Source organism: Pongo pygmaeus, chromosome 14, assembly GCF_028885625.2.
Source record: "Pongo pygmaeus isolate AG05252 chromosome 14, NHGRI_mPonPyg2-v2.0_pri, whole genome shotgun sequence".
NCBI lineage: Eukaryota > Metazoa > Chordata > Mammalia > Primates > Hominidae > Pongo > Pongo pygmaeus.
The window spans coordinates 41,946,751-42,061,499 of NC_072387.2; the positions used below are offsets into that span (position 1 = coordinate 41,946,751).

A 114,749-nucleotide genomic window follows, 5' to 3' on the forward strand; every position below is an offset into this window, starting at 1 on the left:
TTGGAGGAAGATCTATCAAGCAAATGGAAAGCAAAAAAAAAAAAAAAAAAAAAAAGCAGGTGTTGCAATCCTAGTCTCCGATAAAGCAGACTTTAAACCAACAAAGATCAAAAGAGACAAAGAAGGCCATTACATAATGATAAAGAGATCAATTCAACAAGAAGAGCTAACTATCCTAAATATATATGCACCCAATACAGGAGCACCCAGATTTATAAAGCAAGTCCTTAGAGACCTACAAAGAGACTTAGACTCCCACACAATAATAATGGGAGACTTTAACACCCCACTGTCAATATTAGACAGATCAATGAGACAGAAGGTTAACAAAGATATTCAGGACTTGAACACAGCTCTGCACCAAACGGACCTAATAGACATCTACAGAACTCTCCACCCCAAATCAACAGAATATACATTCTTCTCAGCACCACATCACACTTATTCTAAAATTGACCACATATTTGGAAGTAAAGCACTCCTCAGAAAATGTAAAAGAACAGAAATCACAACAAACTGTCTCTCAGACCACAGTGCAATTACATTAGAACTCAGGATTAAGAAACTCACTCAAAACTACACAACTACATGGAAACTGAACAACCTGCTCCTGAATGACCATTGGGTACATAATGAAATGAAGGCAGAAATAAAGATGTTCTTTGAAACCAATAAGAACAAAGACAAAACATACCAGAATCTCTGGGACACATTTAAAGCAGTGTGTAGAGGGAAATTTATTGCAAAGAGAAATAAGAGAAAGCAGAAGAGATCTAAAATCGACATGCTAACATCACAATTAAAAGAACTAGAGAAGCAAGAGCAAACACATTCAAAAGCTAGCAGAAGGCAGAGAATAACAAAGATCAGAGCAGAATGGAAGGAGATAGAGACACAAAAAAACCCTTCAAAAAATCAATAAATTCAGGTTTTTTTTAAAAGATCAACAAAACTGATAAACTGCTAGCAAGACTAATAAAGAAGACAAGAGAGAAGAATCAAATAGACACAATAAAAAAATGATAAAGGAGATATCACCACTGATCCCACAGAAATACAAACTACCATCAGAGAATACTATAAACACCTCTACATAAATAAACTAGAAAATCTAGAAGAAATGGATAAATTCCTGGACACATACACCCCCCAAAACTAAACCAGGAAGAAGTGGAATATCTGAGTAGACCAATAATAGGCTCTGAAATTTAGGCAATAATTAATCACCTACCAACCAAAAAAAGTCCAGGACCAGATGGATTCACAGCCGAATTCCACCAAGGTACAAAGAGGAGCTGGTACCATTCTTTCTGAAAGTATTCCAATCAATAGAAAAAGAGGGAATCCTCCCTAACTCATTTTATGAGGCCGACATCATCCTGATACCAAAGCCTGGCAGAGACACAACAAAAAAAGAGAATTTTAGACCAATATCCCTGATGAACATTGATGCGAAAATCCTCAATAAAATACTGGCAAACTGAATCCAGCAGCATATCAAAAATCTTATCCACCACGATCAAGTTGGCTTCATCCCTGGGACGCAAGGCTGGCTCAACATACACAAATCAATAAACGTAATACATCACATAAACAGATCCAACCACAAAAAACATATGATAATCTCAATAGATGCAGAAAAGGCCTTCAACAAAATTCAACATCCCTTCATGCTAAAAACTCTCAATAAACCAGGTATTGATGGGACATATCTCAAAATAATAAGAGCTATTTATGACAAACCCACAGCCAATATCATACTGAATGGGCAAAAACTGGAAGCATTCCCTTTGAAAACCAGCAAAGACAGGGATGTCTTCTCTCACCACTCCTGTTCAACACAGTGTTGAAATTTCTGGCCAGGGCAATCAGGTAAGAGAAAGAAATAAAGGGTATTCACTTAGAAAAAGAATAAGTCAAACTGTCCCTGTTTGCAGATGACATGATTGTATATTTAGAAAACCCCATCAACTCAGCCCAAAACCTCCTTAAGCTGATAAGCAACTTCAGCAAAGTCTCAGGATACAAAATCAATGTGCAAAAATCACAAGCCTTCCTATACACCAATAACAGCCAAACAGAGAGCCAAATCATGAGTGAGGTCCCATTCACAATTGCTACAAAGAGAACGAAATACCTAGGAATCCAACTTACAAGGGATGTGAAGGATCTCTTCAAGGGAAACTACAAACCACTGCTCAACGAAATAAAAGAGGACACAAACAAATGGAAGAACATTCCATGCTCATGGATAGGAAGAATCAATATCATGAAAATGGCCATACTGCCCAAGATAATTTGTAGATTCAATGCCATCCCCATCAAACTACCACTGACTTTCTTCACAGAATTGGAAAAAACTACTTTAAAGTTCATATGGAACCAAAAAAAGAGCCGCATTGCCAAGACAATCCTAAGCCAAAAGGACAAAGCTGGAGGCATCACACTACCTGACTTCAAACTATGCTACAAGGCTACAGTAACCAAAACAGCATGGTACTGGTACCAAAACAGAGATATAGACCAATGGAACAGAATAGAGGCCTCAGAAATAACACCACACATCTACAACCATCTGATCTTTGACAAACCTGAGAAAAACAAGAAATGGGGAAAGGATCCCCTATTTAATAAATGGTGCTGGGAAAACTGGCTAGCCATATGCAGAAAGCTGAAATTGGATCCTTTCCTTATACTTTAAAAAAAAATTAATTCAAGATGAATTAAAGACTTAAATGTTAGACCTAAAACTGTAAAAACCCTAGAAGAAAACCTAGGCAATACCATTCAGGACATAGGCATGAGCAAGCACTTCATGACTAAAACACCAAAAGCAATGGCAACAAAAGCCAAAATAGACAAATGGGATCTAATTAAACTAAAGAGCTTCTGCAACAAAAGAAACTACCATCAGAGTGAACAGGCAACCTACAGAATGGGAGAAAATTTTTGCAATCTATCTGTCTGACAAACAGCTACTCTCCAGAATCTACAAAAAACTTAAACAAATTTACAAGAAAAAAATCAAACAACCCCATCAAAAAGTGGGCAAAAGATATGAACAGACACTTCTCAAAAGAAGACACTTATGCAGCCAACAGACACATGAAAAAATGCTCATCATCACTGTCATCAGAGAAATGCAAATCAAAACCACAATGAGATATCATCTCACACCAGTTAGAATGGCAATCATTGAAAAGTCAGGAAACAACAGGTGCTGGAGAGGGTGTGGAGAAATTGGAAAGCTTTTACACTGTTGGTGGGAGTGTAAATTACTTCAACCATTGTGGAAGACAGTGTGGCAATTCCTCAAGGATCTAAAACTAGAAATACCATTTGACCCAGCCATCCCATTACTGGGTATATATCCAAAGGATTATAAATCATGCTACTATAAAGACACATGCATTTGCATGTTTATCGCGGCACTATTCACAATAGCAAAGACTTGGAACCAACCCAAATGTTCATCAATGATAGACTGGATTAAGAAATGTGGCACACATATACCATGGAATACTATGCAGCCATAAAAAAGCAGAAGTTCATGTCCTTTGCAGGGACATGGATGAACCTAGAAACCATCATTCTAAGCAAACTGTCACAAGGACAGAAAACCAAACACGGCATGTTCTCACTCATAGGTGGGAATTGAACAATGAGAACACTTGGACACAGGGCAGGGAACATCACACACTGGGGCCTGTTGGGGAGTGGCAAGCTGGCGGAGGGATAGCATTAGGAGAAATACCTAATGTAAATGATGAGTTGATGGGTGCAGCAAACAAACATGGCACACGTATACCTATGTAACAAACCTGCACGTTGTGCACATGTACCCTAGTACTTAAAGTATAATAATAATAACACAAACAAATAAAAACCTTTAACAAAAAAAAATCTGTTATACCAAAACAACCAAAAAACAAAAACCCCAGACTCAGAGCCCGACTACCTAAGTTGAAATTGTGCTCTTTCATTACCCATTATAAAGTTCTGAGCTATTTAACTTCTCTCGCCAGTATCTCCATCTAATAAATGAATGATTACTTACAGCTGAGATCTTCAGGGAAATTTTTACAGAGGTGGAATTTGGGCTGGTCTCAAAGACAGTGCTCTTCAGGATTGTGAGATGAAGACCTTAAAAGGGAGGAGAAATGAACTAGTACTTTTAAAACAACTATTGTGCACCAGGGTCTGTGCTAAGCATTCTGCGCACATTATTGCCCTCTGCTTTGTAGTTACGAAAAAAGAAATCCTGAAAGTGAAATCATTTAAAGTGACCAAGTAGGAGTTCAATTGCAAGCCCAGGGTCTCCTGTGTCTGGCCTAAGCAACACCTGTGAGAAGAAAAGCTCAGGCAGCTGGTGGAGGAAGCAAGGTAAGGTTTCTCTGGCAGCGTCCGGGGGCAGTGAGTGGCAATTCGATTTTTTAGAATCTTTGATGGCCAGACAAATTTTCTGTATTTCATCCTGTGGGTAATGAGGAGCCATGGAAGTGCTCATCAAAAAAAGGACATAGCAGTGGTGGTAGGCATGTATTTTTACATGTAGAAATCCAATTCATCTTGTACCTTATTAGGCAGCTCAACTCTAACTTTGAGAAAACTTACAATGTTACTCAAAATAGACATAGTCTGACAAGCTGGCCTTTGGTAAATTTTCCAGCGGAGAAAGTGGTTTGCTTCCACAATTAAAAGATGACTTTAAAAAGTGGCTTAAAATTCTGTGTCTGAAAGTTTGTTACTTTGAGCTGCTGATTGTTACTGAATGACAGACTGATTTTGATGTGAATGTTGATGCTAAGAATAGATACTTGAAGACTTTAAATCTAATTAAAACTCTGAGAAGATGAACAAAAATTGTAGCCTCACTTTATGCAAGAGCTTAGTGAAAAGGAAAACCATTCAAATGGTGTATATGCGTTTATTTCATGGTCCCTTCTTTCACTTGTTGAGGAGGCATCATGAATGCCTTGCCTCTGCCTCCTATTTGGAAAGAGCTTCTTTCAAAGCCACCAACAAGCATAGTGTCCAGCAAGCATCTGAAGTGCCTAGGAACTGTGAGACCTGGCATGCCGAGGTAGGCACCACATAGTTGAAGGAACAGGTAGCAAATGTGTGCTCAATCCCAAACCAGGAGGGACCCCAGCCTTAAGTTTTGCTGCTACATTGGTGCCCCGAAGGGCCAGGGTGCTCTTTCTCTCTAAGCCAATGGTTCTGAAGGGAGATGCTACACCTTCTAGAATGCGTGCATTTGGGAAAAAATGAGGAGGTACATTTGTGTTTATTGTAATGATTGGGATCTTTCACTAGAACTTAGTGGCCAGTTGTCATATTCTGACAATCCTGAAAACTGGGACTGGACAGTGAAGACGTACCCTGCATTCTATATGATTGCCAAATCTACTGCCATATTAGTTATTATCTGAGCTTCTCTGAGGCTAGACCCTTATTGTATTTTACATACAGACAGAAAGCAGTTTTTACGTGGTTTTAATACATACTCAATTTTCCAGCAATGACACTACCATGGAAATGGTGGGAAGACTGTGAAGTTTGCTCATAACTTTGTGAAGAGCTGTTCCCCATCACAGGACATGTTACCAAGGATGATGTCATTCATGGTATTGGGACCACCAGTTTAAGACATCCGAAGTAACCTGCATTTGTAATTACTGAAATTGTTGTTTTTACTGTGTCCAAATATATATATTCTCATTTAGCTATTATTTTAAAATGTTGACTCTGATAGTCTGTGTTTAAACCATTTATTTATTTTTGGGTTATCTAGGCTTTTCGATACTACTTCCATAAATTGTACAATTTCTCTACAGCTTCTTGTAGTGAAGCTTCCTTTTCCTAATCCATCCTTATTTTTCTGTGACCTATGGAAGAAAATTATCTCTAGTGTCTTTACATATGAGACTAACCATTTGCACTGACATGTGATGGAATTTCAAGAATGCATATATATTTTTGGTGATGCTTTGTTTCTACCCTGTCCTATTTTATAACATGAAATTAATTATTGTAACATCATACATAAATAAAGCCCAGTTCATTTGCAAGAGTATCAGACTTTCTCATTTTCTCTACATTCACAGTGACAACTTGTCTTAGCATCTAATCTTGACTTTAATTAAGGTTATTTTATTCTGCCTTCTATCACACACTTACAAGTCTGCCTGTTATTACTCATTTCAGCCCTGGTTTCATTCTAATTCCCCCTTACCTCCACTCTTTCACTTACCTGTAACTCTTCTGCCAAATCACTTCTTATATTCTTACTTTTTTTAAATCCAAAACTATTCATTATAAGCATTGGGCTATTTCATTATATCTTCTACTGTGGTGAAGCTGAGCATTACATACTAAATACATTATCATTTAATTATAAATTATTTTTCTTTTTATTTATTACACTTGAGGCATTATATTGGTTTTTGAAAATATTTGTATTGCTATCTATCCATTTCCTTTCAGAAGAGTAAATAGAGTGTACTTATTTGTTTTAAACTCTTTATGAAATATGTGTTGTATTAAGGGGTCACAGTACTCCTATTATTATGACAAAACATTCTTCATATTTTCTATCTGAGACAATGGAATGTGTCTTACTCAAGATTACATACAAAGAATGAGTTTTGACATTTTAGATAAAGTTAGAACACCTTGGCTTCTCCTTCTGTTCTCAGTTTATGAACTTGTATTCACCATTAAAATGCTTTATCATGCATGATTTGGGTACCCAGTAAATATAACTTTTAGGTAGAGGTGGTTATGAGAGCTCTGTATAGAACTAATTATTATCAATAATAACAATGCAAGTAATAGCAATTATGTATTGATCATGTGCAGGCATCAAAATTAAAAGTTTCCATTTATTATTATCTCGTTTAACACTAATAATAATTATGCCCAATAGGTATGTTGTTATCCATATTAATAAACAAGGAAAATGAGACGTGCACAGATGGGTGTCTTGCTCTTAATCACAAGGCTAGTTAAGTGACAGGGACCCAGACTCAAACTCAGGCCTCTCTATCCCAAATGCCCATATTTTCTGCCTCCAAAAAGAATGTTATTCAGTTTTGTATTAACAAATATAAAACATAAAAATAACATTTTGGATTACAGAGGATGGTAGCAGCACTTTCAATAAATCCATTAAGGAAACCAATAATCCCTACAAATATTTTAAGTCAAGAGGATTTAAGGAGGGAAAGATAATATAACCCACACTGGTGGCACGCCAGTTTTCACGAGCCATGCCATAAAGATATTCCCTTTTTTTCCACTTGAAATAAATTCACCCAATACTATTTTTCACAAGGGTCAAACCAAACAACAACTTGTGCTGTTCAAAATGGTAGCCAGTAGTTATATACAGGTATTGAGCATTAGAAATGTGGCTAGTCTGTAACATAAAAATAGACACATAGCTGGGCATGGTGCCTCACGCCTGTAATCCCAGCACTTTGGGAGGCCGAGGCGGGCAGATCACCTGAGGTCAGGAGTTCGAGACCAGCCTGACCAACATGGAGAAACCCCATCTCTACTAAAAATACAAAATTATCCGGGCATGGTGACGCATGCCTGTAATCCTAGCTACTCAGGAAGCAGAGGCAGGAGAATCACTTGAACCCGGGAGGCGGAGGTTGTGGTGAGCTGAGATCGCGCCATTGCACTCCAGCCTGGGCAACAACAGCAAAACTTCGTCTCAAAAAAAAAAAAAGTAGACACATAGACCAATGGAACAGAATAGAGAACTCAGACATAAATCCATACATTTACAGCCAACTCTGCTTTGAGAAAGGCACTAGGAACATACAATGGGGAAATATAGCCTCTTCAATGAATGGTTCTGGGAAAACTGGATATACACATGCAGAAGAATAAAACTAGACTGTTATCTATCATTATATACACAAAATGACTTAATATGGATTAAAGACTTAAATGTAAGACCCAAAACAACAAAACTGCTAAATGAAAACATACGAGAAATCTTCATGTCATTGGTCTATGCAAGGATTTTTTTGATAAAACATCAAAAGCATGGGCAACAAAACAAATATAGAAATTAGATTACACCAAACTAAAAAGTTTGTACACAGTAAAGGAAACAGCAGAGCAAAAAGACAACACACAGAATTAGAGAATACATTGGCAAACTATGCATCCGAAAATACGTTAATATTAAAAATATAAAAGGAACTCAAAAAACTCAACAACAATGAAAACCCCAATTAAAAAATGGACAAAAGACGTAAACAGATATTTCTCAAAAGAAGACATACAAATGGCCAACAGACATATGAAAGAATGCTTAACATTGCTAATCATCAGAAAGGTGAAAATAAAAAACACAAGAAGAGATCATCTCATCCCAATTAAAATGTCTTTTATCAAAAAAACAGGCAACACATCAGTTAAAAAGCTTCTGACAGCAAAGGATACAATTAACAAAGTGAAGAGCAACCTACAGTATGGGAGAAAATATTTGCAAACTATCCCTCTGATAAGGGATTAATAACCAGAATATATAATTATTAGAAGCTTTTTAGGAGCCCAAACAACTCTATAGGAAAAAATGGAATAATCTGATCACAAAATGGGCAAAAGATTTGAATAGACATCTCTCAAAAGGAGACACGTAGATGGCAAGCAGGCATATGAAAAGGTGCTCAACCTCATTGCTCATCAGAGAAATGCATATCAAAACTACAATGAGATATCATCTCACCCTCGTTAAAATGGCTTATATTCAAAAGACAGGCAATAACAAATGCTGGCGTGAATGTGGAGAAAAGAGAACTCTTGTGCACTCTTGATGGGAATGTAAACTAGTACAACCGCTATGGAGAACAGTTTGGAAGTTTCTCAAAAAACTAAAAATTGAGCTACCATATGAGCCAGCAATCCCACTGCTGGATATAAACCCAAAAGAAAGGAAATCAGTGTATCAAAGAGATATATGCATTCCTGTGTTTGTTGCAGCACTGTTTACAATAGCTAAAATTTGGAAGCAACCTAAGTGTCCGTCAACAGATGGATGGATAAAGAAAATGTGGTACAGGGCGGGGCGTGGTGGCTCACGCCTGTAATCCCAGCACTTTCGGAGGCCGAGGCGGGCGGATCACGAGGTCAGCAGATTGAGACCATCCTGGCTAACACGGTGAAACCCCGTCTCTACTAAAAATATAAAAAATTAGCCGGGTGTGGTGGCAGTGAGCCGAGGTTGCGCCACTGCACTCCAGCCTGGGTGACAGAGTGACACTCCGTCTCAAAAAAAAAAAAAAAGAAAAGAAAACGTGGTACATACACACAATGGAGTACTATTCAGCCATAAAAAATAATGAGATCCTGCCATTTGCAACAACATGGATGGAACTGGAGATCATTATGTTAAGTGAAATAAGCCAGGTAGAGAAAGACAAACGTTCCATGTTCTCACTTATTTGTGGGATCTAAAAATCAAAACAACTGAACTCATGGACATAGAGAGTAGAAGGATGGTTACCGGAGGCTGGCAAGGGTAGCAGGGTGCTGGCAGGGGAGGAAATGAGGATTAATGGATATAAAAAAATAGGAAGAATGAATGAGACCTACTATTTGATAGTGCCACAGGGTGTGCCATAATAACTTAATTGTATATTTATAGTCAATAATAACTTAATTGTACTTTTTTTTTTGAGACGGAGTCTCGTTCTGTCGCCCAGGCTAGAGTGCTGTGGCGCAATCTCGGCTCACTGCAAGCTCCGCCTCCTGGGTTCAAGCGATTCTCCTGCCTCAGCCTCCCAAGTAGCTGGGACTACAGGCGCCCGCCACCATGCCTGGCTAATTTTTTGTAATTTTAGTAGATACGGGGTTTCACCGTGTTAGCCAGGATGGTTTCGATCTCCTGACCTCGTGATCCACTCGCCTCGGCCTCCCAAAGTGCTGGGATTACAGGCGTGAGCCACTGCGCCCGGCCTTAATTGTACATTTTAAAATGAAAAGTAATTTGTTTGTAACTCAAAGGATAAATTCTTGAGGGGATGGATACCCCATTCTCCATGATGTGCTTATTTCACATTGCATGCCTGTATCAAAATACCTCATGTACCTCATAAATATATACACATACTATGTACCCAGAAAAATTAAAAATTAAAATACATTTTTAAAAGACAGGCAACAATAACAGATGCTGGCAGGGATGTGGAGAAAGTAGAATTTGTGTATACGGTTGGTGGAAATGTAGTTTAGTACACTATGGAGAACAGCATGGACGTTCCTCAAAAACCTAAAAATAGAGCTACCATATGATCCATCAATTCCACCACTGGATATATATCCAAAAGAATGGAAATCAATATGTTGACAAGATATCTGTACTCCCATGTTTATCACAGCACTATTCACATAGCCAAAATATGGAATCAACCTAAGTGCCCTTCAATGGATAAGTGGATAAAGAAATGTGGTATATATACACAATGGAATATTATTCAGTCATAACAAAAATCCTGTCATTTGCAGTAACATAGGTGGAACTGGAGGTCATTAGATTAAGTGAAATAAACCAAGCACGGAAAGACAAATATTGCATGTTCTCACTCATGTGGGAGCTAAAAAAGTGGATCTCATGAAGACAGAGAATAGACTGGTGATTACCAGAGGCTACAAAGGATAGAAGGGAGGTGGAGATGAAAATAAGTTGATTAATGGGCACAAATATAGAGTCAGATAGAAGAAATAAATAAAACCTACTATTCTAGATTAGTAGGGTGGCTATAGTTTACAATAATCTATTCTGTATTTCAAAATAGCTAGAAGAGAACAATTTGGATATTTCTAGCACAGAGACAAGACAAATAATTAAGGTCATGGATATTCCAATTATTCTACTTGTTCTTTACAAATTATATGAATGTATTAAATTATCACACGTATGTGTGTAACATGGAACTGTGTATATCTGTTACGCATTGATAAAACATGTTTAATTAAAAAATGTGGCTAGTCTGAATTAAGATGTGCTGTTGAGTGTAAAATACACCCCAGATTTTTAATACTTATTATAAAAAAGAATACAAAATTTCAGTAATTTTTATTTTGATTATATGTTAAAATGATATTTTAGAGATACTGGGCTAAATAAAATGTTATTAAAATTATTTTCACCTGTTTCTTTTATTAATGAAACTTATGGATAATTTTAAATTACATATTTGGCTCACATATGTAGCTCACATTATATTTCTATTAGATGGCACTGTTGTGAAATACATGTCTTTGAAAGTAACTAGGCTTAAAATCGAATCATGGGAAAAATTTTTTTGAACATCAAAAGCAAAACAATAAGCAATACCCAATACTAGAGTGCTAGAAAATTTATTTTATTAAAGTGTTGGTCTTAGTTTTTCCTACCAGTTAATAGACGCGCAAAATTTAACACACCATTTAAAATCTATTAACCTCAGTTTCTGTAAAATCAAGATAATAGTTATATTGCTTACCTCACAGGGTGGTCATAAATATAAATGATTATTTCATTCATTCAAAAAATATATCAAAAGTCTAACATGTGGTGGGCCAGGGATACCAAGAACATAAGTTGTTGTACCTTCCTCCATGGGGTTTACAATAGAAATTACAGAATGTTACAGGGGCAATGACGGAAGCATTACAAAGTATCTTGTGCCTGGCACTCTGCTTAGGGATCAAGGGGAAGTTCAGCAGAGGACTTGGCCTCTGATCCGGCCCTGTGAACCTGAATCAGAGTAAGCCAGGTAGAAAAGTCAAGGAACACTTTGTCTTCAAGTCTCTGAGGTATAGAAGAGCAGGATATGCTCAAGGAAAAATAAGGGTGGTTAAGGTGCTGGGAAGTAAAGGAGGAGAGGTAGTGCATAGTTTGCAGTGTGGATGGTTCTGGTTGGAAGGTTCTGATGCTGGGAGAGAGAGGAGAAAAGAGGACCCACAGTCACTCGCGAGCTTTTCTCATGGTGCCTATATTCTAATATAATTTTGGAATCTTTCTTTTCTTCTTAGAGAAAAGATGTTAGAAAAAGTTAGAATACAAATTAACAGGATTTAATAGAATAGTATTCAATAATTAATTTCTAGAAAAATTATGTGGAGTGATTTTTTTTAACATCTGCTCAGCTCTTTAGGTTAGACCAGTGCCTCATGAAAGGGTCCACATTCTCAACAGGACAATTGCATGGTTGCCTGGGGGAAGGGGCAACTTCACAAAACAACCTAAGCCTATAAGAAGTCACTTAAATCTACCAGTATTTCCAAAGACTGAATTAGTTGCCAGAGATTAATGTATTTCAAAGTTATCTGCTACACTGCAATCAGTACGATAGGTGATTTAAAATTTTCTATGGTACTATGTTTATTTATATGAAAATCACAATGAAGATAATGGGGTATGAATAGTACTTTCAAGATTATATGTTTGCACATAACATACTTATAAAAGGCATTTTCAGAAGCAAAAATTATGGCTGCTTTTTAATGTTTGTATTTTCTTTAATGCAACAGAGATTTTCATTAATCTCTTAAAACAGAGATTGCTGTTTCAAGAACAATAAAAATAAATATTAACTAATCTCAAAACGATTTAGAAGACGTGGGCATACTATAGAATCTAAAAAATGAAATAATGCTTTATTTTCACCATTAAATTTCTATTACTTAATAAAACAATATGCCATAAATAAAAGTAGAGAGACCCATTTTTTAAACCTCAGACAGATAAAATCATGTTATTGAATAGACAATTTTTATTGTTTTCCTTTCAAATCATGGAACAAATGAGAATATTAAAAGGATGTTTTTCAGCAAACGTCTATTATTTACAACAAATGGCTTTGAACAACAAAATAAATTGACACTTTGGTGCTTCTGATTGAAGAAAGTATTGATTATACTAAAGAAGGTTTCTTTTAATAAGATAATATTCTTTCTCTGTTGCCAACAAAGTTCCTACTAAGTATTGTAATTACTTTCTGCTTTCTGGTCATAATCTCATCTTTTCAAGGTCTCTCATCCTCTAGAAGAACTGCTCCTATCTCCCAGAAGACCTCAAAAGGGAGAAACCAGGAACTGCTTTGTCTTTAGTTAGAATTTGTTCAGGTCTAGCTTCTTTCAAAGACTCTCCAGAAGCAACAACAGCAACAATCTCTATTACATTGGGTTCCAGAGGAAAATGTGAATCAGGAAGTTTTAAAACACAAGAAAGAATCACCAGGAATCACCTCGTAAGAGCCAACAGTGGGTCAGGGTCACATCCTCCTGCTATGTCACCTTCCGCCTTCCATCTGCGTATGTGGAGGGGCCCCTTCAGTAGGACTACCAAATTACATCTCTGCTAAAACAGAGATCACACCTCTTGCGTTCTTTAGTTTTGTTTTTCAGAGAGCATTCTCTTGTGAACACTGAGTATTTACAAGGAACATTCAAAGGAGGGTTCATTAACTATAATCATAAAAATAATGTTTCCTTGATTTTAAAGATATGGCCTGTGTCCCTGTCATGCCCACCCTCTGAGTAACAGCAGAAATGTCATAGAAAATGGCTGTGTATTTGCCCCCTCTGTGTATTTCCCCGATTTGTGATGAGTTCCTTCAGGGAAGGCACTGTTTTTCTTCTATGCATTCCTTGTAATGAGTCACAGTGCCCACTCAATAAATTTATGAATCCACACACAGTAGTAGAAGTTTGTGGATGGACAAGCAGTAGCAACTTAGTCAATAGTTAGCCCTCCAAGATATTCTTTGGATAGTATTTGTTTAGTGAAAGGTACACAGTCTTAGAAATCAAACAAGAGGCCAGGCGCAGTGGCTCATGCCTGTAATCCCAACTCTTTAGGAGGCCAAGGCAGGTGGATCACTTGAGGTCAGGAGTTCAAGACCAGCCTGGCCAACATGGCGAAACCCCATCTCTACTAAAAATTCAAAAATTAGCTGGGCATGGTGGCGTGCACCTGTAATCCCAGCCACTCAGGAGGCTGAGACAGAATAATCGCTTGAACCCAGGGGGTGGACATTGCAGTGAACCTAGATCATTCCACTGCACTCCAGCCTGGATGATAGAGCGAGACTCTGTCTCAAAAAAAAAAAAAAAAAAAAGAAAGAAAGAAAAAGAAATCAAACATAATGAGATTTAAGTTCCAACTTAGACACTCATTGAGCAATTTAACATTTTTGACCCTTACTGTTTTATACATATAAAGTGAGGACAATACTTCCAACGATATACGGTTGTTTTGAGGACTGAATGAATGAATATACATAAAGAATGTCAAAGTCTCATAGTGCTTTCTTGGCTCATGAAAGCTCTCAGTCAATATGGATCTGTATTCCTCTAGTATCTTGGAATTACTCTCTTCAAACTGGGGTATTCGGCAATGTGCAAAGAGGGCCACAAAGCCACCAGATAAACACGAGATCCTCCTGCTGCATATACTTTTCTTGGTGGCACTTAACTTTATTAATATAAAAGCTATTGTTTAGGAGTTCATTTAGTCAGCAAATGTTTTTGAGCACCTGTTGTATGGCAGCAGTCTATTGGGAGCAAGGGATAAAATAGTGAACAAGACATGGACGTTATAGCCTATTGGAAAGGAAGAAAGGAAGGGAGGGAAGGAAGGAAGGAAGGAAACTATAAGTTCTGACAAGTGCTCTGAAGAAATGGAGATTGGAAGGAAGGAAACTATGGAAACTATAAGTTCTGGCAAGTGCTCTGAAGAAATGGAGATTTGAAGGAAGGAAACTATGGAAACTATAAGTTCTGACAAGTGCTCTGAAGAAATGGAGATTGCAGCCATAGAAACTAGTTGGGGAAGGAGTCAACTTCTTTAGCTAGAGTGAGCAGAGAAGGATTTTTAAAACAGGTGGCGTTTAGGTTTCAAGAGAAGGAGACAGCCAAGCTGAGTTACGGGACAGCAGTGCTGAAGTCACCTGAAATCTTAAGGCCAAATATAAATTTCATATTTGTTAGTGGGGCAGCTTCCTTGACTTCTCTGCTACTCAAGGCTCTTCAGTAGATGTTTGGGGAACTTTGCCCAGGAGAAGTCCATGAATTCCACTGCAAGAGGTAGGAATGGTGGATAGAAAACACTCTCCTTTTCCCTATCTGTATTTAAGTTGGCAGCTTGCAAGAGCTATAACTAAGTACTCAGAATAACTTTCAAGGGAATAAGCTGATACATCTCAACTATGGAGGGAAAGATTGTATTTTAACTAGATTTATAAAGCTCTTAAGCTTTATGTGGCACTTGCATTTCAAGATAGAGATTCCCACTAATTAAAATCAAATAAAACTAAGGTTCTTCTTGGCACACTTTCATGCTTTCTTTTTGCCTCATGTGGCCATATTACTACAGAATGGTAATTGTCTCTCTCTATATATAGCCATAGGAAATCACAATTTTAAAATCTTACTAAATTACTGTAAATTTCATGAAATAGTTATAAATTTACTTTTGGAAAGGCTCTGGTTTCACTGGAAAAATCTAGAGAGATAATTTAATTTAGGCAAGCTTCTTGAAGGAGGGATAATTTTATCTCACTTTATCTTTGTATTGCTAATGCCTTGCACAGTGCAAGGGACATAGTAATGTTCAACAGACACTTAATTAACTAAATTGAAGTTATAATTTCATATTGGAATTGATAAAGGGTACCAAAAATCTTTTTGGCTCAGATATTTGTCACTACAATTAAATTCTAGTGAAACAGAAGAAAAGGTACACTCCATATAGTACATGATTTTCTTCATAATAATTGGATTTGGCTAGTACTTTTGATTTCCTACATACTCTATACTTCTAACTCTTGTGAAATTCTGTTCCTGACAGATCCTTCTACTCTTGATAACGTGCCTAACAAAATGCCATAACACAATGAAGCTGAGAAGGCGGGAAGTAATTATAGCTCTTGGAGGAAGGATGAATAGCTATGTCCGTGAAGCGTCTTTTGAAACTGTTCTAAGAAGAGTTGTTCCTATTGCCCTAGTGACATTACTCAGAGAAAAAAATATATGATTTCTTCAGATGTGATTTTATTTTCCTTAGGTTTTAAAATTCTTTTGTAAACCAAAGAAAATTTTTTTACAATCTTTAAACGAACAGTATGTTGCGCACTAAGAATGGTACATCAACGTGAGATTCAAATATTCTTGACAGTGAACAACACAGTAATTTGGCTTTAGTCTCCTATTTACACATTTAAAGAAATGATAATACATACAATGAAAAGAGGAATTAAAAAACAAATTAAGTCAATCATCACTACTTGGGTTAATTTTATAGTATGTGTATATTTAGGTATATATTTACTCTTCAAAAATAAATTAATTTTTCATTCCATTAAGCAAACTATATTATAATATATAACATTCATTTCTGTTGTGAATTTTTATCTAATAAAGGCCACAGCATAATAGGCATAAACTGGGAGGAATTATTCCACTGTTGCTATAGTAGATGTTTCTTTCATCACTAGGCTGAGATCTTTTGGTCCCAGTGGACAGCTTAAACTGCTTAGAAAAGAGTGGCATTGTCTCTTAATCTGTAGTGAAAGCAATAGTGACTGGACTTTAAACCACCTTATTGTGCCTGTGCTTTTCTGCTGGAATCTCTTTTACTTTGGGTTTCACATTTACCCCCATCAGTGACCGAGACCAGAGGAAAATGTGAATCAGGCAGTTTTAGAACACAAGAAAAAATCACCTCTCAAGGGTCAACAGTGGGTCAGGGTCATATCCTCCTACTACGTCATGTTCTGCCTTCCATCTTTGTATATGGAGGGGCCCCTTCAGTCTGACTACCATATTCTATTAAGGGACACCACCGCTCATATTGTCTTATGCCCAATTTCTGCCTCCAAAGAAAGAAAAAGTAAAAACTAAAAGGCAGAAATGAAATCCACAAGCAGACAGCTCAGTGCCACACCCTGGGCCTGATAGTTAAAGATCAACCCCTGACCTAATCGGTTATGTTATCTACAGATTGGAGACATTGTATAGAAAAGCACTGTGAAAATTCCTATCCTGTTTTGTTCCAATCTAATTACTGGTACATGCAGCCCCCAGTCACATTCCCCCTGCTTGCTCAATCGATCACGACCCTCTCATGCGCACCCCCTTAGAGTTGTGAGCCCTTAAAAGGGACGGGAATTGCTCACTCAGGGAGCTCAGATCTTGAGACAGGAGTCTTGCTGATGCTCCCGGCCGAATAAACCCCTTCCTTCTTTAACTCTGTGTCTGAGGAGTTTTGCCTGCGGCTCATCCTGCTACATATCTCTGCTAAAACGGAGCAAAGCTCTTGGACATTCCAATCAAGAAGCAATGATGGAAAGCCAAATTAGGAACAAGGGCACTTGACTTTACATTTTACAAACAGCAGGAAGGAATGAACATCAAAAGTTTAAATTATTAATGGTTTAATTTGAAAGATGAGGTTAAAAAAGGGGGGATGACTGTAATTAAAATACCCAAACTTATGGACTGCTTTGTATCTGCATGGAAATTGGAATTAGCCTTCTATAATTCTCCTTTGATTTACATGTTCAGAAAAATTGTTCTCAGATATCCTTCACCAATATTTCCTTCTCCCAGAGTGCTTTCCATAAATATTTATGTGAAAATTGATTTGACTCTCTTCTAGATTTTCTGGCCTGCTTGCTTATTCAATTTTTTTCCCCTGCCAAAATGAAGCCCTGAATGACAGAGTGGTTAAACAGCTAAATATTCAGGCTGTAGTAGACTGAACTCTCATGCACGATACCTGAAGACCCACAGGTAAGCTCCACATCCAATCTAGGACAATTATACCACTTCAGAGCCTCCATGGCTGAACTTCCTCACAGAGATTTAATTTGTTAGAAAAGTACTTGTCATTTCCACCCAGAAGTCAACTACGGTTGTTTCTTACTTTCTTGATTATAACTTTTACATGGTGAAAAATATCCTTTTGCTATAATAAGTTGGATGTACTTATGAAATGAAGAAAATAGACCTATTATTCTAGTTATCAGGTCTCCAGGGGAAATACTTTGATTGTCTAAAAGCTTCACAGGCTGCTCATTAGTGTAAATCCCTTTTTTGGTCATTTCTGAAGTGAAACACATTCTTTGCTGATGTAAATGCAGTATCAGCTCCTTTAATTCAAGTTGGAATTTCAACAAGAGAGACGAAGCACAGAGGGTTCTACTTATGTCATAATTTACTATTTGGACACATTCATATGATTTTAAAAGAGGTCTGTGCTTATTTCCCACTTAGCTGCCAGGTGGTTGAGGGTTATATATAGTTGAAGTCCCAAATATAAAAGTGGTCATGGACAAAAATTATGCACATTTGATGCTATAAGCGTTTCTCAGAATGGCAAGAACAAATTCTGCTTGGTTGTTTAGTGGGAAAGCTGATAGGCCCAGCACACTCACTAAAGACATTTTCCTGACAAAGTTCTAGCCAGTCATTTTTGCCTGGAGGCCCAGTATAAAGGCCTCCTTGCAAATCTCCCCAAGAGTTGGAAGAACAGCAGATGACTATATCCCAGAGATCCAATGCTCATCCTAAGCACAAGTGAAGCTGAGATCTTGGGTGTCTGAATAATGAACTGAAACTGGTTCTCAACAGATTATAGAAAAATGAGTGTATAAAAATGGAAATAATGCTGGCACCAATGCAGATAAGGGTAGCATCAGACTATTGCTTTTAGAGGCATTATTTGACAAGATACTTCAAAATCGGGCTTTAAAGACATAAACTCAGAGAAAAGTGTTAACTTTCAAGTCTAGCAATACACTATCTACAGGATATGAAGAATATACTCAGTGGAATCACATAAAGGGCTTTGAAGGGGTTCCTTTCTATGTATAAGTATGTAAATGACTGTATGAAGTGAGGACTGATATGGAGATTTCAGAATGTCTTATCCGTAATGACTATTCAAATGAAAAGTACAACAACAGCTGCTAAAGAGTTGGTAAGAAGTGGTGATTCAAGAGTGGTTAGCTGTTAGTTTACATAGTCATTAAAATGAGAAATTCCACAAATAAAACTGTCAAGTATTTGGATTTATACAGAATATTTCCAAATACAAAAGCTATACAAATAAATCACTACCCTCATATATGCCTTATTTTCGAGAGGCCTTACCTTCGAAGCAGATGTTTCAGTAAAGGTGCAATCTTTTATTTAATTCCTATTTAACTTATAAGATACATTTCAAGATAAAGACTGGTTATGCAAAGCAATTTCTTTCTGTGTAAAATCAACTTTACAAAATGGAGATAAACTCGGCAGCATGGCTGCATGAGGACTGGAGAAAACCCAATGAACTTTTCCAGTTTTCAAAATGCAGGTCATATTCTGATTTAACATCATACTGTATCCATCAACTTTGCATCCATGATTCAGCAACACTTATGGCATGTTTAAATTTATAGGGATGAGGCAAAGCTCTCCAAACAACTTTTATACATACACAGGAAAACATTTTCTCAGGGAGACTTACCCGCTCTTTCTTTGGGTCTCTTATCAGAGGGCACCTGTAAAAAAACAGTATCACTCTTAATATCTCAAAATTATACCAGTTTTGTCAAGAATATTGAGTTTGAGACAAAAAATAAGATTGTAAAATCAGAACCAAATGGCCTCCAGAAATGAAAATAAAATGCCAACTGAGGCATGAAGATTGAATGATTTTAGGAACTACACAAATCATCAGGAATCATAAAAGTCATCACTATACTCATTCATGGGGAAGATGCATTAAATTTATTTTTCTCTGACTTAAGTAAAGATTTATACAATACAGGCCTTGTGCAGTGGCTCATGCCTATAATCCCAGCAATTCAGCAGGCCTAGGTGGGAGTTCCAGGCTTAAGCCGAGGAGTTCGAGACCAGACTGGGCAACACAGCGAGACCCCCTGCTCTACAAAAAAATTTTAAAATTAGCTGAGCATGGTGGCATGTGCCCGTAGTCTCAGCTACTTGGAAGGCTGAGGTGGGAGGATCTCTTGAGCCTGGGAGGCAGAGGTTGCAGTGAACCATGATCGTGTCACTGCACTCCAGCCTGGGCGACAGAATGAGGCAAAAAAAAAAAAGATTTACATCATACCATGTGTCTATTTAGTAACTGAGAAGAAGACTAAAGTCTAGTTTTAATCCACTGCTCCAGGGCCCTGGTGCCACCAGTAGTCTCCTTAGTGCTAAAGCCAGGCCCTGCCTCACTGTGTCTCTCAGTGACATCACAGTCCCTAACTCAGCTGACTATTCCTCCCTTCTGCAACTTTATCCTTCTGGCCTTCTGAATCCCATGCTGTCCCTGCTGTCTTTTCTACCCCTCTATTTGCTCCTTATCATTTTCTTGGTGGGCTCTCCTTTTGCCTGTGCCCTTCTTATATGCTGATTTCATTTACTTTAGTTTTATTTTGTCTTGTTAGAGGTGGGTGCTGGCCCTTCTTCCCTTCTCACTTTGCACCTTCTTCCAGGGTGATCTCATCTACTTTCCATCCATATTCTGATAACCTTCAGATTTAGATCTCTAACTTAGGTCTCTTTCCTTGAGTTCCAGGAAAACGCATTTTTTTTTTTTTTTTTTTTTTTTTTAAGATAGAGTCTCACTCTGCCACCCAAGGCCAGGCTGGTCTCGAACTCCTGAACTCAAGTGATCCGCCCACCTCGGCCTCTCAAAGTGCTGGGATTACAGGCATGAGCCACCGTGACTGGCCAAGAGCAAACTGTTGATTGCACATTTGCATTTGGACATTTCACATCAGACATCTCAAACTCTGTGTCCAAAACTCAACGTCCTTTCCTCCCCCCCCACTTTCTCCTCCACCTCCTTGTCCACACACACATACAGATCCCCTTTCTGTGTTCCCTCTGTCTTGGTGAATGGTGTTTCCATCTACCTGTTTGCTCAAATCAGAAACTCAAAGATCACCCATGACTCCTTCCTGTCCTCAGTAAATCCTGCTGAAGCCTACTTCCAAATGTTGCTGGAATCCATCTGCTTCTTTTCATCCCTGCTGCCACCTCCTGGGCAACATTCAGGTAATACCTAGAAAATTGCAATAGTTTCCTAACTTCTTAGTCCGATTCTAGTCTTATTTATCTCCAATCTATATTCTCAGCCAATGTGATTCCTTCAAAATCAATGTGATCACTTCAATCTTCTTAAAATCCTTCAATGATTCCTCATTACTCAAGAATAAATACAGTTTTGTGGTTAAGATTATATGTTTAGCAATCAGAAAGACAGTTCCTAGCCATATGACCTTAAAAAAGTGACCACATTTCTCTAAGCCTCATTTCCTCATCAGTAAAATGGGGTTGCTTTCAGGAGTAAGTACAAAAATTCAGGGGATGTCCTGAGCCCCATGTGTAGCAGAGAAAATGTATACAATAAATATTGGTTGATTATTCTGAAGGAAATTAGGAAAAACAGATGTTTATGTTTATTAACTTTTTCAAAGTATCAGGTACACAGTACTCTACAAGAGTCAGTCAGGAAAGAGGCAAAATGATGATGCAGTTAAAGCTTTGTCCTTGATACCACAGTTCCTTCCCATCCCATTGTTTGTGTTTCTCCCTATATTCTATGCCTGTGCTCTTACTTGCCCCGGGAAAAAGCAAATCCACAAAAGAGTTGATAAGTGACAATAAGATCCACTTTTCCTAAGGATATTCACATATTAAAGGGACATCATTTGACAATAAACACCAATAAATGAACTTCATTTCATTTCAATAAATGGTGCAACTTCAGACATTTGTGACACACAGAGGGGAAAAGATCCCTCCATATTTTTAAACTAATATCAGTGGTTCTGACTTGGTCTGGAAGCGAATATATTTAATGACTATTTGACCTGGAATAAAAAATAGAGTAAACTTAGAAAGTAAAATAAGTTGCGTTACTTGAACATAATAAAATATTAAGCATTATTTTCTAAATACAATAATGTTCTGACAATCATATAAATTAGAAATAACCCAGTAGAATTCTTCCATTTCAGCTGTTTAAAAATTCTCACTTACAAACTAAGAGCAATTGCTGCCGAAAAATATAAGCCTCAGGGCTTGAAAAGGAAACAAAACACAGAAGTATGCTTTCTCAACCACACCTTGAGATGGAGTGCTAACAGAGCTACTCATACATTAATAATAATAATAATAATAAATAATCCTTGGCACAAGAACTGAAAGTCAGATTACTTGATTTCAAAATAAATCAATGCAACCCAACTGAAATAGGAATTCCAGAGAGAATATTTGACAAAAGTATGGCCAAGTATTATCTTGTCCTAAATGTAGAATATTTAAAAGGTATACAGAGTTTGAATTTGATGAATATATAAATGTATACAGAATATGAACATTTCAAGTGCGAGGTATCATGATGAGATAAAAGGAGAAACTAATTATCTGAAATTAAAGCAACAAAAGTTAGTGTTTTGAAAAATGAAAAATATTTGAAAAATATTACTGAAGTTCAAAGATGTTAGAGATATTTAAAAATGAGCCCCTCATGTATCTACCATTTTAGTAGTACGTGAAACATTAGAAGCAGAGGCATAGGGGCCCTCATTTCCCGGGAAAATTGATGAGGGAAAAAATGAATACGTAACACCCATTTTCCATAGTATGTTACTTGTAAAACATTCATAAATGTGATGGTGAACATATTCTTCTTTATGGATTATATAGCAATATTTTAACATAATAATTTTCACTTAAAATCACAGGATGCCAGGGGCCAGGGCAAGAAGGAAAAGGGAGTTATTGATTAACTGGTACAGAGTTCAGTTTTACAAGATGAAGAGTTCTGAAGATGGACAGTGGTGATGGTTGCATAACAATTTGAATGTTCTTAATACCACTGAACCGTACACTTAAAAATGGTTAAGATGGGCTGGGCACAGTGGCTCACGCCTGTAATCACAGCACTTTGGGAGGCCAAGGCGGGTGGATCACAAGGTCAGGAGACGAGACCATCCTGGCTAACAGGGTGAAAACCCGTCTCTACTAAAAATACAAAAAATTAGCCGGGCGTGGTGGCAGGTGCCTGTAGTCCCAGCTACTCGGGAGGCTGAGGCAGGAGAATGCCTTGAACCCAGGAGATGGAGCTTGCAGTGAGCCGAGATAGTGCCACTGCACTCTAGCCTGGGCGACAGAGCGAGACTCTGTCTCAAAAAAAAAAAAAAAAATTGGTTAGGATGATAAATTTTATGTTAAGTGAATTTCATAACAATTAATAAAAAGGGTCCCCCCCAAAAAAAAACCACTAGAAGCACACACTCTATTGCAACCCTGTATATTGAACCTCCTGCTGCTTCCTGCTTCAAACCCCTCTGTTTGGAAATCCAAATAGAAACTCTTTAGAACTTAACAATATAACACATTAAGAGGATGTCTCAGCCACGTGCAGTGGCTCATGCCTGTAATCCCAGCACTTTCAGAGGCCACGGTGGGTAGATCACTAGGTCAGGAGTTCAAGACCAGCGTGGCCAACATGATGAAACCCCATCTCTACTGAAAATACAAAAATTAGCTGGACATGGTGATGTGTGCCTGCAATCCCAGCTACTTGGGAGGCTGAGGCAGGAGAATCGTTTGGACCCAGGAGACAGAGGCTGCAGTGAGCTGAGCCGAGATTGTGCCACTGCACTCCAGCCTGGGCAACAGAGCGAGACTCAGTCTCAAAAAAAAAAAAAAAGGAAGGAAGATATCTCTAAGATCCAAAATGTGACTTATGGATAGACAATTTTAGAAAACTGCTACTATTGGGGGGATAATTATTCATACTCACCTAATAATCCTGAGATTATAGTTAGCTCTGTAAACAGGAAGGAAGGGTACACTTTGGAGCAGATGTGAAATGATGTCACTTATTCACTGATGTCAGTATAGTTAGATTACGTGTCTCTCGACCACCAGTGGGTTTTCTCTGGGTATTGTATTCACTAAACATTTGCTGAGTGCTTAGTCAGTATATAGATAACACACATTTCTAGCACTACACTAGGTGCTTGACCCTTTCTGTTACATAGGTGGCTTGGAGCAGGTAAGTGGTCTATATTGGAGATCCATGAACTCTAGAACTGTAAGAATTATCTCATGGATAATTCATGGATAACTATTAGAATTATCTCATGGATAATTCTCATGGAAAAAACATGACTGTAGTTTTGCCATTTATCACAGACCGCAGATATCATAAACCACGTTTGGATGGCTTCAGTTCCTTCTTAATTAGCAGTAAATTCCTTTGAGGTACATTTAAGGGTAATTTTCAGACCAGGTGCAGTGGCTCACACCTGTAATCCCAGTACTTTGGAGGCCAAGGTGGGAGGATTATTTGAGGCAGGGAGTTTGAGATCAGCCTGGGAAACATGAGGAGATCCTGTCTCTACAAAAAAAATAGAAAAAATTAGCCAGCGTGATGGCTTACATCTGTAATCCCAGCCAGTAGAGAGACTGAGGCAGGAGGATCACTTGAACCCAGGAAGTTGAGGCTGCAATGAGCCAGTGTTCGCAGTGAGCCTGGGTGGCAGAGCAAGATCCTGTCTCCAAAAAAGATAATAATGTAACAGTAAAAAATTTTAAAAAGTCATTTTCCTCATTTGCTGAGATCCCCCAGAAAGTCTTAATTTTGTAATACCTCCAAAACCATAGTAGTTATAAATTCATGTTCAAGCAGACAGTCTAAAAACATCTTAGGTATTTATTTTATGATAAGCCTGGATATAAAATGCAATTGCTTTTTGAAACAAATGTATCCAGTAGTGTATCCTGTGCCCACATAGCCAAATATGACAGATTAAAATACAGAACTGCACTAGATAACCATAAAAACATCCAGATAATTTTTTTTGGGAGGCTATGTCCCTTAGGGCTTGTAATTATCAATCAAGTCAATGAATACATTAACTACTATTGTACTAGTCAAACTAGAAAGCAGTTTCAACACCTGCTGCTCCTGAAAAACAAAGGGTGCATTTGTTCCTAATGCCCTCATGTTAACCTTTAAAACCAAAAGCAGTAGATAAAAATCCCAGAGTAAATAAGTTCTTATGTAAACATGGAAGCTATTTTATTATCTGCCCTTTACTTTATTCAGAACCCACCTGCTGGTTTCAAACTCAATAGATTATATTCAGTAGTAACCTTGATTTGAATATTACTGGATAATGTCTAAGTAATAATGAGTAGAAAACGTTAATCACTAGATTACTACTGGAAAGTTAGTTTCCTTGGACAAGTGTATGGGATGTATTACACACTGAATTTGGCCTGAGTAATTTATGGCTGACTTTGTCATAGGTGAATTATATCTCAAATAACCTTTTCCTAAATCACCCTTGTCTTAGTTCGTTTGCGTGTTGCTACAAAGAAATACCTGATGATATATATATATATATATATATATTTATTTGGCTCACAATTCTGGTCTCTCGAACAGCTCAAAACTGGGCAAGGGCCTCAGGCTATTTCCACTACTGGCTGAAGGTGAAGGGGAATCTGTATATAGAGAGATCACAGGGAGAGAGAGGAAGCAAAAGAGGGGCCAGGTGCCAGGCTCTTTTTAATGACCAGCTTTTACAAGAACCAATAAAGTGAGAACTCACTCACCCCTCAACCCCAGTGAGGGCTTTAATCTATTCGTGAGGGATCTGCCTCTGTGACCCAGACACCTCCCATTAGACACCCACCTCCAACATTGACATTAAATTTCAACATGAGTTTTGAGGGATCAAACATCCAAACTATAGCACTCCTCATGTTAGCTACCCAATAGATCATGTACAAATTATACATAAAAAGTATAGGGTTTAAAAAAAGAAAATAAAATACTTCAAAGCATTGTAATCTGTAATTGCAGAGTCATTCTGACAAGACAGTCTTAAAGAAGAGATTAACCAAACTATCAGTTGATGAAGAGGTAAAATGAAAATATAATGTTCCTTATTTACCATACTAAATTCTCACTATTCCCTTTAAATTTGAATTCAAAATATTGCAAGCATGGCCTTGCAGGAAAGTTCCCAAAACTTTCTATTTCTGCAAAAATTCTGTATAGTGATTTCGGTCTAATTATCAAAGCTATTCTTTTCCTGACTCAGGCTGAGAAAAGGCCGTACTGACTCTTAGCTAGAAGGAGGGAAGAGACAGGGATGATCACAATTTCCTCACATGTAACTATGTGATGAAAGCAAAAAAGAAAAAAAAAAAACCAAAATCACTAAAAAAGATTATATAGTTTTAAATATACTTTTTATTTTTGTTTAATCTTCCCTGATTTCCTATAGATCTGAGATATGTAATGCTTATTTTCATTGCTATATAAAAATCTCAATAAACTTTATACATAGAGTAAAATGAAAATCCACTTTTGTGGACTGAAAAATGTTTCGGTTTCGCCTATGATACATAAATCTCTCTGTTTCTAAATATAAATTTTGGTATATGTATATTAGCCTTCATATATTTGAAGTAGAAGGAGTAATACAGAATTTTAGACATTTAATCTAATGCAAAAACATGAGTCTTTACTAGTTCAGTGAGTCTAAAATGATGTTATTAATAAACCATAGCATTTTAATAAGCGTTCTTGACATCTGGTGCTAATAAAAAGGACTTTATGTTTTACAGTTAACATTTAAGGAAAAAACATGACTGTAGTTTTGTTATTTATCATAGATCATAGATGGCATAGCCCACATTTGGGTGGCTTCATTTCCTTCTTGATTTGTTTACGTAAAGAGGCTACTTTTTCTCTCTCTTTCTGTGCATATTTTATACAGGATTTGGGCCAAGTCCCAGAAATTAATACATGAAAAAAGAAAGGAATTCATTAAATTTAATGTGAAGTTTCTGAAAAACAAAACTGATTATAGACTTTTTCTGGATCCAGTTTAGTTAATAGATTCATTCTAAAACAAGGATCCAAGGAATTTTGCATCTGGAAAAATATTTGAAGCAAGTTTTCTGGAAATGCAAGAGACCACAAGGACCTAAAAACTTCCGTCTCTTGTACAACTATATGCCCTAGGCAAATACTGACTAGACCTTCTATCCAAAACAGGTTCTTCCACAAGCCTGTGTGCAAGCTAGCAGCTGAGCGTGATGCTGCTGCAACACCTAGACAGGGATGGAGGCTTCCAGGTGCTCTCCTTGCCTCTGGCTAGCCCTTTTCCAACCATGAAACTGAAGTATGGTCTTCCCTTTTCCTACTTGCTCAGACTTTTTGTGTTCTTCCCTTTAGATCCTTTGCTGAGTGTCCTGCTCCAACTTGGACATTAGACTTGAGTCGCACTCTGACTTTCATTAACCCCAACTTACCACTTCGTTACACGTTCCTCTAGAAAATATCATGCTTATCTGGAAGCATCAGTGCAAGAGTAGAAAACATATGTCATATGACTTTTCCCTAGATTTTGTTAAAGGATTGAAAATTAATGATTACATTTACCAGATAGTAATAACAGAAATAGTGTGCTCTAAGATGCTCAATAAGACACACAGAAGCTCAGACTGAAAAGACAATAGATTAATCCGTGAGAAATAGAGAGATGGGAGTGATAATTAGCTCAAAATCAAACAAATTTTATCCTCAGAACTATTTAATTCTGAAAATAAGAGAGAAATAAGATATATAGATATAAACACCATTAGAAAGCAATTAAATGCAGAATTTATTACAATACAGAATTAACTGATTGAGATAATAAGCACAATTAATTTTTAGAATACCTTAAAGTTAGTGAAAGAGGTTATGCTGTTGAAAATCTGACTAGATTAGAATAAAATTGAGTTCTTTTTTAAACTAAATTATTGTTATTATTATTAAATTTTTATTGATACATAATAGTTGTACATACTTATGGGATATGTGATGTTTCGATATGTGTTCATTGTGTTATGAGCAAATCGGATTATAATAGCATATCCAGCACTTAAATATTTATCATTTCTTTTTACTGAGTACATTCAAAACCCTCTCTTCTAGCTTTTTCGAAATATGATACATTATTGCTAATTCTCTCATTCTCCCTCCTCACTACACTTCCCATCCTCTGGTAACCATTATTCTACTCTCTACTTCTATGAGAACAACTTTTTTAGATTTCATATGAGTGATATCATGCAGTATTCATCTTTTTGTTCCTGACTTATTTCACTCAATATAATTTAACAGGTTCATCCATGTTGCCACAAGTGACAAAATATTCTTTTTTTGTGGCTGAATAGTATTCTGTTTTGTATATATACTGTATTTTTAAGTTCATTAAACCACTGAGGGGATTTAGGTTCTTTACTTACCTTGGCTGTTGTGAATTGTACTGTGCTAAACACAGGAGTGCAAATACCTCTTTGACATATTGATATCATTTCCTTTGGATATATGCCCAGTAGTGGGATTGCTGGAGTACAGGGTAGTTCTATTTCTAATTTTTTTTGAGGAACCGCCATACTGTTTTCCATGATGGCTGAACTAATTTACGTTTCCGCTACCAATGTGTAAGGGTTCCCTTTTCTCCACATCTTCACCAACATTTGCTACTGTTTGTCTTTTTGATAATAGTCATTCTAACCAGAATGAAGTGATATCTATTTGCATTTCCCTGATGATTAAAAATGTTGAGCTGCTTTTCATATATTTCTTGGCCATTTGTATGTCTTAAGAAATGTAAAGTCAGGTCTTCTGCCCATTTTTTAATTGAGTTTTTGTTGTTGTTGTTGAGTTGTTTCAGTTCCCTATATATTTTGGATATTAACCCCTCATCAGATGCATAGTTTGCAAATATATTCTCTCACTCTGCATGCTGTCTCTTTGCTTTGTTGATTGTTCTATCGTCCTGAAACGCTGTGCCAAAAAAAAAAAAAAAATAGGTTGATGTAATCCTGTTTGTCTGTACTTGCATTTGCTGCCTATGCTTTTGAAGTTTTTATCCAAAAAAATCCTGGTGTAGGATATTTTTCATGGACATTTTCTCCTGTGTTTTCTCTTTTAGCAGTTTTGTAGTTTTGGGTCTCACATTTAAGTTTTTAATTCATCTTGAGTTGATGTTTGTCTATGGTGAGAGAAAAGGGTCTAGTTTCATTCTTCTGCATGTGTTTAACCAGTTTTCCTAACACTATTTATTGAAGAGACATTCCTTTCCCCATTTGTATTTTTGGCAACTTTGTCAAAAATTAGCTGGCGGTAGATCCATGGATTTATTTCTGGATTTTTGATTCTGTTCCATCAGTCTATGTGTCTGTTTTCATGCCAGTACCATGTTGTTTTGGTTACTAACACTTGGTAGTATATTTTGAAGTCAGGTAGTCTAATGTCACCAGCTTTATTCTTTTTGCACAATATTTCTTTGGCTATTCAGGATCTTTTGTGGTTTCATGAAAATTGTAGAATGATTTTTCTATTTTTGTGAAGAAAGTCACTGATAATTTGTTAGCAATTGCATTGAAACTGTAGATTGCTTTGAGTAGTATGGACATTTTAACAATATAAATTATTGCAATTCATGAACACAGGATAACATTCTATTTTTTGTGTCTTCTTCAATTTTTTTGTAGTTTTAATTGTAGATATCTTTTGCTTCGTTAGTTAAATTTATTCCTAGGTAATTTTTTGTAGCTATTGAAAATGGTATTGCCTTCTTGATTTCTTTTTCAGGTTCTTCACTATTGGCATATAGAAATACAACTGATTTTGTATGTTGATTTCGTATCTTGCAACTTTACTTAATTTATTTATCAGTTCTAATAGTTTTTTTGTGTGAAGTATGGGGTTTTCCGTATATAAAGATCATACTACCTGCAAACAGGGACAGCTTGATTTCTACTCTTCCCTTTTAGATTCCCTTTATTTCTTTCTTCTACCTGATTACTCTAGCTAGGACTTCCAAGACTATGTTCGATAAAAGTGGTGAAAGTGGGCACGTTTGTCTTGTTTCAGATCTTAGAGAGAAAGCTTTTAGCTTTTTCCCTTTCAGAATGATGTTGGCTGTGAGCCTGTTATGTATGGCCTTTATTATGTTGAGGCATGTTCCTTCTATACCTAATTTGTTGAGAGTTTTTATCATGAAGAGATGTTGAATTTTATCAAATACTTCTATTGAAATAGTATGATTTCTGTCCTTCATTCTGTTAACATAATATATCATGTTTATTGATTTTCCTGTGTTGAACCATCCTTGCATCCCTAAAATGAATTCCGCTTGATTTTGGTGAATGATATTTTTAATGTGCTGCTGAATTTGGTTTGCTTATTTTTGTTGAGGATTTTTGTGTCTATGTTAATTAGGGATATTAAGCTGCAGTTTTCTTTTTTTGTTGTGTTATTGAAATTTAGTTATGGACCCTGAATGAGATCACAGTCTAGGCTAGAAGACAGCTCTATAACAAAAAGGTTACAATCTTATAGTCTTGTAGGATCGTAAGTTTTTTGTTTAGATATACAAGACGTAATGGTTGCCCAAGAGGCAGAAGTAGTGGACATCATGTAGAGAATCAGGGGAGGTTTACAGATTGTAATATTTAACATGGCTGTTGAAGAATATGCTCACTGGGAAAACACAGGGAGAGGGGAATTCCAGGGAAAGGAAACAACATGTACAAAAGAAAGGAGCAGAAGAAAGCATGGCTCTTTGGGGAAATGCAGGTGAGGTTTGTTTTTTGTTTTTGTTTGTTTTTTAAAAGAGACAGGGTGTTGCTCTGTCCCCCAGGCTGGAGTGCAGTGGTGCAATCCTGTCTCACTGCAGTGTAGACCTCCTGTGCTCGAGGAATCCTTCCACCTCCGCCTCCTGAGTAGCTGAGACCTCAGGCACATGCCACCAGGCCTGGCTAATTTTTTATTTTTTGTAGATGGGGTCTCACTATGTTGCCTAGGCCAGTCTTGAACTCCTGGGCTCAAGCAATCCTTCTCCCTCTATCTCCTAAAGTGCTGGAATTATAGGTGTGAGCCCCCGTGCCTGGCTGAAATGCAGGTATTTTGGAATTGCTGAAATATCAGTTACAGAAAAGAGTGGAAAGTGATAGGGTTTAAGAGACAGACATGGGCTAGATAATAAAATACTTTACTACGTTAATGAGTTGAGAACAATTTCTGTGGTGATAAGGACTCTAAAAATGTAAGTTTTATAATCTAGAAGCAACATGAGGGATGGACCGGGGGTGGAGAGGAAGAGATCGGACACAAGTCAGGGGATTGTTTTCATAAACCATGACTAGGTGAAACATAGGGCCTGGACTAGACTATGTATACAGAAAGGGTGTCTTGGATGGTTTTCAGGTTTTGGCGTGAGCACCTGGTTCATGTCGAGAAAGGGAGTAACAGGGGAGGTATACAGGGGTTTGGAGCATAAGAAAAGGAGTTTTACTTTTATACACATTGAGTGTGAAGTGACTATGAGACACTCGGTTGGGTCTGCATAGAGAAGCTGGAGCTCAGGAATGTGGAATATCAATGATGTTTCAGCTGTAAAAGACGCTGAGATTGTTTAAGGAAAGTGTGGTTATACCGAGAATAAGAGAGGTAAAGGCAAAAATCTTGGCATGATAGTATTTGTGAAGTTGAAGTAAGATTGAAGAAGAGCAGCCAGAGAAGAAAGTGATATGGTATATGACAAAAAAGGGAAGACTTTAGCCAGCAGGAATAGATTAATAGAAAAGAACTGAAAATTGATACCTCTGAAGTCACTAAAAGTTGGTAATTATGAAGTGGCCTTGGCAAGAGCCAGAAGACAGAAATTAGAATAAAATAAATTAAGGAACAAGTGGGAAATAATTTACTTCAAGAAACTCAATCAGAAAGATTGAAGGAAGCAAAAGTGCTGGGCTTGAGAGGCAGTTTGATGGAGGGCTTTTGTAATTTAAAGGAGATCAGGAGATCTCAGTATGTTCAGGGCCTAAGGAGAAGGAGCTAGTAAAGAACACAGGTGCAAATACAAGGCAACAGGATTTCTGGAATGGACCAAGGGGCACGGGGTCTCCTGGAGAAGGAGATGAGGAGGGTGTGGATAATGACAGTCTGGCCATGGTGGGCAGCTGATAGTTGCGGGGCACACATAGGAGGAACTCTCAGTTCTCTGGGGTATGAAGGCCAGATAAGGAAGGGCTGGAGCTGGAGCTGGGGACAGTTGTGGGGGTGGGTGTCAGGGGAAACCTATTGTCCATCTGAGACGCAACACAGTGTTTTCCTCTGCCACACTGTTGTAGTACTCAGACTATAGCTTCACGCTTAAACACTGCCTCCAACTAGTCCCTAGTTATTTCACAAATCTGTCTTCTGTCCTTATGCAAATGTGAGTACTAGAAATTAATATTTCTCCTTCTCTATTTTCCTTAAGGCATTACTGTATATTAGAAAGACTTGAGTTTCTGAATTAAATACATTGGGTTTGAGTCTTGAATCCACCTCTTACTAGTTATATGCGCTTAGGCAACTCTTCTCCGTTGTCTGAAATTTAGATTCCTTACATATAAAATGGCGGTAGTAATATAGACCTCATAAGAATGTACAGATTAAGCTAAAAACTTGTGTACCATCTCTCATCCATAACATGGAGGCCTAGACTGGGCACCTGATATGCTTAATCTATACATAATAAACAAATGAGTAACCTGGAACACCGATGTATATCAACATGAAAATGTCTTTTCTTCAACTATTATATTCAGTTTCATCTCTAACTTTAAAATATATTGCCTAACGTTAAAGAAACTATGGGAAAGGGTCATTCTATTACATTCCAATTTTGTCCTTTAGTAATCACAGCCGCCACCTCACTTTTAGGTGTGCATAGCAAGAAATCCAAATCAAGAGCTTGGGTTGGTTATTACCATGTGGCAGGCCTCCTTGGGCAACACCCCACTGGGTTTGAGTATTTCATAGGCATATTTGCCTTGGCCTTTAGTCTTGTTTTCATAGCTCAATAGTGCCAGCTTTCAAGATTATACAAGATTGTAGTGACATATTTTATTTAATGCTTCATTTTCTTTATAAGAGTAGTTTTTGGCTGAGAACAAAACAAACAAAAACAACAACAAAACATTCTATGCTTCATAAGCCTCATGCCTCTTGGGCCCTGGCTTGTTCAGCTGAATATAGGCCAATAGAGAATAACTGGGTCACCAAGTTCTGGACACATCGCCCTGGAAAATGTCAGATGTTGGATGGTCTATTCCTTTCTCTGGCACCAGCTCAAGTAACTTCATGAATAAATCCTAAGTGCTTTAAGAAATAAAAATGACTCTTAAGAACATGTTTTCTTTCAAGTATAGAGAAAACACTGGTGATGCTGGCTTTTCTTTTTTAGCATCCTTTTTCATTTTGAATTTGAAAGCCACAGAAAAGCCAGTTGTTTAAGGAAATCCCAATAAGAGATGAAGTATATGAGATAGTAATAATAACATAGAGCCACTCTTTTATCTGTGTAAATGGAGGTGTAGGCCTTTAAAACTATTATTGACCAAAACATAGTTTAACATCATTTTTAGACAAAACACATTGCTGCATGCTACCATTTTAAAAAGAAGATAAAAACATTCTCCAAACATGAAAAATGTTTTTAAAAAAGAGTGTGTAACAGGGAGGATTTGGGGCCCTGCTAATTCAGCATTTGAAAAGAATGGTCTGAGTTGTTGCTTCTCTATTCTTGCAACTTCTGCACAAAGGTGCTGATGAGTAGTGAAGAGATAAAAGGTACATAGCAGAAAGAAAAGGCTTAAAAAGCAAAATTGATAGTTCATGATGTGAGACCCACAAGCTAAACAGACAGTCCTTGAATAATGGAAAGATGATTTTTTTGTGTGTGTGTTTACTTAATGCCTCATCTCCTAACAACTCAAAGGGCTTTCTACTTGTGGAGGCTATGAGAATGCACTGTTCAGATATTTTGCTACAGGGTGCTTCTACCCCTGTCAATTCATCATCCTCCTGATGTGAAGAGCACACTTCCTGCAGGCTGCTCCTGCCCAGTGAATGAACTTGGCAGGAGGACTGATGCAGACTGTTTCCAGTGAGAGGTGGGACACTTCCTATAGGTGGGTTTGGCTCTGGGACTCTCCACTGATCAGCTAAACTTTGTTGGAACTGCATTGTGGTCTGAAAACCCTCCTTCTCTCTCTCCTTCCGTGAGTGTCAGGCATCCATTGCAGTCTGGACGCTCTTCCCAACTTTCCTTTCTACCTTCCCTAAGAAATCTCTTGCACATCTAATCCTATCTTCATATCTACTCTTGGAAGACATGAACTAACATATTCATCCACTATTTTATTTTTGCTTTATCACCATAGGCAGTTACTTATAGACAGAAAAATCGAGGCAAAAAAAGATTTAATAAATTGCCAAAGGAGATAAGATAACTCAGTGGCCTATCTGAGCTCTTTCTTATGACCCGAGGCTTCTGATTCCCTACAATCTTTCATTTAGCAGATATTTATTGAATGACTATTATGTGGTTGGCTCTAGAGCTTATCCTAAGAATATAGAGCTCCTATTGAAAGGTTCTATGCAAGAGAGTGGCATGCTCAGATTTGTGATATAATCAGATCATTTTGCTAAAAGTAGAAAATGAATGAAGGCAAGCAAGGCCAGATTAGAGGAGGCCAGTGTGGAAGCTGTTGCAGACATTCAGAGAAGAGATGATAGCAGCATGTGTGAGAGTAGAAGAGGCAAGGAAATGTTTAATAAGGAAAATTGAGAAGATTGGTGACTCAGTAGATATTTACTCTGCACCAGGGCCTGGCCTATACTCTGGGAAGGCAGAGAATAAAAGACACATTCCCAACTGTCCAGAAGGATTTGGCTGGCTTTTGTTCAAAGATATGTAAGTAAAGGAACTTTTAATTCACCCCAGTTGCTTGAAGCCCAGGAACATAATGGAAAACAGGAGGAAAAACCCAAGTCTCCAACAACAACAAAACCAGAATATGGCCATAAGCCTAAACCACAGACTGTGACACACAGAAGCCATTTATGGTGGAAAGGTCTGCCAACAGGAGGATGCTGAGAGCAGACACAAGCCTCAGACTCTGAACAGGATGCAACCATCTCCAAAAGTAAGTGTCACGATAGTGGAAAGTCTATCCATTGATCCTTTGACCGGGAAAACCAGTACTAAGAGAATTTGAGGGAGGCAGGGAGTCCCCTTATGTGTAGTTCTCTAACACAAAAAGAAGTCAGGGGAGGTGGGGCTAAGACAGGCTGATGCCCCATATTACCTTTTACACCCAGAAGTGAAGCCAGGCTGAAGGACAGAAGGGAATAATCAAGTATCAGATCTTGAGACAAAGCCTTGTGATTTACCGGGCTTTAGTATGAATCAAACTGCCTTCTAGAACAAGATTTACAACAAAAGCCTGCCAGTCAAATCTGGCTCATTGCTTATTTTTGTTCTGTTGTGAGCTGGGAATGATTTTTACATTTTAAATAGTTAAAAAAAATAAAAAGCAGCCAGGCACGGTGGCTCATGCCTGTAATCCCAGTACTGTGGGAGGCTGAGGTGGGTGGATCACAAGGTCAGATTGAGATCATGGCGGTCAACATGGCGAAACTCCGTCTCTACCAAAAAAAAAAAAAAAATTAGCCGGGCATGGTGGTGAGCACCTGTAGTCCCAGCTACTCGGGAGGCTGAGGCAGGGGTATCACTTGAACCTGGGAGGCGGAGGTTGCAGTGAGCCAAGATTGCACCACTGCACTCCAGCCTGGAGACAGAGCAAGACTCCGTCTCAACAAAATAAATAAATAAAATGAATAAATAAATAAAATAGATAAAAAATAACGAATAATATTTCATGACAAGAAAGTCATATGATATCCAAATTTCAATGTCTGTGAATAAAGTTTTATTGGAACACAGCCATAAGCATTTGTTTATATATTGTCTATGGCTGCTTTCAGGCTATATATGTATCAGTGTGCTAGGGCTGCCATAACAAAATATCACAGACTGGGTGGCTTAAACAACAGAATTTTCTTTTCTTTTCTTTTTTGAGATGGACTCTCACTCTGTTGCCCAGGCTGGAATGCAATGGCATGATCTCAGCTCACTGCAACCTCTGCCTCCCGGATTCAAGCAATTCTCCTGCCTCAGCCTCCCAAGTAACTGGGATTACAAGCATGAGCCACCATACCCAGCTAACTTTTATATTTTTAGTAGAGATGAAGTTTCACCATGTTGGCCAGGCTGGTCTCGAATTCCTGGCCTCAAGAGAACTGTCCCCCTCGGCCTCCCAAAGTGCTGGGATTACAGGTGTGAGCCACCACACCCGGCCAGAAATTAATTTTCTTACATTTCTGGAGGCTGGGAAGTCCAAGGTATCAGCAGTGTTGTTTTCTCCTGAGGCCTCTTTCCTTGGCTGGCAGATGACCGCCTTTTTGCTGTGTCCTCATATGGCCTTTTCTCCTTGTAAGTTTTCATTCCTGTGTCCTTCTCTTTTTCTAAGGACACCAGTCCGTATGGCACAGCCCTTATGAATGGGATCGGTGCCTTTGTAAAAGACACACCAGAAAGCTACCTTGTCCCTTGAACTATGTGGGAACACAGGGACAAGGTGCCATCTATGAACCAGAAAGCAGGCACTGAATTTGCTATACCCTGATCTTGGACTTCCCAGCCTCCAGAATTGTGAGAATGGACTAAGATGAGGGAAACAATTCTGTTTGTAACAGGCTACAATGACGCAGTTGAGTAGTTGAAGCAGAAACTGTAAGGTTCTCAAAGCCTAAAACATTTACTATCTGGCTCTCCACAAAAGAACTTTGCCAATGATGTCCAAAAGTGAGAGAAGACTTGCCCCCAGGGCAAAGGAACTAAAAGATTTGGTGACAGAGTGTTTGTGACAAGAAAACAAATTGCCCCAGTGCATTTCCACCTAAGCCTTAGGCTCATGTTATTCCTTAGCAAGCAGGATGTCAAATGATTGTGGCAAAGAGGGTAGATATGGAAGAAGAAAATCCATCACACAGAAAATTGGCTTTCCTGAAGAAGCAATCAACAATCAGAACACAAAGATAATTCAGTCGGTAATGGAACTTTTGTGAAATAAACAACCACTTTATTTGTTGCTTGATGGGTCCCACTGTCCTCCAGAAAATCTAATACAAGCAATGCCAAGTTTCAGTGGCATCACTGATATTCCTCTCTAAAGGATGAGTCATACAGGCATACAGATGAAAATCCTCAAAGCCAGAAAAGAACTTTCGTTTACAAAGATTTGGGGGAAATAGAATTGGAATTAAAAACTGTCTGCCCATTTAAGTTATTCTGTAAGCCTGAAAACAACAGATAGACTATATTAGGAGTGCAAGAATTCAGGAAACATCCAATACACTTGCCTTAGTCCATTCGGGCTACTATACTAAACTACCATAGACTGGGTGGCTCATAAACAAACTTCTTTCTCACAGTCCTGGAGGCTGGAAAGTCCAAGATCAAGGTGCCAGCAGAACTGGTGTCTGTTGAGTGCCCATTTCCTGGTTTATCTTTTTGCTATGTTCCAACAAGGCAGAAGGGGCAGGGATCTTTTTGGGGCCTCTTTTACAAGAGTATTGATCCCATTGTAAGGGTTTCATTCTCATGACTTAATCACCTCCTAAAGCCCCCACCTCCTAATACCATCATATTGGGGGTTAGATTTCAACATATGAATTTTGAGGGTAACATAAGCATTTGGTATATAGCAGTAACTCCTTAAAAATACGAAGATTTTGATAACAAAAACTACTAAAGGGAAGATAAAAATTGAAAACTTAACTAAGACTTGGAGAAGCCATGATACAAGAACAGGTGGTGAGCATCAAACTCATTTAAATATAGAATCACAGCATTTCCATCATCTTACATGGTTATAGTTTCTGTAATTATCATTCACACCATTATTTAGGTTTGTATTCTGACAATGCCAAAATAATTATATAAAAACAAAACTCAAAAAGTGCGAAGAAGGGGATGTTGGAGAAGGTGTTAATGTGCTCATTTCCTTATCTTTTAGAAGAGGAAGTTAAAAGGTATCACTTAAAGTTGAAATATATAGGTTTTTTGGTTTTTTTGTTTTTTGTTTGTTTGTTTGTTTGTTTTGAGACGGAGTCTTGCTCTGTCACCCAGGCTGGAGTGCAGTGGCGCAATCTTGGCTCACTGCAAACTCTGCCTCCCGGGTTCACGCCATTCTCCTGCTTCAGCCTCCCGAGAAATATGTAGTTTATAAAAGCATAACAAACTCAACTGCTTAGTGTTTTTCATGTTTTCAGCAAGGAATCTTTTATAATCTGGTTTCTCTTGGGTAGAGAAACTTTTAATTTAGCAGTTCTTTTAGTCTCACTAGGTGCTTCTTCTTATCTCCAAATAAAATTAAAATATAATACATTATGATGATAATAATATGTAGATTCAGCAAGGCTGCTGCTAACACAGACAGGGTCTTTATGTAAATTAGAATCCAGCAATTCCTGTTGGGAAACAAATTATATATTCTCTCTCTCTCTTTCTCGGTAGATGGATTACAAAAGGCCATCTTGCTACTGACAAATGTGTCTGGATTTCAGACCCCATTCTTCCTATGGGCACTTCTGATTGAGGAACAATCTGCACAACATGTTTACTATTTTTTTTTTTGGAGATGGAGTCTCGTTTTGTTGACCAGGCTGGAGTGCAGTGGTGCAATCTCGGCTTACTGCAACCTCCGCCTCCCAGGTTCAAGTAATTCTCCTGCCTCAGTCTCCTAAGTAGCTGGGATTACAGGCACATACCACCAGCATGATCCACCTACCTCAGCCTCCCAAAGTGCTGGGATTACAGGCGTGGGCTACTGTGCCTGTCCTATTATTATTATTTTAATCTTGCTGTCGTTTTTTCATTTTTTACAGCCTATTGAGGTACAAATGATGTAAGATAAATTGCATAGATATAGTGTACAATTTGATAAGTTATGATGTACTATATCCATGAAACTACCACCACAATCAAGGTAATAAACATCTCTTTCCTCCAAAAGTTTCCTCATGACCCTTTTCCACCTCTCCCATTCTTTCTTTCCCTCCCACCTCCAGCACCCAAATGACTAAGCATGTGCCTTCTCTCGCTATAGATCAGTTTGCATTCTTTAAAATTTTGTATACATAAAATCATACAGCATTTATTCTATTTTTCCTGGCTTCTTTCATTTAGCATAATGCATTTGACATTCATTCATATTACTGCATGTATAATTAGTTTGTTCTTTATTATTGAGTAGTGTTCTATTATTTAGAGATAGCACAATCTGTCTACTCATTTGTCTGCTGATGGACACTTAGGTTGTTTCTAGGTTTTTGCTATTACACAAAAGCTTCTATGAACATTTGTGTACAATTCTTCATCTAGATATTTTCTTCTTTTTCTCATGGAAGTGGGAAGGTGAAATCGTATGATAGGTACGTTTACTTTTTAAGAACTGCCAAGTTGTGCAGATTCGTGCTTCCATATCGTACCATGTTTCTTTTGCCTAAAGGACTTCCTTTAACATTTATTGTAGAACAAGTCTTTTGGTGTTAAATTGTTTATTATTTTGTATGTGTAAACCAGTCATTATTTCATGTTTATTTGAAATATATTTTTTCTGGATATAGAATTCTAGCTTGACACTTTCTTTTTCAGAACATAGACTTATTGCTCCAATGGCTTGCATTGTTTCCAAAGAAAAATGTGATGCCATTCTAAACTTTGTACCTCTGTATGTAATATGTCTGTTTTCCTCTGGCTGAACTAAGATGATCTCTTTATTATTAGTGTTAAGTAATTCCTTTATAATGTGCTTCTTAATGTAATTTTCAAATTTCTTACACTCGGAGTTCATTGAGCTTTCCAGTTCTGTGGGTTTTTTCAACCAATTTATAAAATTTAGGCCATTATGTCTTCAAATATTTTTTCCTGTTTTCCCCTTTCTTTATTCCTTTGAAGATTCTAATTATGGGATGAAGGTCAATGGCAAAAGGAAAGATTGGGCTGGGCACGATGGCTCACGTCTGTAATCCCAGCACTTTGGGAGGCCGAGGCAGGCGGATCACGAGGTCAGGAGATGGAGACAATCCTGGCCAACATGGTGAAACCCTGTCTCTAGTAAAATACAAAAAAAAAAAAAAAAAAAATAGCTGGGTGTGGTGCCTCGTGCTTGTAGTCCCAGGTACTCGGGAGGCTGAGGCAGGAGAATCGCTTGAACCTGGGAGGCAGAGGTTGCAGTGAACCGAGATAGTGCCACTGCACTCCAGCCTGGTGACAGAGCAAGACTCCATCTCAAAAAAAAAAAAAAGAAAGATTGTTTCTGGGCCATGGAATTGGGTTGATATTTTACTTCCTCCTTTGTCTTGTACATATTTCTTAAATTTTAAATGTTGACAACGTTTCCTGCTTATTTTTAAAAATAACTGACAACTCATTTCTTGAATAGAGAAATTCTTATCCCAAATTAAAAAATAAAAGTCATTAATATGCTACATTTTTTTCTAGATTTCTAAAGCATCATGTAGAATCAACTAAAAAAAAAAAAAAGGTGACCAAAATGAACAACATCTTTCTTGCACTCAACTAAAATTGCCAGTTCTTATATTTTAAAGCTATATTATCATTTTTGAAATTGGCAACTTTAAGCCTGCTCAAAGATATAAATGTGTGTGCTGTTCATACAGTGAGATACTACTCTGTAATAAAAATAAATGAATTATTGATATAAGCAACAACATACATGAATCTCAAAATAATTAGGCTAAGTGAAGTAAACAAGACAAAAAGAGCACATACTGTTTAATTCCATATTTGTAAAATTCTAGAAAATGCAAACTAATGTGCTGTGACAGAAAGCTGGTCCGTGGTTGCCTGGGGATGACAGTTGTGAGGAAGGAGAGACCACCAAGGGGTGTGAGGAAACTGTGGCTGTGTTGGACATGGCCAATATCTTAGTTATGTGATGGTGTCCTGGGTGCTGGCATGTGTTAAAACTTATCAAATTATACACTTTAAATATGTGCAGTTTATTGTGTGTTAATTGTACCTCAGCAAAGTTGATTTAAAAATTCATTTTATGTTAAACACAATAAAGCCTGTGACATGTATCTCTTGTAAAATCATAAATGGGAGAAAATTAGGATATGCTGAGCATCTTCTCTGTCCTAAACAATGCTAAGTGCTTGTGCTAAGTTTTGTCATCTAATCCTCATACCAGCCACAAAAAGTAGGCATTATTAGCACTCCATTTAACAAAGGAGGAAACCTAGGCTCAGAGAGATAAGGGTTTCTCAGTGGGGACTCAGGTTTGTATTAGGTCTTATTTCAGATTTGTGCCTTTTCCATAGTAGCAGAGGCTTCTCTTGAGGTATTTTTGCCTGCTAGGAATCCTAAGTATTATTTATACTTGTTAGTTTGTGACAATATTCTTGCTTATTATGGTTTTTTGCTTAAAAATAGGTTATAGTTTAGGCTTTTTATCTTGTAGTAATTTTTTACAGAGGATTCAAGATGGAGATGAAATATATGAATTTGTAATACTGGTTTTTCTGTGTTTCTGATTGTCATGATCTGCATATTTATGCAAAATTTAAAACTGGGAATAGACACACTTTTTAGAATGGCAAGTAGAACCAAAAAAAAAAAAAAATTCTATCCTCTAAAGAACATAACTTGCCCATACACTCTTAAAAATCCAGAATAGTTTAGTTAGCAGCAATCTCCACATAGTTCATTTTGCCATAAAATGGAACTATATGATTTTCTCTCCAATTTTTTAATTATAAACATGCAACCACAATGAAGAAGAAACAACTTTGAATGTGTCTTCTCTCCATATTAACACTTTCCAGCCTCCCTCCCACCTCTCTCTCACAAACCCTGCACTCCGCCCCATCTGTTCTATTCTATTAACCATTTCTCTCTACATATATTCGTTTATTCTGCCATTTGCCTCTGAACTTGCACTTATGTTACTCTGTCTTCCTGGGAATGAAGTCCACCTTTAAAGTGTCAACATTCTTTAAAGATTTGTTTGAATCCTCCCCCTGCCATGGTGTCTTTCTTGTTCATCTCGACCAAAAACAAACAGCTTACTTTCCCTAGTCTTTGAAATATTTACTTTCTGTACCATTCACTTACCCTTTACAGATCATATACCACATTATTAGTCTGCATGCTGCTTTTACTCTTTAATATTTGTGTTAGTCAGGATTCTCTAGAGGGACAGAACTAATAGGAAATGTGTATATATGCAGGGGAGTTTGTTAAGGAGTATTGACTCACACGATCACAAGGTCAAGTCCCATGATAGGCCGTCTGCAAGCTGAAGGGCAAGGAAGCCAGTCCAAGTCCCAAAACCTCAAAAGTAGGGAAGCCAACAGCACAGCCTTCAGTCTGCGGCTGAAAGCCTGAAAGCCCCTGGTAAACCACTGGTAAAAGTCCAAGAGTCCAAAAGCTGAAGTGCTTGGAGTCTGATGTTCAAGGGCAGGAAGCGTCCAGCATGGGAGAAAGATGAAGGCGGGAAGACTCAGGAAGTCAGCTCCTTCCACCTTCTTCTGCCTGCCTTATGCTAGTCATGCTGGCAGCTGATTGGATGGTGCCCACCCAGATTGAGGGTGGGTCCACCTCTCCTAGTCCACTGACTCAAATGTTAATCTCCATTGGCAACACCCTCACGGACACACCCAGGAACAATACTTAGCATCATTCAGTCCAATCAGGTTGACAGCCGATCACTCAATATCAACTGCCACAATATTTTAAATTGTTGGAGGGTTAGAGTCCCATCATATATCTCTGTATCTCTCAAAATGCCGAATTGAGTGCTTTCCATTTAAATGGTCAATACATATTTGGTGTCTAACTGAATAAGTAAATAGTTTGTAAATCTCTGGAAGTGATGCAGGGTAGGCAAGCCTCCGAATTGGTGCTTAGCTTGGGAAGGTTCTTGATTTTGCCCAGGAAAGAATTCAAGGGTGAGCCTGTGGTGTTAGACAGCAACTTTTATTGAAGGGCCAGAGCACAGCAACAACAGGGATACTGGTCTTTGTGGAGCAGGGCTACTCCGTAGACAGTGTGCCCAGAGGAACAGCTCAGAGGCAGTTCTGCAGTCAGATTTATACTCACTTTTAATTATACACAAATTAAGGAAGAGATTATGCAGAAATTTCTAGAAAAAGGTGATAACTTCCAGGTTGCCCAGTTGTTACCATGGAAAGGGTCCGTAGCCTCCAGGTGCTGCCGTGGTCATGGAAACTGACATTGCGCACTGGTGGATGTATATTTTGGAAACTTGCTTCTGCCCTGTCCCTACTTTAGCTAGTTCTCAATTTGGTCCAGTGTCCAGGACCTGCCTCCAGAGTCGAGTCCTGCTTCCTACCTCAGAAGTGCCAAGAAATGTTAAAGAAAGCAGAGACCAGCTATATAGAACTCACTAGGGTAACATAGTTGGAGGTCTGGGGTGTGCTAACCCCATTTCATGTAACCTGGTGAGAACTAGTGCTTTATCCTTTTTGGGTGTCAAAATATATGCATAGGCTGGGTGCAGTGGCTCCTGCCTGTAATCCCAGCACTTTGGGAAGCAGAGATGGGTGGATCATGAGGTCACGAGTTTGAGACCAGCCTGGCTAATGTGGCGAAACCCCATTTCTACTAAAAATGCAAAAAATAGCCAGGCATGGTGGCGTGTGCCTGTAATCCCAGCTATCAGGAGGCTGAGGCTAGAGAATCAATTGAACCTGGGAGGCGGAGGTTGCAGTGAGCAGAGATCGTGCCATTGCACTCCAGCCTGGGTGACAAAAGCAAGACTCCATCTCAAAAAAAAAAAAAAAAAAATATGTATATATATATATATGTACAGCATTAAAACATTAGAAGATCAATGGTGACTGAAGTATATATTCATCAACTAGTGTGAAGTCTGGGATTTTTACTTCAAAGTAAGCCAGTAGGGGGCTGAGAGAGACTATTGATGAAACAAAACTAGTCATGTGTGTTGATATTTATTGAAATGGGAGATGGATAAAGGGTATTTTATTATACTAGTCTCTACAATTTGGTCTTTATTTGAATGTTTCAATAATATTTTTAAAAGATTTTTCATTAAAGCATTAAGATATGTACAACGAAGAACAAAATATTCTCACTTATACAAGTCAGTTATTGTAACACATATGTTGCTCCAAAACCTTATTTGGTGAGGGATGACACAAAGGTCCATGTTTGAAAGGAATCTGTTTCCATGCTTCATTGCCCTTTAAAGTCACCATTGAAACAGTGGAGCCCTGCACTGATTTTATGCTACTATTGCATAATAATACTGAGCATATCTTTATTTGTTTAAAAAATGTGTTGAGGCTGGGCACAGTGGCTCACGCCTGTAATCCCAGCACTTTAGGAAGCTGAGGGGGGCAGATCACTTGAGGTCAAGAGCTCAAGACCAGCCTGGCCAACAATGCACAAACTGGTCTCTACTAAAAATACAAAAATTAGCCGGGTGTGGTGGCAGGCACCTGTAATCCCAGCTACTTGGGAGGCTGAGGTGGGAGAATCACTTGAACTCGGGAGGCAGAGGTTGCAGTGAGCTGAGATCATGCCATGGGCAACAGAGCGAGACTCTTGCCTCCAAAAAAAAAATTGTTGAACGCCTGCTATGTACTAGATACCACATGAGGAGGTATAGTGCCTGCCTGCAAGACACTGCCAGTCCAGCAGGAAAGTCAAACTACAAGTGCCATTAAAACCTTAGGTTTTTCCCATCTCCGTAAAAGCACAACCTCAAGCCAAAATTTGGGAAGCATCCTTGATTCTTTTTCCCTTCAGTTCATATAGCCAACGTATTATCAAGTCCTGTCAACTGCTTCCCCTAAAATCTCCCGCTTTCTTCTTCTCGCCTTTATTTCTACCATCTTCATTGCTATTTTCTTTTTACCATTTACCATGATCTGTTGCCTGCCTTACAGCAGTCTCTTACTTGGTCTTCTTTTTTTTTTTTGAGATGGAGTCTCACTCTGTCACCCAGGCTGGAGTGCAGTGGCCTGATCTCGGCTCACTGCAAGCTCCGCCTCCCGGGTTCATGCCGTTCTCCTGCCTCAGCCTCTTGAGTAGCTGGGACTACAGGTGCCCGCCACCATACCTGGCTAATTTTTTGTATTTTTAGTAGAGACGGGAATTCACCATCTCAGCCAGGATGGTCTTGATCTCCTGACCTCGTGATCCACCTGCCTCGGCCTCCCAAAGTGCTGGGATTCCAGGCGTGAGCCACTGCGCCCGGCTGGTCTTCTTTCGCTTTTGTATTTCTATCATTCATCTTCAAAATACATCAGATAATGTTCCTCCCCATTGCCTAAAAGTCTCTGATACGTTCCCATGGCATTCAGGATGGGACTTACAGGATCTTTCCTCTGTGATCCGAACTCATATCACTCTCCTCATTTGCTCCACTACAGACTGACTGGCTTACCTAGAAAAATGACATGCACTACACTAAGAGGCATTCCAGATCGGCTAGGAAAAAACATCTGCCAATTACGCTATATGTTACATACTGTCTTTCTAAGGAAATATACCAGTGCATGTAATGATAATGTCTACTACATTAACGAGATACATGCACTGGTATATTTCCTTAGAAGTATGCTATCTCATTAATGTAGTAGACATTATCAAAAAAGTGAAAATTAGATATATGTATATATATGAATAAATATAATAATATGATGTGATGGGACTCTAACCCTCCAATCACTTATTGTATGATTCCAGAGTCCCCGCTGAGGAACTCTTATCTCTCTGAGCCTAGGTTTTCTCATTTGTTAAATGCAGTGCTAATAATGCCTACTTCATGTGGCTAGTATGAGGATTAGTTGACAAAATTTACCACAAGCACTTAGCATTGTTTAGGACAGAGCAGTCTTAAACAGTGCTCAGTATATCCTAATTTTCTCTCATTTATGATTTTACAAGAGATACATATTACAGGTTTTACTTTTTAATGTAAAATGAATGTTTTACATCAACTTTGCTGAGTGAGGTATAATTAACATACAATATGGTTATGATGGGACTCTAACTCTCCAGTAATTTAAAATATTAGAGTAAAACTTGAAACATTCAAATACAGACAAAACTTTAGAGACTAGTATAATAAAATACCCTGCATCCGTCTCCTATTTCAATAAATATCAACATATGACTAGTTTAGTTTCAATATTCTCTCTCAGCCCCCTACTGGCTTATTTTGAGGTAAATTCCAGACTTTACACTATTTGATGGACATATAGTTCAGTAACCATTGACCTTCTAATATTTTAATGCTAAGCTCCTAGACAGTAATTAGAAAGTATTTCAGACTTACATCCTCAGTATTACACCCATGAAATGAATGTGCTTACTATTTATTTGTATTTCATTGTATCTTACTGAACTTTAATGTATTTTGTATACTAATATCCATAAAAGTTTAAAGATTGAATAGAAGTTAAAAAAACAGTAAATATAGACTAAAACCCAACAAAACAAGGAAACTAACCTAGAAAAATACCATAACTGTATGTTATTAGTTGCTATTTATAATTGCTTTCCAAGCACAAAAAGCAACATGAATACAAAGTACTTTAAGAGTCAGAATAGGGCTTCTGTGAAATCAAAAGTCTTTAAAGCCCCAAAGAAATTTAAGATAATCCCAGTCCAGAAGGGAAACACATACTTGGCATTCTTCCTGACCAGTGGTCTACATAATATCAAATAAAAATCAATATTTTATCAAGGATATAACTTGTGTGTGGAAGGCAATTTTTCCACTGACTGGGACCACGGTGGGGGTTGAGGGGGTGGGGATGATTTGGGGAGGATTCAGAAACATCACATTTATTGTTAACTTTATTTCTATTATTATTACATCCTAATAATAGGATGTAATCCATCTCTCTCATTGTAATATATAATAAAATAATTATACAGCTCACCATAATGTAGAACCAATGGGAGACCTGAGTTTGTTTCCCTGCAACTAGATGGTCCCATCTGGGGTGACGGGAGACAGTGACAGGTCATCAGGCATTAGATTCTCATAAGGAGGGCACAACCTAGAAACCCTTGCATGCACAATTCAGAGTAGGGTTTGCACTCCTATGAGAATTTAATGCTGCAGCTGATCTGACAGGAGGCAGAGCTCAGGTAGTAATACAAGAGATGGGGAGTGACGGTAAATACAGATGAAGCTTTGCTCACTTGCGCACCGTTCACTTCCTGCTGTGCGACACAGTTCCTAACAGGCCATGGACTGGTATTTGTCCATGGTCCCAGGGGTTGGGGACCTCTGGTCTAAGCACAGCATTAAGTCTCTTCAGAGCGAAAGGAGGACACCTATTACATCTCTCTCAGGTTGCTTGCCTTTGGGCTGCATATTTAGGATAAGGGCATAATAATAATGGCGTTGTGACCAATTGGAAATGAATCCATAGGATGAGAGAGCTACCATGCACCAGGCACTTAGACACTTTACCTGTACTACCTATCTTAACCTTCACAACAATTTCATGATGTCGTTATTATCTCCACTTTATAGATGGTATATATATTTGATATTATGTCTCATCCCCAGGTTTGCTTTAAGGACATTTTTTTGAATTGCTGTTCAAGGCAAAGAACAGAAGAAAGAACAGAAGAAATGTGACTGGACCTAAAGAAGAAGGTTGCTGTCTTCTTTAGGTCCAGTCACATTTTGGGAAATTCTCATAAGTAATCACAGTTTTGTTACTTAAGCAAACCTCATAGCAAGGTGCCAGGGATAAGGCAAGATAAAACTGATGCATCATCTTTTAGCAATTGCATTTAGTCACAGGATATAACCACTAGTTCTATGTGAATGGCTCCCAAAGAAGCTACTACCATCCTGAACTTCCTAGGACCCCGGTTCTAATCCTACCTTTCCAAATGCCCAGAAGCCTCTCCCAAGGAGATATTCTTGTGGACATCTAAGTCAATATCCTAAATCACAATTTATAAATTTTTCTTTCCATTCTACTTATCCTCCTGCGTACCTGATTATGATTAAAGAAATTGGTATCTCTACAGGCCCCTGATGTGAAACATTTTATCTTTAGCTTTTACCTTTTACTTCTCCCTTCGTCCAATTAATCTATTGACAATCCTTGTAATAGCAACTACTATGGCTTGAATGTGTCCCCCAAGGTTCATGTGTCAGTCAGAAACTCTACCTGAAATGTGGAGGTGTTGAGAGGTGAGGCTTCATGGAAGGTGTTTGGGTCATGGGGACATTTCTCTCATGAGTGTATGAATGCCATTATCATGGTAGTGTGTTTGTTATCATAGGAGTGGCTTCCTTATAAAAGGACAAGTTCAGCCATCTTTGGCCCCCTCTCTCTCTCTCACTCTCTCTCTCATCCTCTCTTTGCTCTTCCATCTTCTGCCATGGGATGGCAAAGCAAGAAGACTCTCACCAGATGCTATTGTCTTGATCTTGCCCAGATCAAGTTTCCAGCGTCCAGAATTTTGAGAAATAAATTTCTATTCATTATAAGTTACCCAGTTCCAGGTATTCTTTTCTAGAAGCACAGCATGGACTAAGACAGTAACCTTCTGTTCTTTCTTCTCCATATGAGTATTTCTCACCAACGGAGTGAGAGCAGAAAGTGACATGGTAACTTCCTTGCTAAGGCCTTCTCTGTCTTCTCCTTAGTGTTCCACTGGCTATATCCATGGGACAACAGGGCCCTAGACGAAGGTATCACCATTAGAAAAAAGGAACTTACCTTCCTGAATATTGCACAAAAGTGAGCCACCTACTAACCAAGAACATATACTTCAAACTACTGTAGTTGTGTTATTGTTTATTTGGGGGACCTACTTGTTGCCGCAGCTAGCCTACCATAATATACATGCTTACTATGCATCAAGCACTGGACTAAGCACTTTATATAAATTCTCTCATTTTCCCCTAAGAATAAGACTATAAGGAAGATATTATTACTATTCCTCTTTTACACAAAACAAAACTGGAGTCTACATAGTTCAGGAAACTTATGCAATGTCACAAGTAAGTTTCAGAACCAGCATCCAACCCAGGATTACCTGATTCCAATGTCCCATTCTTAACTCACACTAGATGGCCACTTCCCATTATAATAGATGAAATACAGTAATTTTAAGAATTAAAGTTGAGGTGCTATGGTTTCTCTGCCTTTAGATTCGCTTGAGAGATGTATTCAACATTTTGGCTTTTTAAGTCACTGCAAGTCCGGTTTACATGATATCCCCCTCACTCTGAGTTTTGGCACAAATAAATATAAAGCTGAAATAACTTACATTTCACCGAAAAAATGTTTAAGGAATGATATTTACCAGGTACTCCCATAGACATTGGGTACATAACTGTGAAATAGAGACACTGGCAAAAAGATAATATTAGAGTAGAGGGATAGAAAAATTTAAAAAGGTATTAATTGCTCATAAAAATTCTGTGAAATGGTGAAAGTAGGCATTATTATCCCATTTAATTAAGAGGAAATTGACACACATTATTTAAGATTAGTCCAATCTCATACATAGACTAATGATAGAACCACAAGTAAGATCCTGGTCACCTGATCACAGATATCCCAAATAATCTACTTGAAGCAGGGTAGGGACAAGGGGAAAGGATGTTCATGAGACATGAGCTGTACAGCTTTTTTTATTTGTTTGTTTGTTTAACTTAAATTTTTTATTATACTTTAAGTTTGGGTTACATGTGCAAAACGTGCAGGTTTAGCATAGGTATACATGTGCCATGGTGGTTTGCTGCACCCATCAACCCGCCATCTACATTAAGTATTTCTCCTAATGCTATCCCTCCCCCCAACTCCCTGACAGGCCCCAGTGTGTGATGTTCCCCTCTCTGTGTCCATGTGTTCTCATTGTTCAACTCCTGTTTATGAGTAAGAACATGCGGTGTTTGGTTTTCTGTTCCTGTGTTAGTTTGGTGAGAACGATGGTTTCCAGCTTCATCCATGTCCCTGCAAAGGACGTGAACTCATCCTTTTTTATGGCTGCATAGTATTCCGTGGTATATATGTGCCACATTTTCTTTATCCAATATGTGCCACATTTTCTTTATCCAGTCTATCATTGATGGGCATTTGGGTTGGTTCCAAGTCTTTGCTATTGTGAACAGTGCCACAGTAAACATACATGTGCATGTGTCTTTATAGTAGAATGATTTATAATCCTTTGGGTATATACCCAGTAATGGGCTTGCTGGGTCAGATGGTATTTCTAGTTCTAGATCCTTGAGGAATTGCCACACTGTCTTCCACAATGGTTGAAGTAATTTACACTCCCACCAACAGTGTGAAAGCATTCCTATTTCTCCACATCCTCTCCAGCATCTGTTGTTTCCTGACTTTTTAATGATCGCCATTCTAACTGGCGTGAGATGGTATCTCATTGTGGTTTTGATTTGCATTTCTCTGATGACCAGTGATGATGAGCCTTTTTTCCTATGTTTGTTGGCTGCATAAATGTCTTCTTTTGAGAAGTGTCTGTTCATATCCTTTGCCCACTTTTTGATGGGGTTGTATTTTTCTTGTAAATTTGTTTAATTTCTTTGTAGATTCTGGATACCAGCCCTTTGTCAGATGGATAGATTGCAAAAATTTTATACCTTTCTGTAGGTTGCCTATTCACTCTGATGATAGTTTATTTTGGTGTGCAGAAGCTCTTTAGTTTGCTTAGATCCCGTTTGTGTATTTTGGCTTTTGTTGCCATTGCTTTTGGTGTTTTAGTCATGAAGTCTTTGCCCATGCCTATGTCCTGAATGGTATTGCCTAGGTTTTCTTCTAGGATTTTTATGGTTTTAGGTCTTACATTTAAGTCTTTAATCCATCTTGAGTTAATTTTTGTATAAGGTGTAAGGAAGGGATCCAGTTTCAGCTTTCTGCATATGGGTAGCCAGAGCTGTGCAGGTTTTAAGGAACTACTGCTGGAATGATATTAAGATATGTATAAGATTTTAAGCCAAACACTTTCAGTTTTTTGTAGGAGAAGACAAAGAGTATGAAATTGCCCTCGCCATGTAGCCACATAGAGAGTAGCAGAGAGATCTGCTGTGAGTTGTGCTGGAAAGGTCTTTCTGCATAATGTAAAACTAGCTTTGCAGGCTGCAGCAGCCAGTTCCTGCACATGCATTACAGCATGGCTGATTCACAATGCTTAATCCTCAGCTTCTAAGCCCACAGATCTATTTAAATAAACTCCCAATTCTTTTTTATTTGCTACATTTACAATGCAAGTTTTACTTCCAGAATGGGAAGGAATACCTAATACTCCCTCAGAGGGCTCTTTCCATTCTAAAATATAAGACTTGCATAGCTGTGTTTCAGAAGTAATTGATTACCAGAGTAGATACATTCACAATTCAGTCATATTGGCTCCCTGGTTTTTTTTTTTTTTTGGCTCCTTGGGGGAAAAAAGTCACATGGCCAACTGATTTCATGCCCATCCGCAATGCAGACAAACATATTTTTATTTTTTAAAGCAAAACAAAATGGCCTTCCCGAGAAACGTTTAAGGATCCTTTCAAAATGGACACAAATATTTGCAGCATTAAATTGCCAAGCTGCATTATAGATACTTCTAAACTAAATTTACTATTTCCTAGATGGCTGAAATAAGAAATTAGGAGAAATACGTAGAAAGAATATTCTTTCTTTATAAGTACTTTATATAAAGCCAATTATGCAGAGACAGATATAGTATCTATATATGTGAATTCATTTATTAATATAAAATAAAGCCTGGTGAGTGAAATTACATAGTATACTCCCCTTGCCTTTCATCAAATTTTCAAACAGATGGTGCCTTGCTTTTCTATGTATGATCTGCTCAAGTGTCAAGTTAACCATTCAAAAAATTTGCTTTTCATAACAAGTCTTTTTTATTTAGAACTTTGTCATCAGTTTATAATTATTTTTCTTTTTAAAAATCTTTTTATTTTTAATTTTTGAGGTTACCTAGTGGGTTTATATATTTATGGGGTACATGAGATGCTTTGATACAGGTATGCAGTGCATTTGTTTCTTCTTTCTTGTTTATTCTTTTAATTTCTTAATTTTTAATTTTTGAGGGTACATTGTAGGTTTTATAATTATTTTTTCAAAATGCAATCATAAAAGACATACATATACTGGGGTTTCTCAGTGTTAACACTATTGACATTTGGGGCTGAAAAATTTATCATAGTGGTGGAGGGGGCTGTCTCATCATGCATTGTGGTACGATTAGCAACATTAGAGATCTCTACCAACTAGGTTCCAGTAGTACCCTCCCTTCAGTTGCGAGTTGTCACAACTCAAAATATCTCCAGACAGTGCCAGTTGTTCCCTAGAGCAGGTAGAGGGCAGGGAGCAAAATTGCTGCATTAAGAATCACTGACATACACCTATGTCAGCTATGGAGCTCAGTGCAGTTTTCTTGTTCACCACTGAGCACCAAAACATGCAGCAATTTATCATGCAGCAAAAACACACCCAAGAAATACAATGGCTTAGAAGCAGGTCTAACATTGAACAGAATATGTGCAGACTAATTAATATTCATCCTGCGTGTACTCCATAGGCCTGAGGTCCAATTTAGTCTCAGCCATGACCCAGAGGAATGCGAAAATGTCTAGATTTTAGAATATCTTTGGCTCCTTCCTGATTCAAAGGTATCTGGAGAGACTGATTTACCCTCCCCTCAGGCAGTTTAGGTATTCTTTGGAAGGGCCTGACATGGCCTCAGGAACTCTATCAGGAGTAATGCCTCATAAACATACACTGAAATAAAACTATAGGTTATAAGAAAAATTCGGCAAAAAATACTTAAGATTCTGAGTTGTCCTTGAACTTGCTAGTTGGCTTGTTGATTCATCATTTATCAAGTGGGTGCATCCCATGTGCCAGGCATGGTGTTAGACACAGGAGATACAAAAAAGGAGTAGGATACTATCCTGCTTCAGAGAGATGAATCTGGTGTCTGGAAAATAAGAAGCACTATCATCTATAAAGGCCCTATAATGGGGCTTCATGTAATACTCACAAAGTCCAGAATAGTAAATATCATCCACATTCTTAAAAACAAGGAACTAACATTCAAAGCTGTCAAGTAATTTACACAATTTTACAGAGCTAGTAAGTGTCAGAAATCACATTTGAAGCCATATATGTGTTACTGAAACACCAGAAATTTGGTGTATGTCCAGTTGCATGCTGCACAGAAAGCCAATCACTGAGACAATGAGTATTGCCAGTAAAGAGTATTGTTGCCAGACTTCAGCACCTGAATAAAGCCTTCTTCCTTAGCAACAGTCATCTCAGTGATTGGCTTTCTGTGTATATAGGAAATGAACCCAGACCAAATCCCTGCTGTCTCAATAACAGATTTTGGTTCCTGGACCAGTAATGCATTGCTTATGGTTCACTGCCATAGGCCAGGAGAGTCTCAGAATCCCTTCTAAGCAGCTGTCCACCCATTTTTAGCTGTAGGTGAATTTCAGTCTCTCTCTGGCCCTGCCACTGCCAGCCCTAACCATGTTCCTGATTGCCTAGGAAGAATGGTTTTTAACATTTGTCACCTGCATCTGCATCAAATGGGTGAGGGTCTTTTGTGGGCCCAGACAGCAGGATCTGCTCCTCTCGATTCGGGAAATTCCAAAGGAATTTCTGTTTGCAGGTTAAACAAGCTCAACCAACTGAGAGAGGAAAGCAGCCCAACTGTTTGAGTTTGGACACTCTTGGGACTTGTTTGTTGTTGCAGCAGTTAGATTGCATTTTGGTGATTATTTGTTTATATGTGTGTGTTCCCTCTAGTTATGGGAGAATTTGATAAACTGATATTCTTTTGTAACACCGTCTCACCCCAGTATTCTTTGGAATCTGGAGAAGTTTGGCCTTTCCATGGACCTCATTTTCTGGTCGAATGGGAAAGCAAGATGGAGTTCCACGTATCCAGGCTTTTATGCTGCTGTTCTAACCAGAGTCGAGCTAGTTAGTACATGATGTTCTTCTGTGGTGTGGCCCCAGTGTTCTTTGAACTCCGGGGAGATATGCCCTTTAAAAATCAAACTGCCATGGAAACTGCTTTACCCAAAATTTTGGTACACAGCCTTCATTGAATTACCTGTTGGAGCAAACAGAGTTTAACCATGTGAACATGTCTGCAAGCTGCTGAGTTTATATTGCTATCTCATGACTAGAATTCTGAGGTAAAAGCTAGTCAATCTTTCTATGTGTCTGGATGTTCCATATTATTTTTACCAGGCAACAAATTGACTTATAAATGAAAGAATGCTTGTACATTAAACAAATAAGTCCAAGAATTTTTCAAGTTCATGTGACTTGAGTAGATCTCTAATATACCAGCTGGCTTTAAAATTATTGATAAAATTCACATAAAAATGTTTTGAAATTGGCAGCATACACTTTTGTCTGGGTTTTGTATTTGTCTCTGCTGGATATTTTGAGATGTCAGAGTTTGGAAGAGAAACTTATAAAACTATAAGCCCAGCCAAAACTAAAACAATCTCCATTTGTGTGAATTTCTTGACAAATAAGACTCATTTACTTTTGTTGGTTTAATAAAAGTAGCTGAATTCTCTGAGCTATTGGCAAAAATCCCCCTGCATTTAACTTTAAGGTTCTCACTCAGGTAAACATCTAATATTTATAGGCTATTAAAAATTATTTACAAGGAAGTAACTTGAAATGATGACAAGTTTTGCTTAATATCTCAGTTTTCAGAAGAAATCTAGACAAACTGTTAAAAAATAAAAGAAGTGAGGAGTGCATATAAAAGGGATACATGCTTATAGGTAAACTTTGTGTATAATTTAAAATCTTAAAATTATTTTTGATGCTCCTTGGATATCTGGGTCATTTCCAATTAAGAAAGGATTATGATATGGGGAAACATGTTTCTAAAAACTGTGGAATGGTTTTCATCTGTAAAATACCGATATTTGACAGATGGTTCAGGATTTTCTTGCTTCCCAAAGAATATCAGTTTATTCTTAAGGTTACTAAGAATAAGAATTCTAGTTAATATATAATTCTGTATGTAAAATGTGCCAAAGAAGATATGTTATTATTGACAAAAATTTCTACTTATATATATTTATATTAAACTATTGATTTTCTTAGTTTCTAATGGAAGGCTTGTAATTGGTTCTGTGGATACTCATTTTGTGTCCTATGCATTTCCAACAATTCATCATTTGCTCTATTTATCTAAACTTCCTAAGCTACCTTTTTCAAGCCTCCAAAATACAATAAAGCATACCAGCCATTTAAAACTGGATTGGTTTTGCTTACCTCTGATAATCCAGAGAGCTACAAGAGCATCAAGGTTTTCCTCCCTCAAAATAAAAGACTTATTTTTACAAGTTCTAAACATAAATCATACATTATTTATTTTGTTATTTAGAAAAATAGGTGAGAGTAGGCCAGGCGTGGTGGTCACACCTGTAATCCCAGCACTTTGGGAGGCCAAGGTGGGCAGATCACAAGGTCAAGAAATCAAGACCATTCTGGCCAACATGGTGAAACCCTGTTTCTACTAAAAATACAAAAAGTTAGCTGGGCGTGGTGGCATGTGTCTGTAGTCCCAGCTACTCAGGAGGCTGAGGCAGGAAAATTGCTTGAACCCAGGAGGTGGAGGTTGCAGTCAGCCGAGATGGCGTCACTGCACTCCAGCCTCGCAACAGAGCAAGACTCTGTCTCAAAAATAAAAAAAAAAGAAAAAAAAAAAGAAAAATAGATGAGAGTAGAAATGTTTAAATGGTGTTTTTTCTAAGGTAATTCATTTTGATCAATAACTTCCATTGGTTTCAGATCTTTTCCTTTAGGTAATGAGAAAAATTGTGATATGGGTACAAAGTTTTAATATTCAGCAAAGATTGGCCTTGTCCTTAAGAAAATTATATTGACTTGGATTTCCCTCAAATTACTTTAATTGTGTTTACCATTATTATAATTAAGTAGAATCCATCTGGATTGAATAATAATAAAAAATGAGATTTTTAGTGATCTTTGATCCCAAGCATTTTATCACTGTTGGACCTTCATGTATATATTTAAAAACAAAATGTTTTCAAGTGTTGTACTGGTGTAAAGATTCTAGTGGTAAAAATTACCTAATCAGTTTTCAGCACTATATCTAGAATCAGTCTTAGCAATGTGTGACACTCTTTGAAATAGCTAAAAAGAAATTATTGTGCACTTGTTCTTACTTTGTCCCTGTTTTGTTGTACATTATTTAAGTAAAAGGAGATCATTTATCCTCATACTAAATTTCCAAAATGGATATTTACCATTACCATTTTTGTAATGAAGGAGAGAAAAATTAATTGTCTTGCTTTGATGAGTTTGGCATAGGACCTCTGTTTTTGATGCTTTGGACACTAGAATGCTAACAGTTAGACATATGCAAGAAGTAACCTCACTACTTTAATACAATGGTTTAAAGTGCTGCAGGCAATAACCAGTAGACACCAAATAACAGTGTTTTAATTTGTGACATATTAGCTATTTTGATCAAGTATTTTGAGACTTTTAACATTTTGAATAAATGTCCTATTAATGAAGTCTTTTGACTTCTGGGTCTGAAAAAGACACTGACTTCTGCTAAATCTTGAACATTGACACCAGTCAAAACCTTGGCTTCAGACCTGGGAGAAGGTGACACCAAAATGAATTGCTTTCATGAGACACAGGGCCAGAAATTAAAGCTATTCAATCCTTTGAGGTCCAGGGACTACTGTAAAAGAGGTGGGCACATGAGATTTTAAGAGCCGATTTTGACAGATAAAATTAGTTCAGGTATTCCAAATCAAGGATGGGCACACAATGCCCAAACAGCTGACAAATTAAGAAATGTTACCTCTCTAAATTCTTTAATTCAAATGAGTTTAACAAAATGCTTATGTTTTGTATGGCTAATTGCTACACGTCAATATCTAAGACCAGGATTCAATTCTACAAACTTACTTTTCAGCTTTTGGTTTTGGGCTCTTAAAATGCTTAAAGGTTTTCAGGGTTAATGAGTGCCTGCCCATCTCCATCCTGTCTGGCCTAAAATGTTTACTTGGCTATAAGTCTTTTGACTCTAAGTCCCTTTGCCACAGGGGTCCCATTAAGGGACAGGATAGACCTGGGGCAGGTAGCCACATCACCCCAACAATAATATGGGACAAAATAAAAATTTAGCCATTGATGCTGCCTCTGGCAAATCTTGCCAAGGAATTGAGGAATGTAAACTTAAAATAAAATCCTAAGCTCCATGATGACTAAGTGAACCCACTTATGGTCAAGGAGACCCTAGAAAAAACTAAAACTGAATTGCCAGCCATGATGGGGTGGGAGGTCAGACATGCCTTGTTATATCCTCTTCTTTTTGGAGTCTAGACACAACAATTGAATTACAGGTGTCACATTTCCATTCCTTATCCCATTATTCCACAACACCATTCCTCCATATGAAACAGCCAGAAAGATCAATGACCAGATTCCCCATGATTGAGAAATGGGGAAAAGGTACTGAAACCAGCCCAATTATCCAGTAGAATTTATGTTTTAGTTTATTTTGAATAAACGTAGAAATCGACCCTCCAAGTCTTAACAATTGAGAAAGTTACATTTGTCTTATCTGAGTTCCTTTCTCAAGAAACCAACCATCAGGCTTCCCAGATTGTTAAGGAACTGAAATTTCGAGGTCACTGCATCCAGACAGTAAGACTTCAGACCCCTCATTCATCATGACTGCTTCCTTACCCCTCTCCAATTCCTGTTTTCCTAACTGACTACCTGCTTTCTTTTTACAAACTCCTATTCCTTACCCCTCCAATTTGTGTTTTCCTGCAGGTAACTACATTCCTTTTCCACTATGTAAACCCCCAATTTTAGTTGGCTGGGGAAATGGATCTGAGACTGATCTCCCATCCAATGCAGCACCCAATCAAGCCTTCTTCCCTGGCAATGCTTGTTGTCTCAGTGATTGGCTTTCTATGCAGTGAGCAGCAGGACCTAGCCCAAACCCTTGGTGTTTCAGTAACACCTTCACACCACAAAGTCATATTGTTTTTCCTGATACCTGCCCAGGCTCTTCTGTAGGTGCCAAACCACTAAAATTACTATTGAGGACCTAAATTTTTCAAATCTTTTTCCTCAGGTATCACCCAAAATATTTTTTTACATTATGTATTTTTTAACATTGATATTAAAAATGTTTGAACATGCACTTAAAGGTCAGAAAGGATATAAATTCTGGTGTATTATAAATATGATATTTTAATAAAACTGACACTACTTTTTTTCAGTGTGTCCAATGTGATCTAAATTTCATCCATCTTGATTTCTACCATCATCCACTTAAAAAAGTAAAGTCAAAGGTCAGACTGGGCATGGTGGCTCATGCCTGTAATCCAGGCACTTTGGGAGGTCAAGGCAGGAGGATCAGTTGAGCCCAGGAGTTTGAGACCAGCCTGGGCAGCATGGCAAAACCCCATCTCTACAAAAAAATAGAAAAATTATCCAGGTATGGTGGCATGCACCTGTTGTCCCAGCTATTCATGAGGCTGAGGTGGGAGGATTGATTAAGCTCTGGAGGTCAAGGTTGCAGTGAGATGTAACCATGCCACTATACTCCAGCCTGGGTGACAGAGGAAGACCCTGTCTCAAATAATAATAACAATAAAGTAAAAGGTCAAATTACAAATTGGAAAAGAATATTTGTTAAATATATCCCATTCAAAAAATTAATATCCTAATATATACAGAGATTTTATAAGTAGGGAAAAAAATCCAACAGCTCTATAGAAAAATGGGCTATAGAAATGAACATAATAATGATTCACAGAAAAGTAGATCACAATGCAAATGGCATTTAAACATATGAAAAGATTATCAGTCTTGCTCATAAGATAAATGCATATTAAAACTACACAGAGATTCCATTTCTCATCTATTAGATGAGCAAAATGCCAAAATTTTAATAGCATTCTCTTTTAGCAAGAGGAAAGAGGCACTTCATGCACTGCTGGTGGGAATGCAAACAGGGCATAACCCCTATGAAGGGGAATTTGATAATATCTGGCAGAGCTCCCTGTGTATTAATCCCTAGATCCAGAAATGCATTTATTTCACTTTCCCAAAAATGCAGAGACAAAAATGCAAAAAGACAGATGCATACTACATTGTGACATTATTTGTAAAAACAGAAGACCTAAAAGAGTCAAACGTATGTCAGCAAAGGACTGCTTGGATAAATTATGGCATATCCATGCCATGGAGTGCTAAGGTGTTTGAACAAAGAAATAAACATTCCTGAACAAAGAAATAAAGATTATCTCTATGTACTGCTATGGAATTGACTCAGATGTATTGTTGATATACTTTGGATATGTGTCCTCGCCCAGATCTCATGATGAATTGTAATCCCCAGTGTTGGAGGTGGCATCTGGCAGGAGGTGACTGGATCATGGGGGTGGATTTCTCATGGATAGTTTAGCACCATTCTCTTGGCGCTGTTCTCATGATAGTGAGTTCTCGTGAGATCTGGTTGTTTAAAAGCGTGTAGCACCTCCCTTCTTCTTGTTCTTGCACTCGCTATGTGAGATGCCTGCTCCCCCTTCTCCTTCTGCCATGATTGTAAGTCTCCTGAGGTCTCCCCAGAAGCCAAGCTGATGCCAGCATCATGCTTCCTGTATAGCTGCCTGTGGAACCATGAGCCAATTAAACCTCTTTTCTTTATAAATTACCCAATCTTAGGTATTTCTTTATAGCAATGTGAGAACGAACTAATACAATCTTAAATGAAAAGATCAAGAGGGAGAGAAGGAATGTATAGTGTATTATAGTTTAGGACAGAAGGAATATTTGTATGTGTATTTATAACACACATATGCTATATATAATTTTAAAACAACAATAGAAGGATAGTCTAGAACTTGTTTTCAATGGCTATCTATTGAAAGAGCAAGGAAATGGGGTGGAAGGAATAGAGATAGAAGCTAGGACTCATTTTGTATTACATATTTGAGTTTAGAACCATTAATATCTTACAGAATTATAGAACAATATTAAATTTTTAAAAATCCATAAAAAATAAAAGTGAACTAAATTAAGCTAAATATGTATCCAGTTGGTGATATAACCATACAGAGAAGAAGTTGGTGTGATTTGCAAAAATGAAAATTAACTGTTTCTGGTACTTATTTTGGATAGTAATAATGCTGGTTTTATCATTCTGAAACCCGTGTGCATATGTCATGGCATGAAACCATGACTATTATATGATATTCTACCATCCCTAGTGTTTTTTGAGAACCAGGATTATCACTATGGGAAAAGAAAAGACAGATATATGATTACAGCAGAGAAGTACACTATAGTACTAAATTTAAATTGAAATCATGAATATAAACTCATGATTATTTTGTTCTAAAAATGCATTCATACACACATGTACTTTTCTTGTATCTATCCAATGAAAAGCCTTAGAAACAATGACTAGTCTAGTAGCAATGAAATCCCCAATTGCGGTTTCAAAATTTCATTTTGACTAAAAGGAAAGAGAACTCCTTGGAGAAATGACTAATTTCAGGAATAGAAAATGTTTACGATGATCCTGAAAGGTCTTATCATATGTAAAATCCAGGAAGCTATTAATAATTACTGGGGTCATGTAATTTTTTTATTAGGGTCAGGATCCAACTTCAAGAGGCTCTCATTGACCAAAGATGGGAAACTTTAAGAAAAAGAACCATATTACCAGTAATGGTTTAAAGCATATAAAATATGTTTAAATCCATTAGTTTCTAGTGACACTAAAAGCAATAACAACTAATAATTCACCACTAGAGGATCTCAGTGGACAAGGTCATTATTTTGAAAAACGGTAAATGAAAAGAGTCAAGCATGAATCCTTCCTTTCCAATATGAATTGTACCAAGACATAACCAAACAGTAGATGGGAGAAGTTAATAAATGTAGAATCATTAATAGAATATACTGATTAATTCAAATATACTGCACTAATTCTACATATTACCATTTGCAATTCTTGAGAAAATAATCGTTCTAGGCATCGATTGACTCCAGCTGCTAACATCACAAAAAAGAAATAACCAGATATTAGATGTCTCTTAATGAAAGAAGGCAGCACCATTTGTGAAGTAGTTTTACCTAAAGATATTGAACCACAGTCTATTTGTGCTTTTAGATGCAACTACCAATTTATAGAAAACACAGAGGATAAAGGAATATGTTAAATGCAATCATCAAAGTCCAGTCTGTGTGAAATTTTAGAGAAAACACAATCTAATTTCTTCAACAAATAATTTAGTAAGGAAAAATAATTAAAAGAGAGAGAAAACTTGAGGTTGTGTGTGAATGTGAGAGAAGGAGGGGTAGGTGGAAAGAGAGAAGTAGTCAAATCCATAAATTAAAAGACTTTAGAGCCATATTACTAATTTTTATGTGTGGACTTTATTTGAACTCTGATTTAAACAAACTTAAAAAATCTGGGTTAGAAATATAAGCACTATCCTGGCTAACATGGTGAAACCCTGTCTCTACTAAAAATACAAAAAATTAGCCAGGCGTGGTGGTGGCGGGTGCCTGTAGTCCCAGCTACTCGGGAGGCTGAGGCAGGAGAACAGCGTGAACCCAAGAGGCGGAGCTTGCAGTGAGCCGAGATTGCGCCACTGCACTCCAGCCTGGGCTACAGAGCGAGACACCGTCTCAAAAAAAAAAAAAAAAAAAAGAAAGAAAAAAAAGAAATATAAGCCCTGACTGGATATTTGATGATACTAAAAATTATTGATAATTGTAGGTATCACAATGACATTGTGGTTATGTTTTTAAAATGTCTTTATCTTTTAGAGATATATACTACAATTTTACTGATGAATTGACACAATGACTGGAATTTGCTTCAAAATAATATAGGTAAGGGAGATGTAGGTGGAAGTGTAGATCAAACAGTATTGGCATGAGTCAGTAACTGTGGCAGCTAGATAATGGGTACGTGAGGGTTCATGGCTACTCTTCTATCTAGTCTTGCTTATGTTTAAAAATTTTCACAATAAAAAGATGAAAACATCCACTAACAAGCTTGTTTTTAACAGTTTTAACAGTTTTTAACAGGTGCCTTTTCTTAAAATCCATTCCTGTTGCCCATCAGTACTTTGTCCTAATGTAATGAAAATCAATAAAAAGCCTTTTGTTGATCACCAATTTATATTTCTACAACAAAAATAAGTATAAAAAGATAGATTTTTAATCTTTAAAATTTTCATGCTGTGATGAGGTTCTAAGTGTTTCTTCCGTGTTTAACAATTATTTATTGTAATTATTGATTACTGATAATATATAATTGATTAGAATTTTAAAAATAAACATGACATTTGTTGATAAATAATTATCAAAGATAAAAGCACAATTTTAAAAAATGCATCTTTTAATAGTGAGTAAGGAAAGATTAGGGAAACTTGATTAAGGGAGGCTTTATGTTTTTAACTGTTCTTTTGTTTGGTACACTAGGCCAATATGTAAAATGTAATTAGAATCCAACTTGAAGTTTGAAGTCTAGCCATAATCTAACAAAGAAAGTTTTCAGGAAAAATCCTCAGATTAGTTTGTATTTTAAAGTTTGTCTTTATCTTTTCTTAAAAATTAAGCAGATAGGAGAGAAGCAGAAAATCAGGTAGGAGGGAGGAGAATAATAACACTGACTAAAGGATTTGCATTGATTTGGGGACACCCTGGACCACCCTCCTGATTACAGTCTGGATTTGAATTCAATAAAACCTTCAGTATGCATTTCCCTATAGAACTTCACCTGGCAAGGAAGTCACAAAATCCTAAAGTGAGTCAAGGTTGCCAAATCCTTGGGAGTTGGAAGGCACATAATCAACAAGAACCCACCTAGAAAACCTTAAGATAATAAAATCTGGAATGAATTTTAACTAGGGATAAAAATCGAGAACAGCTGTGGATCTTCTAAGACCATGTGGTCCAAACCTACAGTGGTGAGTAGCCTCAGAAGTCAATTAAAATTAGAACATAACAGATCTATTTAATGTCAGGGCCAAATAAATAAATGAGCAATTACTAAAGAAGTTGAAAGAAAATTCTAATTGGAAAATAATTGATAATTTTCACCATATCTCAGGAAGTTTAAGAATTTCCAAAAATTGAAATTGGCCCAATTTCCACATAGAAATGATATTTACAGATTTTTGAATACACGTAGAAATTGACCCTCCCAGTCTTAAAACTTGAAACTTATATTTGTCTCATCTGAGATTCTTTCTAAGGAAAGCAACCCTCAGGCAAAGGATGGAAACTCACCAGATCACTCCATTTAGACAATGAGACGCCAGAACCCTTATTCATCATGATTGCTTCCTTACAGCTCCCTAATTGTGGTTTTCCCACACTTGTAGTTACATTTCTTCCCCCACTATATAAACCCCCCAGTTTCAGTTGATCAGAGAGATGGATTTGAGAGACTGATCTCTCATGTTCCTTGGCTGATGTCACCCGAGTAAAAAGCCCTCTTCCCTGGCAATACTCACACTCTCTGTGATTGGCTTTCTGTGCTGCAAGCAATGGGACCTAGACCAAACCACTGGCATTTCAGCCACAAAATCATGGCTATATGAAAAGTATATGATTTTCCTTAGAAAAACAAAATGAAATGAGACATTTGCCCAATAAAAGTCACTTAGTATTTCAGACTTTTATGAAGTGTAAAAATTATTATTAAAAAATTCCAATATGGTGGGTTCAATAACTTGCGTAAAATTAGGATGTGGTTGAAACCACCTTTGCAGAAATTATAACAGTGAGAAAATTAAGACTCTGGAACAGACCCAATCAAACCAACTCCATCTTGCCTTTAACCTCCAAACTGCCCTTGGTCGTTCCTAGATGTGGGCCAAGCCAACTTTGGGAGAAATTTGGTTTACGGTTTAAATGATACTACCTCTTCCCAAAACTAAACTGTCTTTATAAAAATAAAACATGGTCACAGGTTAGAATTATGAAAGGGGCCTGAATTCTGCTAAGATGTAGGCATAGTTAAATGATTTCCAGCCATTGTTCTGGAGGTCACATGATTTGTAACTTCCCCAATTACTCCTATGAATAACATGACTATTGTAGAATCTAAAATTGACCTTTTGAGATGTCTTTTCAGACTTTTGCATTGCTGAAGACCATATGAATACACCTGGACATGTGACTCATGACTCAACTGGTCCTGTAGCCCTCACCCAGAAGCAAACTCAGTGCAGGAAAATCATTTTCCACACTCAATTGCATCCCCAACCAATCAGCAGCACCCATTCCCTAGCTCTGACCTGCCTAACTACCTTTAAAAAACTCTCACTTCCAAAGTTTGGGGGAGGCTGATTTGAGTAGCAATAAAACTCCAGTTTCCCATTTAGCTGGCTCTATGTGTATTAAACTCTTTCCCTATTGTAGTTCCCCTGTCTTGATAAATTGGCCCTATCTGCGCAGTGAGCAAGATGAATCAGTTGCTCAGGTGATTACTTAGTCATTTCCAAGTACGGGAGCAGCAGTTAGGGAAGATAAACGAAGAAATAGAGGTAAGGTAATCTCCTAAGATGATACATTAAGTATCTAAATTTATGCTCAATTTCAAAGTCTTAAGATCACCTAAATTTCAAAACATCAATTTAAGGAGACACTTCATCCAACCATTCATAACCTTTAACACTACCAGCTAATATTTGAAACAACTAGAATAAGTAAACCACTGCCAATACAGGAAGAAGAAAATAGCAGATTCACATAACTGAGAAACCGATCTCTATTATTCAAAATCAATTATTTTGACAGATTTGTAAATTAAGCCTAGGAAGATTTTCTCTCAAACTCCTACTTGGTAAATTGCAAAAGCAATTAGTGGAAATGCATTCAGATTGACTTGAATTAAGTGAATGTCAAAAATAAGTAGACAGCTAATAGTTTTATTACTGTCTAGTTCTTCTGAAACTCAAAGGCATTTTTAATTACCAAAGTGAAATGTTCCATGATGTTACAAAAATCTTTGAAGTGAGGCCAGTTTAAAGTATAAAACATTTGTTTTTAAAATGTTTCTGACTTTCGAAAAACTCTCCAAGAAATTAGGAAATTATGTAAAGATGCAAAACATATCAACAATGTTTAGCCCTCAAACTTAAAAAAATGCTTTGTTGGCATAAACTCATTAGAAAAGAAATAAGACTTAATGTTTTAAAGAAGAACAACATAGATTATAAAGTAATTTCCAGCCCTGAAAATTTTCTTGTGCTACATGAAGATACTGTGGAAATGGCTGGGCCTTGCTAATTCCCTGACAAAGAGCTGAGAATCTGATCCTCCGGAGGGACAGAATCCCCATTATCACTTGAAATTGAGATTAAATGAGGTAATAGATATGCAATACCTTGGCATTTTATTAATGCCTATACAAATATAAGGTACCATCATTGATAGTACTAGAAGGCAAATTACCAAAAACATTTGTTTTTAAAATATTTTTGACTTTCAAAATACATTCCAAGAAATCAGAAAATTATACAACCTTTCAATTTCAAATTATTTCAACGCCAAAGAGGGTCCATGCAGAGATGCAAGAAGAAAATAAGAATTAGACTGGGCTAAAATAAAATGAATTAATTATCAGGTGTACTTTGGTGAACTGAAGAAAATCCAAATGTGGAATGAAAAAAGTGTGCAATTCAGAGTGCTGAAGATGGGAACCATTCACTGTAGACCCTTGACTGAACTGCTTATAAATCATGGTCAGAGTGCTCCTAACTGATTTCACCTGCATTTTGAGATCAGCCCCGACCTAGAGTGACCCTAGGGAAAGAAGTAGATTGGAGTTATTTCTTGGGATTTGGACCCAGAGACTCCTGAAGTGCCCTCAAGAGCCACTAATAGAATGTGAATGGGTTTCTCAGTGTCCATACGCTTGCTAAGTAATAAAAGTAAAGGGGCTAAAGTGGGACCCAGAAGAGGGCAGCTGCAGAGTTGGAAGCTTCAAATTCTTTCTTTCCTACATAATGATACATTTCAGACATCCCAGTGGATGCCCGAAATTGTGCATAGTACCAACCCCTATATAAACTATGTTTTTTTCCTATATGTACCTACCTATGATAAAATTAACTTATAAATTGGGCACAGTAGGAGATTAACAACAATATCTAATTATAAAATAGAAGAATTAAAACAATGTGCTGTAATGAAAGTTGTGTGAATGTGGTCTCTCTGAAAATATCTTATTGTACTGTACCACTGTAAACTCAAACACTGGAGAGTGAAACCGCAGAGAAGTGGGCACTACTGTCCTCTTTCCATCTTTCCTTATTGATGCTTTTTTCCAGTATGTGATTTGCATGGCTTATGTCCTCCACTATTCTGTTTACTGACACACTTCTTTGCCTCATCACAGCCACTCCTCTCCCCTAACAACTCCTCTTCCAAAACACAAGCTCTTGCACTTCAACACTGCCTGCCTTTTGCCTGCAGAAAGAAAAGCAGTGCATTCAAAACAGTACCTCCACAGTGACCTGTTAGGACTTTTATGACATAGGGAGAGCAGTTCCTCTTTGACCTTTAAAAAGTTTCCTCCACAATAAATTGTGCTGCCTGCCATATTGCATCATTGAAAATATGACATTTTCTATTGGAGAACCAGTTACTCAAGCCAAATCATTTTTCTAAACTCACCATAGCCTGGAATAACCATTTATTATTAAAACAATGACCTTTTAGAAAGTATGGTTATCGGTCTCTGTCATATTGTTTGAGCACTCCCAAGCTCTATGATCTTGGGCAACTCAACCTCCCTGAGCCTTGGTTTCTTCGCCTAGAAAATGTAGACATTAATAAAGCCTGCATCACAAAGTTGTTGTGAAGATCAAATGAAATCATCCATGTAAAGCTCTTAGGACTCTTTTAGCACAAAGTAAGGAAAATCTTAGCAGCTGCTGATGCTGTTGCTGTAGTTGTATTTATTATTGTTATTGATTTTGTTACTGTCATTATATGTGTAAAAGATATGCTTTTTTCATTTTCCCTGGGATCTAGTTAGTCCAGTTTTCACAATTATCATCTCACACATAGACATGGAAAAGAATCCAAAAGTTAAAAATATACAAAATTACTTTGGCTACATCCCTTATAAATGAGGAGACATTAGTATATTTTTAATAGTCTGTGAAAAGAAAAGAAAGGGGAAAAGTTTCAGAATGTGGATGTAGGATAAAGGCTCTAAAAGCGGGAGAGACATTCCCAAGACTCTGGGCTAGGGATGGAAGTATGTTATGAGAGTTTCATGAGATCCCGGTGCACTCACATCATTAGAATGCTTTTAATTTGGGCACCTTCATAATCTTCCTTGTTCAAAAGTGTTAACCTTGGTCTATTGCAATGCCCTTACTCTCCTTAATACACAAGATTTTTCTCAATGAATTGCTTGCCTTGCCCTCCAAAGCCACGTTCCTCAATCTTACTTTCTCTTTTAGTTATCATCCACAAACTTCACCAAGCTTATAGTTATGCTGCAGTGCGTGATCCATCAGACAGTCACTTCTTCACCTTTTGCAATCTGGCATACAGCCCATCACTCGATGAAAAATATTCTCTCTGTGACCTCTCGCTCAGCTATGTCCTTGTATTTGTGAGCTCCAAAGGTCTGTTCTCAGTGCTGGTCTTCCAGGACAGCTTCAAAGCACCTAATACTCTCCTTCCCTTGGTGATACCATTCTATTTGGCTTCTATGATACTGCCCTCTCCTGGTTCTTGTGTGTGTGTCTCTGGTCACTGAGCCTTCCCCTCTAGTTCCTCTTCCTCTGCCTCTCCCTTAAGTGTACATATTCCCTAAGGTTCTGTCTTTAATCTTCCTCTTTCTCATTACTCCTTCCTCTAACTACAGTTATCTTGATTTTGAAGACCCAGGCTGCCAAATTTCCATCTCCACTAGCACGATTCCAGAGCTGCATCCAGATGGCCACCTTAGAGGTCTACCATGCCTCAGCTCAAGAGTCCCCTCATCCAGGCGTGCTTCTCCTCGGTGCTTTATTTCTTAATTAATTGCACCTTCATCAACTCTACCCTTCTGATTTAGAAGCCTCAGTATTATCTTTGATTTGTATTTCTGTGTCAATCACAAATAAAATCAACAATCAAACCCAATTACATCTGTCTACAACATCTTATTTCCAATATCTGGTTCTTTCCTCCTCAAAAATCTTCAATGGATCCCAATTGCCCCTCGAGAATAGAATGAAGATTTTTAAGAATGAGGTCAAAATATTACTAGGCAATGATCTTCCTTTTGGGCATGAATACTCTTTATCTTCATGAATTCTATGCTTTTTCTTCTACCAGACATTTCCTGATCATACAAACACTTTCAAGCTTTTGAATCTTGGCACATGAAATTGCCCTAAACTGGAATATCCTTTCTTCTTTCCAACTACTGGAATCCTATCTATCTTTCAAGTTCAAATACTAACTTCTCTCTGTAGCCTTCTTTGATATTCACAGAATTCATCCCTCTTTATGCTGTGATCATATACGACTTTGTGTTAACACATTTAAAGCATTTAAGCCATGCTTATTAACACATTTTCTTTACCTGAATTTCAGACTCATATTTAATTCCCCAACAATCATCTCCACTGGGTTAACCCTCAAGTTCCTCAGATTCATTACACTCAAGTTGAACACACCCTGCTGACTGGACTTGGTCTTCCTGCGGTGTGCTCTCTGCTGGGAGTCACCCTTCATTCTTCCATCTCTTTCTAATTTCACACCCTGCCTAAATGATTCTAGCTTCTAAATATCTTTCTAAGGTATTCATATCTCTTCCCTCACTATTAATAAACTAGTTCATACCAGCATATTTTATTATTAGCTTTCTTCCTCTAGTCAATGATTAATCAATTGATTAGAATTGCTAATAAAAAAAGATCAAGTCTCAGTTCAGGAAAATAAACATCAAGTTATATAATCTATATGTAGTCATATAGCCTTCATAGTTTTCTGCCTTCTCTTTTAACTTCCATAGGGCAACTCACTATAGTAAAGCCTTTTGTGTTATTAAAAGTTATCTCTTGGTAAACCAAGTTAAAAATTAATTTAGTGGTCCAGTATTCAGATATTTTTCTATTTAGTTATAATAAAAGCTTAGAAGCCATCATATTATTCTTCATTTTCTTTCTCTGATCAATGTCTAATACATGACTTAGAGAAATTAAATATTACTTTTATGTGGGTCAAGTCCAATTGACTAATAAAAAACAGGATATAGACATCTGAAAACAATGTACCTATTAAAACTTCCTTTTATACTTTCTTTTCAAAGTGTTTAAATTAGAGTTTAGTTGAAAGTATGAAATAATTTACTTATTCAGCTTCTACGGCCAAAATGGAATGTGCTAATTTTATTAATCTGAACAATGGTGCCTTGCATTTGAAAAGCTCAAGAAACAGCGACGCACCATGGGGCTAATCTCTTCAAGTTTTCTTTTCTTTATCTCTGCCCATTTTGCTAGTTCTCATTATTTGCATGAAGACTCTCAGAGAATTACCAGACCAGAAATGTAACCCATTGTATTCCTTCTTCTAAAAGGGGTAGAAATCATTTTTGAGATCATTTTCAAAATTGGAACATTGCTGAAAGGAAAAAAATCAAATGGATCGATAAACTTGAGCTTAAGGAAGAACTGTATGTTAAGCAAGCAATGGTTGTGACGTAAAGTAATAACCTTACTCATTAAGTAAATTGTTTTTAAACTTTCACATGTTTAAATAACCACTAAAAGAATTTTATCTGATACAATTATAAATGGAATTAATGACAATAGTTTACAACCTGATTTCAAAAATTTGTTTTTTTATGTGTTTTAAGGAATTCCACATGCTTATTTTGCTCTGGGGAATTAATTTGAAATAGCAAATTGAAGGCTGCTAGTAGGTATGTACTATACTGATATGGACAGGAGACAGGGAAATACTGAGTAGAAGAAGGCAGTTCCCCAGCAAATACCCCACCCTCAAGCCTGGATACTCATTGCCCTAAATGAGAACAAATATTCCTGTTTTCACGCTCCTTTTTGGTCCGCCACATCCCCTATCCTGCACCTATATAAACCCCAAATTCCAAGCTCCAGAGCAGACCAGCAGGTGAGGACACAGGAGGCAAGCAGACAGAGAGTGGAACAACGCGGCAGAGAAAGAGAAGAGTAGGGACATCTGGATGCTGAGAGGAGTTTGGCTGGAGGTGGTACAAGAAGAGTTTTGTCTCTGGCTGCTGGGTGGCCCAACTCCAGGGGAGGATACCTTCCCACTCCATCCCCCAGCCCCCGCCCCTCCAGCTGCCCATCCACCACACTGAAAGCCACCTCCACCACTCAATAAAACCTCACATTCATCCTTCCAGTCCGTGTGTGACCCAATTTTTCCGGGACACCGGACAAGAGCTCGGGATACAGGAAGCTGTACACTGGCCCTCTGCCCTTGCGAAAAGGCAAAGGGTCCATTGAGCTGATTAACACTCAAGCCGTCTGCTGGTGGCCAAGGTGAAAGAGCTTTGTAACACTGAGGTTGCAGGCAGCCACCACTAGACACTACCATGGGGCCAGAGCCCAAAGTGCTCGCCCTGGCCTCTGCACCTGCCCATCTGTGTGCTCCTCCTCTCACAAGGGGTTTGACCAGTGGTCAACCGAAGAGGCGAGCCATACCCTGTCTCATATCCTGCAAGGGGAATCAGGGAAGTCTCCCATTTCCATACTATGTGGCCATGTGACATGCTTATGACATGCTAGAGAATGTGCCAGTGGTAGATGGGCAGGCTGTTTGTAATGAAAATTAAAATGCAAGTTCTATGCTGAACTCAACTGTTGAAAGGATAACAGACCTTGGAAAAATGCCAGGTATAAAACAGAAAACATTTCTCCCTGGTATTCCTGGTGCCTGGCACCACAATAGACACTCAACAAATATTTTTGAATAAATGAATGCAAGGGCTGAGTTAGCTTAGGAGACATTAATATAAAATTGAAAACATTGATGACTTGACTGTCTAAGATTGGAGGAGTCCATTAAGAAAAGAAATCCCAAATCATGTATTAGGAGAGAACATTTTCTAATCTGGAAAATTTCAAGATTATTGTTTTATTCATTTCTTCGTTTTTTTCTTTTTAAAATCCAATGAAAAGATTTAGCAAAAATTCCAAAGAGTCTGTATGGTACATTTCATCAGTGATCTGTGAGACCTTGGGGGTTGAAAAGAAAGTACAAGAACTTAGCCTCACTCTGTTGTAGACTTTATAAAATACAATCAAGGATCGCTGTCTAAAATCACTTCTCATAAAAAAATGGTTTATAAACTTTATTTGCACATTACAACCTTAGAGATAAATAATAAAATGGAAATCTAGAGTCCAGCCTAATCTGTTTCTCCATTAAACCTCATACAATGTGATGAGGAGCTGTAGAGTTCTGAGGAATAAGGTTTGAAACCTATTGTCCCAGAGGATTCTTCTGAGGAACCTAAATGCAAGAACTTCTGGTAGTGAAACGATGAGAGTTGGATATTGTCCATGTGAAGAGACCACCAAACAGGCTTTGTGTGAGCAATAAAGTTTTTAATCACCTGGGTGCAGGTGGGCTGAGTCCGAAAAGAGTCAGCAAAGGGAGATAGGGGTGGGGCTGTTTTATAGGATTTGGGTAGGTAAAGGAAAATTACAGTCAAAGGGGGTTGTTCTCTGGCAGGCAGGGGCAGGGGTCACAAGGTGCTCAGTGGGGGAGCTTTTGAGCCAGGATGAGCCAGGAGAAGGAATTTCACAAGGTAATGTCATCAGTTAAGGCAGGAACAGGCCATTTTCACTTCCTTTGTGATTCTTCAGTTACTTCAGGCCATCTGGATGTATACGTGCAGGTCACAGGGGATATGATGGCTTAGCTTGGGCTCAGAGGCCTGACGATATTGTAATAATACAGTTGTCATTTACTGAATGTCTACTAGGTCTAGGTACTTCGCAGAGCTTATTTCATTGATTCTGAGTTAAGTATTATGTCAGAGGCGTGTGAACCAGAGCAACAGCATCTTGGATAGGGGCTGGATAAAATGAGGTTGAAACTTACTGGGTTGAATTCCCAGATGGTTAAGGCATTCTAAGTCACAGAATGAGATAGGAAGTCAGCACAAGATATAGGTCATAAAGACTTTGCTGATAAAACAGTTTGCAGTAAAGAAGCTGGCCAAAACCTACCAAAACCAAGATGGCAATAAGAGTCACCTCTGGTCATCCTCACTGCTACACTCCCAACAGGGCCATGACATTTTACAGATGCCATGGCAACGTCAGGAAGTTACTCTATATGATCTAAAAAGGGGAAGCATGAATAATCCACCCCTTGTTTAGCATACAATCAAGAAATAACCATAAAAATGGGCAACCAGCAGCCCTTGGGGCTGTTCTGTCTATGGACTAGCATTCTTTTATTTCTTCACTTTCCTAATAAACTTGCTTTCACTTTACTCTATGGAGTCACCCTGAATTCTTTCTTGTGCGAGATCCAGGAACTCTCTCTTGGGGTCTGGATCAGGACCCCTTTCCGGTAACAATTATGTCTCTTTTTAATGAGAAAGCTGAGTTTCAGGGAGGTTAAATTGCCAAAGTCACTCAAATGCTAAGTGCACTTTTGACTACTCAACTGCTTCAAATATGACACAACAAAAGAACAAGCATCTCTTACTGCATAGATTTTCTGAGGTATCTTCCTTCTGTCCAACAAGGTTCTGTGGTGCTGGGAGATGTACGGACTTTCAAGCAGGTTAAATTTTCCAGAGGGAATCAGCACTGTGTGTGATTAGGGGTGGAACAGCTAAAAAGTTTGCCATGATCACCTGACTTTTAGGAACCATAAACCCATTATCACAACAGAGCCTCCTTGTGGAACCAAGGCTCAGACACTGACACAACCCCTAGTTTAGATTCAGGGATCTTGTCTGGGGCCTGATTTATCACATTCAACTATCCCAACCCCTCCAAAGTCCCAGAATGAACACAGAAGTGATCTCACGTGATCAGTAAAGCTGCTTACGCATTTGTCAAAACCGGTAGAACTATGTATGCAACACAGTGAACACTAATGTAAACAAAGGCTTTACTTCATAATAATGTATCATACTGATTCATCAATCATAGCAAATGCAGATAATAGGGCATACTAACATCTAAATAATAGGGAACATTAGTAATAAATAATACAGAATATTAACATCTAAAGAAAGATGTTAATAATAGAGAAAACTGTGGGGGTGGGGAGAATTTGGGAATGCTGTACTTTCTGCTTAATTTTTCTGTAAACATAAAATTGCTCTAAAAATTAAAGTTTATTAATTTTTTAAAAATTAGCTATTTTCTGGATCAACTGTATAAAACAATGCATATCAAAAAGAAGACAAATATTAAAGTTAAGAAAATTCAAATCTAGGATTTACTCAGCCTCTAACTCTTCAGCCCCACACTTAAACTTGTACATTCACAGAAAGTGGCTGGCTGCACTCAAGGTCAAATGTAGGGCTGAGTGGAAAACAGCTATGAAAAAAATCCACAGGTTGGTGCCAGGTTAATGACCTTTCTGATGAGACCCTAAATGACTTGGTGCAGGTTTCTCATCAGACAGAGTCGTAAACCCAAAAAGGCAAAACCACTTTGGGAACCCTGTGTTCATCAAGATATCTGATTACCCAGTGTTAGCTGCTCACTTCCAAGTTCCCTTTAAAACTGGGACAGAAAGCGCTCCAATTCTTTCTGAACTCCAGGTCCAGTGTAGAAGCAGAGCAGATGATTACTTCCCATTTGACTTAAATGCCACCTTCTCAGTGCAACATTCACCAAACAACCATTTTAGAACTGCAAACCCTCACTCCGGCCACCCAGTATCCCCTTTCTGACGTATTTTGACCCCACCCCTACCCCGGGTACTTATTGCCATTAATAAGCACACTACACCTTTTACTTACTTTGTTTATTGTTTCCTCACCTGACTAGTCTAAATTCCAGGAGAGCCATGATTTTATTATTGTGTCCTCAGCCCCTAAATGCAGTACCTTGCATTTAGCATGCCTCCCATAAATATTTGTTGATTCGAATGAATAAACCACCACTTGGAAGACGGAATGGGAGTGAAAAGGAATTATAATCAGAACAATCAGAGTTTAAGGCTCTCCTGCTCTACCTCCCCCGCACAGGCTTTCCCACACTGCGTTGGGTCGTTGTCTACTACCAGTGAGAAGATTGCTGAAGATAGAACAGTGGCCAACAGGATTGACTGTTAAGATTATAGTCCAGATGCAACTGGATGGAGGCTTCAGGAAAATAACTTTTTGACCAAAAAAGCAGTACTTTTTTTTTTATTTCACTGTAGCTAGCACAATGAGAATGACCAGTTGGCCACTTAGGACAATTGCCAAACGGAGAGATTATATGATACACTCTATAGAGGTCACGATGTCACGGTTTTCTTTGCTGCTGCACCAAAAAAAGAAATAACTAGCCCAAACCACTTACACACAGTAGAAAACATAAAAACAAATGCACCCCCAAAAGACTCTACTTAGGGTTCCCACGACAAGTCTTCCAAAATCAACAGTGCGGTCTATCTGAATGTTATCAATGCTCACTAACCATGCATTCCCATGACATGACTCAGTGACTCCATTTCCTGCCTACACTTCCGCTAGCTCTGGGCCTCACTGTGAGCTTGGCTGTCAAGTGTAGTAATGCCAGATACTTCTAGCTCCTACATGTAGAACATAAAAATACTTCAGAAAATATACAACACATGAGAATAATATCAGAAACCAATTTACTTCCCAATTTCATCCATTCTTGTAATTGTACCTGTCAATTAAAAAACTATTCAGAGCTCTATCACATTAGGTTTTCTTAGACATCACTTAAGCCAATTATCATCTTAACCCTTTTAAGTGGACAGTTCAGTGGAAATGTGGAATTTTGAACTTGTCTTTTACATTAGAGACTTGTTAAGAAAATGCTAACTTATCAAATAATATGAGCTCCTCTATACATGGTACTATTCGAGAAAGCCTTGAAGATAAATGATAAACATTTACAAGGGGCAGCATGAACTAAAGTTAAAGGATAGGAAAGCTTGAACACTTTCTTCATGTGGATCACTTACTTTCTTATTAGGCTTGAGTAAAATATTTAAATATTTGTGTCTCAGATTTCCGATCTTCTAAACAGGATGGAAATATTTGCCAAATACTTGCCATGTATATATTTTCTTTGAGTAAAGCTAGTAAGGAGGAAGAGGAGCATGGTTTTGAATTGTTTTGTACTTCTCTCTGTTTTCCATACCTGTTTTACAATGGATGATTTAAATCAATTTTCATCTTGAGCTAATAATCTTTCCACATTTAATATAATTTATTTTTTATTCAGACAAGTATTATAATAATATAATCATTATATTATTATTACATAATTAATATTATACAATTATAATATACTATAATTATATAATATATAATTATATAATGATTACATATAATATAATTGTATAATTATAATTATATATAGTTATATTACATTATTATTATATTATATAGTTATATATTATTGTATATAATTATATTATTTAATTATATATGGTTAATATATAATTATTATAATATATAATGAATATAAATTATTATAATTATATATAGTTAATATATGATTATATATTATAATTATAATTATGTATAGTTTATATAATTATAATTATATATAGTTAATATATAATGAACATAGTTATATAATTATATTAACTAATTATTTAATTTTATTTTTATAATATATTTATAATCATTTTAATTTATGATTTTATAATTTCTACTTATTTAAATATAATTTATAATATACTTATATAATTTATAATATAAACATAATATAATTTATAATATAAGTTTTATAATTTACGTATGCATTATAGAATTTGCATATGAATTATAAACTTTATTCTTTTATAAATTAAAAATAAACTCAGTTTATTAAAAAATAAAGTGTATTTACAATAGCAAATACATTTGCAGCTAACATTGCCTCATTATTATTGTTACTATTATTATTACTATTTAGAATAATTGGTCAGTTTCCATAATATCCTCATGGTAAAAACTTCCTCGTGGTATCATTTTTAATATACAATTCTCTCCCTAACTTATTATCTCTCTTGATTATGCAATTTCTCTTCTTATACATGTTATAAATATTTGTTTAGGTCAGACATTTGTGTAATATCAATTCCTCTGAATCACCTGTATGCATAGGCACATATAGTATGTTTTTAAGTATCAAGCATCCAAATGGCTTCCATGTTTAACTCTTTTTCTATAACACTTGAACAGGGACACATACAGAAGAGTACTTTGAAATTTCATGATGATGATTATGATGGTGATGATACAGTTTATACATATTCATTGCTGTTTTTAAGCAAAGAAGAAATGTATGCCATTTTGTCTCAACATCAAATGATAAATTTTCAAATTCTATTAGATCTTTGAGTTTTGAAAATCTTTATATAGTTTCATTTCCGGATAAATTTTGCCTATGTGATAAGCTGCTCTCTGTTTTGTTGCTATTATCCTACGAGTACCGTTTTTCTCAACTGAACCTCAAGTATATAACAAACAGATAATTTTGTAGGAGAAATCTGTTTTGTCTTATTTTCACAGCTTTGTGGTTATTCTTTATGGCAAGCAAAATAGACCTTGGGTATCCTCCCAAATTTTGAGAAGAATAAAAGACAGGCTTAGCTTAATTAACACGACCTCAGATGAGTCCCATCACATCCCAAGACCTTTAAGTTTCCCAAATCATTAATCTAATTACCATCCTGAAAAAAATGATCTGCTGTGCTCCTCCATGTGCAAATGTATGTTGTTGATGTTATGTGCTAAATATTAAGATGTAACCAAAAATACACAGCCTACTTCCTTTCCATGAAGACTGAATGTGTATTTTGTTCTCTGAGTAATATCAGTCATCTAAAGGACTGTGTATAAGGCTGTTCTCAGCCTGAAATTTCATTTCCTCTATCAGCAGAGTTGAAGCTATGATTGTGTCAACCTTGGGAAGTCTCTATCTTGATAAAGAAGTGAGAAAGGTTTTCCAAGATCATAAAGATATTTAGTAAACACATGGTAGTATGAGCCTTTAGTTCTAAATCACAGCTAAATCACGAAGTCACTCCTCCTAGTTATCTTGACACTGCTCTACTTATTTCTCTCTCCTCTTCAATATACAAACCTGTCAAGTTCATTTGGTGGCCAAATTAGCTGATTTATTTATTCTATCTACTATCTGCTTTAAAAATCACTATTAGTCTTTCTCCGTCTGTTTAGAGCTATTACTGTAGTTTCAACATCCACCAAGTGCCAAGTACCATTGTGTCTTCTCATAGGTCTAGTGAGCCCTACTCATTGTGGGGAGTATCAGGTTTGGTGAAGGTGGAGTTAAACATGTGAGAGTGTCCTGGCATATACAACCCTCGCAACTCTGAAATGATAATGATTCGGTAAATACGTAATTACTTTTGTGGTTCTACTATGTTACTTCAGTATCATGGGAATTGATAAATACAGACATGCAAAACTCTGTAATATGAAATGAGTTCCTTCACCATGTGCCTCAATAACAACCAACTTTTTACTAGCATAACATAATCTAAGACATTACAATAGTGGCTAATAAAAAAGAGCTGTCATACCAAGAACTGATTTCAAAGAGGCAAACTAGAAGATACTGATACTTCCTTGTGTCTAAATTGAAGTTTTAAGCATCTAGTTCTTTGCAAACAGAGAAAAATAACACATTTACTCTTGAGTCTTAAGTCAATATGAAATAGTTACAAGCACAGCATGAACAACTGATAACCTTCAATTATAAGAACTTGGAATTCTCTGCAGAGTGTACACTCTGGGTCAAAGTGTTATCCCAATGTTGATGAAAAAGGTTTTAATGGAAATGATGTGAGTGAGAGTTAAATAGATCAAAATTCAAGTTCCTCTAATGACTTTACATTAGGGATTGTTAGAGCCTCTTTATTTCAGAATATTGCTGTGGGTCATGAATTCGACTTTTTAAAATATTTGCATTTTTGTAATAGGCAAGAGATAAGGTAATAGGACCTTTACTAATATAATGAAAGAAACATAAGATTAGCTTTGGGCAGAAAAGATAATCAATGAGATTGAATGAGTTTAAATGCTTTCTATTATTAAATGGGCCCAAATTATACATATTAAATGATAATTTCAAATAACATCTTTGCAAGATGAGATACAAATATTTCTTGTATTAAATAAAAAATGCTAAAATGGTACAGAGAAAGATAATAATTAATCAAAAGTAAAGATTACATTCAGCTATGATCCAAGTTATAAAATAGTAAAGAAGGCATACATTGTACCTCCTTCATATTTTCAATATTGCATATTTGCATATTCAATGCTTCAGAAATACTGAGAGAGGAATCTTAAATACTCTCATATTCTTCCTACCACAACAAAACTATTTTGAGTATACTGCAGCATTTTGGGAGGCTGAGGCAGGCAGATAACCTGAGGTCAAAAGTTCAAGACCAGCCTGGCCAATATGGTGAACCCCATCTCTACTAAAAATACAAAAATTAGACAGGTGTGGTGGCACGCGCCTGTAATCCCAGCTACTCGGGTGGCTGAGGCAGGAGAATCACTTGATCCCAGGAGGCAGAAGCAGCAATGAGCTGAGATCACACCATTGCATTCCAGCCTGGGAAGCAGAGTAAGACTGTCTCAAAAAACAAACAAACAAACAAAAACAAAAACAAATTTTAGCACAGAGTGAACCTCAGAAATTATTTAATCTGATAATCTTATGTTTATAAATGACAAAACTGAGGTTGAAAAAAGTTGAGTGGGTTGAACAAGTATATTAGTCAACTTAAGCTGCCATGACAAAATACCATAGACTGGTTGGTTAAATAACAGAAATTTATTTCTTGTAGTTTCAGAGGCTAGAAGTCCAACATCAAGGTGCCAATGTGGTTGGCCTCTGGTGAGAGCTCTCCTTGGGTTGCAGATGGCCACTTTGTTGCTATATTCTCACATGGCAGAGAGAAAAGGAGCTCCAGTCTCTTCTTCTTCTTCTTCTTCTTCTTTCTTCTTCCTTCTTCTTCCTTCTTCTTCTTCTTCTTCTTCTTCTTCTTCTTCTTCTTCTTCCTCTTCCTCTTCCTCTTCCTCTTCCGCTGCTTCTTCTTCTTCTTCTTGTTCTTCTTCTTCTCCTTCTCCTTCTTCTTCTTCGAGACAAGGTCTTACTCTATTCCCCAGGTTAGAGTGCAGCAGCACAATCATAGCTCACTGCAGCCTCAAACTCCTGGGCTGAAGCAATACTCCAGCCTCAGCCTCCCAAGTAGCTGGGACTACAGGCACCTGCTGCTGTGCCTGGCAAATTTTTTTTGTTGTTGTTTGCTGTGCTGCCTAGGCTGGTCTTGAACTCCTGGCCTAAAGAAATCCTCCCACCTTGGCCTCCCAAACTGCTGGGATTACAGGCTTGTGCCACTGTGCCTGGCCACACTTCCTCTTCTCATAAAAATACTAATCCTATCATGAAAGTCCTACCCTCAAGACTCTACCTTAATTACCTCCCAAAAGCCCCACTTCCAAATACCATCACACTGTGGGTTGGGGCTTCAACATATAAATTTGGGAAGGAAGGACATGATCACTCAGTCCATAACAATGGATTAAGAAAAATTTAGAGTGAAAGTAAGGACTAGAACCTAGGCCTGCTGAAATCCTGGCCAGCCATCTTTTCAAATCAAATTATTGGTTGATTCTAACTTACATTATTTAACTTCTAAAATTAATTGTGCAATTTTTAAAAACATAGTTGAAATAATGCTAAGGATTAGAAAACCAGCAGAGAAGGAAAATGAGATTGACAGTTTCCTACAGTTCTGTATCATTATACTTATAAAAGTTTTCCTATGTCACTTGGTGCCTGTCTCATATCGTTTCACTATGTTCTTTTTTAATAATCAGCCTTAATGCACCTGAACAGAATGTATTAAAGATATTCAATGAAAAATTTTTCTTGCTGCTAAATAAATCCATTTCAGGTGCTCTTTGGGTTGTTATTTCTTCAGACACAATCAATTGAGTGCTTGATGAAATCCTTTCTGTCTCAGACTATGATGACTTCTAACATTTTGTTTATATATTTAGCAGCAAAAGGAATCAAGAGCTGCCAAGTATTATTAAAGTAGAACCAACTACAGCAGGAATTCTATCATGAGGGCAGCATCACTAATGAAGTAAAGCAGTGAGATAGAAAATTCTAACCGTAACTCCAGTTTCTAACTCCTCATGATATGGAGACATTGATTCTGTTACTGTTTTTCAATTTAAACAATGGAGATAACCAACTTGTATTAAGGATTCTCAAATAATGCTTCAGTATGCATATAATAATTATAAAATGCTTGCTTTTTAAGGAAAAACAGTATTAACTATCGGAAAAATATTTATGGTCATAAAAAAAAAAACAACCTAAAAAAATAACAAAAAACCCTGCCACATCACCTTTCTTTCCTCTTCTCTCTCTCCTTTTTTTTTTTTTTGAGACAGTGTTTTGCTCTGTTGCTCAGGCTGGAGTGCAGTGGCACAATCTCAGGTCACTCTGTCTCCCGGGTTCAAGCAATTCTCCTGCCTCAACCTCCTGAGTAGCTGGGATTACAGGCACCCACTGCCACACCTGACTAGCTTTTGTATTTTTCTATAAAAATAAAATTTCACCATGTTGGCCAGGCTGGTCTTGAACTTCTGGCCTCAAGAGAACCACCTGCCTTGGCCTCCCTATTCACTCTGATGGTAGTTTCTTTTGCCGTGCAGAAGCTCTTTAGTTTAATTAGATCCCATTTGTCTATTTTGGCTTTTATTGCCTTTGCTTTTGGTGTTTTAGTCATGAAGTCCTTGCCCATGCCTATGTCCTTAATGGTATTGCCTAGGTTTTCTTCTAGGGTTTTTATGGTTTCGGGTCTAACATTTAAGTCTTTAATCTATCTTGAATTAATTTTTTGTAAGGTGTAAGGAAGGGATCCAGTTTTAGCTTTCTGCATATGGCTAGTCAGCTTTCCCAGCACCATTTATTAAATAGGGAATCCTTTTCCCATTTCTTGTTTTTGTCAGATTTGTCAAAGATCAGATGGTTGTAGATGTGTGGTATTATTTCTGAGGGCTCTGTTCTGTTCCATTGGTCTATATTTCTGTTTTGGTACCATGCTGTTTTGGTTACTGTAGCCTTGTAGTATAGTTTGAAGTCAGGTAGTGTGATGCTTCCAGCTTTGTTCTTTTGGCTTAGGATTGTCATGGCAATGCAGGCTCTTTTTTTTGGTTCCATATGAACTTTAAAGTAGTTGTTTCCAAGTCTGTGAAGAAAGTCTTTGGTAGCTTGATGGGGATGGCATTGAATCTATAAATTACCTTGGGCAGTATGGCCATTTTCACAATATTGATTGTTCCTATCCATGAGCATGGAATGTTCTTCCATTTGTTTGTGTCCTCTTTTATTTTGTTGAGCAGTGGTTTGTAGTTCTCCTTGAAGAGGTCCTTCACATCCCTTATAAGTTGGATTCCTAGGTATTTTATTCTCTTTGAAGCAATTGTGAGTGGGAGTTCACTCATGGTTTGGCTCTCTTTTTGTCTGTTATTGGTGTACAGGAATGCTTGTGATTTTTGCACATCGATTTTGTATCTTGAGACTTTGCTGAAGTTGCTTATCAGCTTAAGGAGGTTTTGGGCTGAGATGACGGGGTTTTCTAAATATACAATCATGTCACCTGCAAACAGGGACAATTTGACTTCCTCTTTTCCTAATTGAACACCCTTTATTTCTTTCTTCTGCCTGATTGCCCTGGCCAGAACTTCCAACACTATGTTAAATAGGAGTGGTGAGAGAGGGCATCCCTGTCTTGTGCCAGTTTTCAAAGGGAATGCTTCCAGTTTTTGCCCATTCAGTATGATATTGGCTGTGGGTCTGTCATAAACAGCTCTTATTATTTTGAGATACGTCCCATCCATAAGTAGTTTATCGAGAGTTTTTAGCATGAAGGGCTGTTGAATTTCGTCAAAGGCCCTTTCTGCATCTATTGAGATAATCATGTGGTTTTTGTCTTTGGTTCTGTTTATATGATGGATTGCTTTTATTGATTTGCATATGTTGAACCAGCCTTGCATCCCAGCGATGAAGCCAACTTGATCGTAGTGGATAAGCTTTTTGATGTGCTGCTAGATTCGGTTTGCCAGTATTTTATTGAGGATTTTTGCATCGATGTTCATCAGGGATATTTGTCTAAAATTCTCTTTTTTTGTTGTGTCTCTGCCAGGCATTGGTATCAGGATGATGCTGGCCTCATAAAATGAGTTAGGGAGGATTCCCTCTTTTTCTATTGATTGGAATAGTTTCAGAAGGAATGGTACCAGCTCCTCTTTGTACCTTGGTAGAATTCGGCTGTGAATCTGTCTGGTCTGGACTTTTTTTGATTGGTAGGCTATTAATTATTGCCTCAATTTCAGAACCTGTTATTGGTCTAGTCAGGGATTTAACTTCTTCCTGGTTTAGTCTTAGGAAGGTGTATGTGTCCAGGAATTTATCCATTTCTTCTAGATTTTCTAGTTTATTTATGTAGAGGTGTTTATAGTATTCTCTGATGGTAGTTTGTATTTCTGTGGGATCAGTGGTGATATCCCCTTTATCATTTTTTATTGCGTCTATTTGATTCTTCTCTTTTCTTCTTTATTAGTCTTGGTAGTGGTCTATCAATTTTGTTGATCTTTCCAAAAAACAAGCTCCTGGATTCATTGACTTTTTGGAGGGTTTTTTATGTCTCTATCTCCTTCAGTTCTGCTCTGATCTTAGTTATTTCTTGCCTTCTGCTAGCTTTTGAATGTGTTTGCTCTTGCTTCTCTAGTTCTTTTAATTGTGATATTAGGGTGTCAATTTTAGATCTTTCCTGCTTTCTCTTGTGGGCATTTAGTGCTATAAATTTCCCTCTACACACTGCTTTAAACGTGTCCCAGAGATTCTGGTATGTTGTGTCTTTGTTCTCATTGGTTTCAAAGAACATCTTTATTTCTGCCCTCATTTCGTTATGTACCCAGTAGTCATTCCAGGAGCAGGTTGTTCAGTTTCCATGTAGTTGAGCGGTTTTAAGTGAGTTTCTTAATCCTGAGTTTTAATTTGATTGTCCTGTGGTCTGAGAGATGGTTGGTTACAATTTCTGTTCGATGGTTTGTTATAATTTCTGTTCTTTTATATTTGCTGAGGAGTGCTTTACTTCCATCAGAGTGAACAGGCAACCTACAGAATGGGAGAAAATTTTCACAATCTACCCATCTGACAAAGGGCTAATATCCAGAATCTACAAAGAATTTAAATTTACAAGAAAAAAATCAAACAATCCCATCAAAAAGTGGATGAAGTATATGAACAGACGCTTCTCAAAAGAAGACATTTATGCAGCCAACAGACACATGAAAAAATGCTCATCATCACTGGTCATCAGAGAAATGAAAATCAAAACCACAATGAGATACCATCTCACACCAGTTAGAATGGCGATCATTAAAAAGTCTGGAAACAACAGGTGCTGGAGAGGATGTGGAGAAATAGGAACACTTTTACACTGTTGGTGGGACTGTAAACTAGTTCAACCATTGTGGAAGACAGTGTGGTGATTCCTCAAGGATATAGAACTAGAAATAACATTTGACCCAGCCATCTCATTACCAGGTATATACCCAAAGGATTATAAAGCATGCTGCTATAAAGACACATGCACACATATGTTTATTGTGGCATTATTCACAATAGCAAAGACTTGGAACCAACCCAAATGTTCATCAATGATAGACTGGATTAAGAAAATATGGCACATATACACCATGGAATACTATGCACCCATTAAAAAGGATGAGTTCATGTCCTTTGTAGGGACATGGACGAAACTGGAAACCATCATTCTGAGCAAACTATCGCAAAGCCAGAAAACCAAAGACCACATGTTCTCACTCATAGGTGGGAATTGAACAATGAGAATACTTGGACACAGGGTGGGGAACATCACACACTGGGGCCTGTCATGGGGTGGGGGGAGGGGGGAGGGGTAACATTAAGAGATATACCTAATGTAAATGACGAGTTGATGGGTGCAGCATACCAACATGGCACATGTATACCTATGTAACAAACTTGGCACGTTGTGCACATGTACCCTAGAACTTAAAGTATAACAACAAAAAATAATAATAAATAAATAAAAAATAAAAAGAATACCACCTGCCTTGGCCTCCCAATGTGCAGGGATTACATGCCTGAGCCACTGCACACTGCCTCATATCTTCTTATAAAAAATAAATTACACCACAAAGATGGCAGCAATAGTTGCTCTATTTGAGACATTGCTAGAAAGGTCTTACTTCTGCAGAAAAGTCCTTCAGCTACAGCCTGCATATTATTCTGCCTGAAAGAAAGCCTGCTTCCCAAGTACAATTCATAGCAGCCTGGGTGTTCAGTAAGAACTGAATAAAGGAGCCCAACACTCCCTGTCTTAACTCTGTGAGTTTACAAGCCAGTGCTTATTGCTCTTGTAAGCAGAGACTGGGAATAGTAAGTTGATGGCAGAAAGAAAATAAATATTTATTGAGTGTCCTGAATGTGGTCAGCAAAGCACTAAGTTTCACATTTATTATACCATTACACCATTCTTAGAAAAATGTCCCAAATGTTCTACAAATAAGGAAACTGAGGATAAGGGAGGTAAAAATTGAAGATTCATTAGTTGGTAATTGGTATGGCTGGAATCCATCTGCAGGTTTCTCTAGTACTAAAAAATAATTCAGTATATAATACAATAAGTAATTAAAAATTCATAGAGAATTAACTCACATTTTTTAAAAAGTCATTTCACAAAAATGAATCTTTATATATAGTAGGACATCAAATATTATAAGCCAGAAAAATTGTATATGGTTTTGCACAGATATAAAATACAATACCAAAACATTAATATTATCCTTTTAAATAATTCTTAAACAACAAAACGTCTTTTGAAAGAAAAGACAATTTTCAAATTTGTCTGGCAAACAAATCTGCCAAAGAGCAATGTCTTCTGATTTAACTACATCTTTTGTTAAATTTCTTATCCCCAACTTTCATGAAAATTTAGATCAAAGTATTTCGAAGTCTAGTTTGACATGCATTGTTACAGTGACAAAAATGACAGATAAAAAAGAGTGGCCAAGCCAAAATAGCACCTCATGCTCATGGGTCCTTTTATGGTGGGTCCTCCTCAAATATATTTATTTCAGTTCTTACAAGTTATAGCTATAGTTGTCAAAGTGTGGTCTGCAGAGTCCTGGGCATCTCTGAGACCCTTCTGAGGGTTTGCAAGGTCAAAATTATTTTCTTTATACTACTGAGATGTCATTGGCCTTTTTCACCATGTTGAAATATTTACTAATGGTACAAAAACAAGGCTGGGTAAAACCGTTGTTGTCATAGCACAGGTCAAAGCAGTGTCCCCCAACTGTATCCAGTCACTATACTCTTCAGTGACATGCACTTGTCAGGGAAAAATACAGTGCAAGTTTCACTTCAGAAGGTTATTGATGAAGCAGTAAAAATTTGTTTTCTTAAATCTCAATGCCTGAGTACGTATTTTTAATATTCTGTGTGACAACATAGGAAAGAAGCATTAAAGCACTTTCCTTGCATTTTGCAAGGAAAATGCTTGAGGAAAAGCATGTGTGATTGAGTTGCAAGCTGAATCAGGTACTTTTTTTGTGAAGGACCATTTTTCCTTGAATGAACAACTAACAAACTATACTTATTCAGATGTGGGTGTTTGGCAGACATTTTCTCAAAAATTAATAAAGTAAGCCTATCACTGACAATTTTTCTTGTCAACAACATAATTCCAGCTTTCGAGAGAAAATTAGAAGCTTAGAAAATTTGTATTCACCACTATGAGCTTGACAGCTTCCAAAGACTTAGAGACTTTTCTGAAAATGGTGTTGATGCAAATGGATGTGATATTTTTGATGTCATATAATGAAGTGTCTCACAAGTGGAAGATCTGCATAACTCAGTGTACTGATATTTTCCAAACAACCAAGGCATGCTGATACAATATCATTCACAGGTAAAAGATACATTCGAAGGGCAAATTTGACCAATGGATTATAATGTAAAAAGATATGAAAAGTTCATAGGTATGGATTCAGATTTTACATATGTAGAAATTACCACCTGTTGAGTTTTGGTATAGTATAAAAGAATAATACAATTATCTAAAAAGGCTATTAAAATACTTCTTGCCCAGGTTTGGTGGCTCTCACCTGTAATTCTAGCAGTTTGAGAGGCCAAGGTGGGAGGATCCCTTGAACCCAGGAGTTTGAGACCTGCCTGTGCAACATAGTGAGACCCCGTCTCTACAAATTAGCCAGGTGTGGTGGTATGTGCCTGTAGTCCCAGCTACTTAGGAGGCTCAGGTGAGAGGATCGCTTGAGCTTGGGAAGTCAAGGCTGCAGAAGGCCATGATCCTGTCACTGCACTCCAGCCCGGGCAACAGAGTGAGACTGTCTCATAAAATAAAATAAAATACTTCTCCTTTTTCCAACTACATAACTATAATGCCAGATTCTCTTTCACCCAAAACAAACAACATAGTTGTGAACTAAAGCAGAAGCAGATATAAAAATTCAGTTGCTGTCTATTAAGTCAGATATTACAGAAATTTGCAAAAGTGTAAAAAATAGTAATGAAGCAACCAGGTTTTTTTTACATGTAAAACTCTTCTCAATAATTTTTTTTTGTTTTGAAAATATAGTAATGTTTCATTAAAATATTCTAATTACATTAACTTTTTCGGATTATTATTGTTATTTTAAATAAAATTATGAAACAATTTTAAAACTTCTGATTCAATGTTTAATAAAGTAAACATTATATTAAGAACTCACAAAATCAATAGCTCTTTGGGGTCCTTAATACATTTTAAGGGTTAAAAGGGCTCTTGAGGCCAAAGTGTATGAGAGTCACTGTGCTATAGAAAGAATGTGTGTTCAATAATTACAATTGACCCTTGAACAAGGCAGATGTTGGGGTGCTGACCCCCAACACTGTCAAAAATCCAAGCACAACTTCTGAGTCCCCAAGAAAACTTAACTGTTAACACAGCCTACTGTTGACTGCATTCCTTACTAATAACATAAATAGCTGACAAGCACATATTTTATATGTTGTATGTATTATATACTGTATTCTCACAATAAAGTAAGCTAGGCAAATATTTTTTAAGAAAATCATAAGGAAGAGAAAATATATTTATTATTGATTAAGTGGAAGCAGATCATCACAAAATCTTCATCCTCATCATCTTCTTGTTGAGTAAGCTGAGGAGGAGGAGGAAAAGGAGGGGTTGGTCTTGCTGTCTCAGGGGTGGCAGAGGTGGAGGAAAATCCGCACGTAAGTGGGCCTGTGCAGTTCAAGCCCGTGTTGTGTAAGGGTCAATTGTACATGATAATATGTAACTAAGACTAAAGTGTGTTTAGGTATCTGCCTCCCAACTTTAAAGTCACTTGCCTAAGGTAGGGAATACAGGCTTTTTGATTTAGCATCTTCTTCAGGAAAACCACTTCTCTGCCATTCTCAGTGCAAGTGGCTGATCCTACTCTCTGGATCCAGGGGAGGCTGGCATGTGTTGCAGAACTTACTAAGTATAGTACTACATTCCTAAAAAACTGGTCAGGTGGACCAGACAGGCCAACAAAGGAATATTTGTATTTACAATTTTGGTTGTGTTGCTAACTCTGTGGAGGCAGCCTGGAGCTGCTGGTGGCTGTCTCTGCTAACAAGTGGAAAAACAATTACAGAGTAGCCAACATAGATAGTAGTGACAAGTGGAAAAAATGTGTACTGATAATACTGAACTCTGTAACCAATGTGCTTGAGGACAATTGCATCTTTGGCCTTTCTAGTTGGGGAAGCCAGGAAATTCCTTCTATTTAAACTTTTATAAGCTGAATTTATATTATTTGCACTGAAGTGAACCCTAACCAATACAGTATTTGATAGCTGGAAGTGGAGGGTTGCAAATGACAGACCTTAAAATGTGACACTGGATAAGCTGAGGTGAGAGGGAGGATTCCCCCATTCCAGAGAAAAAGGCAAATGCTGTTGACAGCAAAGCAGCCAGATAAAAGATGCTTAATGTGTATCAGAACTCAAATCATATACAGTCATGTGTTGCTTAACAGCAGGAACAAGTTCTGAGTAATGCATCATTAGGCAATTTTGTCATTGTGGGGACATTCTAGAGTTTACTTATACAAACCTGGATGGTATAGCCTACCACACACCTAAGTTATATGATATAGCCTATTGCTCCTAGGCTACTAACCTGTATAGCATGCTATTGTACTGAATACTGTAGGCACCTGTAACACAATGGTTAAGTATTTGTGTATGTGAACATATCTAAACATAGAAAAGGTACTGTAAAAATATGTTATTATAATTTTATGGGACCACCACCGTAGATGCAGTCTGTTGTTGACTGAAACATCATTATGCAATGCATGACTTGACTGTAAATATCAAGTTTTATGGAATCAGGAAAAAGATGCCAGAATTTTGGAGGGTGTTGGCTACTTCTTTTAGCCTTCAGTAAGACCATACAGGAAAGGAACGGCCTTCAGCCTAATCTGGCAGTTGCAGAAGGAAAGAGGAAAAGGGATTTGGTCCTTCCTCAGAGTCATCCTTTTTGCCTGCTCCAGGCACTGCAAAATGGCCAACAGCAGATAACCATTGGCCTTTAGGATGTGTAAACCTCTGCCCCATGCTAAATTTAGTACAAGCAGGAAACATAATGGGAAAAGAGATTGGGATCCTAGTCAACCAGGGATCTGGGTTCCAAACACTTACTGCTGTACATTCAAAGAGAGCAGGTACAATTCTACTGAAAAAGCCATCCCTAGGAATTCCACCACTGAGCGGTTAGGATCTGTGTGATTTCAGCCCATTGCCTCCAAGCGTGAGGCCCAAATGGCTAGGGAGAGGGGTAGAGCATGAAGGCTGATTGCTAAGAGGGAGAATCAGTGAGGTTTGGAACCAGGCCGATGGGCCACGACTCCACAAAAGCTCTGGCTTTGTTACCATTGTAGGGAGTATCCCAGAAATTAACAGAGCAACAGCCAACAGATCTGTCAGGAGAGGCTGTGGCATTGCCAGTGAAATGCCAAGGCTTGCCAAACAGACCAGAGAATGCTTAACTTGTAGGGCAAATTTTCCGTGCCCAAACCCACACCCACAGGAAGGAGGAACTAAAATGTTCTAGCTGTTAGAACAGGAACTTCCTAGTGTCCATCTGACACATAGCTGTGCAGGACAATAGGAAAGGGAGTTCCTCCCAGAAAGCAGTGAAGGGCCAGCCAGATTCCTGAACAAAGAACTCCCTCCACTGCCAGGTCAGAGAGTCCTTGCTGTCTTTGCCCAGCAGCATGAGATCATTGTGATGAACTTGAGATCAATCTTTAGTGGTTGCCCTTCTCTCCTTTTCCAAATGGAAGTTTTATTGCAGTGATGGCATTTTCTCTCTACCACTGTGAAGTGGCAGTGCTAAATTTATCCTTTAGCCAGAGGTTGCCAAGCCACGATGAGCTGCATTTAGACCCAACCAAAAAAATGTCATAACTTAGAGATTCTGGAATTGAAGTTGAAAGCAGTAACTGGATGAGCCTAAGCATAGTCTCCCTTTAGAGTGAAGGCAGGGAAATTTTTCCAGTAGAGGTATATTTGCAAGGGCCACTTTGAGAATTTTATAAATGGAAAGAAGTCTCATATGGATACTGGGCAGACAAGGGATGGAAACATAATGAGAGACATAGTTAACCTGTGTTTTGTTCAGCTCTTTAGGTGCTTTTTCCCATTCTGAGTCCAAGTGCTTTAGGTGGGGCTCTAGGACTCCTGGCTCTAGGGCTGCTATCATGGAAACCTGGCCAATAAAGTACTGGATTTCTTCATTCATAGTGATTACATCCAGGGATGATCACATGACCAAACCCAGGCCAATAAAAGCTCTCCCTGGGTCTTCCGTTGGAGCTATTGAAAAATTGACTTTTTATTTTTATTTTTACTAGAAATTCCAGCTGCCAGTACAACGTAAACTAGGAACTGCTGCTGGTCATTTTTGCCACATTGTGGGGAGAACCTGCCCAATAATGCAGCCAACATCGAGTTTAGTAAGCAGAGAAAATTATTTTGAACTTCTAAATCTAGTCATATCTAAAGCTGGACCTGATAAGCCCTGGTTTTCCAAATTATTTGAGTCAATAAATACATTGTTGTACTGAAATGAAATTGAGTTCACAAGCCAAATAATCCTAACAGCTAATTAAAATAATTTCTATTTCATTTAAATTCTTTCAAAGAGAAATAATTGAGCTGACACCTAAATTTTTTTTTTTTTCTGTTTAAAAATTGATGTTGGCCAGGTGCAGTGGCTCATGCCTGTAATCCCAGCACTTTGGGAGGCTGAGGCAGGCGGATGACTTGACTAGCCAAGAGTTGGAGGCTAGCCTGGCCAACATGGCAAAACTCCTTCTCTACTCAAAATACAAAAAATTAGCCAGGTATGGTGGCGTGTGCCTGCAATCCCAGCTACTCGGGAGGCTGAGGCAGGAGAATTGCTTGAACCCTGGGGGTGGAGGTTGCAGTGAGCCAAGATCACACCACTGTACTCCAGCCTGGACAACAAAGCAAGACTCTGTCTCAAAAAAAAAAAAAAAAAAAAAAAAAGGTGCTATATTTCTGCAGTACAAGATGTATTTATTTATTTAACAAACATAACATTTCAGTACAGGAACTGTTGATTTAAAAATCTGTAGGGAAAACAAAAAATCACTGTAAACTGAGGTGGCATTAAAAGGTAGCTAAGGTCACAAAGATCTGTATTAGAGGGTAATTCACCTGGACAAAGTGATGATGAGAACCAACCATTTACTATTTATTATTTGTATCCTACTTATGTTTAAAAATTTTTTGTGTCTCTTTGCAATAAAAGGCTCTATGTAATGAAACAACTGAAGCAAATTAAAAACTAAAAGATCCAAATAATAAAGTGAAGGAAGAGGAAGTTGTATTGCAAATCCTAGGCTGAGTCTCCCCACTAGAGTCAAGTACAAAACTGGTCTCTGAGCTTCTGAAAAGGCAAAGCAAAGTGGGTATCAAAAAGTTCCATACCATGGTTATCTTAATTGAAGGAAATACTTCATTAGGAGAGATTACTTGTTTCTATCACTAAAGTTTAAAAATAACTAATTATCTAGCTCTTTATACACTAGCCCCATGTAATAAAATTGAGTCTTTAACAGAAGCTTCATAAAAGATGCAGAAATGCTCTTTTCAAAGCTCTTATAGAAAAAAAAATTGGCCATTAATTAAAGCCCAGAGGCACTTGTTTAATTGTAAATCCATGAAGACAATTTGGATGGAGACTTGGAAATAAGGAAGCAGACACAGGCTGTTTTTAGTAATGTGGCTTGATATTTGAGCAGATTTTGGAGAATGTATTCCAGAAGAGAGTGTGGTGGGGGTGGCATGTCCCTTAAGACCACTCTTCCCAATTAACAGTTGACTCATAAAATCTTGTAAATAAAGGTTACACAGCAAGCCACTGGAAACTAAAGACTAAGATCAATCTGAGGAAATTAAGTGCCAAAAGAGGACTGCTGATTAAAGTGATATCTACGTGCACTAAAAATCCTATTATATGTGAGCAAAATTTTACAATGCAAATCAGTCTTCCTTGCTTTTCTTACAAGATGAGGAGTAATAAATACTGTTAAAATGCATAACTAAAAGCTTTCAAGATTAAGAGTCTCAGAGAAGTGTTAGAGTCCTTAGAGGAAAGACAGGTGCTTTTTAAATTTAATATGTTTTTTCACTCTTTTTTTTTTTCCTTTTTTTGGGGCTGAGTTTTGCTCTTGTCGCTCAGGCTGGAGTGCAGTGGTGTGATCTCGGCTCACTTCAAACTCCGCCTCCCGGGTTCAAGCAATTGTCCTGCCTCAGCCTCCCGAGTAGTTGGGTTTATAGGTGCCCGCCATCACGCCTGGCTAATTTTTTGAATTTTTAGTAGAGATGGGGTTTCGTCATGTTGGGCAGGCTGGTCTTGAACTCCTGACCTCAGGTGATCCACCTGCTTTGGACTCTGAAAGTGCTGGGATTACAGGTATGAGCCACTGCGCTCAGCCGTTTTTTCACTCTAACCATAGCTTCAGCCCAGGTTCTTGTAAACTCAGATTGCCAGCAAACCACTAGAAGCTACCAGAGAGTCCTGGAACAGATTCTCCCTCCCAGTCCTCAGAAGAAACCAACCCTGTGCATATCTTGATCTCAGGCTTCTAGTTCCAGAACTGTAAGACAATAAATTTCTACTGGTTAAGCCACCCAATGTGTGGTACTTTGTTATGGCAACCCTAGTAAAATAATAACAACAGCCACATTCGCTTGTTTATATATTGTCTACAGCTGCTCTCATGCAACAACGGCAGAGTTGAGTGGTTGGAACCAAAGCCACATGGCCTCAAAGCCTAAAATATTTACTATCTGGCCCTTTACAGAAAATGTGCTGACTGTTGACTTATCTGATGAGTGAGATAGGGTAAAGGGTCACCAGGCATATGAGGTTTATTCTCCTTGTCTTTCTCCTTTGAGAACTGTTTGATGATCCTTGCTCAGCCCCTCTCTCTCCCACACAGGCTGACTCATCTGGGATCACTGAGTTCTATTTGGGATAAAAGTAGAAGAAAATAAGAAGACACTTGGGGTCTGAGGCGTGATCTCCAATTTAGCTTTATCAGCAATAAAGTGTTTATTTTCTCTCTTCCTGATAGCTATACATATTTCTCAATTGATTTCAAATCTGGGAGGAGAGACATACGTGATTCATTGGCTTCCATGAACCTCAACTTCTTCCTCCTCATAGTATAAAGGTGTTGGAAATCTTATTTCCCTCTTGAAGTTTTCCCAAAAAGGAAGTGAGTGCTGATTTGTTTTTAACCTGGCCATATCCTCTCTGAAGATGCAATTCTCATGACTAATTTTTAAATTCCGTAGGACATAAAACTATTATACTTGCACTCATGCTCACAAAGTTTAGATTTTTTTCATGCTATGACATTATGTATTTATAAGTCTCTGTGTGTGCTTTTATAGAATAGATCTAAATTACTATAACCTTTCTTAGATTATGAGCTTCTGAGCAGATTTTTGTTCAACTTGCATTCTGGTTTGTTTAATAGCAACACAGTGCTATGCTGTTAATATGTTTCCCCCATTAATAATGAAGGCCCCATTAATCTACTGCTAACAACTTTATTCACATAATGTAACAAGGAAGAGAATTTTCAAGATGAAAAAGACACTGATAATAAATAACAGCTTCGTAGATTGAGAGAAAAATATTTTAACCTCTAATAAAATATATCTAGAAATATGCCTGAGAAAGTCAGCCTCTAATCTGTCACCTGTAGCTTGTAATTAACTAAGTTAACCCATTGATATTTATGGAAAATACCCATTACACACATGATTCTCTCTGACATCAGTAGATGGAGGGGCATGGAAGACAATAAGATTAAATAAACAGTTGGGAAAATACCTTGACGTTCAGGCAGAAAAATCTGGCTATGATTCAGTAGATGTTCACAAAGTGTAATGGAGAAAATGGACACAGTGTTTGGGAGGAATTGTAGCGGTCTTAGCTTAGTGATCTAAATGAGAGATGTGTCTGGCTTGTGGGAAGGAGGAGCAGGGTAGGCCCAGCAGGGTCTGTTTGCGTGAAGGATCTAAAGATACTCAGGGAAATAACTCATCGAAAGGAAGGACGGCCATGGGGTGCTGCTGGAGAAATTGTTGGGCTTGTTACCTAGTTATCTAGTTACCAGTTGCGTCTGGCTCAGCCTTCTGTGAGCTGGTCCGGGAGAGAGGGTGGCGGTCAAAAGTGAGTAAAAGTGGAAAGAGCAGTTTCCTTAAAGACTGTTGAGGGCAGTGTTTAACAGTAGGTGCCACAATGGAGGCTGGAGGGTAGGGCGGGGCCAAGAGCACGTTCCTACTCTGCAGTTACCTTTGCAGCTGCATGCTAGAACAGCCTTTGGCTGGACCAGGCAAGTCACAGAGCAAAACACAGAGGCAGCATCAGGATCTTTGGAGGGCTTCAGCTACACCACAATATGGACAGTGACAGATGATACCATGGATTCCAAACAGTCATAACAAACAAAAAAGGAACCTGCCATGATGCAGTCTACAAATCCAAGTTTTAGACATATGTGGACCTCTCCCCCGACACCCCACTCCCACCAAGATTCCTAGGGAGAAAAAGAGCCCAAGGCTTCTAGAACTGGTCGGCAGAAATTGTAGATGGAGTTTGAATAAATGGGAGTGGAGCCTCGGAAAGTGTGTGGTTTTACAATTACTGCTTCCAGGTTATGTGGCCTGGAAAACACCACTTACAAAGATGTAGAAGACGAGGTGATGTAGAGTAAAGGCCAGAGTACTAGATGCTGGATGTGTTAAATATCACTTGTGTGACCTTGGGCAAATTATTCAAATGTTCTGGCTTCAGTTCCTGTATCAAAAAAGTGGAATCTTTCAAATGCCCTCACAAGGTTGTGGTAAAGCTCTGATGTATGAGAAAACCCTTTACTCTAATGAAGAGTTATTATTATAATTACATGGAGTATTGCAGAGCAGGCTATTTATAAAAGGTTCCGAGAGCACTGATTTACAAGATATGCTGACAAATAATTCAGCTGTCTTCTGGTGTAAAAATGTTTTTGTGTCTTCCTAGGCCATTTCCCAAGAAAGTAATTTTTCTCACATAAACAATTGTCTCAGCAAAACCTAGAGCCTCTTGAAATGAAGGATTTTAGGAGCATCCACGTTTGTCCGTGTTCTCCAAGGAGACACAACAGGGAAAGTGCAGAGATAGCTGGCACAGGAGAAATGAAGGACAGGAAAGCCTCTGGGGCACTAGAAAGTGGGGACCATAAAAATCTTGGCCTTATTTTAACGTTTCTCAGAATATAGAAGAGTCAGTGTATGAGCTTGTTGGTAGTGATGGTTCCACTGGGAAATCTTAACTTTAAATTGCCTGCCAATCTTTATTTTGCGTGTCCAAGAAGAACCATTTATCACTTTTATGAAGCCACTGAAAGCCCATGGTGAGGGAAAAAAGTAATTATTGAGCAGTACATGTCCTCACACTAAATACATAATGAGAGTAATGGGCTGAAGGCTGTAGAGATGGGTAGTAAATGTTTTGATAAAACAAATCTAAGATGCTTCCGGCAGAAAGACTGCCCTTCCTCATCTCCACTAATTCTCTGTTGCCCACCTAGGGAGCAAGTTTCTGACAATTAGCGATGCTCTGTGATGATGGATTTTATCTGATAGCTCATCTCCACAGTATATAGCCTTTCGTTAGCCAATGACAGTAACCCAGGTATGCATATGACTTTCACTCTTAGCAAAGCAGTTTTTATATATATATCCATATTTATATACACACACACATACACACACATATATATGTTAACTTTGTATATATAATGCTCTCAGAAGTGTTACATATATAATTTATATATAATATATAATGTATATATAACTCATATATATGAATGTATATATATTTATATGTCATAATATATATTCATTATCTATAATTCATTATAATTCATAATATAATGAATTATGTATAATTTCTTATATGTTGAAATTTCATATATAGTTGGGGTATTACTGAAACCCAGGGCAGTAATTAAGCATATCAGTTTCAGCTGTTTTTCTTACTTACCTTAAGAACACCGAGAACATTTTTGAATGAATTCCACCATCATATTTTAATTCAAAGTAAAAAAACATATCCCCTTACATGCACCTGAAGCCTATTCAGTAAACTCTACCCTGGTCAAATAAATCTTCCTTTGCCAGGCTATTTCTTGGGAATCCATATCCAAAGTTAATTTGCTTAATTTTTTCTCATTATTCTTTTTAGTGCTCTCTGACTCAGATTCTACAAGATTATCTATTTATTGGTTAAACAATAACAAATGGCTTTGGTCATCATAAAGTCCTTCCTCTTGGGTTATCACCTAGAGCTTCTCTGTCCACGGCCCACAAATGCCTCCTGAGGTCTTGGGATGTGGCTAGTCCAAATTGAGATGTGCCGTAAGTGTAAAATACAAACCAGATTTTGAGGACTTAGAACCCCCCAAAGAAAGTTACGCATCAGGCCAGGCATGGTGCCTCACGCCTATAATCCCAGCACTTTGGAAGGATGAGGAGCAAGGATCACTTGAGCCCAGCAGTTCAAGGTTGTAGTGAGCTGTGATTGCAACACTGTACTCCAGCCTGGGCAACAGAGTAAGACCTTGTCTCAGAAAAAAAAAAAACAAACAAAAGGAGGAAGAAGAAAAAAAAAAGTAATATGTCAATAATTTTTGTGTGTTGATTACATGTCAAAAATGATAAGATTTGGGATATATTGGTTTCAATAAAATATGCTATTAAAATTAATTATACCTGTTCCTTTTACTTTTTTTAAAGTGGCTGCTAAAATATTTTAAATTACCTATGGGGCTCAGTTTGATGGGCAATGCTGAACTTTCCACTTTGCATCATAGGTCTTTGTCACAATGTTCCCCCCACCCTATTCAAGATCATCCTGCCCTCTTTTTTTGTCCCATGGGCATTAACATCACCGCTGAACAGCTAAAACCCAATTCCTTTTGCCTACCTCTACCTCAACCAAAGAAGAGTTCCTTGGCCCTCATTTGTTGGAGGATAGATGTAAGAACATGATGCTACTCATATAGCAAGTATGCTGGTCCTGAAGTTGTTCCATTAAAAATTTTAAAAAATGGTTTTCCTTATTCCTCAAATGATGTCTGAAGACTTAAACCAAAGTTGGCAGAACAGGGGCAGAATATTCACAGATGTTCCTACTGGCCCTGAAGGCAGAACTGACTTTCTGGAAAATTACATCCAGTAAGACAGTTCTACATGGAGTGAAACGAATTTAGTCCTGATATTCAAGGGAGTGCATAAAGGTTCCTCTGATAATGTGGAGTTAATTAAAATGGATGGCCAAACCGGTTGTGTTTTTCTTGAAGGAAGTTCATAGGCAGTATCAATCCAGCCCAAGGGAGCAATGGGGCTGGATATTTTCCAAGCGTTTGCCATCAACAGCTGGACATACTCCTGCAATTGTGATTTGCCATTCTTTTTACACTTCTGATATTTTTCGGACAAATAAATCCACACACAGACATGTTTATAACAAACCATTGTCAATCCATGATGTATACAAACCTGCCTCACGATAACCAGACTGTACTGAGAACTGCCTGCCCTGTCTCTGTGTCCTGTCTACCTACTGGCTGCTCCCTGCCACACTCTTTCTCCATCCTCTACATCTGCTTCTGGGACTCATTATTTAAAAACAACAGCAACAACAAACAACAACAACAACAATCTCGAAGCTTTTAGGGAATCAGTGAGACTAGAAGTTGGGGGCAGGAAAAGGCTCTGAAAAAGCAGAAACAACTTCCAGGAGCACAGACTTCTAGACAGGGCTAGTCAGCCTGTGTTGTGCCCATTTCTGAAACAGTTTCTTGTGCATTACTTGGTTTGCTTTCATTTTCCTGTTACACTGCGAAAATTACCCCCCATCCCAGATTTACTTGGGCTAAGACAGGATCTGTCAAAAATGCAGATACTTCTGAGAGTGTTAAAGTATAAATTTATCCATCGAATTGCCCTTCTACTTTGGACTCACTGCTTGTATTCCTCAACAGTAAGGACGGCAATCTAATTTCAATAGGAAGGGTTAGAAAGCCGCCTACCTGTGGCTACTCCTGAAATCCACCAAGATAACATTCGTGCAGCTCAAAAAGCTATGCCAAACTGCCTCTCAAGTTTTCTCCAGCAAAATGATTTGAAAACTAAAAAGATTCAGGAGACCTCATTTTTGTTATGCAAATGTGAGAGGTGAGGTGGGGCACCAATTTATGGTCCTGCGGTCTTAACTGTAGAGAAGGAAATTTCCCAAGAGGTGACAGCTGTTTGGGGAGGGTGGGGAGGATGATAATACTGAGTAGAGCCAAGTGGCACAGTTTGCTAACTCACCTGTCACACTCATTCTCCAGGAACAGCTGTGTAACCACTAAAGAACCTGAACTTCAAGACGCTGATATTTATGGCCAGAATTCACAGTCACTTCTGCACTTTGCATACCTTGATGGAGACTTTTCTGGATACTTAAGGTCTGTAGGACCCTGCTATTTGTGTATGAACCAAATCTATTTCTACCACCTGGTCAGAGCCTCCTGCCCATGAGCTGGGCCGTTCCAATGGGTCCCGTCTTCCATGAGTCATGTAAGGTCAAGGCACATGATGACAAAGATTGTCTGCTTGACCAAACATCTAAACCTCCTAGGCCCATCTGAGCACTTTAGCAAGAACCCTGCTAAGTCAGCTTAACAAACCTGCATACCTGATGCCCCTCAATATCTGAACAGGTTCATTATGCATCACCAGCCCGCAGGTGATGATGTCTGATTACCCTGGCCTGTCTTCAGCAAGAATCCTCTCAGGTGGGTTTAGGCAGACTCCCACTCCTGTTGATGATATTTCCTCTTGGTAATTTCTTTCTTTCTTTCTTTCTTTCTTTTTCTTTCCTTCTTTCTTTCTTTCTTTTTCTTTCTTTCTTTCTTTCTTCTTTCTTTCTTTCTTTCTTTTCTTTCTTTTCTTTCTTTTCTTTCTTTCTTTCTTTCTTTCTTTTCTTTCTTTCTTTCTTTCTTTCTTTCTTTCTTTCTTTCTTTCTTTCCTTTCTTTTTTTTCTTTCTCTCTCTCTCTCCTTCCTTCCTTCTTTCTTTTTTCTTTCCTTCTCATTTTTTTTTAAGATGGAACCCCATCACCATGCTGGTCAGGCTGGTCTTGAACTCCTGACCTCAAGTGATCCACCCACCTCAGCCTCCCAAAGTGCTGAGATTACAGGTGTGAGCCACTGTGCCCAGCTGGTAATTTTTTTTATCCACTGGCCTCCACCCTTCTCCTTGGCTATAAATTCCAACTTGCCCATGCTGCATTTAGAGTTGAACCCAATCTCTTCCCCACTGCAAAATCTCATTACTGTGATTCCTATACCTATCTTGAAGTGCTTTAGCAAGTGTCATTAAATAGTTTTTTCAGCAATGACCAACTTAAAAAGCCACAGAAAACATCGTTGACGGTTAATCCCTTAATCTCTGTTCCAACTTCATAACACAGAAAATCAACAGTGGAGAGACCTTGAAACATTAGGAAATCATCATTTCTCCCATCTTTTTGTAAGAGACGAGGTAGTCGTAATATTTCCAAGTCCTGCATAGAGCCAACTCAACACAAAAACAGCAATTCTTGAAGGTCTACACAGAGAAGGCACTCCATAAATATTTGCAGGCCGACTTGTTCAAATGTGTTTTTAAGAGCACTGCAAAACATATACCTTGCTTTACTTGTAAATGTGTATTTTCTCTAAACATCCTCTTCTCATAGATATCCAATCATTTTCAGTTGCCATCTGGTGCATAATTTCTGGCACAGGTGTGGGCTGCCCAGGTCTGCGGAGTGGAGAATTTATTACAATAGTCGATGCTGCTATCCATTCAAGACAGAGGAAACGTGTGATCAGTAAAGGCTATAAAACAAACCAGAACGAAAGCCTTGAATTTTTCAGAAATGCCATGTTTAAAAGTACTTCTTTAATAATTCAGAGGAGAAATATGTCTGGCTGGTAGCTGGGGTGATTTCATGGGTGGATATATCTAGTCAGGGCCTAAAGAATGCAGTGGCCACATGCGGTTGTGACTGCATATTTTCACCCACACAACTGGGCTGTGTTCCTGAGACAGATGCTGTTTTACACAGACATGGCTTAGTAGGTATTAGTTCTGGCAAATAGTCCCCAAAGCTGCAGAAGATGTAAGGACCTAAATAGCCTAGAGTAGTTCATCGTAATTTAATCATAAACACAATATAAAGTACTGTGTTTTATACTCCAAGACGTTACTTTTCTTTTTAAACAATAGCGGCCAGTCTATCTTCCATCTGCTGGACCACTGTGTATATTCAGCTTGCGCCTCGGGTAGTGCTGCCTCAGCCTGGTGGTCAAAGTCATTCTGCCTTCCCCACAGCTGCTGTCGTGAGGATTTGCTTCACATACACTTCTGATCCCTTTGTTCTTCCAAAAATCCTTGGAACTTCCCCACTGTGCATCCCAAGCAGGGATCCCTGTGATTGTCACGCAGGAAATAATGGCGAGGAAGAAGTAACTGAAGCAGGAGATCCCCCACGCCCCCACCACCGGGGGCTTCTCTTCTCCCATATTTCCATAGCTAAAGTACAGGCTTTTCCAGCTAAAGTACAGGCTTATCTGTCAAATCTCTATCCGCCGCACTAGGTCTCAACTCTTACAAAGCCTCCTAATTTCCTTCATTCTTACTTAGCTTCTCCAATTAGAGTCTAGGAAGTTCACTGAGCACAGGTGGCCTCTAAGGGATAGATAAGCATTACTCAGGACTCATCACCTACCTGTCTCATCTCCAACCAACACACAGTCCTAGCCCCATGGGAACACTGACTGGAGCTGGGAGAGCCCATGTTCTCAGTATTTGTCAGGAACAGAGAGTCACTTGTTTGGCAGTCAGGCCTAGATTCAGAAATGAGCACATGTTCCTCAGACATGTTCTACAGGGCAGTGAATTTTACACATTAGGTAATTTATGGCTGAAATAGGGTTACGCAGGCTAGCCTGCGAAATTAAGAAAATAATGTCAGATGAATGAAGGTACACTAGATTGATGAATTTGTTTTCTATCTTGACAGAAATTCAGTCAATGGCAGGTGTTCTCTGTGGGAGCTTCTGAGTTCATGATAGTTGAAAGAATTAGAAGTGAGTTGACTCTTTAGAAGTTGTTCTCTAGAATAGGAAAACAGCAAGGGAAACAGAATCTATTGTCCATCTCCCCAAAGATTCACAGCTAGAATAGCATCAAATGGGTTCCTCTGCCACATGGGCCCCAGCTTGCACGCTGCCTGTTTACAAGTTACCATCTTGGAAGGAATGCCTGTGATAGATAGTGGGAGTGAAAGCAGAAAATAGAAAAAGATGTTCAGAGGATAAGTAGATGTCAGTATTAACACCTGAAGATATATATTTCTCCTCTCCACTCTGTGCCAGTAAGAATTGACAGATTATGATTTTGTGAATGGACCAGAAAATTAAATATTCCCTATGTTTTTACACAATATAAAGTTATTCTGTCCCTATCATGAATAAGCTAATTTGGAAAGAAATTATCTACCCAAGGATAATTAAGAACTTACTATAAAAACAAAGAAACAAGATAAAAAAAATACTATTAGGAAAGCAGCTAAGGCAAGTCCCAAATGCCTCTTTAATAAATTACATTCCCTTAAGAGGCAATAGGCAATGAATTATAGCATTAAACTAAAGATAATGGCTTTTTCCTTTTTAACTTTCATTGTTAATTTTTAAGAAAATCAATAAATATCTAATAAATACTTTCTTCTCGGGCTGTGGAATGTTCCAGGTAGGAAGTCTTGTGTAGAAGTTTAATACTATTTATCAGGCATTCTTAACCAAAAAGAAACAAAATGTGGATCATAGTAAATATAATTAAGATGTGCTATATTTTTCTTTTTTTAATTGACAGCAATGTTTTTACAAAATAAACTTCACTTTTTAGAGCAGTTTTAGGTTCACAGCAAAATTAAGAGAAAGGTACGGACATTTCCCATATGACACCCGCTCCACACATGCCCAGCACCCCCATCATCAACATGGCACACTGTACCCTGGAGTGGTACATTTGTTACAAATAATGAACCTCCACTGACACATCATTATTACACAAAACCCATACTGTACAGTAGGGTACACTGTTGGTGTTGTATATTCTATTGTATATTCATTTTGACAAATGTAGAATGACATGTATTCACCATTATAGTATCACACACAGTAGTTTCATTCCCCTCCAAAATCTTCCATGTTCTGCCTATTTATCTTTCCTTCCACATAACCCCAGCACCCATGGATTTTTTACTGTCTTCTTAGTTTTGCCTTTTTCATGTATTAACAGTTGAAGTCATATAGTATGTAGCCTTTTCAGATTGCTTTATTTCGCTTGGTAATATGCATTACCTTTTTATAAAGGCATTACAAAAGCTCCCTTGTGTATTGGTAGTGACAGACAGCATGGAGACCCAGACTTGAGTACTGGTTTTGCCCCCTTGGGCAAGTCACCTACCTTTGCTAGGCCTTGGTCTTCTCATTTGTAAATTCAGCATAACATGAATAGCTACCCTGGTAACTTTGCCAAGTTGTGAAGGTCAGGTTTTTTCTCTAGAAAATTAAGGTAGTAATGCCTTGTAGGGCTGTTGTAAGGATGAAATAGGCAATGTGTGTGAAGAGCTTAGCATTGTGCGTGGAACATATTCCATGTTCAATCATGGCAGTAAACAATGTTATTTTATTATCACGTGTGCTGAATATTTTCCATTTGACCATCTGAAACTACTCTCTGCTTTTTTCCACCTTGTTCTGTGGGGCACAGTTTCTAAAGAATGGATCAACTGAGCTCCTTTCCTCCTGACTTCTCCATGGATTCAGACGGCAGGAAGTCCCAGGAAGAGGTTAGAAGATGGGAGGAGGAGGAAATTGGGTATTTATTCCCTGAACCTCTTCTCTGTCAGGCAGAAGTTTGGTTGTGGCTGTATTTTTCTTAACGTATCCCTTTCTAGGTAATTTTAAAAGTTTCTCTTGTTTACTGTCAGGAGGACACATGATGTTTGCCTTTCATATTTATTTGTAAAATTATTATTACTTTTTTCATTGTAAAGCAGACAAGGCATCATAAAATCAAGAACTATAAGCAACTGTATACAATTTTGCAAATTATTACTTAAAATCCTTCTATATGTAACACCGGTCAGGACTTACGAAGGCCTACTTTCAGATTCAATTTTTAAAAAGTGAAAAAAATTTAAAAGATTCAAAAAAGTTATAAATATAATGAAAAGTTGTAAAACGTCTATAGAAAAGGTTGGTCAATTTTTTCCTCATTAAAAATATGCCCCAAAATGCAACAACAACAACAACAACAAAACTCTGTATATTATTTTGAGCTTGGTAGAACAAAGGCAATTTTCTAAACAAAGTGGAGTGAATGTTAGTAGCTGATGTTTTCTAGATGTGATTCCTACTCTTATGCCTCTTTTCTGGATCTCCCAACAGTGGGAGACAGACTAACCCAACAGGGAGACTTTTTAAACATAGTTCAAGGAAATTTGCATTTGCAGCATAAATTTTTACTAAAAATGAAGAAATGAATTGAAGTGTGTACAATCCACTGCCATGGTTACAATGGACTAACCATTTTACCTTCAGCAAAAGCATTTTTTTCTAATCTTATAAATATTAACAGCTATATATGTTCTCATTACAAATTTTCTGATGCTGTAATGAAACACTAGTTCATGCTAATGTTAAGTATGAAAAAACAAACAAGAAAAAGAGATAATTTGTGAACACAGTGCTGTTTTCACCTTGGTGAATTACACCATATGAGCAGGGCAGGACACTCACACCAGGGGCATATGTAAGAAAACTAAAACTTACTTTAGTTTTTGGTTGAGTTCCAGTTGACATTTGGCTTGGCACACCATCAAGATTCTGGATGTTTGCAGTTTTAGTTCTACGAATTCCTTTCTTCTGATGATTTTTCTTAGGATTACTCTCCAGGTTTATAGAATCCTGTAAAAAATTTTTTTAAAGAGGTTTTTTTCATATATAAAGGACTATCCTTAGGCAATAGTTCAAGTTAATTAATGACTGTTACATCAATAAAAATTTTTTTTACACTACAATCATTTTGAAAATTGACATAAAATGTAAGAATATTCTTAAATATTAATAATTTTTCCAAAGACATTTTTGGTTAGTGAGATCAGCTCCAGTAAAGCCTAAGGGCTTGACGATGTAAGTTTATAAACTAAAAGTGATTGTAAACTCTCAAGATAAATTATAGAACTATATTGGCATTTTCTAAAACTTTAAAAACAAAACCAGAGGTATTTTATGTGTTTATTATAATCATTTATTTTTTTAATTGACAAATTAAAATTGTATATATTTATGGTGTACAATATGATGTTTTAAAACATGTATACATTGTAAAATGGTTAAATCAAGCTAATTAACATATGCATGACCTCAAATACTTATTTTGTGTGTGTGTGGTGAGACCACTTAAAATCTACTCTCGGCAATTTTCAAGTATGCAGTATATTAGTATTGATTGTAGTCACCATGTTGTGCAGTACATCTCCTGAATTTATTCCTTCTGCCTAACCAAAATTTTGTATCCTTTGATCACCAAAGGTGTTTTATTTTAGTTTAGTTTTATTTCATCATTATTTTCTTAGAGACAGGGTCTCACTCTGTCACCCAGGCTGGAGTGCAGTGGCATGATCATAGCTCACCGAAGCCTTAAACTCCCAGGCTAAAGCAATCCTCCTGCTTCAGCCTCCCCAGTAGCTGCTATTAAAGGCATTTTAATTTTGCCATTATACCTGGCTAAATTTTTTTAGCTTTTGTAGAGACAGGGTCTCGCTACGTTGACCAGGCTGGTCTTGAACTCCTGGCCTCAAGTGGTCCTCCTGCTTTGGCCTCCCAAAGCACTGAAATTATAGGAGTGAGTCACCCTTCCTGCCTCCAAATGTGTTTTTAAGATTGAAATAATAAATATTGAAAAATTGAAATAATAAAACGATGTTCATATAGAGCCACAATGGTCTTTTAAGCCTTATGATTTCAGACCATATGTTGTAATAGTGAAGAACAATTTATAAGATTATATTTCTGAAGGTCAACTATGCAAATAAAATTATTTAAAAATATTAATATATTAGTATAAAGAGTATCCTAAAATTTCTAAATACAATAAAAGTTCTTTTCAAGAAAGTTGGATAAATTTTTATCAAATTGAAGTAATAAGTTTGTCTTTACTAATTCCTCCCATTGCTTGGAAGTCTTCCACATCTCTCTATGTCCAAGTTATCTAGAAGCCTCTACTGCAATGTTTTGTCTTGGCATATTCCGTCTGGAGAAAGTATCAGATCTGCAGAAGCAGGAAAGGCTGGAGATGTAAATCTTTTATTTAACTAATTTTACTCATAGATTATCAGAGGTTGTTTTTGGTGGGAGGGGGAATGTAGAATAAACCTACTTGTACATGAATCTAGCACTGCCAAATACTAGCTACCTAACAGTGGACCTAATTTCCTCAAATCTTAATTTGCCTGTAAAACAATACTTTTTGACATTTATTCAACACTTCCTTGTGCCTGGCAGATTTGGCATCTGCCAGAATGTGAGTACACAGGAGTATGCCAAGTCTGATGAGAATTTTTAAATGTGCTGCTTAAAAATTATATTTCTCTTGCTTATGATGTTGCTTATGATGACAATAACATGGTGATGATTATAGTAGCTAATATTTTCTGATAGTTACTGCTGTGTATTTTTTTTTACAGGTGTGAGCCACTGTGCCTGGCAATAATTGTTACAATTATTAAACCATTCTTATGCTTGTGAGAGCAACTGTGCTTGGTTGTGACATGCAATTCCTTTCAATTCTATTGAATTTGGTTAGCTGGTGTTTTCTTTGGTATTTTTGCGGCCATATTCATTTATGCCCTGTGTTAATTTTTCTATCAAGAAGATATTAGTTTCATAAAATAAATATGGAAGCTATGAATCCTAACAAATAAGTTATATTTGTAATATGTAGCTAAGCACTTAGCACAGTAACTGAAACAGGGTGAATACTCAATACATATTTGTTAAATGAAGACCGAATTGCTTATTTCCACGGCTTTCTCTGAGTGTTTCTTCCCTAGGACCACAAGTTTTAGTTGACTTTTATAGCCACCATACCAAGAGAGCAAAAAAGTAGTTAGGAATGTCAGCTGTGGAGCTAGAGCTCTGGGTTCAAAGCCAGGCTCTGGCACTTAACAAGCTACAGACTACAGACTACTTACTTTTTCTCTCTGTACCTAAGTTCCCTCCTCTGTAAAACTAGAAGTGGTAATGCTTTGTACTCTCTGGACTGTAAGGAGTTTATAAGGGTAAAGCACTTTTAAAAGTGTCTGGCACATACAAAGTGAGGAGTTAATATTAGCTATTATTATGTTAGTACATGACAGGTAAATTGATAAAAGAATAATGAAAATGTAAAGATAGAGAACAGGAAGACAATACTTCCTGTGTCTCTGAGCTGTCCTGAGGATCATGTGATGTGAATTTTAAATAATGACAGTGGTTTGAAGTATTGTTTTTAGAACCATTACAAATGGGGAGCCCCAGTGGTCAAAAGAAGAGAACTGTTGTCTTCTTTGACAAGAAAGTGACACAGCTAGAAAAATACTTTATTAAGTTTTATTCCTTAGAATTTTTCTTTTATATTTTAGCCTCTTCTATGTTATTTTAAATACATAGTTTTAAGGGTTTAATTTAATATCTTTGTATTGCAAAATAAGTGAACAAGAATTTTCCGTCAAACTTCTTTGCTTCTTGGAATGCAATCCCTGATTTTTCAAACATTTTGTTTTCATGGGTCTTTATCCATTACTTACTTTTTGTAGTTCATATATTACTCAAACGATACCTTTTCCTTTGTTCCTTTCCCAGACCCCTTCCCCCACAAAAAAATTTTAAAATGCCATCCTTATAGTCATTCTGTAAGGTTGCTATGAATAGGTAATAGCCTACTATAGTCAACTTTACTGATGCAATAAACATTACTGAATAGTTTCTACTATATACAATTTAGCAATGAAAGGAAATCAATTATGAATTACAGAAAACCAATAATAAAGTTCTCTTCCTAATCTTTGCCCAAATTTCATATAAAGAGAACTTAGGAAAAAATTTCTGAGTTAAGATATTTATATGGATGCAAATATAGCAAAGAATCAGGTGGTGGACTGCCCAAGCCAGGAGAAATAAAGAGTTGATTCCTTTATTCATCCTGTTCTTTTCAGAATAAAAGAAAAAAAATAAAAATACAGATAGGTAACCCCTTTGTTTAAAAAATTCTAGGACATTTCTGAAATAATTATACAAATTTTAATTTTATATAATATTTAAAATTATAGCATGCCATTTTTAAATTTCCTGATTTGCAAAGAAGAATCTTACTCAGATGATTTGAAAACTAAAGACCATCATGTTTAATTTTCTAGAGGAAGGCACATTTATAAAGAAATATCCATATTTTAAAACATTGGGAATACAATTAATAATCCGTTAACTGACCATTAATATCCAAAAGTCATAAGTAATGTAACACTAGTTTTTGGTCCCAAATATAAATGAAATTGGCTGAATGTCAGAGCCTAGCATAGATTGAAAGTTGTCTTTGACATTTATTCTTCAGGTAGTAGATTTGTCCTATATCTCAAAAAAGAAGTTTGTGTAATGAACTTCCAGAGAACATTCAAAACATGATAAAGTTTAAACACATATCAAAGTTTTCCCCAGCTAAGCTAATATTATATATATGTCTATATATACACACAATATACATATACATATACATATGTAAAAGTATATATATATATACTTTTTTTTTTTTTGAGATGTGGTCTCCTCTGTCACCCAGGCTGGAGTACAGTGACACAATCATAGTTCACTGCAACCTCAAACTCCTGGGCTCAAGCCATCCTCCAGCTTCAGTCTCCCATGTAGCTAAGACTGTAGGGTGTGCCACCCATGGCCGGCCAACTTTTTTTTTATTTTTGTAGAGATGAGGTCTCGCTATGTTACCCAGGCTGATCTCAAACGTCTGGCCTCAAGGGATCTCTTGTCTCAGCCTCCTAAAGTCCTGGGTTTACAGGCATGAGTCACCACACTCAGCCCTGAGCTAATATAATTTGTATTGAATTTATCTTTAAAAATGTTTCTAATCTCAGATCTTCCTATAACAGACTAATTTATTTCTCCTGCTAAATTAGCAAGAAAGACACCACTGATTCCACATCTGAGAAATAAGAGGCCTTCCAGTTTTTCATACTTCCTAGTGCTGGTCACAAGATTTCTCTTTTTCATCATAGTGACGATCATCTTTTCAGTGCTTATATTTAGTGTAGTGAAAGTGGGCTGCTGCCTAAGTTCATATCATGATTCCTCTGCTTACTGTACAGGAAACCAGTAATAAAATTATCATTCTAATTTTTGCCAAAATTTCATGTAAAGAGGGTAACTTGTGACTTCAGCCAATTCCTTAACCTCCCAATGCCTCTGCCATCTCATTGGAATAAATGGGGATACTAATAGTATTTATTCATAGGGTTTTATTTATTACTTCCTGTTTTATTTTTTGGCTCATATTTTACACAAAATATTGACAGAACTTCAGGAAGCCAGAGATCTAACTGTGTTATATACTTTATGAGAGCCATGACTATGCTCTTTCTGATGGGTTGAATACTGCAAAAAAAAGGAACCAGAGACCAAACATAACAGACTAAGAAGAAAGTTAGTGCCCTGTTGATGGAATAACCCAAATATCTCTTCCAAATCCCATGATGTGATCTGTTGAAGATGCATAGAAACTAACAGAATAAAGCATGAGATGTGAAGACACAGAATAGTCATCATGATGTCCAGTTCTACTTAAAAATTACATATGGAACAAGCTTTTGTAGTTTCACGCCTTTATTTTCCACTTGTACATAGTTGATTTAGAAATCTGCATCTTGTTCCTGAACCCAATGCTGTTATAACGAAGTATATCTTTGGAGCCCTCAATTCCTGTCTCATTCATTCACTTATTCATTCATCCAGCCAGCCAGTCATTCATTCATATGCCAAGTGTTGTCCCAGGACTGAGGAAACAAAAATAAATACAAAATATTTTCCTCAAGACCTCTAAAGTAAGGAGAAAGGGTCATATAGACAGATCTATCAAAAGGATTTAAGCCAAAGTATGTACAAAACGATATGGGAAAACAGACAAAAAAAGCAAATAATTCTGCTTAGGGGAAAAGGAAGTGTTCACAGAGGTGGTAACCTTTAAACTAAATTTAGCAGGAAGAATAGCGGTATTTCAGGGGATGGGAATCCCAAAGGCATGAAAGCACAAAAAGAATACAGCATGTTCAAAGAATAGTGAGGATTTTATCTGAGTCCATCCAATGATGCCTAGGGGGTACTGGCACCAAATGATCTGTAGAAGGTAAATGGGGAATCCCGGATAAGAAACCACATAGTAAGGAGTTTGAAATTTTGCTGTAGCTAATGGGAGTCCTGTGAAATTTTTTTTATTGATGTGTTACAATTGAGAAAATTAGAAAAGATAAGGAGCCTACATAAATATCAAAGAGTTAAAAAACATGCATAATAATTGCTGGTATCCCAATATTTTCAATTTGAACTTAATTCTCCCTTGCCTCTACTCATGTTTTTTTTTTTGGTGAATGCTTCTTCAACACCTTTATTGTGAAGTAAAAGAGAAATAGAAAAAAGCACACAAAACAGATGCATGGCTTCATAAATTAAGGTGAACAACTCTTTAACCACCACCACATCAAGAAGTCAAATTTTACAAGAACTCCCCGACCCAAACCCCTCCAAATATCCCATACCAATTGCAATTCTCTTTTCCCCCCACCATAAGTAACCATTATTCTGGCTTTTACAGTAATTATTTCCTTGCATTCTTCATTGTTTATCACTGAGATGTATCTTTATGTGTTCATGTGCATCCTTAGGCATTAAAGTGTGGTCTTGCCCCTTTGTACATTTTTTTATGTCTTTTGTGTTTCCATCTGTAATTTATTTTTGTTATAGTTTATCTGTTGAAAAATCCAAGAGTTTTCCCAATCTGAATTTTGCAAATTGCATGTTCAATTGCACATTTCAACTTGTTCTTGTCTTCTGTTTTTCTGAAAACAAGGATTTGGGTTTAATCCCTTTAGCATGACTGTAGGTAGTGTTGTGTGCTTCCATCAGGAGGTATATAATGTCTGGCTGTCTTTCTTTTTAATGATATTAGCAGCTATTCATGCAAAATACCTATATGTATTCATTCATTAGGGGCTGCAACACAGTGATATGTTAATTCTTTTTTCATCTATGAGTTGGAATATGTTTATACAGAGATATTTTCCCTCATTTACTATTTGGCTACCTAGTGTTACAGTTCATATAGGAAAGCAGAATACTTCATCCTTTCACTTTATTTATTAGTTTTCAAGATAATGAATTGGTTCCCTATTGATATGGTTTGGCTGTGTCCCCACCCAAATCTCATCTTGAATTGTAGCTCCCACAATTCCACATGTTGTGGGAGGGATCGGGTGGGAGGTAACTGCATCATGAGGGCAGGTCTTTCCTGTGCTATTCCCATAATAGTGATTAAGTCTTATGAGATCTGATGGTTTTATAAAGGGGAGTTTCCCTGCACAAGCTCTCTTCTCTTGTCTGCCATGTGGGACGTGCCTTTCACCTTCCACCAGGATGGTGAGGCCTCCCCACCCACGTGGAATTGTGAACCCATTAAACCTCTTTCTTTTGTAAATTTTCATCTTGTGTGTGTGTTTATCAGCAGTGTTGAAAACAGACAAATACACTTACCATGTTCTAAAGGCAATCAGTTCTTTTAAAAAACGTATCATTATGAACCATGGATTTAAATATATTTGACAAGTTTCAATCCATTGCAATTATTCTTGTGAATGACATTCAAATTATTCTGTCCTTAGCTAGTGGGTGCCTTGTCAATTTGGTTTCTGAGACCCTGGTAGTGTTTGATAGCTACTTTGCCATGGTATGACAAGCTGTTCGTCTTGTACATTTCCTTCCTTAAGCCTAGAAATAGAAGTTTCTCCTAGAAGCCCTGGTTTCTTTAAATAAGGAATTATTTCAAGAACACAATCCAAGCAATAGGGACAGTCATTACCACTGGGTTGGTCATTGTTTCTAGGTGTTTTCAACAGACATAGAGATAGAAAGGGAGAGAAGAGAGTGGTGAGAGAGAGAAACCTCATGAGTTCATATCCAATACTTCCAGTTTGAATGTAAGACTACAGGACTTTCACTTAGTCTCTAATCTATTATATCTGTATCTCTTTTCTTCCAAACTGAGAATCTTGGTTCTCAAGGACACAGACTATGACAGAATTAGAATATTCCATAATTACTCATTTGTTTTTTATCTCATATTATACACTTAATAGTCTCAAAATAACAATCCTAATGCTACCACCAACAGAAGTACTGAAAACACTGTAAAAGGTTTTGCATGTGCTGTCCCCCATCCCCATCTTTTTAGCGATTATATACTATTTTCTCTTCCTCTTAGCCTTCATTTAGTCTTAGTTCTCCTATGAAGTCTCTATTGCAGCTCAGCAGTCTGTAGGCTGTCACTCTGCTCACCTGTTACCTGAAGCTCATTTTCTAGCAGGCTCTTCAGGAAGATCTCATAGTCATTGTGCCCTTTTTGCTATAAAGTAAGTTTTTCTGGACACAAAATGCTTGGCACATACTTTTTTTCCCTTGAGAATCTTAATTATGTTACCTTATTTTCTTTTAGCCTAATGTATTGCTATTGAAAAAAACTGAAGTTTATCTAATTACGATCTCTTATAAATCATGTGCTCTTTTCCCCTCTAAATATTCAAAGGATTTTTTAAAAATTAAAACCCAGTAATTGTGGTAGAGTGTCTTGATGTTATAATTCTGGGTCAATCTTTTTAGGTGTATGGAGAACTCTTTCAATATGTAACTTCTAATCTTTTTTATTTCCGGAAAGTTTTCTTGAATAATAATTTTTAGCATTTCTTCTGGTCCCTGGATTTAGTTTTCTTCTTTTATAGCTGCGCTTGTAAGAAATTTTTCTATCTTGAAGTCTGAAAACATTGTTTATTTTTGTCAAAGTTGTAATGCTTTGACTTTTACTTGTATGCTATTAATATACCTGGGATAGTGTGTGTACAAAATTCCTTTCATGAAAACAGGAGAGAAATTTATGTCATTTGGGTATAAAAAAGTTGTACTTCTGAGCAATTGTTTATTTATATCTGAAGTAATTATGAACTAATCTAATTCATACCTGGTGTCTGATTCCAACACGAGGAATCCAAAGGGTAGCAGTGGTCTTGTAAGATGATTACTGTATTTCCACACAAAACTGGGTCAAGGAAGTACAAGTGGTGCTTGTGGACCAGATGGGCACCTTCCAGGTGAAGAAATCAGCCACAAAATTTTTCCAAAGGGGCTGGGGCAATGGGACCCCAACAGAAAGAACCCAGGTAAGGCGAACATATCAGTCACCCATGGCTAAATATTGGCTTAAGTCCTAAGTGGCCAGTGGGAGAAAGGCCAATCCGAGAATTGTGTCACTGGAGATTCCAGGCAGAGGAACATAAAGAGGTACTTTTATTGTCAATCAAAGCCCCAAGAATGCCAGTTCCAGATTGTCAGAGTAGTGACCATGTAAACCTGGGTCTTTTCCCCCAGTCCTTTCTACCTAGTAAGACCCTGGAGGATGAGACACTGCAAGTAGCAGACTGGCTGAGGAGCAATAGAGCAAGATATGAAAACAAAAGAGAAGCCAACCCCCATAGGCCTTTCTGCCCATAGCAGGTCTCAGCAGTGGGAAGCAGCTTTAAATTAGGCAAGATTATGAAGCTATGTGATTATAAATGGTCTGAAAGTTCTGAATATTTAAATGAAAGTGTTCTTGTGCCAAAAGGTAACCAGAGGATATTTTATTTTAAAATGATTGGAAATACTATGGCACCCACCTGATAAATCATTCAAAGTAGAGAAGAAATATTCCTTGCACATATTTGAAGGAACGACAGAAAGAAAAAACAAAGCTCTTTTTTTGGTTCACCCTATCAAGTTGTTTCCATTCAATAAAATTATTACATCTGGTAAGTAAGTGGATTTATGCTTATATAAATTGAAAAAGGCTAGGAAGTACATGGTAAGATCACATGCAAATTTAAACCAAAGCCTTTGCTTACAATTTCCTTGTATGTGATGTCAATAAAACTTTCAAACACCTAAGCACCTCTTCCATAGAGACTTCCCCAGCCACCCTAATCATGACTGTGAGGACTGGATATAAAGCTCTAGGCACATGTTCAGCCCTTAACAAATGCTGAGTGTTAATTATGCTCTTCTCTGCTCTCACAGCACACTTCATCAGAAGGTGTTTCCCATTACACGAATGTGTCTCTTTTCTTCAATTACTCTCAAAGTTCCCAGAAAGGAAGGACATATCTTATACATACTTTAGGTTCATCAGAATTCTGGTCAGAACTTTGTGCTTAGGATTTTTCAAAAGTAACTGATAACTGATCAATAAGTAGAGATAAGTGGAGCGATGGTATCACAATAGGAATGCTCTGGGGCAAGCAAGGAAAGCCTACTAGCAACCCTGAAATCACTCTTTTTGTTAGCTGGGTGTACTTTTCACTTTTTGTATAGTCTCAGATTTCTCATCAATAGAATGTCTATTTTATGTTCTAGAGTCTCCTACCATAAAATACTAGGCGTTTACAAATTATATTATTTTGAGTTATCAGACCTTTAGAGTATCTTCTTTGGAATGGTATTCAAGCTCAGGGAGAGCCACATGAACTAACTGGATGATGCACTGCTCTGTGTAAAGTTTCCTCTAAGCAGTTTAAGAATGTTATGCACCAGACAGGGAAAATAGTTGAGGAAGTAGGACAGAGAGAAGTGTGTATTTTCTGTCTGGTGTTAAATGTAATTCAACAGGTAGACATTGGATTTCAACATTTTTAAAAAGGTCTCTTGTTTATCAAATATTTAATTTAGTCATGTAATCCTTGTTTTAAAGATATTTGAAACCACATGCTGTTTTTTCATACATGTATTTTGTGATCATGTACAATGTTAAGCAGGAGAAAAGGAACCTTTTCTAATGTATTTTTTATATAAAGAATACACTGTTGAAACACTATTAAAATGATTATAGAACATTTCAGTGGCCTTTGGATATATTTAAATTCTTCTTAATCTAAGTGTCTAGTATAAGCACTATGAGATTAAGGACTGTGCCTGTTTTAACATTATTTTATAAAAACTTATTTTCCTTTTATTATTCAAGTTATGGTTATCTACCATCCAAACTATTCATGACAAATGAAACATTAACCCCAAAGAGGGAAAGCAGAACAAATTAAAATGTACGATTTTCTTGATGAAAGAAGATATTATGTCCAAATTCTGGACATAATAAAAGGAGAACCGGGCCGTTTGTGGCTCACGCCTGTAATCCTAACACTTTAGGAGGCCGAGGCGAGCGGATCACCTGACGTCAGGAGTTCGAGAACAGCCTGGCCAACATGGTGAAACTCATCTCTATTAAAAACACAAAAATTAGCCTGGCGTGGTTGTGCATGCCTGTAAT

At 37.4% G+C, this 114,749-nt stretch overlaps 1 long non-coding RNA gene across 1 annotated transcript; it reads left to right on the forward strand.

Moving 5' to 3' along the window:
• The first annotated feature begins 20,296 nt into the window (after positions 1-20,296).
• On the forward strand, positions 20,297-105,901 carry LOC129011240 (uncharacterized). The gene is made up of 4 exons (XR_008493290.2): positions 20,297-21,063; positions 98,382-98,498; positions 102,855-102,933; positions 105,835-105,901. It is a non-coding gene; the product is annotated as an uncharacterized LOC129011240 (long non-coding RNA).
• The last annotated feature ends 8,848 nt before the right edge of the window (positions 105,902-114,749 follow it).